Source organism: Solanum lycopersicum, chromosome 12 (genome assembly GCF_036512215.1).
Source record: "Solanum lycopersicum chromosome 12, SLM_r2.1".
Lineage (NCBI taxonomy): Eukaryota > Viridiplantae > Streptophyta > Magnoliopsida > Solanales > Solanaceae > Solanum > Solanum lycopersicum.
The window spans coordinates 2,910,536-3,036,552 of NC_090811.1; the positions used below are offsets into that span (position 1 = coordinate 2,910,536).

General features: G+C 29.9%; 10 protein-coding genes, 1 long non-coding RNA gene, 3 other non-coding genes and 1 pseudogene across 20 annotated transcripts; 6 read left to right on the top strand and 9 right to left on the bottom strand.

The window, feature by feature from the left end:
* Positions 1 to 961: 961 nt before the first annotated feature.
* Positions 962 to 7,733, top strand: LOC101252957 (probable polygalacturonase). The gene is made up of 5 exons (XM_004251653.5): positions 962 to 1,855; positions 4,083 to 4,203; positions 5,558 to 5,806; positions 6,251 to 6,404; positions 7,000 to 7,733. The coding sequence occupies exons 1-5, from the start codon at positions 1,418 to 1,420 to the stop codon at positions 7,523 to 7,525; spliced, it is 1,488 nt and encodes a 495-aa protein (XP_004251701.1). The 5' UTR covers positions 962 to 1,417; the 3' UTR covers positions 7,526 to 7,733.
* A 5,505-nt stretch (positions 7,734 to 13,238) lies between these two features.
* Positions 13,239 to 15,301, top strand: JAZ2 (jasmonate ZIM-domain protein 2). The gene is made up of 2 exons (NM_001247954.1): positions 13,239 to 13,395; positions 14,700 to 15,301. The coding sequence occupies exons 1-2, from the start codon at positions 13,239 to 13,241 to the stop codon at positions 15,299 to 15,301; spliced, it is 759 nt and encodes a 252-aa protein (NP_001234883.1).
* A 5,539-nt stretch (positions 15,302 to 20,840) lies between these two features.
* On the bottom strand, positions 20,841 to 27,148 carry LOC101252661 (oligouridylate-binding protein 1). Its single transcript, XM_004251652.5, has 12 exons — positions 26,839 to 27,148; positions 25,226 to 25,287; positions 24,359 to 24,461; positions 23,602 to 23,678; positions 23,466 to 23,527; positions 23,291 to 23,378; positions 23,111 to 23,186; positions 22,972 to 23,002; positions 22,128 to 22,247; positions 21,676 to 21,761; positions 21,394 to 21,567; positions 20,841 to 21,304 (listed from the first exon to the last, which is right to left on the bottom strand). Exons 1-12 carry the CDS (start codon positions 26,920 to 26,922, stop codon positions 21,062 to 21,064), a joined length of 1,206 nt encoding a protein of 401 aa, XP_004251700.1. The 5' UTR covers positions 26,923 to 27,148; the 3' UTR covers positions 20,841 to 21,061.
* On the bottom strand, positions 24,938 to 25,155 carry LOC112940564 (U2 spliceosomal RNA; annotated as a pseudogene).
* Positions 27,149 to 30,296: 3,148 nt separating the features above from the next.
* On the bottom strand, positions 30,297 to 31,487 carry LOC101253257 (ethylene-responsive transcription factor ERF017). Its single transcript, XM_004251654.5, has one exon. The coding sequence runs from the start codon at positions 31,302 to 31,304 to the stop codon at positions 30,558 to 30,560; it is 747 nt and encodes a 248-aa protein (XP_004251702.1). The 5' UTR covers positions 31,305 to 31,487; the 3' UTR covers positions 30,297 to 30,557.
* Positions 31,488 to 39,551: 8,064 nt separating this feature from the next.
* Positions 39,552 to 42,998, top strand: LOC101253560 (20 kDa chaperonin, chloroplastic). The gene is made up of 6 exons (XM_004251655.5): positions 39,552 to 39,776; positions 40,406 to 40,578; positions 41,205 to 41,384; positions 41,467 to 41,622; positions 42,021 to 42,098; positions 42,686 to 42,998. Exons 2-6 carry the CDS (start codon positions 40,408 to 40,410, stop codon positions 42,857 to 42,859), a joined length of 759 nt encoding a protein of 252 aa, XP_004251703.1. The 5' UTR covers positions 39,552 to 39,776; positions 40,406 to 40,407; the 3' UTR covers positions 42,860 to 42,998.
* A 967-nt stretch (positions 42,999 to 43,965) lies between these two features.
* On the bottom strand, positions 43,966 to 44,635 carry LOC104644832 (uncharacterized). Its single transcript, XR_738690.4, has 2 exons — positions 44,412 to 44,635; positions 43,966 to 44,277 (listed from the first exon to the last, which is right to left on the bottom strand). It is a non-coding gene; the product is annotated as an uncharacterized lncRNA (long non-coding RNA).
* Positions 44,636 to 48,439: 3,804 nt separating this feature from the next.
* LOC101253863 (3-oxoacyl-[acyl-carrier-protein] synthase II, chloroplastic-like) lies at positions 48,440 to 55,916 on the top strand. Of its 3 annotated transcripts, XM_010315470.4 has the most exons (15): positions 48,440 to 48,640; positions 49,081 to 49,146; positions 50,903 to 51,117; positions 51,191 to 51,394; positions 51,631 to 51,741; positions 52,147 to 52,242; positions 52,366 to 52,411; positions 52,491 to 52,570; positions 52,869 to 52,937; positions 53,083 to 53,167; positions 53,820 to 53,974; positions 54,067 to 54,147; positions 54,472 to 54,531; positions 55,007 to 55,151; positions 55,610 to 55,916. In XM_010315470.4, exons 1-14 carry the CDS (start codon positions 48,592 to 48,594, stop codon positions 55,121 to 55,123), a joined length of 1,434 nt encoding a protein of 477 aa, XP_010313772.1. In that variant the 5' UTR covers positions 48,440 to 48,591; the 3' UTR covers positions 55,124 to 55,151; positions 55,610 to 55,916. The 3 variants fall into 3 exon arrangements, with proteins under 3 accessions (XP_010313772.1, XP_069148635.1, XP_004251704.1); XM_004251656.5 differs by lacking the exon at positions 48,440 to 48,640 and having other exon boundaries at positions 48,719 to 49,146; XM_069292534.1 differs by lacking the exons at positions 48,440 to 48,640; positions 55,007 to 55,151 and having other exon boundaries at positions 48,667 to 49,146.
* Positions 55,917 to 57,010: 1,094 nt separating this feature from the next.
* On the bottom strand, positions 57,011 to 57,757 carry LOC101254166 (pectinesterase inhibitor 3). The gene has a single exon (XM_004251657.5). It carries the CDS (start codon positions 57,682 to 57,684, stop codon positions 57,121 to 57,123), a length of 564 nt encoding a protein of 187 aa, XP_004251705.1. The 5' UTR covers positions 57,685 to 57,757; the 3' UTR covers positions 57,011 to 57,120.
* Positions 57,758 to 59,413: 1,656 nt separating this feature from the next.
* Positions 59,414 to 59,486, bottom strand: TRNAA-UGC (transfer RNA alanine (anticodon UGC)). Its single transcript has one exon. It is a non-coding gene; the product is annotated as a tRNA-Ala (tRNA).
* Positions 59,487 to 61,023: 1,537 nt separating this feature from the next.
* On the bottom strand, positions 61,024 to 61,096 carry TRNAA-UGC (transfer RNA alanine (anticodon UGC)). Its single transcript has one exon. It is a non-coding gene; the product is annotated as a tRNA-Ala (tRNA).
* A 586-nt stretch (positions 61,097 to 61,682) lies between these two features.
* On the top strand, positions 61,683 to 64,456 carry LOC101254455 (protein SMALL AUXIN UP-REGULATED RNA 16-like). Of its 3 annotated transcripts, none has more exons than XM_019211442.3 (4): positions 61,683 to 61,934; positions 62,490 to 63,083; positions 63,623 to 63,674; positions 64,246 to 64,456. In XM_019211442.3, the coding sequence occupies exons 2-3, from the start codon at positions 62,498 to 62,500 to the stop codon at positions 63,640 to 63,642; spliced, it is 606 nt and encodes a 201-aa protein (XP_019066987.1). In that variant the 5' UTR covers positions 61,683 to 61,934; positions 62,490 to 62,497; the 3' UTR covers positions 63,643 to 63,674; positions 64,246 to 64,456. The 3 variants fall into 3 exon arrangements, with proteins under 3 accessions (XP_019066987.1, XP_019066988.1, XP_010314062.2); XM_019211443.3 differs by having other exon boundaries at positions 62,493 to 63,083; XM_010315760.4 differs by having other exon boundaries at positions 62,510 to 63,083.
* A 19,301-nt stretch (positions 64,457 to 83,757) lies between these two features.
* On the bottom strand, positions 83,758 to 89,676 carry LOC543961 (sucrose synthase). 2 transcript variants are annotated; one of them, NM_001247726.2, is made up of 14 exons: positions 89,578 to 89,596; positions 87,850 to 87,990; positions 87,491 to 87,617; positions 87,244 to 87,395; positions 86,968 to 87,160; positions 86,360 to 86,695; positions 86,185 to 86,280; positions 85,920 to 86,093; positions 85,723 to 85,839; positions 85,461 to 85,627; positions 85,159 to 85,383; positions 84,348 to 84,911; positions 84,125 to 84,263; positions 83,758 to 84,032 (listed from the first exon to the last, which is right to left on the bottom strand). In NM_001247726.2, exons 2-14 carry the CDS (start codon positions 87,945 to 87,947, stop codon positions 84,003 to 84,005), a joined length of 2,418 nt encoding a protein of 805 aa, NP_001234655.2. In that variant the 5' UTR covers positions 87,948 to 87,990; positions 89,578 to 89,596; the 3' UTR covers positions 83,758 to 84,002. The 2 variants fall into 2 exon arrangements, with proteins under 2 accessions (NP_001234655.2, XP_019066819.1); XM_019211274.3 differs by having other exon boundaries at positions 83,760 to 84,032; positions 89,079 to 89,676.
* A 7,798-nt stretch (positions 89,677 to 97,474) lies between these two features.
* Positions 97,475 to 101,893, bottom strand: LOC101267686 (probable serine/threonine-protein kinase PBL17). Of its 2 annotated transcripts, none has more exons than XM_004252022.5 (6): positions 101,185 to 101,893; positions 100,090 to 100,439; positions 99,256 to 99,391; positions 98,749 to 98,885; positions 98,496 to 98,619; positions 97,475 to 97,948 (listed from the first exon to the last, which is right to left on the bottom strand). In XM_004252022.5, exons 1-6 carry the CDS (start codon positions 101,243 to 101,245, stop codon positions 97,629 to 97,631), a joined length of 1,128 nt encoding a protein of 375 aa, XP_004252070.1. In that variant the 5' UTR covers positions 101,246 to 101,893; the 3' UTR covers positions 97,475 to 97,628. The 2 variants fall into 2 exon arrangements, with proteins under 2 accessions (XP_004252070.1, XP_069148868.1); XM_069292767.1 differs by having other exon boundaries at positions 98,457 to 98,619.
* A 20,202-nt stretch (positions 101,894 to 122,095) lies between these two features.
* TRNAI-UAU (transfer RNA isoleucine (anticodon UAU)) lies at positions 122,096 to 122,169 on the top strand. Its single transcript has one exon. It is a non-coding gene; the product is annotated as a tRNA-Ile (tRNA).
* The last annotated feature ends 3,848 nt before the right edge of the window (positions 122,170 to 126,017 follow it).

Below are 126,017 nucleotides of genomic sequence, written 5' to 3' on the forward strand. Positions count from 1 at the left end.
ATGGGGTTTTTTTTTATAACATAAAATCATGTGACTTTGGTTTAAAATAAATAATATAGTTTAATGATGGTATTTAAAAATTACAATAATTTTCATATTTTTTCGAATTATCTCAATTTGGGTTAATTTAAATGTACATTTTTTATGATTTTAAGTAAACTGAATAATAATAATATTAAGAAATTTGTAAAATATTAATAAATATTTTACCTATTAATTTAAGATTGGTATAAAAACTTTTTTTTTTTTGTGGATTATGATGAGCAAAAGGTAGTCTATTACTCCTCTAGTTTATTGTTCTTTGATTTCTATTATTATTCGTTGTATTGTATAGTTTGATTATAAACTATAGTATTATTTCGTAGTATTGTTCAATTATTATTTTTTGTGTTTTTGAAATTACATTTTTTCTTTTATGATTTATTTTCATAGTTTAAATATGAAAAATTGTGAAAACGTAATAGTTTAGGCATGTTTTTCTCAAGGCATATAAACATTGTCTTCAAACTTCAAACTTTGAATGTACATAAGTAAAAACTTAAACTTGTATGGAGTTGAACAAATCGACACACACATTCTATACACGACATAAGATGTGAGGCTCATATGTATTATGATACGTAGTACGTGTATAACTACTTGTTCAATTTAAAGACGCAAATGTGAAATGGGGTCCAAATAAATGTCATATTTATGTAGGGGGAAGACAAAAATACCCCCAACTAATAACTATCGTAAATGGTATATAGATACCCTCCGTCATACTATTGGGACATTGGTACCCTTACCGTTCAAAGGCTAAAACATATACGCCCTTCACTCCAGCGAAAGACGGAATCGAAACAAGTAACACAATCTTATCCATTGATCGAATATTTAGTAAATGTCGGGTCGGTGAATAAGATCATGAAACATGTATATCCGTTAATATAAAGAGTGTGTATGTCTAATTTTTTAACGACTGGGGCGCTAATGTCCTAAAAATATCACGAAAGATATTTACGTATCATTTACGACAGGTCGAATATATTTTTCTTTTTTCCCCTATTTATGTATTATGTTTCATTGTTTAACATGAACTCTATGTAAAATCCTTAATAGATTAGGCGCCTTGATTAACACTAAACCTTTTTGTGTTAATCAAAAATCAATTAACCATCAAAACTATATTGTTCTAGTCTTCTTCTTCTTCCTTTGAATGTACTCAACCATTCCACTAATCCTGACCACTACACTTCACCTTCCAATTCTTGAAACTCCATTAATGAATCTTTAAACCCCATTTGATTTCTTGATGTTTCCCACTTAGCAATTTATAGAAAGTTTAAAAATTGAATCTTTGATTGGTTCTAGGAATTGGGTTGTTCATAATTTTCTGTATTAAGATCCCAAGATTAATTCTTTTTTGGTATATTATATGGTGGAAACAGTGACATCGTCGTTTTGGTGGCGGTGGACGCAACCCCATCACCACCCACGTCGATGGGTGCCGTCAGTTTTCACCACCCACAAAGCCATTATCACTGCTGTGTGGATCGCTTTCTTGGTAACCGTTTTCTGGTGGCAGGTTGATGCTACCGCCGGAATCTTGATTTTCCGGCGGGTTTTCCCGGCGAGGGAGGTGCCGAAGTTCCGGCCGGTGGCGTTTAACTTGACGGACTTTGGTGGGGTTGGGGATGGTGTAACTGTTAATACGGAGGCGTTTGAGAAGGCAATATTAGCTATTGCTAAACTTGGGAAGAAAGGTGGAGGGCAGCTCAATGTGCCACCGGGATATTGGCTGACGGCTCCGTTTAATCTTACTAGCCATATGACTCTGTTCCTTGCTGAGGGAGCTGTTATATTGGGTATTGATGTAAGTTTTTAGCAAGTTTATTAATATGTTAATAGCATTACAAGTTTTAATCTTTGCTCAATGAACTTAGCAGGTTTCATGTTGTTGTTCTCATTTATGCTAATTGTATGTTGTTTCTTATTTGATTGTTTGGTTAGCTTTGCTTAGAACTTTGAGTTTTACATAGTGCTAATTGCTTAGTGTCTATGTTGCTTGGACTCTTCAAAAAGTTGATAGGTGTGTGTCGGATCCTTCAAAAGTAGTGCCTTTTTGAAGTATTCGACATGGATGCAGAATCATTTTTGGAGAATCCGAGCAACATAGCTCTTAGTGTTACTTTTATAACCGTGTGATTGGTGGTGTTAGGGCCAGCTTGTGCGTACTTGGACTGATTTCATGGGTATTGCTACCTCCCACCAGCACAGTTCTGTCCGTTGAGGCTAGGATAGATGGGAGGGGAATCACCAAACTAACTGTTTACTGTTACTTATGGAAGCTTTTTATGATTATTGGTGGATTGGTCAGGTAGCTTGGATTTGTATGATACTGATAGTCCAGCTAGCTTTGGATTAATTGAGTTTATTTTGGATTGATAAGAAGTGAGAGATGCTGTTGATTTCGTTAAAATCAGTAATCACTCATAATTCTCTCAAAAAAAAAACAGTATCAATCATCTGTTTTTAAGAAGACGACAAAATAGAGAGAAAGAGAACAGGAGAGCTATTTAAGTGTATTTGTGATAAAGGAGCTGAAAGCTTAAAAGCTTACAACTACTTCACTCCAACCATACCTAATCAAAAAGAAAGAAAAACTAGTTGAGTCCCAACCATGGTTTGCTAACACCTCAACTGTGCTATCCGTTTTACAGTTTCTATTATCTTGTGTGGTTGTATTTCCTAATTTATGTTTACTGTTCAGAGCTGAGGATCAGCGCAGTTTCTTGTGATTATGGTGGCTGAGAATTCCATTTGTAGTATTCTTTGTGGATAAAACTCTGGCCTTTTATATTATGATCCACCTAGCGACACCATCTCAAACGAATCCATCTTAACGTCCACATTTTTGCGACACTCGTCTTGTGGATATTTTTTCACCTCAGAACCGTTTTGTGGAACATGCTTTTCACTTTTGTCCAATGGTGAATGTAGCTAGCAAACTATGGGTTCAATTGAACCCAAAAATTTTTCTATGGAGCTTAGTAGTTTTTCAGTAAATATTATATTTGAACGTATAAGTCTAAAAGTGTAATAAGTATAGTAGTAAAATTATAAAGATTGAACCCATCAAATTAAAATTCCGAATCTTCCTCTGCTTTTGTCGGCATCCTCCTATCGCATTACACTCTCATTGCACTCATCCATTTCATCCGTCCTATTTTAATTCTGTGTTCCATCTTCATATATCTTACGGTTCTCCTAGAAGGTTCTAATATAGAGCTTAGCTATCTTCATTTTCCAACTTTTGTCAGCAAAGAGACTTTACGATCTAAAATTTTGTAGCGTTCTAGAGTCATAGCCTAGTTATCTGTACCTTTTAATTAGGTTAACAATATAAGTGATTCAAGTGCAAATCGTTCCAGTGGACTAGCCAAATGGAAAGCTGGTTCTGCTTTCTGGAAACGAGAGTAAAAAAGAAGAAGCCAATAGACTGTTCTTCATAAACAATTTTTCTAGCACACACTAATCTGATTCATCCAAAACCAAATCCAAATATGCACTGTTGAAAAGCAAAACAAGACAATCATTACTCAACAGTTTTCAGATCGAATTGCCGAGTGTGTGTATCTCTGTGTGTGTGCTTGTCATTGTAGGGGAATTTTCCTGGAAATAACAGATAGGAGGAAGTGCTTTAGAATAGCCCTGTTGCATACAAAATATGAATTCCTTACAAACGAATTGGTTGGTCCGACTAGTTTAACTTAAGAAATTATCCATTTACTTGTCAGTTCCGAGCAATGTTGTGTAGGGAACATTTTATGTGGAGACAGTTTTGCCTGCAAACTTCACTTTTGTTTGCTAGTTATAATTGGCAAAAGGAAAGTGTCACTACGTTGACATTTTTCTGCCAACTTATGGAAATATTGTTCTCTCGCAATTATTTTCTCTACTATCAAAATAACTTGATAATGTCTCATCTGGAACATGAGTAACCTTCCTTAGTTTGAAGCCTGCTTTTTCATCTTTTAGTAGAGAACTAACGGCAGCTATTTTACTTCTGTATTTCTATTTGTATTTATGGCATTCAACAGGATGAGAAGTACTGGCCTCTCATGCCTCCCTTACCTTCATATGGGTATGGAAGAGAGCATCGTGGACCACGCTATGGAAGTTTAATCCATGGACAAAAACTGAAAGACGTGATAATCACAGGTGCTTTTGACTCTGACTCAGTTTGAAATTATAGCTTCTCAAAAACAGCTCAATGTTTTAAAATTTTGAAGTCCTTGATTTATGTCTTTTATTTTTTATTAGAAACAGCCTCTCTACCCCCACCAAGGTAGGGTTAGGTCTGTGTACATCCTACTCTCCCCAGACCCCACTTGAGGGATTGTACTAGCTATGTAGTTAGTTGTATTGTTATCCTTTTGATGATTTCTTGCTATAAGTGTTGTTTTTGCTGGAAATTTGAATCTGTTTTTGGATCTTATTTTCTGTAAGTTAAGTGATCCAAATCATTGAGATTGCTCAGGTTGCAAGTCCATGTATGATTCTATTGTCATAGTTTTCCTCCAGTTGCTGGTGCTTAGTCAATAATTGCTCCATAAGCACTACTAAAGAGTTTCTTTTATAGTATTATTGTAATCGAAATTATTGTCTCTTAAATGAAGGGAACTTTGGGGAGAAAGCAGGGGTGGGCATAAAAACCAGACCAAACTAATTCGGTTGGGTTCTCGGTTTTAGTGTCCTGTTATTTTGGTTAGCCGAAGAACCGAGCTTTCAGACACCAGAACTCTGTTTTCCTTGCTTTGTCTTTCATCTTATTGCCATTGATTCGATTTAACTGTTAACTTTACAACAACATACACTTGTGATTGTGCTTCTTGTTGATTGTCCTATGTTCTAATTATTGGCATTGCGAAGATCTTGGTGTGTTATCAAACATATACAGTGAACTGTGTAGGCAAAGTTGATATTCAAATCATTTCATATCCAAAATATGAAGTAATGCTTCATGTAACTTGCTATATGAAGTTAAAAAGGCTATATGAGCAGAATTCACATCATCTCGCATATTCAAAAGCAAATTACCCTTTTTTTCTAGGCATTAAGGGAGTACTAATCATACTGAACCAAATTTGAAAAAATCAAACCGAACTAATTTTGGTTCAGTGTTTGATATGTACCAATGAAGAACCAAAAACCGAAGAAACGCCCACCCCTAGGAGAAAGAGATGATCCAAAGTTCTCTTGGTGCCAAAATTGGAAGTGTTGTTTTCTTAATGATTCCATCTTCGTAAAAACTTCAGAGATATTTGGCAAAACGAAACTTAACGTCTTCATTTATGGTTGCTTAATTGATTCTGCCTTCATACATTCAGTGATATTCTTTAGAAGATGTTCTGCATGTTTCTTAAGAGGTTTAGTAATGATGAAGGCATCTTTTACCTACTACATGCTCAAAATAACTTGGCAGATTTTCTAGATTGAAGTATTCTGAATGCTTGTGAAAGTATGCGGGAACAACCGCTGGATCTAATATTGCATATGTTGTTTCCATTAACAGGGCATAATGGTACAATTAATGGGCAGGGTCAAGCATGGTGGAAGAAATTCCGGCAGAAGCTTCTTAACCATTCCCGAGGACCGCTCGTGCAGATCATGTGGTCTACTGACATCCTAATATCAAATATAACTTTACAAGATTCTCCCTTTTGGACACTCCATCCATATGACTGCAAGAATGTAACAATCAGGAATGTTACAATCCTGGCACCCATTGCTGGGGCTCCGAATACTGATGGCATAGATCCAGGTGAGTCTTTGATAGGTTTAAATATATCTTAGGGTTAGTTAAGACATAGCCAACATAGATATATCTATTTTGCTATCATATTTTCCCTGCTTCAAAAACTTCTCTTCTGAATCGAGGGTCTATTGGAAACAGCCACCCTACCCCACAAAGGTAGGGGTAAGGTCTGCGTACATTCTACCCTTCCCAGACCCCACTTGTGGGACTTCATTGGGTATGTTGTTGTTAGTTAAGCAGCTCAAGTTTTGACATATTAATTTGCTATATCTTTCAGTTCAATGCGATCCTTTTTTGCAAAAAAATTAAGTTCTGAACAGGGTTTTGCTGAAATGTGAATCTGATGTTGACATTACTCTAATATCCACTCTTGATACTTTCTTATACTTCTTATTTTCTGTTACCAGCCCCTCAGTATAAGCTTCTAATGTATTTTAATGGAGTGATCAGATTCTTGTGAAGATGTGTTGATAGAGAACTGTTACATCAGCGTTGGTGATGATGGCATCGCAATAAAGAGTGGATGGGATCAGTATGGAATTGCTTATGGACGACCTTCAAAGAATATACTCATTCGAAACCTTGTCATTCGTTCCAATGTCAGGTGAGGTTTCCATATAGGCATGATCATTTACATTGCTTTCATGATTGGATGTGTCTGAGAACAATTGCATCCGGGGGTGTTATAGATGTTCAAAAAATCAAATCCCTTTTTTCCTTTCGTACATTTGAGCAAATGTTCTTTGAACATTGACAGTTGGCCTGCTGGTCAGCCACTTGTTGGTTTGATGAGGCATAACCTTTTTTTGGTCAACGATCATTTTAGTAACGTCTTGCAACTATTACCGGACTGAAGTTGAGTTGATTGATGATTGAAGGCGTAACACATAAAGAGACACTCAGACTTCAAACTTTGAGAGTACACATATAGACACCTCAACATGTATTCCATTGTGTCAGTTAAACACTCCAACTTACAAAGTGATCATCTAGACACCTCCAAAAATTGTGTCACGTCAGCTTAGGGTGTCCGCGAGACATAATGGGGGACGAGTTGGAGTATTTAGTTGTCAGTTGAGGTGTCTAGATGTGCCCTCTCAAAGTTGGATGGCTTGCCAGTGGAGGCCATGTTTGAGTACATATTTATGATTTATGCCAATATATTACTAGGATCTAACTCTGGGTGAGCTACATTGCAGTGCTGGTGTATCAATAGGAAGTGAGATGTCTGGTGGAGTGTCAAATGTCACTGTGGAAAACCTCTTTATCTGGAACTCAAGACGTGCTGTACGCATCAAAACAGCACCTGGAAGAGGAGGATACGTTCGAGATATAACATACAAGAACTTGACATTTGAAAACGTTAGGGTGGGAATCGTCATCAAAACAGATTACAATGAACATGCTGACGAGAGTTTTGACCCCAAAGCTGTCCCATTACTGGAAAACATAAGCTACACAACAATCCACGGTGAGGGAGTTCGCGTGCCTGTTCAAATCCACGGTAGCAAAGAAATCTGGGTGAGAAACGTCACTTTTAGAGATATGTCGATTGGGTTAACATACAAGAAGAAGCATATATTCCAGTGTGCTTACGTTCAAGGTCGTGTTATAGGGACTATCTTCCCTGCTCCTTGCAAGAACCTCGATCTATATGACGAACAAGGACATCTGATCAGACGTTCTGATGCTCAAAACGCAACAGACATAGATTATGACATTTGAACTGATTCCACGGAATGCCTTCATAGCGGGAGCTTAGTGCACCGGGCAGTGTTTTATTTTATTTTCTCATTACATTTTGTTCTCTGCATTATACATACAGAACCAAGTCCCTTTTGATGTATTCAAAAAACCCACAGATCCAATGTAAAGAACACTTCCTTTGTTCCTGTACAGAATCTTAGTTCCATCAAAGTAATGTTTTTAACTAGTCCTTTTTGGTTACATTGTTTTGGCAATCGTCATGCGTTCAAGCTATGAAAATATCCTCTAGCAGAAATGTTCTGTAAGGTTGCAAATATAATAGATTCTTGTGATTCGGCTCTTCATCGAGTCCTGTATCTAGTGCACCAGACTCATTTTTTTCTTTTTTACATTAGTTTGGCTATTGTCAGGGGCACAAGCTATGGAAACACCCTCTCGCAGAATTGATCATTGTAGTCCGTTCCTTTCTCCGACTTTGCATGTATCGGAGTTCAGTGCACAGGGCTACCTTTTTTATACTAGTTTTGGTTATTGTCACCGATTCGAGCAGTGGAAACACTCTTGTAGAAATACAAGATAAGGCTGCATATGATAAAATTTTTGTGGTTCAACTTTTCTTTGAATTTCACGCATAGTGAAAACTTAGTGTATCAATTTTAATTTTTTAAACATTAACTTGGCTATTATTGGATTAAAATCAAAGTGACATATTTCTTTTATTACTATTATTTTCGTTAAATTATTTTTTATCAAATATTTGACGAAAATAAAAAAAAATATTCACAAAGAAAGAAGAATACTCAAGAATATATAAATCGAATCCTTATCGATAAACATGACTTTTAAATTTTTATAAAATCAATTAATTTAAATTTTAATAAAATAATATTATTAGTAGGAAAGAAGATTTTACATATAATTGTTTTTTTTTTTAATCTTCTCTTTTTCCAGGAAGTTACACTTTTGCACAATTTTCAAATATAGGAAAGTGCTTGGAAATTGTTTAACTCCATTAAGATAAATGTGGTGGTTAAAAAATTTGTCTTCTTCCCTATAAAAAAGAATATATTAAAGATATTATAATAATCATAATTTTAAAAAAAATAGATTAAAAATTTTACTCAACAATCTAGATTCTTTAAGCATTACTTTTGCAACAATAAATTAAAACATTGGAGTATTTTTTAACATAATTTAACTACTTTCAATTAGATATTAGTAGTAGAATTTGTTTTCGTATCAATTTTAGATTCGTGTTGAATAAAAGAATCTATAACTAAAGAGCTTATTCATTTCCAAAATTTATATTTAAAATTTATGTCTAAAGATGGAATATGAATTTCATCGAGTTCACTTATAAATATCGTAAACAAGATTTTCCATCTTAATATAACGATAACTAGGATTTACACTGAGAATATATTTTACATTATCTACTTTATAAGATTTTTTTTAATTATAGATCAATAACTCAAAGTAAGTTTTTTAATTAATATTTATAGTTAAATATCACAAAATCAAAAAATATATATTAAAAATTATACTTTTGTTATATTTTTGAAAAAAAAGTAGAAAGGAATAAGTTGAAAGGTCATTGTTTGAAGATGTTTCCTCGAAACATCACCAAGTGTACAACTCTATCTAGATTCCATTTTCTTTTCGTGTTCGATATTTATATTGTTTTATATAATATTTAATATTTGATATTTTTAAAAATATTTTTTTATTTCTTCAGACTTCAGTTATAAAATCTTGTGAGATATGTTATTATCGTTATATTTACAATATAAACTTAATATATTTAAGTAAAAATAACATAATCTTATTCCGTTCACCGCGATCCTCGGCGACTCATATGTACTGAATGCCTCGTGCAACATGTGTTAGCACTATATTTATTATTATATAATTCTCTTTTTCTTTTTTTTTTAGATATTTATAATTCATTGTCCTATTTTGTGTCCACTTTTTTTTTTCTCTTGAATTATTTCAAACATGTACAAACTCATTTATTCTTGTTTGAAAATAATAAATATTACGTGGACATGTATTATGATAGAATAGTCGAAGTTTTTTCATATTTAATTAGAAGTTTAGTTTTGAGTTTAAATTTTTAAAAGTAAAAATAGTCAATTAAAAGAGCATTCTCTAGAAATGTGTGTATAATTAATACACGAATTTATGAAAATTAAATAACATTTATATATACATTAAGATATTTACTAAATATGTATATTGACTTGAGATCATAATAAGAATTCATAAACGTAATTGCCTTAATACGTAGGCTTTGTTGTGTTTCATTTGCTTATTACTGATTGCGATTGTTCATATTTGACTCCTAAAAAAAATAATTATTTTAATGATAATATAAATTAACAATATAAAACTATTATCATGATTATTCGACCTAATGATTAAAAACACGTTTAAAGTATTATTTTTTTGTGAGTTTCTCGTATTTATTATAAAAATTGTTTCTTTTCTCGCATGAACTATTATAATATTTCATTTTCTTACCTAAACTATCATCTATGTATTAAAACACATATCGAAGTTTAACTAAATATATTAATATCTATCTATTATTTCCTCTTCATATCTTAACTATTATCATTTATTTAAAGTAGATGTGTTTTTAATATGAAAAAACACTTGTTCAAATTAAAAAATATATAATTGAAAATTATGATATAAAACTCGTAAGAACATGACAATTTAATATTATTGATATTATTAGTGGTGTGCTAGAGTGAAGTAAAGATTATATGCTAAGCTTAATTAAAAAACATTATTTAATAAATCACAATTAATATATAGGCTATAGACTATAGCTTTTAGGTGAAGGACTTATATATTATTTAAATCATAAGTGGAAAAAAATAAGAAAAATTCGAGAATATATTAGACCAAATCAACAACACGTTATTACTAATTATTTCTTATAATAAAATAATTCAAGCACTCAAAAAAAGAATTTGGAGTCAATAATTATTATTTATAAAAATATTTTAGAGTCAACTAAGTTGGGACCATGAACTCAAATAAGTCATATTCTGCGGAATTTCCATTTAATTAAAATATTTTTTGTACTATTTTTGTTTCTCAAAAAAAATTTTATATAGTTCCAATTTTATGTCAAACACGTTATTGGATAAAATGAAATTCTAGGAAAAAAAAACTTGACTTTTCTAGTGTTAATTTTGTTTATTTTTTATGTTGAATAAGTAAACGATCCAAATTAATCATTTTTACGTACTTTGATAATATCATAGAGATAGGTTATTACATATTAATCCATTTATAATTTTTTTTTCTTCGTTTATTTTTATTTATCTGGTATTACAAATAAAAAGATCATGATAAAAAAGATATTTGAACTATTACTTATTAATGAATTTCACATTTCAGCTATCGACTAATAAATTTCGAGGCTTGTTTTAATTCATATATGATAATAGTTTCGATAAGAAAAAAAAGAATAACAGATAGTTAATATGTGAAACTCGAAAAAAAATTGATCCGATGTAATTTTTCATTGTTTTAACTCACAAGTAAATTTTTGTTTTATTTGTTCACTTTAGCATATCGAAGACAAAACACTATTCCTTTCCCTTTGGTATAGTATCACCTTACCGATATAATATTTATTTCAAATCAATAAATGTATAATCATTAATATGAATATACAATAACATCATTTAAACATGATAAATTAATGTATATATTCACTCTATTAAATTATTTAAATACAAGAAATTACATTAAATTAATATAAATAACTAATGATGATAATAATAAATGTATAATCGTTAATATGAATATACAATAACATCATTTAAACATGATAAGTTAATGTATATATTCACTCTATCAAATTATTTAAATACAAGAAATTACATTAAATTAATATAAATAACTAATGATGATAAATACTTTTTCGATCTCAAAATATATCACGAGTAAAATGGTGTTAAATTTTAAATAAATGGTACTACAACTTTAATGGCCCTTTATGTACTAGCCACTATTTAATATGTCACGAGTAAAATGGTACAACATTAATGGTGTTAGATTTTAAATACATTGATGGAGGCCACATGAATTTACCTTTTTTTAACTTTACTATATGTGGATATAAATCTATCTATCTCTTAATTCTTCTCTTGTAATATTTTTACGTAATTCGAGGATAACGTATTTTTCAAACGAGAATAATGGGAATATTATTGAGATTATTTATTCTTCGTAAAAGGATTTCTTCAGATTTTATCAAGAAAAGTTTGATTACATTTTACTTACACAAAATAATTTTTAGCAACAATAAATATATATTAACAAAGCGTGCTAGCGTCGCACGCGTCTTTATTAATATTAATTACTTATCTTTGAATTTTAATATCGTTATAGACATTAGCGACATTTATGAAGAATGTTAATTATCTCCTAAAAAATACATTTAGTAGCAATTTATCTATTATCACTTAAATACCATTTTTTATACGATTTTTGTGATCAATATTTTATGAATTTATAGACTTTTTTATGCATATTCAAGAGAGGTAGGGTTTAGGTAAATTAAAATAGTCCTGAGAATTCTTATTGAATTAGAATTTTCTGATGGAATCTCACAAAATTCACCATCTGATTAATATAAATAATATTTTTATATTTAAGTTTAAACATACTTAAATAAAAGAAAGTTATCGAAGAGTTAAATATTCAATCAATAATCATTCAATTTATAGTAATTAGTCATTAACCAATTTTGATTCTTCTTGATTAACTTTAGTGATCCAACTATAAATGTGTTGCGTCCTAAATATTGTTTTAATTTTTAGAGTATTTCTTTCCTAGAAGTTACCACTATCACACTTTTAAATAAGTGTTAACCACAAAATATCAATCAAAATTAAGTATAAGTGTAGTGATAATTTTTTTTATTTAATTCGATATTAAATGAAAGAAAGAGGTATGAAAGAAAAAAGAAACTAGGGGAAAGTTGAAAAAAAAAAAGAGTGGAATCTTATTAGCTCAATCATTGATTATTTAAATTTTATATAATATTAAAACGCTTGACTATTTTATCTACAAAAAAAATTTGAACAAAATTTATTCTTCTTTATAATCAAACATGTAAAAATATTTTTTTTATATGAGCGACGATATGATTCAATCTCAACATCTATATCTGCTAAAATATATAATCATTTCGTTAAAAGATTTAAAATATTAATCGTATTATCAACGTCTTGTTGATAAATATTCGATATCCCAACTTCAAATCTCCTCTCTCGTTTTCCCTTCTCGGACCCGCGAAAGGGCAAATATAGTAAATATAAAGAAGAATAAGGGCAATTTAGTAAAATACAAGGTAACCAAGGAACACGCAATATACAGTGTTTTCTTTTGTTTTTCCCAAGAAAATAATACAAAACGTGTTTGAAATATGTCTTTTTACTTTTTTTGTTCTTTTTCTTTTGTCATTTAATTATTTCATTTCCTTTTCAAAATCAAACACAAAACTAATTCAAACAAACATGTGTTTCTCATTAATAATTATATAAAAAAAATTATTAAAAAAAAAAAAGCCATACCCCACCACCCCAACCCCTTATATATACACATTATACTCAAAACAAAAAATTATTCATCCAAACAGTTCACAAAAAAGCATTTCTTGATATTTCAACTTTCTCAAATATTTCATTTTTTTGGCCGGAAAAACAAGATGGGGTCATCGGAAAATATGGATTCCGGCAAGGTGACCGGACAGAAATCTCAGTTTTCTCAGACTTGTAACCTTTTGAGTCAATTCTTGAAGAAAAAAGGTTCTGTTGGAGATCTTAATAATCTTGGTATCTACAAAACTACTTTTGAATCAACTGGTATGTTCTTTTTTAAATTTTTTTTTGAACTTTATTTATGTTTTTATGAATCATTATTTGCTATTATAATGTTTTTGGTTGTAAAGATTGAAGCTTTATTGGTTTTGGGAGTATGTATTCATGTTTCTTGTTGCAAAGATAGTACTCTGGTTGGTTTTGTGAAACTTTTCGAGTTTCGAGATTTGAATAAGCGTATGTTTGACCGTAAAGTTTTCATATATCTTTTAATTATTTTGAGTTATAGTAAACTTTATAAATTTCATTTTAAAAACTCTATAGATTCCGGGCATAAGTTCTCGGTCAAACTTAAACTATTTGGCTTTTAGAAAACGAACGGTGTCACGTAAATTGAGACGAGAAAAACTGTTTTTGGTTGTTGAAAGGATTTGTTCATGTTTCTGGTTGCAAGATTGTAGCTTTTTTGGTTTTGGGGAGTATATGTTCATGTTTGTTGTTGCAAAGATTGTAGCTTTTGGGATTTTTGAAAGGATTTTTTCATGTTTATGGTTGCAAAGATTGTAGCTTTTGGGTTTTCTTTGAAGTATTTATTGTTCGAAAACAACCTCTCTGTCTGTTAAGATCTGTGTATAATCTATTCTTCCTATAGCACCTAGCGAGATTTCACTGGGTATATTGTTGTTGTATTTTTGGTTGCAATGACTTAGAGTAGGTTTGGTCGTAGATTTTGAAGTTGAAACTTTTGAGTTTTTGAAGTTTTGTTTGGATGCGTGTTTTACTTGAAACTAATTGAAGTGTTGTGAGAGAAAGAAGAAAGTCCGGGATTAGTTTTTGGAAACTTGAAAATATTCGAAGATCTGATAATATTTCATAATCAAGTAGATATTTGACGATTAAATTTCAAAATCTATGTTTTTGTTGCAAAGATGTGTCACAAGTCTATTAACAAGTTCGACATAACTCAATAATTTTGGTTAAAACTTTTTATTTGTGTTTAATTTTTTTACTTAATATGTAAATAGTACTAATTAATAGAACATTAAACTATCTTTTCTGAACTTCATAACTCATAAAATCGAAATCCTAACTCCGCCTCTCCCTTTTTGGTTTTTAGAAGTAGTTTTTCATGTTTCTAAATCCAAAGAGCTACTAGTTTGTCTACAAGTTCGACACAGCTCAATAGCTTTGATCTAAACTTAAAAACTTTAAAACACAAATCTCGAAAATCCTCATAAACTCGAAATTCTAATTCTGCTATGTTCTTTATGTTTCTGGTTACAAAGATTGTAATTTTTTGTGTTTTGGTTTATGAAACTGATTGAACTTTCCATGTTTCTTGAAAACAGGATCTCAACAAACAGCTACTACCACCACAACTACTATGAATTTGTTACCAATGATTGAGAAATCAAGTGATTCATCGTCGTCATCGTCGTCCGTTGAAACAAATCCTCAAAAACCCATGAATCTTTTCCCTCAAGAATTTGATTTCTCCAAAGAACAATCCACAAAAAAGACAGAATCTTGGAAACCTGATCAACCAGAGAAGGCACAAATGACCATTTTTTATGGTGGACAAGTCATTGTTTTTGATGATTTTCCAGCTGATAAAGCAAATGAAATCATGAAGTTAGCCAACAAACAGAACCCCACAAACAATTTCACTTATCCTATGATCAAGAATCAAAAAACAGCTGATCAATCTGGTGTGAGTTTTGGTAACAAATTGATTCAAGAACTTCCTAAACTGTCAATGCCACAGCCTTCTGTTGCTGATTTACCAATCGCGAGACGGAATTCACTTACAAGATTCTTGGAGAAAAGGAAAGATAGAGTAACATCAATTGCACCATACCAAATCTCCAACAACAAGAAATCCAAGAATGAGGATAACAAAGCATGGTTGGGATTAGGTGCTCAATTTGTTAAAACTGAGCAATATTTCTAGTTACTATTCTTGTTTTTTTTTTGTTTTGTTTTCATTTTTGATTATTGAAGAAGGGAAGTCTTGGTGTGACGTAACTGGTAAAAGTTAGTGTTATGTGGACCAGGAGGTAACAGGTTCGAGCTGTGGAAAGCAAAAGGACTGTCACAGAGAGCTTAGTACACCAGACTGCCCTGATGATTATAGGCCTATTGCTTTGATATACTACTATTAGATAACCAAGTTTTTGGTTTTTTTTAGTTGGTTTCGAGATTGATTGAAGCCACTTTGATCTAACTATGAAATACTATTTTTAACATTTTTTTTTTTGTAATCAAGACTATGTTTGTTATTAAGTACTTTATTATATTTATATATATATATGTAATATTATTTAAATTCATTAAGGTTCATTGATTTTGTTTATAGTGTCTTAAGGCAAGTTACTTTTGTCTTTCTATTTTTTTTGTGTTGAGATTTTCTTGTATGGCTCTAGGGCTTTTTTCTTGAAATAAAACAATAAATTGATATCATTTCCAAGATTTGAATTTATGAGATGAGTTTGAATTCTTCAAAAATGTAAATTGGCTCATGTGAATCCTCTAGTAGTAATATACTTTGGAGGATCTGAAACGAATATAAATTTCGAGCAATATAGACTCAAAATCGTAGGTTCAAAAATCATACGAGATTAGAGTTCGATGAAAAGAATACAAGTTGTTAGGTGATTTGTCTAATCTTAATGTGCAAAGTTATTTGGTATACGGTAAAATAGTCAGTTATGCGATTGACTGATCTAGACATCACAGTTATTAAAAACGAAATGCATATACAAAAAAAGTATATAAACTAAAAAATGTGAATGAAATTATAATCAACAAGGTACACCTATAAGTAGGGTAAGGTCAAAGATGCCTGCTAGAAATTTTATATTATGATTTATAATTTTGATATGTGTTTCACATGATATGTTAATAATGTATAATTGATTTGGTATATGACCATATTGTTGGCCATCCAATAATTTGACCAAATACAGAATTTTCAGAAAATTTTGCACATGTTGCTTTGCTCTTCTTGGCCAAACTCTAATAATGTTTACAATACCTAATTAAAGTTATAAATTGGTGGCTTTTCTTCGTTCAATTAAATCCACACGTTATAATTAGGAAAATGAAATGACGTCCTGACTTGATACGAAATCAAGATTCCTTATGATTTACATCAACGATAGTATTGAGTGGCAAGAGATAGATTGAAATTTTAGATTCAAACTCTATAATAACGTATATTTTACTTAGCAATTTCTTATTTTAATTTTTTTTTTAATTCAATTGAAAAGGCCATTTAACTAAAGAACATTTGTAATGTGACCATAAAACATATTTATCTCCCCTCAACTTTGACCAAATCTTTCCTTTCACATTCTTACATTCACCCCCCCCCCCCCCTCACGATTTTAAAAGTCGAGCGAAATTTCAATACAACCTTTTTTAGTCCCGCTGGAGAGGGAGACCTCATATTATATCAACATCTCTTTTGGTTATTCAGTCATCTAGAAGTGTATGTATATTTCTATTCTATTTGGATTCAGTATCATAAGTCATATCGTTTTTATTTTAAGGCCTAAGATTTTCTCTCCGGACATCTTTCTTTTATTTAAATTATTGATCTCATATCTATAAGGAGGGAGTTCTGCGTTCACTATTAAGCCTACCCCGTCCATTCCTTTCAAGCTTGATGAATTTTCTCTTATTATAAATTTCATTGTTGTCGACCCCTTACCACCATAACCCCTAACAACAACAACAATGTCATCGAAATCTCATAAAGTGAAGTCTAGAAAGGGTAGAATGTATGCATACCTTTGAAAGATTGTTTTCCAAAGACTCTCTACTTAAGCAAAACAAAACAGTAATTAAAAGAAAGAACGTGACAACTTATAATAAAGTAATCATAATATCAACAATAAGGACCTTAATACATTAAACTATGTTAGTCAGAAACAACATCAATGACTACAAGAAAATGCTAATACAACGACCGATAAGAAGCTACGTCCATCCTAAAACTGGAACATTCTAGAAATAAAAACACGTAATAACTATCTACTAACTTTTTACCCTTATCCGCAATCTCCAAACCTTCTGCCCTACCACCACCACCCAAAACCACTAAAAAAAAAGAAGAAAAAATCCACAAACATGATTTTTGCCTCATTTTTTTAATTTAATAATTAAAAGGTCCACTATTAACCCCCACTCTAAAGAAAAGAATAAATAGAAAAGAAGATTAAAATCCACCGTCTTAGCCACCACACGGTTTTGAATAATAAAACACAGACAAAAACTATTTTTTAAAAAGAAAAATAATAAATAAACACAATTCTTTTATCTTTAACTAAAATTTCGAATTTAATCAATAATAATAACAACAATATTCAATATATATCTATAAATAAGGCTTAAAAAAGGTATAATACCTCTAACATTTTCGATAAACACTAAACTTTGAGAAAAAAGAGGGACAAAAAATAATAATTAGCACATTATATATTAAAGGAAAGATTTTTAAATATATATTATTCATATCTGAATTAATCGAGTCAATACAGACCGAATAATGAAGAATTATAAGTATGCCTATATTTAAAAACGTGGTGATAAAAGAAAGACATAGCCAAGTGGGCAGACAAATATTAGGTAAGGGGTGGACTTACTTGTTTCCAAGAAAGTAGTAATATTTATTATTATTATTATTAATAATAATAATATTATTTATTTATTTATTTATTTAGAAATAACTTTGAAATAAAATATATCTTTTGCAAAGAAGACACTATAATAGTCACGTTTTGTTCCCACCTTACTCCCAAGTCTTCTATTAATTAATATAATATAATATAATACATGTTTAAATAATGTGATATTTTTCGTTTTTTAAAAGTTAAACAATTTAAGTTTAATAAATGATTTGCGTATAAATCTTTAAATTTTTTAAAAATGAAATTTATATATTTGTAAACTAGTAAAAAGTACTACAAATGACAATAATTAACGATTTAAAATATTTAAAAGATAAATGAAAACTTTACGACTAAAAATAAACTTGCTTGAATTTAGAAATGTATCACATAAATTAAAATAAAAAAATATAACATAACATAACATAACATAATATAACATAACATAATATTATATAATATAATATAAGGATTGAACGAACGTAGAGAGTTGAAACATTTGATACCCTTCTAAAGTAATAGAACAATTGTGCTAATTTTTAGTTTTTGGTATTTAAAGTGGTTTAATTAATGTAAAGTCGTGTTGGATAGGCTTAATAGGATAGTAAAGTTTATACTCACGCAAAAATGAAAAAATAAATAAAACAGAGACGATCTTGAACATTATATTAGGTTTTTTATGTCATCTTTATTGTGAAATTTTTGGGAATATTTTAAAGATTTATTACTTGTCATTAAATTGAAATTGAGCATACAATGAACAAATGAAAACACTCAAATAAAACTCATTTTCTAGTTGTGTAACGACAATGAGATAGAACTTAGAACCAGGCAAAGTAACGACAATGAGATAGAACTTAGAACCAGGCAACATGTGAAGGAAGGTAATAGATTAGACAAATTCTATAAAACCGAGCAAAGTTGGGACAAAAGGATAGCGCGTATATGAATAATTTGATCAGATTATGGGGAATTGTATTGAACAATTTTTGGTTTTTTTCTAATTTCGAAGTTTTAAATGGCTCACGAAAAAAATAAAAAATAAACATATTATATTTTATCATTAACTCTGTACATAGCAATTATGGGTGGACGAGGGAGCAATCCCATTTTTCAACTTGAATTAGTTAATATGCGGACTTTCTTACTTTTCATGGACGATTAGGTGTATGCTTACTATTTTTTCAGTTTGAAAATTCTACGAGAAAAGGCAATAGCAATAAATTAGAAAACTCAATATGTTAACCGGCTAAGCAGGCTAACCCTAAGCTAGTCAACACCTCTATTATTTTATATTTTATTATAGAGCAATAAAAGTAAAATTGAATATGAAAAAATATTGAATTATCTCAATTTTTTATTTTGTTAATTCTTAGTTATTAACTTTTTTTTTTGGAATATGAGTGAGTGATTCTATTTGAGCTCAAGTTTTGTAGATTTATTGGTGATAAGAAATTAAATTATACACATTATTTTCAAATTGAAAGAGGGATGTCATTACATTTTTTTTTGGAGTTTATGCATCATTAAACAGAAAATCAACTTAGTCTCACTTTTTCTTATGTATTAATTTATGAATTTTCTGAAATATGTATCATTAACTTTTTTCTTCAGCTTAAATTTTATGGATCCGTTGGAGACGATCTACTAAATGATACTCGTTCTTTTCGAAAGACAAACATTACTTTTTTGGAGTTGATAAATTACGAATTAGGAAATCGATATTATCTCGATTTTCTGTGTGTATTAGTCTATATTAATTATGTTTGAAATATGTAGATCACTAATTTTGAAGTTTGTGTTACAAAACGTGAATTCATAATTATCTTAAATTTTTGTGTATGTTATATTATTCATGAATTTTTTGAATGTATGTGACCAACTTTGAGCTCAAATTGTGTGGTTCATTAGTGACGAGCTATGGAATGATGTTCATTATTTTCAAAAGGTATACATCTTTTTTTGGAGTTTATAGGTTGCAAAACATAATATCAGGATTATCTTTATTTTTCATGTGTCATAATTTATAAATTTTTTTTAAGTATGTGTGATCGACTCTATTTGAGATCAAATTACGTGGGTCCATTGGTGGACAACCTATTATATGATACTCATTATTCTCAAAAGGTGGTGTCACTTTTTTTTATGGTTTATGCTTCATGAAACAGGACATCAGGATAATTTTAATTTTTTGTGTATATTAATTTATGAATTTTTTAGAATTTGTCTGGCCGACTCTATTTGAACACAAATTTTATGGATACATTGGTGACTATTCTATTAAATGATACTCATTATTTCCAAAAGACAAATATTGATTTTTGTAGAGTTAATGTATCACAAAACAGTAATTTGAAATTATCTCAATTTTTCTAGTATATTAACCCATGAAATTTCTGAAACATATGCGACCCTCTATATTTGAGCTCAAATTCTAAGGGCACATAAGTAACAACTTGTTAAATGATACTCATTATTTCTGAAGATGGACATCATTGTTTTGGAATTTATGTTTCACGAAACAATAAATCATCCCAATGTTATGTGTATTTTTTTTTTTTTTTTGAAATATGTGTATAATTGACTCCAATAATGAATGTTGGTGAAAACCAATTAAATGACTACATGAAAATCAAACTGATTTCAAGTGAAAAATATATCAAAAAAATCTAAAATGATACAATGTATAAATATTGCATAACAATGTATATACATCTTCAATGAAATAATTATATATCTTATATACATGAATACATACTACTTATGTAATATCGAATACCGAGCGAGTAAAAAAGAATAATTTTTTTGAAAAAAAGAAACTGATAATCCAATGAAGTGATTGTATTTCCAAAGAGATATTATAACTTTCATTCTCAAACAGAATACAGACTACATATCCAATACATTCTGTCTGATGGTATTAAAGGAAGCTAAAGAAAACTAACAATAGATAAAAAAAAAAGAGAGGAGGATTCTATCACTTAAAATAGCACAGAGAACTAACAACAACAGGTGTTTACAAGTTTTTATTGAATCAACAACTAGTAGTATACCGGTGGCTGCGGGGAAGCAATGCCACCATCATACAGAACCTGACTAGCAACGCCAATTCGCTGTCCCTGGTGTTGCATGAGAGTCTGCATACCAGTCATCCTAGCCAAAGCAACCTGCCTCTCGTACATCGCAAGACCCATGGCTGAAATACCAGGGAGTTGTCTGATAACAGGAGGTGGTAGAGGGTTCGTGCTGCTTCCTGGTGGAGTTGGCTTGCTTCCCCATGAGCACTGCAGATGGACACAGTACCTCAATAGGTAGCTAGACGTATTATATTGATGAACGTCCGAAAAATTCATGTCATGGTATAACATAGTACCTTAATAGGTTTACCAAAGAGGATTCGAGCATTTCCTAATTGAATTGCTCGAGCTGCTTCAGCATGATTGCTGTATCGTACAAAGCCAAATCCTCTGTCTCGCTGAATACGGACATCAGCAATAACACCAGCCCCAAGAGCATGAAAATAACGATGGAGGTCAATGGTAGTGACCTGGAACATAACTGGATGTCAGAACAAGAAGATATTCTAAATAATCGCAAATAAATTCCTCCCGACTAAAGCTGAAGTGATACTCCCCCTGTCCCAACCGGTACTTACATCAGGAGCAAGGTTGCCAACATATACAGTTGTGTACTGCGGATTATTTTCTGGAGCGTCTTCGTTGGCCTTCAGTTGACCATCATCTACATATATGAAAAAATAGATGATATGAAGATATTCGTAATACAAGTTCTCATAATAAACAAGGATAGGCCGACTATCAAGCATATCTAAACACTTCATTTCATATTTATAGTTCATAACCTCACATTAGCTTGATAGAAGATTTTTATGTATATTAGCATGGAATTCATATCATATGGCACGTGCTCTGGTCTACACTCAAAGATCCTACATGAAATCTGAAGCTAATTGAAACGGAAAACACTGGAAACACACAGATGTTTTAAAATATAAATGAGTAGAGACTCTCAACCATCAGAAGTTGAAATAGTATGCGGAGAAGACAAAAGCAGTAGTAGCCAAAATAAGCATGTAACATAACCCACCTGATGTTCCAGTTGTCAACTCAACAGCACTTTTAGCATCTGAACTCCGGTTGTCATTACTGGCTCCAGCACCTTTTGCTGCCCAGTTGCAGCGGATTTGTCGGCTTCCAAGCCACTTTCCTTTTGTTTTAATAAACAAAAAAATTCAATTAGGTAACAATAAAAGAAAGAAAACCATAGGAGTCCTCGATAGAATACACTATTAGGGGTCATTTGGTTCATGGGATAAGGTGGGATATCCCAAGACTAAGTTTGTAATAAAATTTATACTTTGGTTGAAGGTGTAACTAATCCGGGGACAAAATTAATACCTCAAACTTGGTGTTATTTTATTATCCCAATTGGGAGGTGAACCCAGAACTATAATACCGGGATAACTTTGTCCGCACCGTAAGTTTCAATATGTAATAAATAAAACCAGGGGCGTCTTCAATAAAATTCACTGTATCTCTCGCTAAGTCTACATGGATCCCTGAAAAACTTTCGTCCCTTCTTGACTTCAGTCATTAAGACTGCCTCGTCCCTTATAACACCTTCACTCACCGTGGTTTCACATATATATCTACCATCAAACCAACATATGAAATATAAATAGGCACCACCGCATTTTTTTGGGGAACTGGCACAACTACATTTTTCCCAATTCACATATATGTCAACCATCTAACCGACGTATCACGTAAGTAATATAAATAAACCCAACTGCATTTTTCCAATAGAATATGGATGGTTAAAAGAAATGACTACTGACATCGTGGTCTTAATCTGATGAAATTGTAGAGATCGGCATACAAATATAATGGCGAAGCAAGATATAGAGTATAGACCAAACATTTGATCTTACCATTCAAGTCATCTATTGCACTTTGGGCTTCCTGCACAAAACAAACATAACGAGTACTTTCATTTTTTTTGTTTAGGGGGGTTGTAAAGAGGAGCAATAATAGCAAAGATCGTAAGATAGTATTTAGCTAGCTTAATACCTGCTGATCACGAAAGGAAACAAACCCAAACCCTCTAGACCGGCCTATTTTCTGATCCCACATCACTCTTGCATCTCTACAAGAAAAACATTAATGTAGCATTGTGTATTATCATCCATTTTCAGAATATGAATGCCAGCAGACCGTGTATAGTACAAAATAAACAGAGAGTGGACGTACGAGCAGCTAGGGTATACTGAAAAGCACGCAAACAGTGTGGAATCTGTAACCTCCGGACTAAGATCACCAACAAATATGCTAAAATGATCTGCAAGTGAGAAGTAACAGTTTTAGTATTTGACAAAATAATAAAAAAATTAAGAGGGTCGAAAATGGAGGTGTGTAAGACACGTACTTGATGTGTCCTCTCTTTTAGCACTGGCATAAGCCCAGTTAACTTTTATACACTGTCCAAACCTGCAGTTTACAAGTTAGCCAAACCATGCAGCAAATATTGAACTATGAAGTAAATATTTTGTTTAAGCTCTTACAATTGCCTTCCATTGAGGCTCACAATAGCAAGCGCAGCTGATTGGCGATCAAAATAATCCACAAACCCATAGGACGACTGCATTTTAAGAGAATCATCATCGATCTATCACTCTAGTAATTACTAATCACACAACAACCAAAGGGATAATCTAAAACCATTTTCAGACATGAGATGAACTACTGGTTTATACATTTATGAATCAGTATTCTACGGGCAACCTGAATTGCAAAAAAATGCATGTAATTAATAATATATTACAATTAACGATTGAATTTTTTAAAAATAATTGCGAGACATCCAAGTCCAACAATGATGTTTTCCGCTTTAAAAATATCTTCTGAACTAGATTCAACAGTCAATACTAAGAAATACAGGACTGCTACAAGGCCAAGTTAGGTCAGTTTTGGTTTGTTTATTGCCCATCCTTCCCAATCTACCTTGTTCTGGCTAGACAAGTTAACTCAGAAACAGAAAATCAAGGAAAAGACCAATAATATTGCGATGAATAACTTGTTAAAAGAAAAACAACAATGGATTCAGACTGTCATACTTTCATCTACAAGAGCTCAAAAGTGATGTGTAAATTTTGAACTCCCATCACAATTTAGACTTTCTCCAATGCACAAGTACCATAAAATAACACATACCAAATAACAAAAACATAACATGTTTGATGAGGTAAAGAACTATCACATTGATCAAATGTACTATTGTAGTTGAGTGAGATTTTTATAGCAAGTAAAACAAGATCATACCTTGTCCTTCCTTATAAGCTTACAACCCTCAAGGGGACCGGTACTTGAGAAAACCTCTTGAAGAAGTTGTTCCGTGACTTGAGAACTGATGTTTCCAACATACCTGTATTTGATAATGTCAAAAGCAAACAGGTTATCATATATCAACAATAACCATTCCTCATGCAAGTATAAGAACAGCTTGCTTTAGAAATAAAATTCATAGAAGGAATAGATAAAAGAACAATTATCAACTTGTATGTGGGTGCTTGCATCAATATTGAGATACAAATGAGTATATTGTCACACATAAGGGTAGATTGCCAGAATGGCATTTTCTATTTCCAAGCAGCAGCAATTTGGAACGATGATTAAATGATCAGGCTGTAATTTCATCTTCAGGCTTCGCCAATAGTTGATAGGTTAATTGGGAAAAGGCTAGTGTTCGGCTTCTTTTTGGGGAATGTCAAGTGGCAAGTCATGGTCACTGTCTTCCCTTCGGTGGCATGTTCACATCTACGACAGATTTTGTGCCTCAAATCATTTAAGACTTCTGAAACGAAGCGGGCCTTCTTTATTTTATTCCGAGCTATTCACTACATGGATAAAACTGAACCCCTCAAACTCCGTAGGTAATTCGAGACAATTAAGAAGAATAAAATAAGCTAGCATAGGGGTAATTAGCGAGTTAATCATTTCCCAATGCAAGTAAGTCATGACGCGTGATTGTTCAAAGTTCAAACTATCACTCTTATAACCTCAAGACTGATAAGAACATATACTACACTTTATCTTGGCCATGAGGCCGAGAAAGGTATCTTATAAGTTATAACTGCAAAAAAGTTGGACAAGAAATAATTATTAATACAAAATGTGTAAGGCACTCACACACTCCTGCAAGTAGTTGAATCAAATCCAGGAGGCAGATTTCCACTCAAGATGGGCTCTATCTATGAAAAAATAGTAGTAGAATGTCAGTGACAGTGAAAAAGGAAGTAAATGCTAATATTCAGTCGAGTAAAAATTTATGACCAGTGATTTAGGGTACGATAAAAGAATGACAGTGTGCATTGTGAACATACAAAATACTCTTCACATATACGAGTTACATAAAGATTTGGAGGGGGAGAAAGGAAGAAGGAAAGGACATAAGAATGACCGTTAATTGCTATACCCCATCCCAAGGATTTCACAAAATTTGTTTTTTAATAAATAATTTTAGGAAATCATGAAATTACATCTACAAAGAAGAAAAGGAAAATCTAAACATGTATGGATCCTACACTTCAAAAACTAAAAGATAATCTTTTCAAATGACAACAGTATCCCATCCCCCAACCCGAGGAGTCTAACAGTGGCCTTCCAACTTTACTCCTTTAATGACTAGAAGCCAGACCAGATTATCCCCACTTGTATCAACGAGAATAGAAACTCCAGATGTCAAACAGAGATATAACCACCTAAATTTTTCGAAAGCCAAACATCAACAATGGATAAAATGTTAATAGAAACTAAAGGCATACGACACAGTAATGTCCCCGCATGCTATTAAAATCCTTTAACACAAAATGAATTTGTATGAAATGCTACAAAGTACTACTCTTTCACATATGGCCATAACAGATTTTAGAACAAGTGAAAGCAGCTGGCCATGTATGAAAAACTAGTGCTTAGTAGTACTTCATACAAATTCATTTCGAAAAGAGGACATATAAAATCCGATACATATATAGAGGTCAATACCTACAGATGACAAATACCTCCTTGAATAATAGATAAAAATGAATCTTTGAAAGAATAAACAAAGAGAAACTGCCAAACAAACTAAGAAACAATGAAAAATGACCCAGAATCACAAACTCCTACGTAAACAAACAAACAACAGTAACAACCAACTGGATGTAATCCCACAAAAGATAGTGAGTATGCAGATTTTGGTTGACTTTTAGCCACACGCAGCGGCTATGCACATGTGTCCCAAAGTGACGTATATTTTTTGATAATGGGTATACTCGAGAGAACCAGTTTGACATTCAACCTCCCATTATACACTCTAAAAGAGGGCCATGGACTACTTTTCTTCAGTGTACAATCCCCTTTCTACATTCAATTATTTATTAAGCATGGTGTGAAAACACTATCATTACACATTCATTCTTTGGTCCGGTTACTGGCCTAGCAAGCCTTCCTAACCGCCTAGACCGATACTCAAAACACATAGAGAAGTTGCTTCAATAAATGCTCAGCTTATAATAAGCAAATTTGAGAAAAGGGAATACAGAAATGAAAGCATAACAACACCAAAACAATGCAAAATGAAAAACAAAACACATACATAACCAAAAACAGTAACAACAACAACAACAAAAATAATGGGATAACCATAGCACAAACAAAAACAACAATGCTAAGTAGCTAATAGCAACTAAAACCAAAACATGAAATTGCAAAAAAGGAAAAAAAAAATGAAAACTTTGAAAAGGCAAAAATGGAAAATTTACCTGAGGGGATGCTATGAGACCAGGATGATAAAGGGATTGTTGCATCAATCCTTGCTGTTGTTTCAGCCTTTGCTGTTGCATCATCTTCAACCAAAAAAAAAAATAAATGCAAACTTTAAATTGAAAAAAAATAAAAAAAGATAACAAAATTGAAAGGGTAATTAGGGTTTTGATTGAAATCAAGAAAAATCAAAGAAAAAAAATTGGAAAAAAAAAAAAAAGAAGAAAAGAAAACCCCTCAAAGAAGAGGGAAGAGTACAGCAAAATAGAAGATTGAAATGAAAGAGAGAGATGGTGTTTATGTGCCCCACTTGGTATGATGTTAGATCATTTTATTGGAGTTTAAAAAAAATAAAATAAAAATATTAAAAATAATATTACTTTTTTCTGTAAAAATAATTATACGGTATTTGATTTTCACGGATTCAATTAATTTAAATTTACGTCTTGTATAGAAAGAAAATACAACTTACTCTGAAGGAGTGATAAACCTGAGCGAGTTGATTGAGCATGATGATAGTTCAGTGGAGATGGAGATAGATACGGTATTCGACTTTCACGAATTCAATTAATTTAAATTTACGTCTAGTATAGAAAGAAATACAACTTACTCTGAAGGAGTGATAAACCTGAGAGAGTTGATTGAGCATGGTGATAGTTCAGTGGGGATGGAGATAGTAATGGTTTCTCGATTGAGCTTGTTGTATGAGATTTGTTTAGTGCGATTTACTCTGCGTGCAATGGCAGATTTATATAGTGGAGATATACCTTATAGGAAGAATAGTGCCGGCGAATTTATAAAATTAAAATAAAAAAAAAGTCTCCTCTTTTTAAATGAACTGAAACTGAAAAACATTAGGTCAAAGGTGAAAAAACTTAATTTATTTTGTCACATTGTTATGGTGGTTATAATATGACTACTCATGGATTCTCTGTCTTTTAAAATTATATGATATTCAACTTTGACGGATTCAATTATTTCAAAATTAAGTCTTGTAAAATCTACTGTTGTAGCAAGAAATGCAACTTACTCTAAAGGACTGGTGAGCCTGGACGAGTTGATTGAGCATGGTGATAGACTGAAGCGTTTTCGTGATTGAGATTGTTGTACGAGATTTACTTAGTGCGATTTAACTTGCGTGCAACGTGCGTGTTTATATAGTGCAGTGAAATTTACCTTGTGTGCTTAGGAACAGTGATGACGGTTATATAAAATAAAAATTGAAAAGATCTATCAATTTAAATGAATTGAAACTGAAAAATTTAGTCAAAATGAAATTAATTTCATTCTTTGTCGCGTTGTTGTGGTGGTATTAATATGATTACTTTTGATCAATTATTATTTGTCTTTTAAAATTATATGTTTAAATGAGTCAAAACTGAATATTTAGTCAAAAGTGAATTAATTTCATTTATTTTATTGCGTTGCTATGGTGATATTAAAATGATTACTTTTTAGTCAATTATTTTGTCTTTTAAAATTATATGAATTAAAAAATTATATGATATTTGACTTTGATGAATTGATTGAGGATGGTGATAGTTTATTGGGGACGGAGATAACAGTGTTTTCTTGATTGTGCTTATTGTATAAAATTTGCTTAGTGTGGTTTACCTTGAGTGCAATGTGCAAATTTATAAGTGGAGTGAGATTTACCTTGCATGCTAAGGAAGATAGCGTTGACGAATTCATAAAATAAAAATTAAATGTTTAAAGGAGTCTGAAATATTTAGTCAAAAGTGAATTAATTCATTCTTTTTGTCGCGTTGTTATGGTGGTATTAATATGATTAATTTTTGTCAATTATTCTTTGTCTTGTAAAATTATATGAATTAAAAAATAATATGATATTCAATTTTGATGGATTCAATTAATTCAAATTTACGTCTTGTAAAATTTACTGTTTTAAAATAAATGCAACTTACTCTGAAAGACTGACGAGCATGGGTGTGTTGATTGAGTATGATGATATTTCAGTAGGGATAGAGGATTTCGGTGTTTTCTTGATTGAGCTTGATGTATGAAATTTGCCTAGTATAATTTATCTTGCGTGCAATGTGCGGGTTTATCTAGTGGCTAGAGATTTAGCTTGTGTTCTTAGAAAGAATAGTGGCAACGGATTTATAAAATAAAATAAAAAAGGTTTCGCTATGTGAATGAGTCGAAACTGAAATATTCAGTTAAAAGTGAATTAATTTCATTCATTTTGTCGCGTTATTATGATAGTATTAATATGATTACTTTTGATGAATTATTATTTGTCTTTTAAAATTTGATTCATGATAATAATCATAATATAAGTGAGGCAACAAAATACATAACCACATAAAAATAGAAGTTGTAATTAACTAAACATTATTTCATTTCTCAATTAATAAAAAAAAGATCTCTATATTAAATGAGGTGAAAATTATTATATTTTCTATCCAAAAATCTTTTAAAATTTGTGGATATGTGCGCACACATGCGTGCGTGTGCATATAACCAAGAAATTGAAGAAAAAAACTCTAACCTTTTCAAGATTCATATATTTGCTCAAAAATTTTTATCAAAAAAAAAATGGAGAATATTGTAACTTCACTTTAATACAAAAATATTTCGTTTTACCTTTTACCTACTCATCCATCAAGAACCAAGAGCACTCTAAAAACTAAAAAAAGCTTTAATTTTTGCTCAAGTATTTTGCAAAAAATAAACATATAATTTTATTACTTGTCGGGAGAAAGCTTTCAAATTCTGCAATTTTATTACTTGTCGGAATAAGCTTTCAAAAATTAAAATTTTTTTGACACGCTTGTTTGCTGTTAAAAATAAATAAATGTTAGGAGAGTGTGAGTCTACGAGGAGACATGATTTACTTTTCTTCTTTACTAGTTGGATGAAGTTGAAGCTTAATTTTACACCGTTTTCACCTTACAAAATCACTTGTTGTTAGATTAATAATTTTTTGGGGCAAACTGATAGTTAAGGTAATCAAGATTCAACTAATTTTGATCTCTAGTACTCCAATTTTATTTTTCATTATTAGAAGTAAAAGTTTCTGATCGACACCATTTTCTGCAGATTCAATAAGAAGAAAATATATCAATTGATAATTTTTTTTTATGTAAAATCAAATGAAAAGTAAATAAAATATAATTGTTAATTAAAAGAAAGACGATGCAAAATATTGTTGCTAAAAATTCACAATATTTTATATTATATGTATGTAAAATAGACAAAATTGATTTATTGAGGGATTTAAAGAGCTTTATTGAGAGTAGCGTAAACCGTGTGTATTTTTGTGAAAATTTTTGTTAATCTTTAATAAAATGTTGAAAATAGTCAGATTTTAAATAATAGAGAAATTTTCTGCTAAAAACATAATTTGAGGATATAGTTTAAAAATATTTTTAATTAATTTTTTTTTATCCTAGTCAATCAATAAATTTCACTTTAATAATAAAGTAAATTTCTCTTTCGGACTAAAATAAAGTGATTTTCATATCGATTAGTCAAAAAATACATTCTCTTTATTATGTGTACAAATCACATATGTTGTAACAATTCTAGCAACCAAAAAAAATGTCTAGAATTGTCTACAAAATCATCAAATGAAGTTTTAAAATTCAAATAAGTTCTCTTAATCCTACTTAATACTAATTTTTAGTACTATTTCTAATTTTATAAACTTATATTATTAACCATTAATGAATATAATGTAACATTTTTATATCCTTCAAAAATTCCAAAGAAATGAAGTCCCCTGTGATTGAAATCCATCATAGTTCAAATAATTCTCTTCTTCTAATGATTCCAAATTAGGCATTTGCAGTGGTGATGGTTGTGGTGACGATGGTGGTGGTATAAAAAATTCACCCGATAAGTCATCGAACCCCGGAAAAATTCCAAAATCAGACATATCATTAACCGTTCCTAACGACGAAAACATGTCAACAAATCCGTTATCCAAGGACATTTCCGTCTTTTCACTTTCCACTCTAGACTCCACCCGATACACATCGATAAAATCGTTACCCAAGGTTATTTCCGTCTTTTCACTTTCTACTCTATCGGAAACTGACACCGACGGTGATTCCGCTCGAAATATTTCCGATGAGGAAGAAGAAAGATCCGAATTCTCCCTTGGCCCGACCCGGATAAGTTCGGGTTCTGTATTATTCGCAAACTGCGCCGCCGCCGATTGAATCTCCGACGGAGTCATCGTCCTTCCGTTCCTAATCTCCGGCGGATTTTCCGGGAAATTGAAATTAGCCCCTTTACCCCGCAAACAAAAAAGTGCGGCGTCAAATGCTTTAGCAGCTTTTTCCGGCGTATCATAAGAACCCAACCAAATCCTTTCTCTACTATTAGGTAATCTAATTTCCGATACCCATTTCCCCCATTTCCTCTTCCGTACTCCCCGATACAACGACGACGATGACGACTGTGAAAATTCAGTATCTTTCGAATTGGGTTTCACCATTTTTAATCAAATTTTAAATTTTCTTTTGTGAAATTGAAGTTAAATTGATGAATCTTGATGTGGGTTGTTGTTAATTTTTGGAATTGGCGGCTCTATATATATGTTGTGTGAGAGTGAAGTGAAGAGTGTAGGTCAACAGGCCGTGTTGTGGACTACGCGGTAGGGGTGAGATGAAGGAGGAGGACCACGTTTGATTTAACTTCCTCGTGGGGATGATTGAAATTATATTTTTCTTTTGGATGTATCCTGGAAGTTGTGGGTGCAACTCAATTTTTCTCCGTCTCAAATTATCTGTTGTGATATCAAAAATGATGTTAAACGGAATTTTGATATAGTTAAGATATACGTAACGGTAAAAATAAAGTTTGTGTAGGCTATACTGGAGAATCGTTAAAAAATGGGATTTGAACGAAAATAACAAATGAATGATGAGTATTTATATTAGGGATAGTATGTAACTATATACTATTCTTCTGTCGTGATCTTTTATATTTGTATTTTGTTTTAATTTAGTTAAAAATATGTTGTGTTACTGGAAATGCGTCATTTTATGTCTGATCAACTATTGTAAAAAGGATTTGATCTACTTCTACGTCTCTTATACTTTGTATGGTTAACATTTCATGCTTTCTTACGTGAATCTCGTTCTTTGTATGATCATATCATTTCAGTTTCGATTTCTTTATTTTATTTAGTACGGAAATCACTTCAACTTTTTACCACGAATATATAATTTCATTACCCATCTATCTTCTCTTAATACGCTTACATATTCATATTTTCATCGTTTATTTAGATTAAATTATTTGTTATTTTTAAATATTAAGACAATTTTTTATTTTTTTAAATTTTATCTTTAATAATTGTTTTAAAAATTTGCAAGTACTTTAATAGAGTAAATATTTAATGAATAAGAATATATATTTTACGATATTAATGTAAATAAGTAAGTTAAAATCCATTTTAATAAGAAATGTTTAAAATAATATCATAAATAATTTGAGACGGAGAAAATATATGTCCGCTTTTGATGCTATTTGCTTGGACGTAATATAATATGTCATCATTTTTATTTTTTTATTTTTGTGTGACCCACTTTGACATTTGTCTTTGTTTTATTTATTTATTCACACACTTGTTGTCCTTTATGATAAGTACTATTAATTGATCCCAAATTATCCAATCGTTTCTTTCATTTTTATCGAGGGCATAGAATCAGGTTCGAGTCTTTTTAAATATAAATCATTTTTATAAAGAAATATTTTTTAATATAATTTTAAAATGCAAAATTTAAAATTAATAAAGCTATAATGTGAATAGCGGACAACTCTATTGAATATTTATAAATTCAAGATTTTTTTAAAAAAAATTAAAATGAATTGAATTTATAATTTAAATTTAACAAATTTACTTTTTAATTCTTATCATTTAACACAACATGTTTTCCAAATTATAAGTTTAATAAATTTATTTTTTTGGAATTTAATTTATTTTAATACGAAAGAGTTAATTTTATACGATTTATTTTTAATGACAAATATGATGATTAGTTATGAGAGATCTTCATTTTACACATTAACGATATGGATCAAATGGTCTTCTTTATTTTAATTTGTAAGTAGCTTAAAAATATATTTTCTCAATATATATTTGTAGAAAACATGTTGGGATTAGTTGATCTCATTAAATGATACATTACATCTTCTACGATTAGAGAGAATTATTTTTAGTGAAAATTTTGATTTCACTATTACTTGACAGATGGAGGGATCACATTATTATTGTACTAATTATTAATATAAAAAAATTGTTACATTAATACGAAAAATGGGAGTCCAAAAATTAATAATAATCTATATTTCGACGTACGTTTTTAGAAAAAATATATTGTTATAATAAAATGTTGTACGGATGAATTCTTAGTTTAGTAAAATAAAAAATAAAAAATACAGGGAATTAAAGTCAATATAATTATTATTATTATTTTTGTACTTTGGTCATTGCAAAAGTCAATAAATAATCCTAGTATTCGTATAAAAAAAATAATTAAAGGAGCTAAGCATGCTTAGTGAGACTCTGTTTACTTAACGCGTGTTACTTTACTTAATTTGATTTTCTTGTTATGACTAAAAATTAAATAAGCTTACTAATAAAAAGTAAATGACTTTTTTAAATAAAATAAAGAAGTTATTTTTGAAAATTTAAGGTTTTGTTTGAAAAAATCGAAGTAAAGGGACCAGTGAGGAAAAAGATGTTGTGGGCGGGATTTAAGGAACATATAACACAATTTTATCATGCGCTATAGATTACTGTATAGAATTATAGCTCATGAAAAAACTGTTGTATGTAGTTTGAGTATCGTCCCTATTTTTATTTTCTTTTAAAGCATCATTTCTCAATTTGTGTGGCCATTCTTGCGCAGGGACCAAGGGCGGATCGATCGAAGCTATCCTTACTTTAAGGAGTGTGAAAATTATATTATGTGTAGGACCAGGGGCGGATCGATCGAAGCTATCCTTACTTTAAGGAGTGTGAAAATTATATTATGTGTAGGACCAGGGGCGGATCGATCGAAGCTATCCTTACTTTAAGGAGTGTGAAAATTATATTATACGTATATAAATCAAATTTAGTTTTATAAGAATTTTTATCAATATGAATAATTCTCAACGCAGGCTGAAGATTCACACAACAGATAAATATTACAAAATTCTCTTAAAAAATTGTATATTCGATTTTAATTAGCAATATTTTCTTTATACGTCTCTTAATAAAAAAAATCTGACTCCATCACTAGTAAAAACTATTATAATCTTCTTTAGATCGTTACAAATTTATCAGATGTCCCCAAAGCGACGTCATTGTCTTGATCCATTGACTTTTTTCCCCGATATTTAAGTTTCACAACATCAAATTTTAACGCCTCCTTTATAGCGACTGTCGAAACTAATTAACGTTACGTAAAAGCAATAAATATAATCCATGTTATTGAAGTAGCTCAGGTGACTACATGCACTGACCTGAACTGTTACTATCAACTTAAATATTTTTTAAAAATATTAAATTTTTAAATTCATAAACTTTAAATTTTAGTGCGACGCAAGAGCTAACGCTTTTTTAACTAACATGTGAAAGCAATAAATAGTGTCTTCTAAGGAGCTCATGTGGCTAAATGCACCTGACTAGAACTGTTACTATCAAAAAAATATAAAATAAATAAATAAATTGATACTATATAATATAAGAAAAAAGGTACCACGTTTAAACCATTGTTTCATTTGTTATATGTTATAGTCTTTACTATATATAATTTACGGATAATAAATAAAAAATATTTTAATTTTAATCGAAATTATTGTTATAATATTAAATTCTATAAAAGATTTTTTTATTTTCTGTGCTGTTTAATAGTGTTTTTTAAAGGTATATAAATAATCGCATGAACGTAAAAAATATTATATAATTATAAATAATAATATGTTCACGCGAAATTTTAAAGAAGAAAAATATTCATTCAGCGTGTGGACTCGAAAGAAGAGAAATATTACAAGAATTCTCCTACTCTATTCAACTAATTATTTATAACAAAGTTTGAACAAATTAGAGTAAAATGTTTACCTTTTTTTTTTTTATGAATAAATATTACTAGACATTAAAGTATTTCTTTTCATCCCACAAAGTACAAAATCATAATTTATATAGTCATTTCGGTAATTGTTCGATTAGTTGGTTGAGTAAATAAATTTTTAAATGGTGAACTGTGAATTCGATATCATCTGCAGAGGGTTAAGTTTACTATACTTTCACTTAAGTTTATATATAATTAAACAAGTAAAAATATATATTCTACGTAACATATGTATATGTATATATAATCTTATATAAATTTAAGTGTCTACTTATACAGACCGTAAATACTCTGTATCGATCTTTCATTTTAGCAGGACAATGAGGTAAAGAACCACGTGTGATATAAATTTCTCATGGATAATAGTAATAATATTTTTTTGGCTGCGTCTAGGAAGCTGAGTATTATAATAAATTAATTAATTAAAATAAATGCCACGTAGTTTGAACATAATTTGACATGTCAGCATTTACTGTGGGACCCACTTTGACAACATGTCACTTTCTGGTCCCTTTTGTTGGTCTATTTATGGAGTGTTTTAGGTCTATTTTAATTGTTCAAATATAGTACTATTAAATAGTTTATTAAAATAGAGCATCTTTGATATAAGGAAAAAAAATTAAATTTAAAAATTAACATTTGGTTGGGTGCATATCGAGAATCGAATATCGGGTATCGATCTTGTTGAGTTTTATAGAAATAGAAATAGGTAAGTTAGTATTAATTCGGTGATGAACAGAGGATAAAGTTGATAAAAATGACATATTTGAAAAAGTATCAAATCAAAAATCTTAAAATCTTCACGAAAAATAAAAAATTTAAAGATACACAAAAAAAAATTGTTGAATAAAGTAATAGCTAATTCAGTAAAAAAAAAAAAGAGAACATAGTTGATTAAAATTGTTAAATATGGAGAAAACATCTAATCACATATTCTAAATAGAATCGAAATCAATCGCGGTAAATTCTAAATACAAAGAAAATATTCAAAAGCTACATATAAAACACACCAAAAATCATTTAGAGAAAATGGTCTATATATTTTAGTTGGATCGAAAAAAATTAATTGAGCTGCGTAAATTTTTCTTAATCAATTTAAATTTTTAGTAGAAAGTGCTTTTTCTAAAAATTGAATTTTGAAACTAATTCAAATATTTTATGGGTGAGAAACCAAACAAAAAAATTAGTCATAAAGGGGACACTAAATTATATTATGGGACTGATAAGCGCGTTAATTAATTATTTCTCTAAAGTACTCATTACTTATCATATATATATATATATATGTTCACACCTACGTATATAATCCAAGTTATAATAGAATTTTACTTTATAATTTATTTATATTTGTCATTATCACATTAGAGAAAGGTAAATTGAACTATTATTAATATGATGAAATTATATTTTAAAATATTGATAAAAAATTCAGGAAGTTTGATTAAATGGACTATAACAATTAAAAGTAAATTAAAAAAAATAACTATTTCTTTTCCTTATAAAGAATGTTCCATTATAATGACAATTATTGATATTATATAAAGACATAATTAATATAACGCAAGATCGATGGTAAATAATAAATGTTTGTTGTAATAGAATGTTATTACATAGATAATTTGTAATATAAAGATTTCATCATATTATATAAAAAAAAATTCCATCATGAGTATATATGTATATTATATATATTTTACTTCGTTCCATTTTATTTATTAATCTTTCCTTTCAGTTAAGTCCATTTCACTTAGTGAATTTCAAGGGCGTGACATAGAGTTAGAAAAATGAATTCAAAATTCGAAAATTATAGTTTGAATCTCAGCAATAAATATACTAGATGATATTTTAAAAAAATATTTGTTCAAGTCATGATTTGTGTAGAGTTTAACAATTAAACACGTGGCCAGCGGGTGTTTCATTCGATCTGCCTTTGACAAGATAATTATATTTTTTTTATTTATAATTTAAATTATTTTCTTGATATATACGTTATTTTTTTTCTTTTTCATTTTTTATAAATTTGTTTTTGTGATATTTTATTTTATTTTAAAAAAAATTATGACTTCGTCACTGATTACAAGGTGCACCTGGCTAGAAGTGTTACTATCAAATAATTAAGCCATCAGGTTAGCCAAATTAGACTTGTTGTGATTCCTAACTCTCAGCGTGTGGACTGTGGACTCCAAAAAAGATCTAGAAGTTGGAATATTAATTACAACAATTCTCCAAATAATGATAATGAAATATGTAACTAATGTAGTAAAATTTAAAAAAAAATTAAAAATTCTCAAAGCTTAAAATAAATTTGTGCTTTAATTAGAAAATTGGTGATAGGAAACAATGTCATCGTTTGAATTTATATGTTACCATATGTATGTGTGAAATAATTGAATTTACTGGTCACACTTTGTGATTCCACGTGTGTATAGATTACATTAAAAGTAAATTGGTGATAACATAATTTTAATTTAGTTAAGGTACTTTGGTGTCTTTTTGGATTTCGTTCATAGTCTAAAGATAGTTATGTCTTATACCTACTATTAATTAAGAGTTTTTATGAATTTTAGACTTAGATACACGTATTTTTGCTATTAAGTGTACAAAAATGGAGAGAGAACTGAGCGAGATTGTGAGAGAGGCAAGTCAGATTCGTATGTATCTTAGATACATGCGAATCACATTCGAGACACACTAAATGCATGTATCTATATGTATTTAGAGTAATTTTCTCTAGATATATGGGAGAGCAACAAGCGAGATGGGAGAGTGGCGAGGAAGACGAGTGATTCGCTATGTATCCCAGATGTAAGCGAATTCACTTGAATATAAACTACACCTAAATTTGATCCAATGTATCGTAAACATATATGGAGATATCAAAATCTTGTAAGATACGTATATTACAAACTCGAGTGTGTCTAAGCAATTAACTTCTAAACTGTTTTGATTAAAGAGTAATTTTTTTAAAAATGTATCATATATTGAAAATAATTTTATACTTAAAAACCAAAAAGAAAAAAGAAATTCCCCCTTTTTGGGACCTATTTTGTTATCCCTTTGTATACACACATCTCATTTACTCAATTTTCCCAAATAAAGGTACTTCCTTTTTTGATGATTGATTGAAATTCTTGAGTTTTATCTTTAAATTTACAATTTTTTGGCTTTTGGGGTTTATCTATGTTCATGTATTCTTGACTTAAATTAACAAATCTTGAACTTTTATGCTATACTTGTACTCTTAATGAGGAAATTGACCCTTTTTTGTTTGTGGGGGTTTCTTGATTTTTAGCTCAGAAAGAAATGGTAACAACTCAAATGGCAGTATCATCCCCATATAGCTGATGATGAACCAAATGATCCCTAAACGTAAAGAATTTCCGCTATGTTAACATGTTACAGTAGGTTATTAATGTTTGCCTTTTAGTTTAACCTCATTGTGGAAAACGTCAGTGTATAAAAGTTAAACTTTTGCTGAAAATCGGTTAATTGTATCAGGTATTAGCCGTTGGTCCCGGTCCTCTTGATGAGGAAGGAAACAGGACATTACTTTCAGTATCACCTGGAAATACAGTTCTGTATTCCAAATATGCTGGAAATGACTTCAAAGGAGTTGATGGCTCTGATTATATTATCACATTAAGGGCATCTGATGTAATGGCTGTGCTTTCATAGATGATTATATTCGATCGAAGAAGAATGATTAGAGAGAACATGACAAATCTTCTGCTCATGACCCTAAATAGGAGATCATGAAGGTCGATGATCAGAAATGAATGGATAGAATGTTAGTAATAGAATGTTAGTAGATAGTTGAGTGATTTTTTTTCCCCCTATTATTGTTATTATCTTATTCTTCATTTTTATTAATCAATCTTTGTTTCTTTTTTCTTTGGTTACCTTATTATTTGTATTGTCAACATTTTTTTTCTTTCTTAGTATTTTGTTTGAGCTTCTTTAAAGTCGTGATTTATCAAAAATAACTTTTCTACTTCGTTCAAGGTAAAAGTAAGGTCTGTGTAGCGTTAAACTTTTACTATGGAATTACACTGAATACATTGGTTGATATGTTCATTCAAAAGTAAATAATGAATAAAATTGTGTATTTACGTAAAGATCTTTTTGTTTGATGATGTTGATGCAGCGGAATAAATATTTAGTAGTAAGGTTGTTTCCGATATTGCCAATAACGAAGGAGATATAATCAAATACAAAATACATAAAACATTTTAACTTTGAAAAATCTATTCAAATGTTAAACATATTTAATATGATGATTTTTTTAAAAAAAAAGAAATTAGGTTTCAAGTGAGTCTTAGAATAGTAGTTCTTTGTTAGATTAATAAATGTATCTCTAAATTCAAAGTAAATTTTTACCACGTTATTTTTTTTTAATAAGATATTTCTACAATAGTTGTTAAAGCTCCGCTTCTACGATTAGGTCATTAGAAAAAGAACAATAGTGTGAACTATCAAGTATGTATCACCGAATTCAAAACAAGTTATTTTTTCAACAAGATTTTTCAACAATAGTTGGTAAAGCTCGCGTTTACTATTAGGTCAGTAGAAAACGAACAATAGTGTCAACTATCAAGTATAATTCAAGAAGTGGAATACGAGGTAGAGATATTATTTTCGATATATGGACTTCTTTTTTCTTTGAAATTTGAAAAAACAAATAAAAAAGAAAAGGAAGTCCCTCTTAGAAACTTCTAGGGTTTTGTTATCCTTAACAGCTCTACACATTTTATCTACAATAGTCTAAAGTCTAAACACACACCTTCAGTCCATAGTAGAGAAAACCTCTCCATTGCTATTAAGGCTCATCAATTTTGCCAATAAAGGTGCTTCCTTTTTTATCATTTGATTCAAATTCTTGAACTTTTGTCTTTAAATTTACTATTTTTTGCTTCTGGTTTGCTGTTCTTGTGACCACTTTTGTTGTGGGGTTCAGAGTTTTATGGTTCTTATCTAGAGAAAACTTCTCCTTTGTTATTAGTGAAACTAATCTCCCAATAATAAAGGTGCAATCTTTATTATCATTGTTGAAATTCTTGAATTTTTGTCTTCCAATTTAGGATATTTTTTGCTTCTGCTGTGGTATTTTTGTTGTGGGGTTCTTGATTTAGTTGAGAATTTTATGGTTCTTATCTGTAACTGTTCCTCTTTTTGCTTCTGCTGGTGCTACTCTTTATCTTTAATTCTATAGCTTGTCACATTTTTTTTACTATTTTTGCTTGTGGGGAGCTGCTGTTTACCCTTTTTGTAGTGGGGATTATGGTTTAGTTCACAATTATATGGTTCTTACCTTGAGTTTTACTCTTTTTTGCTTGTGGGGTTCCATTTCTGTTGTAGGGTTCTGGATTACATTCAGAATTCTTGAGTTTTTATCTATGGTTGTACTCTTTTTGCTTCTGGGATTTGAGGATATTGACTATTTCTGTTGTGGGGTTTCTTGATTGAGCTCGGAAAGGAATGGCGACAACTCAGCTGACCGCGTCATCCATCTCTGCCAAGGGTTTTGCATCCTTTGAGGGGCTTAGATCCATAAGTAATTTAAAGGTTGCGTCTTTCGCTCCTTTAAAGCAGAATAGAAGGTCGTTCCATGGACTCGTCGTTAAGGCTTCAACAGTTGTATCCCCCAAGGTATATAGTTTGGTTTTTTTTCCTGTATAGCTCTTGTTTTATGTTTTGCTCGAAATGTAATAGCTGAGAAGGTAGGTAGAATCACCTTGATGGGTTCTTTTCACTGTTCCCAAATTTGTTGTTATACGACCATGTCAACTTTTCGTTTGTCAAAGTTGCATTTTGTAAATTAGAGTTTAAGAGCATCGGTAAATGTAATCTGCTGGGAATAGTTTTCCGAACCACTTACTTCCAACACAAAATTGGACTGCTTAAAGTAAGTTGCTAATTGAGTTAAGCTGACTGTTCTGATACTTTTGCTGTTTATGTAGCTTTGTCTGTCGTTGGTTAAAGCTACGTGATGAGGTTGTTATTGGGTGATTGCCTATTGTGTTCCTTTTTTCCAAGTTAGTGAGCTGAGTTCTGGCATTCATAGCCTGGATAAAATAGATATCTTCTGTCAAATATGTATTTGAAAATCAAAGCTGAATTCGTTGAATATTGTTATATCTGTTATTTTCTGCATTTGGTTTAGTTGATTGTATTAATCAATTTTAGTATCTAGTGGTTTTCAGAGTCTAGTTTTGTCTGTTGGGGAAGTTTTTATATTTATATGCTTCCTTGTTTTGTTGTTGTTGTTCGCACAGTACACTTCACTCAAACCATTGGGTGATAGAGTTCTGGTGAAGATTAAGACTGCAGAGGAGAAGAGTGTAGGCGGCATCCTGCTTCCAGTATCAGCACAGTCGAAGCCGCAAGGAGGCGAGGTTGTTGCTGTCGGGGAAGGTCATTCAATTGGCAAGACTACGGTGGAGATTAGTATAAAGGTAGTTCCGTAATCAATGTCATACTCAGCATGTCTTCTAAGCATGGTTGATCATTTTTTTAAACGGAACGTTTTACGTGTAGAATGGTACCCACGTGGTGTACTCGAAATATGCGGGAACTGAACTGGAGTTTGATGGATCAAAGCACCTGATTTTGAAAGAGGATGACATTGTTGGCATACTTGAGACAGATGATATCAAGGATCTGCAGCCCTTGAATGACAGAGTTCTAATCAAGGTTTGTTACTATTGCTCTTTATTTGTTTCTTTTTGTGGCATCTATATTTTGATTAAATGGTCCATACTCTGATAAATATTTCTACATTATTCGCTATTCTCGAATATCATTTTCTTCGGATAATGGTAAAAACAAACCCGAGTAATCATTTTTTCTGCGAGTTTCATATCCCAATTATCAATTTGTTTCCTTTATCCCAATATATGACTTGTCACGAATTTCATATCCCAATATAATCAATTGTTCCTTTTATATACCTGAACTATTACCATCTACGCCTTGTCACCGGTAGTTGGAGTGTGAAAAGTGATAGTTCTGGTGTGTCTTCGATCATTAATTCTCTTTTTTTTTTTAAGTATTAAGTTCTGGTTTGTGAGAGTTTTTGACTTTTTTATCAGGTGGCTGAAGTTGAGGAAAAAACTTCTGGGGGATTGTTTTTGAGCCAGGCTGCAAAGGAGAAACCTTCATTTGGCGCGGTAATAATATGCTCCCTGCAGTTCAGCTAGTATTATTACTCTCATTATACTTGTTGATAGAATATACTTGTTATCTATGTTGCTCAGAATCTTTGAAAATGTCAATGAGTGCCTGTTGAATCCTCTAAGAATAGTATACTTTTAGAGGAATGTCAACGGATGCTTGTCGAACCCTCTAAGAATAGTATATTATTCGAGGACCCCCGACACATGTGCAGCAACATTTTCAAAAAGTACTAGCAAGGTATATATTTATACAGTTTGAAATAACCAATTCCAACATAAAATTGGCATGTGTTGGCTTTATGTAATAATAGCTACATTACATAAAATGTGAAATAAGACTACACGTATTTACAATGCGCTGGGAAGTCTCGTTGCTCTAACTAAAACAAGAACGAAACATATTCTTGCATTATAGTTTCTCATACAACTATCATGTGAGCCAAATGACTTGTGACAGTGAAAGAATTTACACCCTAATCAACATGTAGTTCTCTTTTAGGTGACGTGTTAGTCGAAAACGTTAGTGTATAGAAGTCTTAATTCTTGTTGATATCGTTCACCTTTTCCGTGGTTGCAATCAGGTGATAGCTGTTGGACCCGGTCCTCTCGACGAGGAAGGGAAAAGGAAAGCACTTTCAGTATCTCCTGGAAATACAGTTTTGTATTCCAAATATGCTGGCAATGACTTCAAAGGAGCTGATGGTTCTGAATACATCACATTGAGGGCATCTGATGTAATTGCTGTGCTTCAGTAAATGTTTTGTTATTTATTTAACAAGTCAGTTCATTCTCATACCAGTATTTTGCAGTGTAGTATAGAAAAGAGGAGATTGTTGTAACCATTTTGGAATAAAACTTTTGCAAATTAATGGTCAATTTCTAGTGCAGAATCCAGTCTGGAAGTGCCTTTTCTTGTTTAGTTTACATATCCTGCGTGAATGTAAGATGCTTAATATACCAGACTGTTCTAACTGAAGATAAAACTCGTAATACACCGAACTTAAAATCTGTATACTACATGAATATGAAATGCTTATAGTGTAAGATGCTTAATGTACCAGGCTGTCTTATCAAAGTTAAGACTCGTATGCTGCATTATTTAGTGCGTTAAACTATCTGGCATAATACATAAATATGACCTTTAATTTGACTTCAATGGACAATAAAGCCCTTCAATTTTGAGTGTGCAAAAATAGATATTTAAATTCGTATAAAATTTAACAAGTAAACAGACATGTTTTACATGACATTATACATGCAGGACGTCACGTAGAACACAAAATTGTCATATAGAGTAATTTGTAGAACAAATAGGTTCATTTAATCAATTTTATACAAGTTTAAGTATTTACTTGTACACATCCAAAGTTAAAAGGTCATAATTGTCAATTGACGCCAAGTTAATAATCATGCTATGTATTATACTAGACTATCCTGACAGAAACTAAGACTCATATGTTGCATGAACGTGAAATGCTTAGTGCACCAAACTGTCTGATAGGAGTTAAGATCCATATATGAATGTGAGATATTTAGTGCATAATACTAGCTCGGCAAAAGTTATAAACCTATATATATATATATATGTAAAACGTTTAGTACATCAAACTGTCTTAATAGAAATTAAAATATGTACATTACATGAATATGAATTTGTAAAATGCTTAATACATCGAACTATCTTCATACCTCCCCGCAATTAAAATGTGAAGGTGCAAGTTAAGAGCAACATCACACCTCCCCCACAATGAGAATGACAATAGATAATGAAAAAGAATAGAACGTACGCAGATCTCATTTGTAAAAAAAATTAGAAAAAAATATAGAATATACGTAAATTTTATTACGAGAAAAAAGGGTATTTGTTTAAAGGAAATTATTTCATTATCAAACTCACATTACATTTTTATTTTTTGATAACAAGATCAAGTTAAAATACACAAATTATAACAATTATTGACAGAGGACTTTCAACAAACACTTGATCTGCAACTTTTTTTTTTTTTTCAATCGACCAGAAATATCAATGGCTTTCACTTAAAATACATGAGCTTCTGGTGTTTCTTTCCAATCGATTTTTGCATTTGCGAAAACAGAGGATGAACGGTTTGCAATTGAAAACCCTTCTAGTGGATCCCATATATATAGTGAAAATGGATCGAACACGTTACTCCTGCGACCAACAAACAAGGATGGAATCAGAGACATTTTAGCTCAAAATTGGGTTGTGGAAAACAGAGTATAAAGTAAATAAAGCTTGAATTTTTGGTTTCGTTTGATGATGAAGGAGATAGAAATTGCAGTGACATTTATAGGCGATGAAACGAGAAACTTTAGCAATTCAAGTGTAATGTAGCCTCATCTTTGAGAGGAATCTACAGTCTTCCATAGAAACTTTATTATAGTTCCAGCCAAATCTAAGATCTTCTTTCACATATTATTTTATATACGAAATTGGTCAAAATTGCTCTGAAATTATGTAGTTTTTAGTAGCGACAATAGTCGCCATAAAATCCTTAAAAAATCGTCTCAAAATTTTTTAACATTAACTTCTAATTTTGTGTTTTTTTCTTCATTGTTTTTCAGAAAAACAAAAATGATATCGATTAAGTAGGAGTTTGAAGATACTGTATGTTTTATTTTTATGTTATATGTAAATGTATAAAATGTGCAACGATACATTATATAATAGGAGATGTGAATCTAAAAGTATTTTTCATGATTTTTCGTAAATAATATTGGGTGTTTTTTTATATTGATATTGCAAGTTATTTACTTTAGAAAATTAGGTTACAATTGAAAACTAAATATATATTTTTTTTTAAAAAAAATAGGTTTTACTATTAGTCGTCACTAAAAATCACTCATAACCTCACAAGTTTGTCGCCATTAAAGATCTAGTTCTTTTGTAGTGAATCTTAGTTGCAAGCTTAGGTGGAAGAATTAGACCTATGTGGCATGCCACGTCACCAAAAAATTGGGGTGTTAACTTGAGGGTATTTGTAGTCTTGTAGGATAATAGCAGATTTGATCCCAAAATGTAATGGAGGGTATAAGTGGTCTATTTCGCATAGTTCAGGGGCAATTTTAACCCTTTTTCTATTTTATATATGTATCATATTACCCCTGAACTATTGTAAATGGTATGTAGATACCCTCTGTCATACTTTTGGAACATTGATAGGTGCGGAGCTAGCATAGAGTTAGAGGATTCATTTGAACCCCTTCAACGGAAAATATTACTATTTATATATGGTTGGTTAACATTATATTTTTTAATCGTGATTTGCTTTTGAACCTCCTTATAAAAAATTTTAACCCCGCCACTTGACATTGGTGTCCCTGCTGTCCAAAAACTAGAGCATATATACCCTTCACTCTAACGGAAGATTAAACGGGGACACACGTCGTAATCTTATCTGTCAATAAATGTCGGATCGATGGATAAGATTATGACACGTGTATGTCCGTTAATATAAAGGGTATATATGCTCTAGTTTTTGAACGACAGGGACACCAATGTCCCAAAAATACGACGGAGGGTAGCAACCATTTACGATAGTTTGGGGTATATTTATCTTTTTTTCACTAATAAATAAATTAATATTATTTTTAAAAAATTAAAATATTCGTGTCTTTATATTAAATATTTTATTATTACTTAAAAAGTTATTTTATTTTGTCAACACTTAAAATCTTTTGGGGGTTATTAAGTAGAAAAAAAAACTCAAGAATTAGTAGTGTAGAAATTTGTAATCCAGAGAATATTTTTGAGATTAAAAAAAGAGAATTTAAACTCTGCTTTTCATCGAAGATTCACCTTAGCTCTCACCTCCAAATTTTTATAAAGACTAATAATACATGCATATAATAAAACTGAAATTAATCGAGATGCACTATAAACTAACATGACAACACAATTATTATATAAGAATATTGTAGAGACCTCCTCTTCTGTTCCTAAAACTCCAAGAAGATCCTACATTTACACTTGAATTGCTAAAATTTGTGGGTTCATCACCTATAAATATTGAGTTCTTGGTTCGAGTTAGTCTTAGATATGAGTTTTTTGGTTTGAATATGAGTCTCTTGGTTTGAATCTTTTAAGTATGAGATTCGCCTTTATTAAGGACTTGCCTTTGTTTCAACTCGGGCATTAATGCTATCATTTTCGTCCATTTTTAATTGTGATAAAAAAATTTTAAGAGTTAAATAATAATAATTCTGATTAATATTTTATGATGTATTTTTTCTATCATATTACTTAGCAAAATATTGGTTTTATAGTACCTTTTCGTATAGGTATTGAATATCTAAATTTTTTGTTTGAATATCGAATTAATGTGATCTAATATAATTTTAAAAATGAGTCAAGTTAACTTTCAAAAAGCGCAATATGACAATTTAGAATGGACATAATGAATTTTTCTAGGGAAACTTTTACAAGTAGCCATTAAACTAATTTTAATCTCCTTAGTCATAATTTGCTAATTGCGATTCGTAGCTATATGTTAGAGGGAAGAGAGAAGCGAGCAAGATTGGGAGCGGGAGGAGAGAAGCGAGAGAGAAAGGGGTAGAAAGTGAAGAGAAGTGAATTATATATTTAAATCTGTCTAATATATATATACACACACACACACACATACAATTGTACGTCTGGTGAGAGAGATTGAGAGAGACGAGCGAGAAAGCGCAGAGATTGGAGAAAGGCGATTGCATTTGTATATATGTCATATAATTATATATGTATATGTATAAGCAAGGAGAGAGGCGAGAGAGAGGGGAAAGAGACACAAAATTACAGTTAAGCTTTGGAGCCGTGATTAATTCAAATTATAGTTATGTTAGCTAATTAACTAATATATATTTACCTATTCCTACAAAGTTTTCATTTTTATCAGTATATAACACATAATTGTGCACGATAAAATATAAATAAACAATCAAAACAAACATTAAATTTAAAATATCAACACAATAAAATAAATAACAATCATCTAAAAACAAATTGTTAATAACTTTCTATTTTTTTCAAAAGCTAATTAATACATTTAATTTGTCACATAGAATTGGACAGTTGTGAAATTTAAACAATTAGAGCAGTATTGGGGCTATTTTTTGGGCTGGAATTAATAATGTGATTAATTAAGTTGGACGATAGATTTGGTCTAACCAAAATTTAAATAATTTAACAACAATTCTTTAGGTAATTTTAATTAATTAATTAATTGTTTGTATACTAATATTACCTCACAATGAAATAATATACAGAAGGCCTCATCAGAATTTTAAACACTTGAGTTTTAGATACTACTAAAATCTAAATAAACTATCTCTATATATTTAATAAATTTTAATAAAAATAAGTATTTTTTACTAATTATTTACTATTTAGATTTTAATATTTTAATTTGAAATTTTAATGTCTAAGTGAATATTCAAAAGTGTTAATTAATGTTGCATTTACTTTGGCCAGCAAAATATACTCTACCAATTACTAGCATCCACCTAAACTACGAAGGTTGTTTAATAAGCTATTATTATTATTATTAATTATTCGTATAATTTTTTTCTAATGTAAAATCTAATATATTTTAAAAAAATTATACGTTTTTAAATTAAAAATATGTAGAATATATCAAAATACTTAAACAGAGCTAAAATCAAATATAAATTCAATCAAACTCAATTATTTTATTCGGAAAAATGCATAAGTACCTCTTAGACTATTGACTGAAATTTCAGAGACACACTTTAACTAAACTAAGATCCTATTTATAATTTTATACACCTTTTATCTTATGTGGCTCTCTCCGTGACTTTGCGCAATTAATGTGCGTGTGAGATATTTGGATTTCACGTAAGCTAAAAATGTGCACAAAATAACAAAACAAAATGGATTCTGCAGGTAATAAGATCTTAGTTTAGTTAAAGCGTGCCTCTGAAATTTCGATCATAGTATAGAAAAATATTTGTATAATTTCCCATTTTATTCAGACATTAATTTATATTAAAGACTTATTAAATAAAAGCATAAATATAACCGACATGAGTTGTGAGATTAGTCCACCTTTGACTAGAGGTTTCAGGTTTTGAAACTCTACATGTGGAGACAATGTTGTTAGTGGTATCATATCCAGGATCGTCACTAAGGGGTATCAAATCTTGTCGTAAAAAACATAATTATAAGGTATCGATGGTTAAAATATATAGCTACATGACTAGAACACACTACTCAACGACTCTTCACAACACCTTAACCACGAAAATAAACTCTTTAAATTGTGTCAAAAGATGTCAATACTTATATATATATTTATTAAACTAAAACACTTAACTTTATAATTTTTCGACGAAGAATGGACGGATCCGCCCCCACTTATTGATAGAACATGTCCAATCCAAATTTGATCAGAGCTACAATGCGGGATTTGGAGGATGGAAACCAAAAAAAAATAAATGTAAATATAGATAGTTTGTTAGATGGATGGAAAAAAGTAAATATACAGTTAAGGAGTGTACATTTGCTTTAAATGGTAAAGTTCGAAACTTTTAGCATTTTGAGGCTCTAATGTTGTAATTTTTATAGGTTATGGACAAAGAGATCCAGATATAGGAAACCCCACCTATATAATTCTTGAAAAACTCTGTTTCTGTAGGCATTTTTTGCTTCATTTAAAGAAACCCCATTTGTTTGTCTTTTTTAATGTTTCTTGATGTTAATCAGTTAAAGGGAAAAAAGATTTGATTTTTGATTGAAAATTAGACAAAGAATCAAGAATGTCTTCATCAATGGTGTCTGTTGTTGCATGCATGTCAGCTGTTTGTGAAAATGGGGCAAAGAAGGATTTTTTTGGGTTTTTTAAGTATAATTGTAAAGTTGGTGTGGGAAATAAGAAGAAAATGAGTTGTGTTTTGGCTAAGTTTCAGTATTCCAAGACTTGTAATGGAATTTCATTTTCTAATTCTTGTGTAGTGAGTAATGGTTTTTGTTCAGTTGATGGATGGAGAAGTGGTACATATAGTGGCAGTGCAAGACAAGGTAAAAATTTCATTTTTAATCTTATTATTTTTTTATTTTTTTGGTGTTTGCTTGTACCGATCGATTATCGCATTATTTTGTTGTCATAACTGTTCTTTTAATTTGTATGTTGTGTATTGCTTTTCATTTCATATTATTTCATTGTAGTTACCTTTTCATAACTGTTTGGATAGAATTTTTGACCAAAATAGGTTATTATTAAAATCAATTTATCAAAGATAATATGTTTATTTGAAATTTTACAAAGTTAGTATAAACGTAGTTCTAAGTAAACAGACATAAAACGTTATTGTTAGTAACGTTTTATAATTCCTTACTCCGAAGCACGTTTATAGCTAAAACGTGACTCGCAGTAACGTTTCTCTGTAATTGTCTCATTCATTATTCAAATTTCCACTACTAAATTGTGTGTGTGTATATATCTATTGAAAAGTTTAATAAAGTTGTATGGAGCATTTACAAGATTGAATTTTAATTTTTAGTCATTCTAGAGAAAAGTTATTGTGAGTCACGTTTTATGTATGTTTATTTTGTCAGATTTTTGTCTTTTAGTTATTGAATTTTTTTGAATAAAATATTACCTAAAACGTTACTGAGAACTACGTTTATACTAGTTTTGTAAAATTTCAAAAAAATGTATTATCTTGGTAAATTGATTTTCATAATGACTTACTTTGGTCAAAACTTCGTTTGGATATGCTTAATTTTAAGCTGAGGGTCTATCGGAAACAACCTCTCGAGCAACGAGGCTGCGTACACACCACTCTACTCACTGGTTATGTTGTTGGGAGCTCATAGGTCATACTCCCTCAGTTTCAATTTGATTGTTTGGTTTTGACATGACACACAGTTAAAGAAAGTGAAGAAAACTTTTGAATCTTTTGTTTTTTAAATCAAAAATACCTAAAACGTACCATAATACTCTTTAATCTTGCGTTTTTAAACAGATCTTGTGTAAAGTTAGTCATAGAGTTGCCAAAATTGTAAAGATTTTTGTAAAAAAAATGGATTAAAAAGAAAAGTAAGGCAAATAAATCGACACGGACGGAGTAGTGCTTCATTATTTGTGTGTCCCATTTAATCTATGCATGGCATATTCTCAGAGTGGGATATTCTGTCATAGTCCATAAATTCAAAAATAATACAGGTGCTGCTACTGTTCTGTTTTTTTTTCTTATCATTTCCCACCTTTTTACAACTTCAAAAAGCAAATCTTGAAGTTGTTTACGGCTTTTAGCCTCTGGCAATGGTAGATTTTAGCCTTACCTACGAAAGTTGTCATGTCTTGCGATGGTATATGACTGAATGCGAAGTTTAGAAGAAAATTTAATTTGGTTGAGAGAACATCACGTCTAAGTCTGAGTTGTTTAATGAGTTTGAGTTCTTGATGTTTGCAAACTTTATAGAAATGAGATGGTGTCTAATCTTTTGGAGTGACCCGTTATGGGAAGATTGTTATATAAATTTGGAACTGATGTAGTACCTTGTTCTTTTGTTGACACCATTGCAAGTTATCATGTAGTTTGTTTGTAGTTTCGTTTCTGTGTTTAATTGGCTTTTTCTTCACCCTATCTCTAATGTGTATTCTCATACATAAGAAGGAATTGATTTTCAAATATTTTTTTCTTTTTGCGAAATAACTGTTTATAATCAAGTTTCAGTATGTGATTTCAATGTCATTGTTCTAATAGAAATTCCCTTAAATATATCTACTACTCTACATATATTTTGACGTTCTGCGCCCATCTTGTATTAGGTGGCGTAAGGGCCACTGCGGTACCACCAGTGATTGAAGGTACATCTAAGAAGAAACCACCAACTAAGGAAAGGACTCAAAGGCGAGTGGTTGTTACAGGAATGGATGTGATCACACCAAATGGTCAGGATCCCGATGTGTTCTATGAAAACTTGCTTCAAGGTGTCAGTGGCATAAGTGAGATAGAATCTTTTGATTGTTCACAATTTCCAACAGTACGTCTTCTTCTTTGGTTAGTTTTTCTCTAAATGTAATATTTTAGATGTTAAAAAAGGGGTACAATTGCAGAGAATTGCTGGAGAGATCAAGTCTTTCTCAAGTGATGGCTGGATTTCACCTAAACTTTCTAAACGAATGGACAAGTTCATGCTTTACGCTCTAACAGCTGGTAAGAAGGCATTGATAAATGGCGGAATTACTGAAGACGTAATGAAAGAATTGAATAAAGCAAGATGTGGAGTTTTGATTGGATCTGGTATGGGTGGAATGAAGGTAATCCTCTTTACTTTCTTAAATGTTGTTCTGATTGGTTGACTAAGTTCAATTTTTGTGGAGTTGCATTTTTGTGCTTTTGTATGCTTGGATTCAGCTCAATTTGCTTTCCGACATCTAATTTTTCAAACAAAAGCAACAACTTATACTTGATAAGCAGAATAGTATACGAGTCGTAAAATTTTTGCTAGTCCCAAAATAAATGAGTAACCTCAAAGGTTTTGCTTGAATTATAGGTCTTCAATGACGCCGTAGAATCTTTAATGACTTCTTACAAGAAGATGAATCCCTTCTGCATACCATTTACCTCTACAAACATGGGCTCTGCGATGCTTGCCATGGACCTGGTTAGGCAGTCTTATAATTTTGGCATAATACATAAAAAGACACTCAAACTTGGCTTCAGTTGGCGAGTAAGCTCTCCAACTATGAGAGTGCACAGCCACCTGAACTTGTCTCAACTAACAACTAAACACTCAAACTCGTCCGCACTGTGTCTCGTAGACACCCGACGCTGACATGACACGTAAATTTTGGAGGTGTCTAAATGATCATTTTGTAAGTTGGAGTGTTCAAATGACACAGTGGAGACGAGTGGAGGTGTGCATACTCAAAGTTGGAGCGCTTAATTGCCAACTTAGACCAAGTTTGAGTGTCTTGTTTATGTATTATGCCAATAATCTGTATTTTATCTGGGCTTTAACGTCAAGAGGATCTCCATATTATGTTTCTATTTTAAAATTAAACTGCAGGGATGGATGGGTCCAACTTATTCAATTTCAACAGCATGTGCGACAAGTAACTTCTGTATTTTAAGTGCTGCTAACCATATCATTAAAGGTGAAGCTGTAAGTTTCTTACCTTGAATTAGTGAAGAGTTCCGGAAAGTGTACCTTTCGTTTTTATCCTATGTTATTCAGAAAGTTCCATTTTGTCTAATGGAGAACTTCAAAGCAATAATATGATTGCAGGATATGATGCTCTCTGGTGGATCAGAGGCAGTTATTATACCAATTGGTATATATCGCCCGTCTTTTTCTTTATAAGTTTAGCAAGCTGAGTTATCTTTTTCCAAGTGATTTTAATTTTTTTGCAGGACTGGGAGGATTTGTTGCATGCAGAGCACTTTCCCAGAGAAACAATGAACCTACTAAAGCTTCTCGGCCTTGGGATAGTGTAATGTCCTGTAATTCTTTTCCTCTTGTTCTCACACCGTGGTCTAGTTGGAGTTCGGAAATGCACCAATTTATCTGGAATAGAAATGCTAATTCTAGAATACTTCTTATAGTCCAACTGGCTCTTAGTCGTTGTGATCAAATGAGCTTTGTCTTGAGATCAGACTTGCGCATGTCAGCATGTTTTGATGTATTTACATGATTTTCAATGACTTAAGATGAAAAATAGCATTATCGGAGCCCAACTCATTATATAAAGGATGCAAATGATTGCGTATTTTTCGTTTTTTCTTTTACAGAATCGTGATGGATTTGTAATGGGTGAAGGAGCTGGAGTCCTGCTTTTGGAAGAACTTGAGCATGCTAAGGTGATTTATTAAAGTATATTAGATTGCTTTTCTTCGTCACACTCCTCATGATTAGATTTTAACCAAAAGAGAACGATAATAATGAAAATCCCTAGCCAGATAGTCCGGTGATGTGAGCCTTTAATTTCATTGTCTGAATGAGCAGAGAAGAGGTGCAACTATCTACGCTGAATTTCTGGGTGGAAGCTTTACATGTGATGCTTATCATATGACTGAGCCTCATCCTGAAGGTACTTTCTTCTCTCAATTTTTCAATTCCCCTATCCAGAAGATGGGGAAACTAGGCAGCTCCGGATACGGACTATAATATGGAGGATCCTAAGTGCAAAAATGTCTTATATAGAGTCGGACGTATTTCAACTTGTTAACCAGTCTTATTAGATTGGTATAGCAGTTTTGTTGCTTAATCTATTATCTTTTTGGGTGGCAATCAATTGTTGAGCATGCAAACATCTTTATGGATCCATCTGGCCACCCTTTTCAGTATTAACTTTTAGGTAAGGCGCAATACATAAACAAACTCTCAAACTTGGCCTCAACTAGAAAGTAAGCACTCCAATTTTGAAAATGCACATCTAGACACCTCAACTTGGTCTCAAATGGGAACTAAACATTCCAACTTGTCCCGAATGTGTCTCGTGGACACCCGATGTCAGTGTTTTACTGACACAACGGGGACGAGTTAAGGTGTCTAGATGTGAGTGCTTACATGCCAGCGGAGGCCAAGTTTTAGTGTTTGTTTATGTATTATGCCTTTAGGTAATATTGCTTTGTGTTTATTATTATTTACGAGAAAAATGCGTGATATCTTGTTTTTGTGTAATGTAGATTGAATTATAATACGGACATAACTTTATCTCTGCATTTTCCACAAATAAACAGGAGCTGGTGTTATCTTATGCATAGAGAAGGCATTAGCTCAGTCTGGTGTATCCAAGGAAGATGTGAACTACATTAATGCGCATGGCACTTCCACACCGGCAGGGGATCTCAAAGAGTACCAAGCGATTGTACATTGTTTTGGCCAGAACCCAGAGGTTAGAGGTTCTCCGAACGACTGTTGTTTATGCCTGTTCCTTCAGTTTCCTTTTTCCAGGTACTTAATCAATTGCTACTCCACGTTTTACAGTTACGAGTGAACTCCACGAAGTCTATGATTGGTCACCTACTAGGAGCTGCTGGTGCTGTTGAAGCTGTAGCAATTATTCAGGTAACGTTGTATTTCGTATGCCTTGAAGTAGTGTTGCAACTTGACTTCTGTTGCTTTTAGTTTCTCGTTTAACAAATCGTCTACATAATTTACACGTTTACACAAACATAGAGTTACAGGGCGTGGATTCTCCTATTGCGACATGTATAGGTTATCATGCCATTTAGGTTCAATTTATCATAGATCACTCATTCTGGCTTATTTACATTAAAAAGAAAGCATGTATAGGCTATCATGCCAATTTCGAAAGATTTTCCTTTGTGCTGATCATCCTAAAGATTCTGTTGCTCGAGTCTTGACAGAGGGTTCATACGGATTTTGCAGGCAATACGAACTGGATGGGTTCATCCGAATATAAATCTTGATACCCCAGATGAGGGTGTGGTATGGCTCCCTTTTCGTTGCATTTTCAATTGTGTATTGTTCTTTTGAGCATGATCTAGTATCCTAGACTTTTATTAAACTACCAAGTCGATTGACATCACTTGCATTGGTCTTTTATCTCAAATTTTCTATTCCCTTCGTTTCAATTCGTTCGTCATACTTTCCTCTTTCAAAAAGAATGGCTCTTTCCATTTTTGGCAACTCTTGGATTTCAACTTTCCGTCTGACATGTAGGATTAAAGTACAGTCTACGTGCCTTTAGTCTAAGACCCCAAGAATCAAAATGTCTTTTTTTTTAAAACTCCGTGCCAAATCAAAATCAGGTAAACAAATTGAAACGGAGGGAGAATCATATTACAAATAAGTCTCTTATATGATATGAGGTTGAATCATCTCTTTCTTGGTTCACTGTTGCGACAATTTAGTGTTGAAAATCAACGATTTGATGATATATATATATCCATATGCATAACAGGATACAAATGTACTTGTGGGTTCGAAAAAAGAAAGATTGGATATTAAGGTGGCGATATCGAATTCTTTTGGATTTGGTGGCCATAATTCATCGATATTATTTGCTCCCTACAAGTAAATATATTGTCCATCCCAACAAACCTAAGGTATGTATGGTTGTTGATTTTGAATGTAAAGTTCAGTTATGAGTGTTATGACTTCGTAGATTGAAACAACCTGTCCTTTGCGTGTCAAGGAAGACGAAAATAATAAGCACGAAAAGAGGGCGTTTAGAGTAATTGAAGAGATTAAGACATCTCTTCTAGTCGGAGTCTGTCACTATCTGTTGTTTCTTGTACTTCGATTATCGTATTATGTTTGCTTTGTTATGCTTTCACTTTCGTTACTCTTGAACCAAAGGTCTATTAGAGACAACCTCTCTACCTCTTGAGGTAGAGTTAAGGTTTCTGTATACTCTACCTTCCTTAAACCCCGCGTTGTGAGACTACACTGGGTATGTTGTTGTTGTCGCTGCTCTCTCTCCTTCATTTTTTATCGTTTCTACGTGAAAGCACTTGTTTTGATTCTTATCTTCGTTGTAAGGATACGCTTCATTTTTTGTCAGGTAAATTGAAATAGGGTCCTTGATTTCGAGTTACATGGAGTCAAAATTGACGATGACTTCTCTAGTGGAAGAAGGTATTTGTAGTAACCGGTAGATAATTGTTGGAGCAAGCACGTGAAAGGGAAAATCGCGTAGGATTTTCCTTTTCGATCATGGCTACTATAGCATTCTTGGTTTCGATCATAATATATATAGATTGATCCGATATCTGATTCAAATCCAATATAGTTTTCAAAAATTATTGTATCAAAATTGTTGTTACTATAGAACATTTCTAATAATAGCATACTATTATTCTCTTCAAAAACTCTTTTAAGTTTTGGTTTATTTGGTCTTTTTCTGCACTTTTTAATTTAGTCAGTTCGCTTCGTTTCAATTCACATCACATAGTCTGAATTGACACGGAGTTCCACAAAGAAATAGAATTATGAAAATTGTGTATTAAAAACATTGCTTATAATATTGTGCGACTATTTTATCAAGAATAAAATATATTTAAACTTTCGAATTATTTTTAAATATAAAAATATGTTATTTTTTAATGAATAAATTAGTAAGGAGATAAAATCATATAAGCTAAGTCGAAGAAAAATAAATGTTCTTTTAGTCGGTTAAAAAATTAAAACTATTAAATTTGACTAAATGGCAAGTAACCTTTATAACTTTGCTTCTATGACTTAGACCTTTCATACTCAAACTAGTAATGGATCAATGAATCGGACCGAATAAGAGATAAAAAGTCGTATTATATTTATATAACAATTCAAAATAAATATTTTCTCTCTAGTCAAATCAAAGCATCTATATATACTATTAAGAAGGATACGTAAATCGTCGATTGAATAGCCAAATCAATCAACTTCTATATTATAAATATATGGACCTTGTATGTTACTAGCACATGACCTAACTCAAATGTTATAAATTTATTTATTTTTTTAAAAAAAGACATCCAAGTGAACCAACATTATTGATGCCTTGATTTTTTAAATAAAAGGAAAAAAAAGGTAATAAATTTGGACTGCTTTATAAGATTTAAAAAGAAAAAAAAAAGCCAACATATAAACAAAAAAATATTTGCACCGACAAAATAGTTCCCTTTATTGCAATTTAATTTTTAGTAGTATATTAATTTATGATGCATTTCTTTTTTGGAAAAATAGTAAATTTCTCTACTTGAAATAATTTAAAATTTAAGCTTTTTATTTTATATAAAATTATAATTACACAAATATTTATGACTTATTTAGATAATAAATTTAAAAATCATCTGTTCTTTCTCAATATTTTAAGCTAATAATTTAATTGCTATCACATTAAATGAAACAGAAAGGAATATGTCATAATTATCTACAAAAATGAAATAACATAAGCAAAATCGAATCGACAGATCAAGTAGAATTTATGAACTGAATTCAATATTTTCAACACGAAAAACAAAGATATACATAAAATTTATTATTAAAAATACTCGAATATGATAAAAATATGCTTTAAGACTAGCGTGAGTTTCAGATTCTGAATCCGCCCAGTAGATTGATGAGGTAAAGAGCATTACTTGTAACCTTTGCAACATTAGAAATCCTTCTCTTCACATCATACCTAACTTTTCCATCAATTTCTTTGAAACCATCAAGACAAGTATCATCATTTGTCAAAGAAGCACTAATCCAAGTCTCCAAATTACTCATTTGGAACCTAAAGCCAATCCCTTTATGCAAGTGTTTTAGCTCAAAAAGTGACTTTCTAAGCTCATGTATAGAGTCACCTATTTGCTCTATACAATCAACAAGTGCCCCTTTTTCTCTTTTGCTATTCACTTTGAGATTTTTGAGGAATTTTGATGCTTTGTTGGATCTTGAAATACTCACATTTAGTGATGCTTTTGCTAAGTCTTTTGGTGTTTTTATGGTTGAGTATGATGAGAGGGTTCTAATGCAAATTTTAGGGTAACTTGCTTTGGTGCAAGATGTGTAAACAAGATGATTTGTGGAATATGAAGTTATTGTGTTTTTTCCACTTGTGAAGTGAGAGAAATGGAGAATGAGGAGGAGAAGGGGAAGAAAACGAAACATCTTTATTTGTCGATTCTAATCAAAGACGAATTTAGAATTTATATTAGTAATAAGTTCAGAATGAATCTAATGTATATAACGTACATATAAAAATAAAATCAAGTGAAAGGTAGAGGTGGATCTACCTTTAGTGAAGACCAGAGACAAAGTTCAGATTTTGAGTTTATTAATTCTGAATTTTTGAAAAAAGTAAATTTACTATCAATTTTTTTCTAAATAAATTATTTGTACTTTTTAAATAAAATTTTAACACAAATATACAATTTGAGTCAATGTTACAACATAAGTAGAATCGTAGTTCCACCTGTGGTAGAAAAAGTTCAACTTTATCGAAAAATATATTGCGCAAGAAATTAAGATAAATAATAATACTTTATCTATACAAATTTTAGAAGTCATATAACCGTAAAAAAGTATTATAATATATTTAAGATTATATATATATATATATATATATATATATATATATATATATAGCAAAAGTCATGGTTTGTAGTAGTTGAAGTGCAACAAGGTCCTTCATTCAATAAATATTTTTTGTTTGTATATAACCTGCCACAATGTTCATTTTTATTAAATATTATACATTGTTATAAAAATCCAAAAATGATGAATAAGGAATTCGGAGATAATTCATAAATCGAAGAGTTAGCTTATGAAGAGGGGTTTGTCCATGTTTATAAATGGAAATCAAATTTTCATTCCTCTATTAATATAGGGACATCTTAACACTCTCGCGCACACCAGACCTCAATTAGAGCGTGAACAATTCTAAATGGGGTCCATCATCGATGAACAACAAAAATTGGAATGGACTTGTGATATTATGTAAAAATATGACACCTATCGAAAGCTAGCTCATGAGGAGAGATTTGTCGGAGTGTATATAATAAAATAAAATTTCCATCTCTCTACTGACATGGGACATCTCAATATCTAGGTGTTATTCGCCTACGATCTTTGAGACTCATAATTTTTGTAAAAAATATAAATATATATTAATCTACGAAAATTTCAATAACTATTAAACTTCTATTTTTAACATTATAACATATTTAATATTGAATTTTTTATAAATTTAAATTTTAAACTCGCCTTCGTATAAGTGACATCCTAGCACAAATTGAAAATGACAAAAATTAATAAATGAGAATGACCTACTACTATAAATAATATTTTTATATTTGTTCAAGCAACCAATAGATTTTAAATAATTAATAAGTGAACAACTTTACTATGTAAGTTGCTGTTTGCTTGTTAGAGATCTGTGGACATACAAAGTGCACACAAATATTTATAATAATGTGAATTGAAAATTTGATTTGATATATTGAAAGTTAGTGAAAAGATTTATTTCCTATGTCACAAGAGATATTTAATATTTTCCCCAATTCAACAATATATATATATATATATATTACAATTCTTCTATAAAAAATAATCTTATTATTTAGACTTTATAAATATATTATAAAAAATATACATTGTTATAAAAATACAAATAGTATTATAGAATTAGAGACTAAACGATCATTATAGTATTTATGAGTGAAACATTAGTATTCGAGTGATTTCAGGTTATGCTCACATCATTAATATGACGACGAGATAAATCTCTAACAAATCTTACATGATAAATCACGATCAAAATATTGAATATATAAAAAATGTAAGTCTTAGAGACCTTCGCGATACATTCTACGAAATAATGAATGAAAAAAAAAAAAAGTGGAGATGCGGGGGATCGAACCCCGTGCCTCTCGCATGCAAAGCGAGCGCTCTACCATTTGAGCTACATCCCCAGATGTGTATTAATTTTCCAGTTGTATTACTAATTTTAGATTCATATATATCGGATTTAGGGAAAAAGGTCTGATATACCCTTCAACTTTATCATTTAGAGCTGATATACCCCTTGTTATAAAAGTGACTCATATATACCCCTACTTATAAGCAAATGACTCACATATACCCTTTTCCTCTAACGGAAATTTAAAAAAAGAAAAATTTAATTTTCTAATTTTTTTTTCTAAAAAATATAATCCCGTATGAGTAAATTTAATCCTCGTCAAACATATTTTTTTGACATTTTTTTGTTTCGTTGACTAATTTAGAATTATTATTTTGATAATCAAATTTATTTATGTTTCACTAATATTCTTGTAAAACTTATTGTAGATGACAAAACTTTTTTCTTCGAATACAAAAATCAAACTACAATACAGACAAAAAAAATAGTTTAAATTTTTTTCTCTTTAAACTAAGGAATAAAAGAAAAATAAATAAAATAAGAATAAGAAACTAAAATAATTATAATAAAAAAAAGTCAAATTATGTATGAAAAAATTAAAATATACCTTGAAATTTGATAGAAGAATCATATATACTCTTAAATAAATTTTTTTTAAAAATAAAAGTAAAAAATATAAATTTAAAACTAATGTTTTTAACTTCCGTTAAATTAAGAGTATATGTGAGCTCATTTTGTAACGACGGGGGTATACGTGAGCCGTTTGTATAACAGTATGTGCATATATGAGGTACTTTCATAGCGAGAGGCATATAGCTCCAAATGACAAGGTTGAGGGGTATATCAGACCCTTTTCCCTCGAATTTATTTTATACCGCGTAATTTAATTCGATGAGAAGTTTAATTTTATAAATAAGTATTGTTTCTTAAAATACTTTATTATTACTTTAAAGCTGAATGCAATTCAAAAAATTGATAACCATGGGATTATAAAATAACACAGATTTTTTATTATAATTTCATAGTAACAAACACTAAAATAGTTTTTAGTGATTTTCTCAACTCAACATCAAACCAACATAGAGCTACAATAAACTAATAAGCTTTGATTCATAAAAAAATGAGTAATTATAATTATATAATTACTCATTTAGCGTTAAGCTACTTTACTAATACTAATCTTAGCCCATTCATAATACTCGTTTAGTCAAATAAAGGATCCTAATTAAGTTATATATCAAATGCTATTGTTTAAACAAAAATAATCAGATATCATATCGAGTTAATAAAGAAAACCGTACCCAATATAATGATATACAAATAGTTTGATCATTTATTCATAGAAAATATAATTATATTTCGAGATATATAATTACCTCAAAAAAGGTAATTAAAGAGTTAACTCTCCCTCTTTTAATTTTCTAGACTTGTCTAAAAATAATACTAGTAAGTAATATTTAAATAGTTACGAAATAATTTTATGTTTCATATTGATAGTTATATAAATGTATTTCTTTTAATAAAAAAAAAATTTATCATACGTCGTTAATCATGTTCCGATTAAAAATAGGAAAATTATGAAAAAAATATGGAGATGCGGGGGATCGAACCCCGTGCCTCTCGCATGCAAAGCGAGCGCTCTACCATTTGAGCTACATCCCCAAGTCTTCATTGGCATCTCTAAGTTTCTATCTAACTTTATAGACTTTTTTCTATTTCAATTTATGTGACGTTCATAAGCTAGTTGAATACGAAAAATAGAAAAAGGAAATAAATACTTTTAAGACTCGCAATATTAAAGTATTCTTACCTATGGTATATTATTTGGGTGTTTAAGACTCTTAAAACTTATATAAATGAAATTAAAATATTGGATATGATAAATATAAAATATTTGAGATTACTTAATTATTATTATATTGATTTATTTATTTTTGTTGATCCCTTATTGATATTAGTTGTGATACATTATGCATATATCACTCCTTTTTAACTTTCAAATATACGTTTGATTGACAGGATATAACATATATAAAATTTTAAATTCGAGATTTTATGAAATTTTATTTCGCCATACGATATTAGTGTTTTCAAGAAAAAATATTGTATGAACAAGATTAAAAATGGTTTATATGAATGGATAAAATGAAAATTAGTAGCGAAAAAATAGTAAAGCCATAAATTTTAGAGAAATTTATTGCGACAAAGAATGAATATATATAAATACAAAAATAATAAATCTATTTTGATGCATGGAAGTATTATATAGTTTGTATATATTTTTTTTTAAATTCAGAATCATTATATCATATTTAGTGAATTCTGAAGAGAGAAAAAATCTATACATATTCCATCTTCGAAGGCCAAAGAATTCTTAAACAAAGAGCCTTTTTCATGATCTTATATATATAAACCCTAAAAAAAATTCATATATTTTATGTCTATGTATATTATGGAGATTAATTATTCTTGCTACCTCTAACATATATACAATATTCTGGTAATTTTCTACCTCTACCATATATGTAAATTGTGAATGTTTTTATTATTTTTTAAAAAACAGACTTGGAAAGAAGATATTAATCGTAAAGAAAACGAAATTTCCATGATAAATGCAAATTCCTCAAGATATTAGTTGAGAAAACAAAATTCTTGTTATATTTCATAAATAGATTTTTGTTAAAATCATTAGTAGAAATAAGAAAATGATTTTGTTTATACATTCAAGTAATTAAATATTTCTCAATTAGAAAACTAAATTTATTGTTATAATCTATTATTATCAACTAATGTCATGATTTTGAACATCGAGGACGAATGATGAAATTTACAGTATCAAGATAAGTGTTTGATACGATGAAAAATCTTTCTTAATAAATATTTTATCTGAACAAGGGGCTAGAAAAATGATTTCTCTCACGTACGAATGAAAATCATTTTCTTTATAACTATCTTAATTTTTAAACTTCATATTACCACTCCATATAATAATTTAATATTCAACATTTTGTTTTCAAATTATGCTCTAATTTTTTTTTACTACTATAATATATAGTAGTGTATATGTTTTTTCAGGATCTCATAATCAATCTTGTGATTATTTTGGCCATTTTTGCAAAGAGGGTAAAAATGGAAGATCATGGAGAAACAAAATTGACAGGAATTAGACAAATTGTGAGACTCAAACAATTGTTACACAAATGGCAAAATGTCACATTTACCCCTAATACTACTAAGGGAAAAAATCACAATCCGAAAGTTGAATGTACAAAATCGTCCTTTAATAATCGAAAAAATGAGACATGCAGAGGAGGGATATCCCCATCTATAAGCAAGAGGCTACGGAGCTCCAATGTTTATTGGGATTCAGACGAGGAGAATTGTCAAAGCCCCGAATCGCCACGTGGCGTCCCGAAAGGATATTTGGCTGTCTATGTGGGCCCAGAACTTAGAAGATTTATAATTCCAACAACTTATTTAAGTGACTCTTTGTTTAAAAAGTTACTTGAAAAAGTTGAAGAAGAATTTGGATTTGATCATAGTGGTGGACTTACAATTCCTTGTGAAATTGAAACTTTTAAGTATTTGTTGCAATGTATGGAGAATCATCAAAGATGTCTCCCTGTTGATAGTCATCACAATGGTTCTGGTAATTTTCTCCCATTTTCGTCTTTTAGATTAATTTTATGATTTACGTTACGCGATACGTTGCTTAAATTCATCAAAATCCTATCGAGTATGTATGTCGAATATTTTAAAAGGTATATATATTGAAACTATTTGATATGAATGCGTAAGGAGACAATTTAAATGATTAAAAACAACATATATATATATTTTTTAATTTTATGAATAACTTTACGTAATACATTACTTAAATTCATCAAAATCCTATAGAGTATCTGTGTGAAAAGGTATATATATTGACACTATCTAATATGGATGCGCAAGGTGACAATTTAAATGATTAGAATATATATATATATATATATATTTTATTTTTTTTTAATTTTATGAATAATTTTATGTGATACATTGCTTAACTTCATCAAAATCCTATCGAGTATATATATAAATTTATTGCAAACATCGGATCTCTTCTTAATTTATGCTGTTGAGATTCTTCAAAAATTACAGTCAAAGCTTTTTAAAATAACATTTGCTAATCGTTTAATTTGGTTTCATCAGATGCAGGGATTATGGCTTGATTATATATGATTTCAATATATACTAAGCTAAGGTATTATGCTCTAACTTTAATTGGATTTTATGATATTTTTAGTACCAAAAAAAAAATATTTTTTGATTTCTTTTCCATTTTACTGTTCCACGCATTTTAAAATTTTAAAATTATTTCAATAGACTTTCGGAGAAAAGATAAACATAAAGTCATATTTTTTCCTTTCAATAAAAAATATTTTCAAATTTTTAGTATTTGTGGACATGATTATTTTCCTTGTCCTCGAAAACAATTTTCGAAATACCATGTGATTATATATTTAATTTATTTTTGAAAGAAAATAAGAGATTTTAAGATAAAATTTTAAGTTTGAAAAAGTGATTTTGAATTTTCAAGTAAAATATTTTTTTCATTCAGAAATTTTTTACGTTTTTCAAATTTAATGTATATCCAAGCAATATCTATTTTAAAACTTTTTATTAAAAAAAATCACATTCTTTTTTGTCAAAATGATTAAATGACTATTATTTTCTAAAAAAATTATTTTTTTCATACCAAACACGCCCTATTGTAATTTAATTCTTTTGTACCAGTTTAAAATATAATTTTTTTTATTTTTTTTTTAATGCAGCAAAGATCTTTGTGACAAATTGATCAGGATTGAACTCTCTGTTATGGTATGATAATTAGTAATGGTTGGTATTAATTAGGTTTAATAATTTTATTTTATTTTAATTTCTCTTCACCTGGTGTAAAATATACAAAGATCTTTGCTTGTACTTATATTTAACTATCCATTTATCAATACTTATCCCTTTAATAATATTTTTATCTTTCTTTCATATCTGATGAAAAATAAAAATAAATTATATATTAGAGCCTTCAATATGGGCTAGATCCATTTGGCCGGCCTGACCTAACTCGGGATTCATAAGGCTGGATTAAGATTTCTGCAGCCCATATAAAAGATAGCTTTTTAGCCCGATTTGAACAAGTCTGCTTATTTATGGAGTTTGAAAAATATCGATAGACCCAATTCGTGGGCTAGTAAAAATTAATTAAAAAAATATAATATAATATTAAATTTTAAAATTAAAGAGAGTCCAAATTCAAAACAATTAGGTTAATATTTCTATTAAGATATTTATATGTTGATTTGATTTATAATTAGTAATATTAACATTATGTAATATTATTTCGTCGATATTTATGATAATATTTTTAAATTATAATTTATAACTAATTTTAATGATTATAAAAAAATATATAATTTTTAAAAAAGTGATCGGACTAGCCCGACAAGCGTATATCCCACGTACTTGTGGGTTGGGCCGAGTTATCAAACTATACTACAGTTTATCTTATTACCTCGAAGTATATGAATTTATCTGATTAAAAACACATTTAAATCGAACTCACACATGATTTAGGGCACAAAATGCAATAACTAATCGAATAATTAATTACTTTTTTAAAAAAATTAACAAATCTAAGTGAGTTTGCTCAACTTGTTGATTTCAAATATCAAATATTCAGTATATTTATTTTGTGTAGTTCAATAAAATATACTTCCATTTCATTCTAAAATAATTTTCTCGACATTTATTTTAATATATAGCATCTCACTCGTGCTATCATGAGTCATACCTCAAAATATATTTCTTAAAATAAATTTATTTCGTGATGTTAATTCGAATATAATTTATTAATATGAATTGAAATTGTCATTCTTAGCGCAGCCCAAACCCCTTTCACTTTTCTAACTCAGCCAACTATACATAAATAACCTAATTTCTCACTGTTCACTATGAAATTTGAGTCAATAAATTTGTATAAATGAAAAAGTTTATACAAATTTGTTTGTACAAATGATCACATTTATAACTTAAATAAATTTGTATATTTAAGAAATTCTTTATAACTTATATAAATTTAATACAATTCATTATCTATTTTAAGTGAATAAATTTGTATAATTGAGAAATTTACGATTAGTTATAATAATGTATAAATGTTAATACGTGAATCATATATTATTCAAATTTTATACAAGTCGTTATGTATTTTAAGTCAACAAATGTGTATATTGAGTAATTTGTGATATATCAGTTTTTATATGTTAAGGTGTGTATTATACATTGTACAAATTCTGTACAATTCATTTTATAGTTTAAGTCGACAAATATATATAACTTGAGTAATTTTTTATTAGTTATAACAATTTATTTAAGTTATGGTGTGAACTATATATGATATAAATTTAATACAATTCTTATGTATATATACGAATTATTGAACAAACAATTCATCTATTGCTCATATACAAATCGAAGAAAAATCGAAAATAGGATAATACCTCAAAATCTTCTACTTCCTCCTTGTCCATTGCAACATAATCATCTTCTCGACTCGTTTTTTAGCCTATTTTTCTAGAAGATCTTTTTTGTAATTTTCTTTTTTTTTTTTAGATTTGGCAATGGAATATGCAATTGCTTCAAAATCTTGAGTAAAACCTAACGAAAAAGATGGATTCTGTATAGATTCAATTGCATGCAAATGTATACCTCTAGTGATTACTATTCCAATCGATTACCATTTTTGATTGAAGAACTGTGAAGAAGTTGAGTAGAACAAAAAATTATACAAATAGAAATAATAAAAACGATGAATGTATAAAATAATTTTTTTTTTACCTAGAATTAAATTGAACGAGAAAATTAGTATAAGATTTCTAAAATTTAAATTTAATTTGGTTGAGTGATTTGTGAGGATTGAGGGGTTTATGGCGTCCAATAAAAATAAAAAAGTGAAACCATTATAATCATTTTCTAAACAATAACCCTTTTATATAATTAATTTGAACTATGATTATATAGCATAATTAAATAGTAAAAGTTAGCTTAGTTATATAATTATCCCTTTAATCTTTTGTGACATAAATGTCAAAAGAAGGGACAAAAAAAATCTAAAGAGTTTTTCATTTGATTAAAAATGGAACCAAATTCAACATATCTCATTTGTAGATATATTAAAAACTCAATTCAATACCTTTATTTCTTTATTTTTTTTCCCTTCTAAGTAGGGTAAAGGGGAGTATTAAATTCCCAACAATTAATAATTAAGGTGTTATCATAATAATGTTGATTGATTCATTAATTATGGAAGTTATTAGAGAGCAAGTTGCACTATAATGTAGTTAGTTTTGTTTTTAGCAAAATTTGGATTATTTATTAATATGATTAAGTGACTTTAAAGCTTTAATTTACTATATTTTTTAAATAAAAAAAAGATCTCCTTCACATTAGAATATTAGTCCTACTTAAACAATAATTAATTTAAATAATAATTGATTTAATGTAGGTTTAGTGGGAAATTAAAACAATGAATTGAGCTTTGAAGAGGGAAACTATGTCTTTTTTAACTTCTTAACTAAAATTGTATTTATTTTATGATTAAGAAATTTGTTTGGAGTTAATTTTTTAGGTTATTAAAGTCTGCGAAAATTTACGTTGATCCCTTTATTCTTTTCCTCTTAAATAATAGACTTAATTCATTTAATACAGAATTCAAACTTTTGATTATTTTTTCGTAGTTTATCTTTATCATCTTTTTATTCAACTTATGAAAATGAAAAATATTTGATCGAATAATTAAATGTGTTTTAAAATTCTAACTCATGACATATCTATTATGTGTGATTTCTTGATTATTGAATTATTTTTACAAGGATTATTATATCAGATATTATGTCAGATACATGTATTCGAGGGAACCTTATGATATATCATAATCTCAAGAAAAATGAAATAACGAACTCCTAAACTAATGAAATTTGTATTGTTTACGAGACTTAATTTGAAAAAAAAAAAAAGAAAAGAAAAAGGGAAGTGCCATAGGGCTGGTAACAGCTCAATAGGCCCACAGAGTTTGAGGATCAGTGGATTGGGCCTCCTTTGTTCGAATAACAATTTGGGCCCACTTATGACTATAAATCCAAACTTTGGATTATTTTATTTTTTAATACTAATAAATATATTTTTAGGGTCGTTAATTCAAATATAATTGATGTTTGGAATTTCACTTGTAAAAGTTTCAAATTCGAAGCTTTTTCAATTTTATTTTTTTATGTAAGGTTATTATAAACAACACATGTGAACAATCGAATAATACAGATAAGATAGGTGGAATGAAGATAGTATCAAGATTTGTCAATCTTACAAAGCATGTGAAAAATCAAACAACATAAATAATTCTTTCCACTCGACAAATTTTGTGAATATTCAACAAGATATGTATAATAAAGATAGTATCAAGTTTTGACGATTCGTCAATTCAACAAGATATGTATAATGAAGATAGTATCAAGTTTTGACGATTCGTCGATTCAACAAGATAAGTGGAAAATCTCTCGCAAATGTAGTAGGATAAAATGGTTGATTTAGGTAAATTTAAATATCCCTTTTTTAGTCATCATTTACATTTTATTTCTATTTTTTGAAAATCGTACAAAATATATCCTTTTGAGAATACTTTCTAAATGACGTTTGACTCAGAAGCCAGATCTAACATTTACTCGTATCTTTATCGATAAAAATTGAATTGTCTTGTAACATTTATAACAACTCATAAATTTTAGATCGTCGTCTAGCGTTTTCGTAAAAAGTATACAAGATGTCAATAAACTTGAAAGACAAACCACACGAGCTACAAGATTGCCTTTAGTTAGTCAAGGATTTGTGGGCTTAAGAGAAGGGGCCCATTAGAAAAAGCTTAAATTAGATTCCTTGGCCCACTTACTCGTGGGCTGTCCTAATAATATTCTTTACTAAAATTAAAGTTCATTTAACAAAAAGAAATAGATAATTTCAATTTTGTTATATTCAATAAAAACTATGATTAATATTATATATCTCATAATCATTATTTTTAATTATGTTACTATACTTCTTCTTCTTGATTATGAATACAAAATACCCAAAAAAAAAAAAAAAGAGTCTAATATTCCTTTTCTTGTATACAAATAATTTAACTTTTTTTTTTTTTATATTCGAATATGATTTAAATTATTAGAATGTGAATGATCGTGTTATTTTCTTTTAATCTTTTTCTAATTTTACTAAAATAAGACTTTATGAGATAAGTTCGTTGTATTTTTTACTCTAAGGTTCCTTATGGTTTGTTTGGAGGCTGGTTTACTTTAAATTCGAGTTCACACCTATAAAAACGAGTCATGATATATTCTTTTGAATAGACATGTCGAATATCTCATAAACTCTTGCATATTCATAAAGAGAACAAGACGTAGGACCTCAAATATCCCATAGAATCTTGGGTATTCACAAAGAGATCAAGATAAAGTGTTGCTCGATACGTTTAAGAAATATGCTATTAACGACTCTCAGATCAAAGGAGAATAATTAAGAGAATAACCAAGAGATCGACAGAGTTATACTCTATTAATAAAATTATATTTGATCATATATATTTTCTTTGTGATTGCAGTTAATATTACCGTCACTTTATAATCTATAGGAAACATCTTCGTGATATCTTACTTACATTGTGCCCTAATTACATATTGTTAAATGCTTATTTAAAGAAAAAGTGTGCTTTATTTATATACTTTATATGTTCAGAATTCGAAAATCAAACATCTAATGTTTAAATTAAGAGTAGAAAAACTTTAATTATTTGTAAAACTTTTGTGAAACTTAAGGAAGTCAAACGTGCATGAACACTTATAGCTAGAGCATCATTAATTCTATGAAGTCAAATAATATTTATAGCAAAAAAAATTGTGTTGCTTGACTTTCTTCTTAAGTTTTCTTCAATATGTTTGCTAAATAAATGATTAAATTGATTTTTAAAATATAAAAAAAAATGTTTATACATTAGTAGTCTTCTAAATCATTATTTATATTTAATTAACGAAAATTTGAATCGGAATCATTTATAGATTAGACAAATCACTTCGTTCATTGTCGTTAATCACACTCTTGTTGTTTATCTATTAATATCAACACAATCATCATTTTTAATCATTACAACGTATTATAATTACCATCATTAATCATCTTTATCAACCGCAACAACAATCACAATCACGACCATCACTTCATAATCATATTCTTTAATTTTTTATAGTGTGCTTCATCAAACAAACAATTTTTTTAATTAAAACACCAAATAAACTTTTTAAAAAATTCTCTAACATTTTTTCTTTGTATAATTATTCAATTATTATTTTTAACTCATAGAAATGTTAGATGCACCTACACTACTATATCTTTTAAACAAGTTGCTTTTTAATTAAATAAAGATAATAGAAGTGCCTTTCTTATGTTCAATACATGTAATGAATAATATTCTTTGTCTTCCACTTTTCAAAAAAAAAAGTAAAATAAATTAATTAACAAATATATATCCCTAACTATATAATAAAAACATTTTTTCAAACGTGTAATGAGAGTTTGTTTCTAACAACAAACAAAGGTACAAAACCAAAAATATATGTTTGACAAAAGAAATAATCAAAAAAGCATCTCTAACTACTCCAATCATTAGTATCATAAATTATTTAATTGTTTTTTTAGGGATTATAACTTTTTCAGCTATCAACTATTGATAAATGTTAAATATTTATAATATTTGGAAAAACATATTAAATCTTTTGGTTAATTAAAATATGTAGTTGTGATTTTCTTCATGTGGAAATATGTTATATTTGAAATAATTTTTATAATTATATTATTGTCAAATATAGAGTGATACTCACAAGTAAAGGGATTAAAAGTGTAGGTTTCAATAATTAATTAAAGATTAAATGTACTTTGATAGATATCACAACAAGTTAATGATTATAACGAAAAAAAATATATTTGATCATAGATTAGTCCAAAGAATGAGATAAAAAAGTATCCGTTATTTACGATCAAGACTAGAGATTTCTCATCCATTCACTACCAGATCAAGCTTCCATCTCTCAGTATCCGTTACATTGTAACATATAGTACTTTCATTATATCGTTGAATTGTTCATAACAAACATAATTTTTTAAGAATTTTTCCTAAATATAACTAACAAGATATAAATGTGCATTGCTAATTCATGTTTTTTTAATAATAATAAAAAAGAAAACAATTGAAAAACCAAATATGGTACAAAAAAACATATGTATACACAACTATACATATGTGGGGGTTGCAAATAAAGTAGGTTAATCCATTAAAGATTTATTTTACTTTACATTGACTAACTTATTATATAGACAACAAATATATAGCTAGCCCACCAAATACTGACAAAAGTATAAAAGTATATAAATTGAGACAAACATGTAATATAATCAAGATACCTCAAACCTAATTTATAAAGAAATAAAAAAGTGCATATTTTATTTGGGAATATTTATCATCGAGATATCAACTACAAAAAATATTGTCATATACGATAAGATCTGAAAAAAACAAAATATATTTATATTTATCTTACTTTAGAAGTGAGTTAACTGCATATATTATTTCTGATAAAATTTCGACTTAAAACACAAATCGTCTGGAAAAAAACTTACACTTCCTCAAATAATTATTTTAAAAAATTGTTTTAAAAAGTTTATATTTTCAATTAATACTCATTGAACATTTCTACTTTTATATTATACTTACTTTGCTTGGAATTTACATTTAGAATATAATTAATAAGAGAATTCTTGAGTGTGTATATATATATATAAAAGATTCTAATTCTAATGTAGCAAGTATAGATAAATGATGAATCTAGACCATTATGAATTTTGAGTCGAAATAAATTCTGAAATGTATATTTTAATTAAAGACATGTTTCGATAGTTATTACCATCTCTTAATTTCCTAGGTTTGGTGACTCTCCAAATTAATTTTTCGATCAGATCACCCCAAGCATAGTATGTGGGGCTTAAAGGACTACATATATTAGATAATTTTGTTTATCAAAATTTAAAAAAAAACCATCTATATATAGTATTTTATTTAATAATGAAATTTAATTTTAAGATGATCATGACGTTGTTATATAAAGATTCGATGATATTAACCGTTTTTATCGGAGAATATCATAGCTAAGTTACATGCTAAGCTAGCTAATTAAATGTCAATTATTCACCATCATTATATTTCTCCACAACTTGCAATTTCTTTAAATTTTATTTTTTTTCCTTTTCAATATTGTCAGTAAAAAAACACTCTTGTTCTTCAAGTTTAAATTAAAGTATATACATATATAGCTTCTGTGAAACTCAAACTTACAAAGTGAAATAATAGTAATCTCAGGCTATCATAATTTGTATGACATAATTTAAATTTTAACTATTAAACTTTTTATTTTGTATTTGGGTATACTGTTATGACTAGAGACGAATTTATGATTTGAAGATTTTAGGTGCATCAATTTAAACTTAAAATAAAAATAACAAAATATGACTTTAGTTGGATTTCGAACCTTAGTCTCACGGATGGTATCTTTAGTTTGTATTAGTGGCACGAGACATTCCTTAATTTGTTATGCTCCTCATGAGTGCATAGTTAATTATATCGTAGTTTCTGTCAGTTTTCCAAGATAGATATACATATATACACATGATTTTTTCTGAAGTTAATGAATGTACGTACGCCCTTAACTATTATCAATTACACAATTACATATAGAATACGATAAATCACAAAAATTATCAATTTAAATATTTAAATTCATTCTGAACTATGAAATATGTGGTTGAATTTTTTTAAATATTATTTTGACAGATCATCATCCATTTACGTATCACAAAAAAAAAGTAGGAGCCCAATATATATATATATATATATATATATATATATATATATATTTTTGTATATAAAAAACAAGGAACGTGGAAGACAAAACATTAAGATTGTGACCCCAAAAACAGCTGTAGTACGTTTAATTTAAGGAATCAAACGACTCATGATATGTCAAATAGTGATATACGGAAATAGATTCGGAATTTAAAGTTTATAAATTTCGAATTGAATTTTAATAGTTAATATGTATCGAAATAATAATTCGATAAAATTATTTCCTAGCTTCGACACCGATGAGGTAAAGTTAAATTTTGCACAAGTAGTGTTGGTGTAAATATGTAATATAACATCCCGCTTACGATACTTTCGAAAAAATTTATTAGTTTTGGTTTAAATTTTGTATTTATTTTTGTAAAATAATTGAATTAATATGTATGAATTTGAAATTAGAAACTATTCCGTCCACCCGATATTATTTGTCATGTTGCGCTTTTCGAAAATCAATTTGACTAATTTTCAAAGTTAAATTAGATTATATTAATTCGATATTTTAAACAAAAAAATTAGTTATTTTAAAACTATACGAAAAGTACTATAAAATTACAATTTCTTGCATATTAGTATGATAAAAAAAAATACATTTTAAAATATTAGTCAAACTTTTTATAATCTAACTCTAAAAATAAAAATCATGACAAACAATACCGAACGAAAAGAATAATAACTACAAAAGATCTGAACATGAAATTCAAAAATTTCAAATTTTGAATCCATCACCGAGAAGAAAAAGTTTCTAAGTTTTACTTCTTATTTGAAATTAATTTCTTATTATGTATTTGTCAATATATTCTTGAGAAAATAATTTATAATACACAAATATTTATAGTTTGTTAACCTAAGTTCTAAAAGTTTTTCTTTCATATTATGATGTCTGATCAAAATAGCATCACATAAATTGAGAGACTGAAATATCTTTTTATATTTTGAGGCGATTTATAACTATACAAATATTTATAATTTACTTATATCGTTTATTTGTCTTAAATTTTGTGCCCAATAAACTATCGTCTCCACAACAAATAGAAGTAATATTTAGTATAAATTTTGTGGGTTGGTGCCATAAATATTTTTTCATCTTTAACAAGAAATCTAAAATTCAAATCATACTAAGTACAAATTAAAAAATAATTTACTCTTAATATAAAACTGTTCAATATAAATTTAACTAAACCTCAATATAGATATCGATTATCAATGTGAAAAAAAACATATGTATAGTGAAAATTTTGGGAGATGAGACCCCTACACCTTGTAGAATATTAATGTCTCTACCACCCCTAATATGTATATCTAGATCCTAAAATTTAGCATAATGTTTTATCTTGTTTTATTTTTTTCAACAATAGGATGAAGTGATCTACTCCACTTAATTAGTTTTTTTTTTTTTGCTATTTATGACTTATGATGTTGGTAGATGAGTAGTTTTTTTGGACCCCTCCATTCAATTTAAACAATTTATTTAAATAGTCTAATACACAAAAGTATTTTATTTTTATACAAAATTTGGAAAAGGGTCATAATTATTTTTTAAATGATTAAGTAGAATACATATTTCTTTCTCGTGATAATTAAAATGGATAACACTTATTTTAAAGTAAAAAAAAAATAAAACTATTTCTGTATGATCTATAGATTATAAATTTGAGCTGGCGAGTGACGTTTGTGTTAGAATAATCTGTTTATATCACATTTTATAAATATAAAATATTTTGTGTATCAGACTGTATCTTTTTTTTTTCTTTTCTTTTTGAAAAATTGCCAACATGCAACATTTATCCATGTTACTAGCTAGGGCCCCAAAGAGCAAAAAACAAGTTTTTATATTTTTATTTTTTTTATATATATTTTTAAAAAAGGAAAAAGTTCAAGATGAATATTAATATACCAGATAGAAAAAGATGAAGGCTGGAAATTTTTCCATAAAAGTTGTATAAAAAATAAATGCACATATTAAAGAATGCAACAACAACGTATTCAAATTGAAGAAACAATAAGTAATTATTAACCATAATTAGTCTTAATTAATTTTCCCTCTATTGTGAGAACATCCATTTGAACATTCATATTAATTAATCAAAATCAAATCAACAAATCTAATAACAACAAAACAAACAAAATTCACTAACTACGTGGTGAATTCAGCAGATTCAACTGAACATATTACTTTTGATAACTCAGAACTATTTGTACATACGTAAGAAGAAAAAAAAATAAAAAAAAATTCAAAATGTATGCATATATATATTATTAATAAGATCACGTTCATTCTGAATTCTGAATCAATCAACATGAATAAAACTCGACAAGTTCGTCCATCGACTCGGGTTGTGGATCAGCATTTTGAAGCATCCATAGCAAATGTTCAAATAAAACAACTTCACATCCAACACTAACATATTCTTCCGAATCACCTCTCCTCCTTTCGATAAGTTCTCGAAAAAGAGGGTGATCGATAACATCGGACGTTACTAGATACCTACGTCTCGATTTTCCAACGTAGACTGGGTGTAAATTATCATCGTTGTTGTTGTTGTTGTTATCGTCTTCGTATGAATTATATGCATTGTTTTCCAACATGATTGTGTTGTTAATGCTATTAACACGACCAAGTTTGAAAGATTGCATTTTTTTCAAGACTGATTTGATTTTTGTGAGTTTACCTCCTTTAGTCATGACTATGATAAAATAGAAAGGGGTTTTGTATTTTTTGAAAAAAAAAATGAATATGAAAGAGAGTTGGTGTTTGGGAGAAAAGAGGAGGAAGGTTCATATATAAAGGGAGTTTAAAGACTTTGGGACTTATTGCTTATGTGGGGTTTTTAACTTTTGAGTGGACCGCGAGTCTAAATTAGTCGGATCAGTCTGTTTAAAATATTATGTGAGTTTAAATTTAGTTGGATGAGTGAGTTTTTAATATTATCTGATTATAGTTAAAAATATTCACTTTTTCTATTATGTTTATACCAAACTAAGAGACTTGTGAAAGTCAAAGACAGATATCGCTTTTTGGCTATATATGGGCGTTGAATTTAAGGGTAGATCTAATATATGCGCAACATAAACTTACGTTGGAAGATAGATTTGCTAAAATTCAACAAAAACTATATATGAATTCATCATTTTAAAAAATATAACAGGTTCAACAATAAGAGCGTTAAATATTGAATCTGTAAAGTTTGAAAATTCGAAACAAACTGAATCTATTATATTTCTCTTACGGAGTGTGTAGATATATATGTACAAACCTATAAAAGAATCCCGATAAATATTAGACATGAACCATAATTTTAATAATACTATGTGTTCATTGCTGAGAATAATCGTAAAAACTGAATCGTTAAAGCTTAAATAATGGTTTTTCGCTCTAAATTATTTGAGTAAAGATAAAATAAAATAATTGAAGTTAAATTATTTTTGAAATATAAAAAGGCAGAATATTGTTCTTTTCTAGATTATATCAAACAAGATGATGTGTCATACAAAATATGATTGATTATAAAAAGGGGAAAAAAGATAAATATATCATGAACTATCGTAAATAGTATGCGAATACCTTTTGTCATATTTTTGGAATATTATGTATTTCTGTCGTCCAAAAAACTAGAACATATATGCCCTTCACTCTAACGGAAGACTAAATAGGGACACATGGAACAATCTTATCAGTCGATTCAATATTTAATAAATGTCGAGTCTGTGGATAACATTATGACACATATATGTCCGTTAGTATAAAGGTATATATATTCTAATTTTTATACGGCTAAAACATCAATATTTTAAAAATATGACGAAAAATATGGACGTGCTATTTATAATAATTCAAGAATATATTTATCCTTTTTTCTTTTAAATAAAAATATAAAATAGATTGAATTGCTTTTAAAACTTTGGAGGGGGGCCTTGCTAGTGTACAATTGGTGCCAAATTTTGTGGCAGGAAAAATTAAAAACCAGCTGCGCCTTTGGACCCTTTTAAGGGGACCCAATGAATAATAGACGGAGTCGTTTGACACCTTGACGTAGACTCGTTATACTTTAAACTTGAATAAAGTTCTGAAAGGTTTGATTATTTCACAATTCAAGTGATACGTGAGTAATTTTTCATTATTTAACTGAATATGAAATTTAAAAAGAAAAAAGAATTAAAATTTCAAAATAAGTTAAGAAATTTTAATAATAATAGTAATAATATATTTAGTTAAGTGTACTAGTTCATTATGAATAAGGTAATATATACATACACCTTTTCCCCTAATTTGAGAAATTTTTCGATAGACTCTCGACCAGTATTAAAGAATTTTTAGACTTTAATAAAGAAATAAGAAATGTAACTTTTTTCATGTAAAAAATATGAATTCTTTAATTTGAAATGTGAAAGATGAACAACATAAATTGAGTAATTTTGTACATGGTTTTTTGAAACCAAAATTATTATAGTACTTATTTTTATTTTTGTTACGCATAGACAAGAAAAAAAGAAATTACTTTTTAATCACAAAATAATAATTATACATTTTTTATTCTCGCCTTATAATTCCATCTCTAGTTTTTCTCTCTTCTTAAACCCAATAAAAAATAAAACAAAATATTAATTTATTAATAAAATTATCAAAAAGAAAAAAAAAACTTTATTAATTGATATCCCTGGACTAGGGCATATCAACTAAAATGTCTTCAATTTTTTTTTAAAAAAAAATCAATATAATTTTCCAAAAAGGGGTAAAAAATTTAAAAGCGTCGTGTAATTACATTTGATAACTAATATTAGGAATTTCATAATTAAGTAGTATACTAATTGCTAGTACGAATTAATTTATGAAAAAATTGTATATAATGGCAAACTTATAAATCAAATTAATTGTTATAATCACCTTTTGATTTAATTGTATCCCGTAGCAAATTTTTTGTCAGTCACCGCTCTCCCTCAAACTCTCGCTCGTCATCCTCCTCTCTCGCTCGCTTTCTCTCCCTTTTATACAAACACAAGTGTATAAAATTTGTTTCTATTTGTATAAAGTAGAGGAAATTGAATCAATACATATATTTTTGTTCCCCTCTCTCTCCTCTTCCATATCTCGCTCGCCACTCTCCCTAATCTCGCTCGTCACCCTCGCCTCTCTCGCTTATACAAACAGAAGCAAAATGTATAAATTGGGTTTCTGTTTGTTTAAAGCGAAAGAAAATTGTATATACACATGCAAATACATATATCTTCCTCCTATACACTTATGATTATACATTAAAAATACTCTCCTGCCCAATTTCTTTTGTCTTTCTCTCTTTCTCGTTTTATACAAATTCAAATTGTATATAATTTCTCTCTTTCTCATTTTATACAATTCGATTCAATTGTATATTCCCTGCCCAAGTCTCTTTTGCCTTTCTCTCTTTCTCATTTTATATAAATTCAAATTGTATATAATCGTTCTATACACTTATAATCATACATTTCGTTTTTATACAATTTCTACCCAAGTCTCTTTCTCTTTCTCGTTTTATACACTTCGTTTTATACAATTCACTTAAATTGTATATGTATAGCGAATTATACATTTATATGTTTGCTATGTAGTGCAATTATACAAACTTTGTTACAACATACAAATATAAATTTTATATTTGATATATATATATGAAAATTGTTCTTTATTTATTCAAACTAGAAGTTCAAGTCTTTTAAATATTTATTTTTGAAATTCAATTTTTTTTTAACTCAATTTAAAAAAATAATTACTTTTTATTAAAAAACGATTTTATAATCAAAGCTAGAAATTCAAATTTAGATTTCTGGTTCAAATATCCCATTGCAAATCTTTCCTCGAATTTTGGTGGTTTTGGACACTTGTCCACAATAATATTTTCTTGTTTTTAATGACTATATGCAATGTTTAAGAATTTCAATGCCAACAACCTATTTTTTTATTTACAAATTTTTCTTGTTTGTTTCAATTTAGCTTACCTACCAAAGTAAAAATTAATAGTTGTATTTGTCTCAAGAAGAAGCTATAAAAAACCACAGAAATATGTGCCTCAAATATTTATTTTTATATTAATACAAGATGGTGTTTGCATAAATTTGTGTGCACTTTTCGACTAATTTATCAATTATTAGGTGGTATGTTAATTATTTTATCAGATATGTATTATTTGTCATCAATAAATATATTAAATAACTTTTTCTATCAAAATATAAGAAAAAATGAAAAGTAAATATTTAGAATTAACGTATGAGGGAGTTCAACTGAATCTCTTTTTAAAATTATATTATATTTCAATGGATAAAAAAGAATTCTCATTTAATTGACTCTTATGTAATATATATATATAGTTTAATATTCCGAATTTGATATTTATATTGAAACATGATAAAATTTAGATTTATGCATTGCTATATTACACAATTAGGTGCATGCATGTTGCATCCGACTTCCAATTGATTTTTTTTTTTAGCTTTTGTTTATTTTTATATTTTTATAATCTTAATTAAAAGATTGATTAGCTATGGATTTTTTTTTAAAGATATATAAAAAGAATTATTTGGAAGGAATTTCCTTTTTAAGTAGCTTTGTTTGCATGAAGACAATTTAGTAGAGGTGATAAGGACCTAGATTCTTTTATTTGTTTTTTTGTTGAGAGAATAATCAACTCTTCATTAATTAATTAAAATAATCACAGGAATAATTAGATCCTCATCTTACTAATTAATCAATCAATCAAAGAAATTATATTAAACTTGTAAACAAATACTAACTCTTTTTAATTTATTTTTTTAGGGATAACGCATAACTACCCCTCAATCTATGTCCAAAATCTCAGAGACACACTTATACTATACGAAGGTCCTATTACCCCCTAAGCTTATTTTATTAATAATTTTTTACCCCTTTTCGACTTATGTGGCACTATCTTGTGGGTCCGCTGGTTGACTTTTTTTTCAAGCTATTGCCACGTAGGCCGAAAAGGGGTAAAAAATTACTTATAGAATAACTTCAGGAGGGTAATATGATCTTAGTATAGTATAAGTGTGTCTCTGAGATTTCGGGCATAGGTTGAGGGGTTACTTGTGCATTTTCCTAATTTTTATATATAAAAAAGTCGTCTATTAGTTCTTCTAATATTCATTCGTTATAACAATATTTTCTAAGCTAAATTCTATATTTAACACTCCTATGATTTTGACTAAACATATTAAAAATTTCAATTAGTCGACTTGTTTGGTTTTAAATTAATTTCTTTACTCGTAAATATTTATGTGATAATATCTAATTTTATTGTGATAATTAAAAAAGAAAGATTGATATTTAAAATTTATAGTTTAAAATCATATACTATAAATTATCTTATTAAGAATAAAATTGTCATTTTTAAAAGTTGAATTATGAATAATTATAGAAATATATTTTATTTTTAAAATTATTAATAGATATAAAGTCTGTCACGTAAACTGAGACGAAAAAGCAAGGTTTATTTATTTTCTATCTTTGTGCAATGTATGCATGACTTTTTGTAGGAATAAGGAAAGTAACATATGAAATACACCCAATAGTTCATATTATATTATATTTCCATTTTCAGAAAATGTAATTCATTGAATTAGTTCAATGTAAAGAGATCGATAGTGTGAGGTGAAGCGTATATAACGGTACGGAGCGAGGCGTAAGCATCGAAATACGGTGTGTAAGTCCAATGGATCTATGGAACGTAGTCTCATGTATATTCAATTTTATAGTTTTACTATTAATTAATTCCTTTTAATAATTTTACAAATAATTTTTTATTAAAAACATATAATATATAGAAATTATATTATGATTTTTATTTGGGATAAGTATTGATAATCTATAAAAAAAAGAAAAGAAGTATTATAATTACTATTTGAGAAATATAAACATTACTCTATAATGAACAAAAATAAAATTACTTTCAAATAGTTAAATAAAATATGATAATCTTGAGACATATGACAAAACTATGACGACCAAGATAAGTGAAAAATTAAATTTCGCTACATATTTTTAAAAGAAATGTTACGTAATATATACTAGAAGTAATATATCATCAATTGCATATTGTAAATTTTAATTTTATTCATTGTGATTTTTTTAATATGCATATTTGATCGTCAATTACTAGAAGTATTTGAAATGTGAATTATTTGTTGTGAATATTTCTTAAATTTTCAGAATTATTAATCGCTCCACAATGTGATTAATTATCCTTGTGTTATGTTAATTAAGTTATTTCATTGCTTCATGCGTGAGATTAATATACATTTAAGGCTAAATATAACATATTTCCTATCTAAAGGAATCAAAATCACGTATTTCAATGAATTAAAAATTAAATATGTTAGAATCATAATGTCATACATCAAAAAGATTAAAATTAAATTTTATTAATAACAAAGAAATTAAAATTACTATCCTCGATAATAAAAAGTCAACCTGATATGCTAAGTTCGCTATATACGTTACTCGCTAGACCACATTAAATTTTTATGTATTCAAAATATTATTTTTATCGCTTGAATTTGTGACCTTCTTTTAATCACGCGTATCAATAATTGAAAAGTATTTCATCCATGACCTAAATATAAAAATATTGAAGGGTTCTCTTTTTCCCTCCAAATAACTTTTGTTGGATTATATTATATTGTTGATATTTTATGTGCTTTTTTTTAAATTTTTATTTTAACTCTTAGAAGGGTCCTCAAGAGCATATGCATTATATTATTGGATGAAATGTATTAATTCCTTGAAGAATCTGTCCTATCTAAGGCTCTGCCATTGATAGTTTTTAATAATATTGAATTAATAAATAAAATACCAAAAAGGAAGAAAAAGAAGAAGAAAAAAAAAGCTTATCATAATTGGCTAATTATTTGGATTTAAAAAAAAAAAGAAGAAATAGGAGTAAAAGATGTCTTTTTTAATTTGGAACTTTTGATTTGATTTTTTATCTTATTTTATTAGAAGGGGAAACCTCTCTATGCTAAAATATTACTCAGTAATTAAAAAAATATACTTCAAAAAATTATCATTAAATAAAATTAGCGATATTTTTTTTAATTCAGAAACAACTATATTGGTCATACAAATTCAAGTTCCTATGTTTCTAACACATGCATTATGTCAACCAGTTACGTCCTAAACTCTAGTTGAGAGGTTGAGTCATATTTTTTTTCCTAATATAGAACGAAGTCATTTATGTCTAGTATCGATCATCATGATATCATTATATGTCCAAATATTTTTTTATAATCTTTCATCGTTCATGACATTTCTTGCTTTAACAAAACATCTTCTCAACGAAAAATATATAGAAACGCTGATTCCAATCGAACATTAATTTACATATTTATTTTCTTGGTCAAGATTCTCAAACCTTGAAGATGACACACACATGGTAGTACTCAAGAATAGCCATGTGAGCAAACACATGGATTCACAATCTTAGAAACATTCTTTGTAAGTCAAATCAAACCCACACTCTATACATAGCAAAAAAATGTACTCAATTCAATGTCCTTGTAGCCCACCAAATCTTATGTACATGGACCTATCCAATGAATAAGTTACGAGTTCATCTGAATTCATAAATTGAACAAAAATAAATATATTTATCCTATTTGATAATTTTGTATCTTATATAACGTCTTATTACATGTTTGAATATTTTTTGGGATTGTTCTTGTCCATCGCTATAACTCGGGTTGGCGAAAATTGAGTGTCCTTGACTCCGAAAGGACAAGGAAAATGACTACTAAAATAGACATTCAAAACAATTAGTATATTAGATTTATATAATTTGACGTAAATATTGAGTGCGAGTAAGTATTCATTTGAGATTGGTTGATTTAATTTGGTTTCAAGGACAATAATGGACTAATGATCCAAATCCAATTCAATTGTCTATATATAAGCCCAATTGTTTGGGCTAGGCCCAATGGATGGACCTATGACCCATATTTGATTCATCTTTTCTATTCGACTGTTCTATTTTGTATCAATGTGTTTGACTTGACACGTAATTTAAGATTAAAGCACTTTTGAATTTGTGTTTTTGGAAACGTGCAATAACATTTTTCGTAATTGTAAAATTATATAATTAAGAATAAAAATGAAGATTTCAAGATGAAATTATGTAAGTTTGGTTCATATGTTAGATTTCACTCGCTTGGGATTGAGAACGTTCACTCTATCGATTTCGAATTTCAAATAAAGGATGAAAGTGGCGATAGGATTGTCAACAAGTGGAAAGCTAGTCAATTCACGATGAATTTAAGGATATTGAAATAAAGTGACTTTATCCGCTAGGGATTGAGTAAGGATATTGAAATAAAGTGACTTTATCCGCTAGGGGATTGAGAGTGTTCAATTGTGGATTTCAAATCCGAATAAATGACGATGGTTACAATAAATTAGGAATAAGCGTAAAGCTAATCAATTCATGATGAATATTTATTTAAACATAATGAAATATGACGAGTTTAGATAAAACAAAGAATTCATATAGCAGAGTCCAACTTACTTTGGGACTTGGGAAATATTTGTCTTTATTTCTGTTTCTTTTGACCAAAAACTTACAGCTAACTTATTACAAGTCTTTATATTATGTTCTACATTAAGATAAAATTCACATGTTCCATAATTTTGTCAAGCCATTTATTTGTATCTTATTTTAATTATGTCAAATGTTTACATTATTTTTCTCTGAAAAAGTTGTTAAACATCTGATGTTTTGTTACATTTGTGTTACATGCATGTATCTTTTCTGCAATCTCTGTTCTCTACTTTGAAAATACAAACTCTGTTCCAACTTTTTTTCCCCCCTTTTTTCCATAACGACATCGTTTGTCTGGATATCTTCTAACTCCTCAACGTATAGTGTAACATAACTTGAAAAATTGATACCAAATCTTTTTTATCGTTATAGTGAAATATTATTGTAGAGAGTGATTAGTCTACATATGTATTATTGCATTCTCTTTTTAGAAAATATATGCAAACTAATAATGTCAATTGCTTTTCTTGAGTTAAGCGTCTAACGAAAATAACGTCTGTACTCTTTCGAAATCACTAGTAAGATCACACATGTATGTATGTTTTGTGGTATATTGTTCATGACTCTTCAAAATTGTTGTCGCACCCGTGTCGCACCCGTGTCATATTCTCCAAAATACACTATTTGGAGTATTCATCACGTAATAATCGACATTTTTCAAGAGTCTGAGCAAAACATAGATCGTGACTATAATGAAACGACTCATAGAAAGTGACAACAGGCAAACCAAAACAATGTTTCTTGATAACTTATAGATTGAAATTTTGATCTCTTATTCATACTACTAACAGCTCAAATTCTCCAACCTACATTGACATGACCAAATGAAAAATACAACATAAAGCAAAGGGGGTGGGGTGGGGTGGGGTGGGGGGGGGGATACTAAATGGAAATGAAACACTAAACAGAAGCCTCTACTTGTCAAAGACTTCATTTTTATTCAAAGAAAAAACAGGAAGACCTTCATTCACTCAGCAGCCAATGGAACAGCTTCAGCCTAAAAGGAAAAACCAAAGCTTCATTAGGAATTTCCAACACTAAATGACTCTCTCTAAGAGAATGTAACTGTATCGTAAACACGAAACTCACCATCTTACGGTACTTGAGAGCGTAAAACATTTCAAGGTAGCGACGGATTTCTAGACGATCAAGCTTAGAAACATGTTTCCAGAACCCATAAACAGCAGCCAGCGTCAGTAGTCTTTCGGAGTAGATTTGCCAAGTGTACCTTTATAGTAGTTAAAAAAACGCGATAAGATATCAATCAACTACGCCTGAGATTCCGATTTAGTGTTGAGAAAAAGTTGCTTACTTCTCTTGGATGCGCTTCAGACCACCCGTCGAAATGGTTTCCCAATGTGAAGGCTCTTTCTTGCATTTCTCAAAGAAATCAGCTAGCAGATCAGCAGCTTGCTCACCGTGATATGGATCAATATGGAAACCGGATTTTCCATGAACGATGATTTCAGCTGGACCACCGTGATTAGTTGCAAATGTAGGCAGACCACAAGTCATTGCTTCGACAACAGTCAGACCAAAAGCCTCGTAGAATGCAGGCTGCACAAAAGCTCCCTTAGTGTCAGCAATGTATCGGTAGAGCTCACCATTCCTCACTCGGTTCATCTGGGAAGAAATCCATCTGAATTGGCCATTCAAGTTATGAGTCTCTATTAGCTCATACATCTTCTTCATCTCTGCCTGCTCTTCCAAATCTTTGGATTCCTTCCTTCGATCTCCGCCAACTACGACCAGGTTAACCAATCCCCTTAGTCGTGGATTCTTGGCGTACCACTCAACAAGTCCGGTTAAATTCTTCACACGATCCAACCTTGCCATTGTGAATAAAATTGGCTTAGTCCTGTCCTTGAGCACACACCTGCAAGAAAGCACAACCTGTTTAGCACAAGCTCGTTTACAAGGACCTGATCCAACGTTACGACACCCGTGGAGCATAAATATATGTATACAAATTCACTAATATGCAAAAAGTAGTCTATATGAACTCATAATTTTAAAAATGTAATAGGTTCAATGCTAAAAACCATACATGATGGAACCCGTAGAATTTAAATCTTGAATACGCCTCTAGTAACATAGAATGTACCACTAATGTAGAAACTTACAGATGTTCGTCATTCTCAACGTCACTGTACAGCAGCTCATCAATTTCAGGGTGAAATGCTGTAAGTCTCTTTTCCGATTCGGAGTACGGGAAGTAGAGGTTAATATCAGCTCCAGGTGAGACGATGTTGAACTTGGGGTCGAACACATTAATGCCATGAACAACTCTGTACAATCCAGGCATTGTAAATGCCATATGGCTCTCATATTGTCCTACAGTGTCCTTGCTGGAAAAACAACAAGGATTAAGAGCGGGAAGGAAGAATATAAAGTTACTTCAAAGAAAGCAAATTGATGCTAATACCTTCCTGCTATCTCCTGGAATGTGCTGGTGATGATGAAATCAGTGTGATTCATTGCAATGAGATCAGCTGTAAACTGGGACGAGAAATGGTATTTTTCATCAAACTTTTTCCAGTAAATGTCGGAATCAGGATATTTCGTTTTCTCCAAGGCATGGGCGATGGTGCACTGCAAAAGACAAATAACACAATGAAAAAGGAAAGAGATTAGTATTCTTAGCTCCAAGCTTATGAAAATGCGATAAGAGGAAAAACACCACAGACCTGCGTTACGCCTAACTTGTGAGCTAACAAAGAAGCAGCAAGATTGCCCTCACTGTAGTTTCCGATTATCAAATCTGGCTTGGCCTGCAATTCTGCAGATATTTCTTTTGCAACATCCTGAAATATGAAAAACCAAAGTGCTAATACTTAGCAAAATGTTATCGGAAGCTAGACAAATACAATGAAGCTTTTGTCACCTCAATGAAAGTCTCCATATATGGCCACACTTCAAAGCGAGAGATCCATTTGCGAACGATACCCTTCTCAGTCCTAAAGGGGACTCTAAGAATATGTGAGTGTTCTGTTCCATACACCTTCTCAAGCCTCTGACCGCAAGTGGTTCCAACTGCATCGGGCAGCAGCCGAGTAACCTGAGAATAACAGCAGGACCGATAATTAAAATGAAGAGAAATTAGCTACAATCCTCACTCCACAGAAAATACAAGTACAGGAAACACTAACAATAAGAATACGGGGGATGATATCAAGTCCTTGCTCCTTTATGCGCTTAAGCATTTCACGCTCCAAGGCGGGAACTTGATCTAATATGTAGACAACCTACACAACAAGGGGTGAATGACATTAGCATTTACTGAAACAAACATTACATTAGCAATGATGATTTTAGGTAATGCACCTGGCCACCGGTGTCGGGATAACCCAAGACATTTTCTTGGGCAAAATATCCATGAGGGGAAAGGATAACCACATTGAAGACCATCGGAATTCTCCCCAAGAACTTCTCAAGAGTACATGAGTCAGGTGCCTCAAGGAGATCAAGAAGCATGCACACCATCTCTAGCACACGCTCCGCCGTGTCCCCCCATCCCTTCTCCAATCCGATTTCTTGGAACTTGTGTTCGAATTCAAAAAATGGAGTTTCCGGGGGAAGCATAATGAGGTATTCCTCTGCCTTCCTTAGGACATTTTGAAGAGTATTCGAATTATGTATCCTATCATTCAGCATCATTGTCTGTGAACAAGAAATCATAAAAGCAATCATTTAGAAAATATTCATCAGTCATACAGTCCACAATTTAGATGCTGTATTTGTACTTAGAGCTCACAAAGTATCTAAATATTTAGCGTCGAAGCCAATTGTTAGTTTATGTTAACTTGGAATCGTTATAGGAACCCATAAACTTCAAATTTTGGATCCACCTCTGACTGACTATTCTAATAATTCTAATACGTAAAGTAACATGCACAAATTAAACCTATCAATGAATGGGACTAACAAATTACCTTGCCCTTATAATGGTGAGCGCGGAGAAATTCGAGAAGCGGGGCCATGCTTTCCTTGTCATGGAACATTTTGGCAGAGAGGTGCCTATTGAGGAATTCAACTCCATTTCCAATAGATTTGGTGAGGGTTGGTTTAGGAAAGGATGCAGTGAAAGGCTCGAAATCCAACTCGAGAACGAAATTTCCATTTGAGCTGCATCAGGGAAAAGCACACACTTAACATTGAACAATGAATTCGTAGCCTATTCTTGTAGCACATAAAAGTCTAAAACGTACGCTCCGTCGACAAGTTCTTCCTTGAATTGCAAATACTCAGGGACGGACAGCTCCTCAACAACTAGTGCATTGACGTTCACACGGACGTATTCCCAGACACCAGGCCTCAAACGAATAGCAAGTGCAACCCAAGGGGGCAGAACAATCGCTTCCTAGTATATAACATATCATAGCAGCATTCATATATTAACTCAAAAATGATACATATATGATCTTTTGGTGACACATATAGACAAACCCGAATTACCTGAGTGGATTTCAGGAGTTCTTCGAACGCATGTTCATTCAGTTTGTCTTTGTCATCTTGGCGAATTGCATCGAACTCAGCCAAAAGCTCGTGAGGTTTCAAGATCCCTTTTCCGTGGCTTTCAATCCTGTAATAACCAAAACCAGTATAAATACATCACATACATATCCAAACCAACTTAATCTTTTCTCCTAGTAACTATCATGTCCAGGTCAGCTTGCATGCGCCTAGACTATTTTACCGTAGCTACTATCTCCAACTAGCACAAATATCGAAAAACTCTACACATCAACACTTAAGACATATAGAAAGAATCACCTAGCGTTTTTACACATTCCATACATTTTTTAGGCTAATACCTTGAAAGAAACAGCAGTATCTCATTGCGGTGAGCAGCTAAAGTTGCATCAACACGTTCACGAAGTCTATGAACACGAGTCAGAACACGTTCAGCCATTATAGTTGATTCAGCAGATGGGAAATCCTCAGACAAAGTTCAACTGTAAACAACCAAAACATACACTGGTGCAGTTAGTAGAAGAGCCCACCTCAGCTTATCCGAATACCAAACAAAATTTTATATAGCATTACATTAGTACAACCACTGAAAAATTGAAAATGACAAACTAAAAAACTCACTGAATCACTTAAATTTTCAACATCCACAATGTTACCACTTCAAATTTTCATACCTTTCACCTAATATAGTCAAGGGCGGAGCCAACAACATACCCCGTGTAGTCTCACCAAAGTGAAGTCGGGGAGGGTAGAATGTCCACAAACCTTACCTCTACCTTGAAGGTAGAGAAGTTGCGTCCAATAGACCCTCGGCTCAAGGAAAACAGTTCAAAAAAGAAATAAAGACAGTGAAAGGAGCCATGAAAAAATACATAACAAAGCATTCTGAACACTCTACTACCTACAAAGCTTCTACTGTAATACGTCTAAAGGGTGTTTTCTTTTTTTAATGTATCCGGAATCTAGACCCAAAATTCATTAACTAAAAATTCTGGCTCCGCTACTGAGTATAATACTATAGTACTAATAAAACCAAAACCAACCAAAGAGGATGACATTAGTTACATTTCTTACTCAAATACGTTTGTGGCAAAAGCACAACGCCTATGCGTTACAACCAAGACTACAACAAAGACTAAACTACAAAATATATATATAAAAAAATAACTCAATGAAGACCCCACAACAAGAATCTACAGTAAACTTTCTGTTACAAAATGGACTACATTTCTCAATCTTGATTTAATCAAAACATCAAATCTTAGTTAAAAACTTAACAAAACAAGATCTTTAAGAAAACCCCAAGTAAGTTTTTCATTAGAAAAATAGCAAATGTACTATGAAAAAACAAAACAAGAATTGATGACTAAAGCAAACATGAACTACTTCAGCTATGTCATGAAGATAGATTTGTCTTAAAATGAAGGTATACTTAAAAACTAAGAATTTTGACACCAACAAACAAGACCACCCCACCCCCACCCCCACAAACAAATGAGAACAGAACAGAACAGAACAAAAACAGTTTTGAGACAAAGGTGACAAAAACTATGTGAACACAAAAACAAACCTCAAAATGTAATCTTTACACCTCTTGGGGTGATTATGATCATGATCAAGATTCAAGAACAAAACTTTTTCAAGAAAGATTACTTCTACTTTGTTCTTGATCACTTTCTACAAATTCAAAAAAAAAAAAACCACAAAAATGTCATCTTTAACACTTCACACCTCTTGGGGGTGATCAAGAACAAAACTTTTTCCAGAAAGATTACTTCTTGTTTGTTCTTAAATCACTTTCTACTACTAAAAAAGTTGGAATCTTTAGCTAAAATATCAAAAAATAACTTCTTTTTTCTGGGTTTTAGAGTAAATGAGCTCAACTTAAAATGGAAATTTCTGTAAGAAAAATTCAAGATCTTTAACACCCTTTAAAGATAAGATCAACATTTTCCCCCAAGATCAAAACTTTGAACTAAATTTGAACCAAACACCAAAAAAAAAGACTATTTTTGCATGTGGAAATTAACTAGCATATAAAAAAAATTAAAAAAAAATTGTAGCTTTACCTTTGAGAGGAAAGAAATGAAAAAAGAAAAAATGGAGAAAATGTTGAAATGAGTGTATGAATGAAAGAAGCAAATGAAAGAGTTTTGCTTGTGAATGGTGAAGAAAGCAAAGCTAGAGGACACCTTTTTATAGCCAAAAAAAAAGTGGAAATTGTGGCAAGTGTTAATTAATTAGGTGAAGGATCTTAATTAATCATAAACTATATGCTAATGATGGCTTTTGGTTTAGTGAGTAAGAAAAAAAAAATCAATATCTAGTTGAACCTATTAACTTGATCTCAGTTGACAATTTGAACGAAGTTAATTTTTAAAATACATATGTAAACATATTAAATCATTTTTATTGTTACACGTAAATTTTTGAAAATGTCTAAATAATTATTATTTTAAGAAAAAAAGGATAATATATCTTTGAATATCATAAATGATATGTAGATACCCCTATCATTCTTGGACATTGGTGTCTCTACCGTTCAAAAACTACCTATATACTAACAGATAAACACATGATATAGTCTTATTCGCCTAGGCGACATTTATTAAATATCGGATCAACGAATAAGATTTTTCTACTTATCCTTCAGTAAGAGTGAACGATATATATACTCTAATTTTTGGACAACGTGATCCATTGTCAAAAGTATATATCTACAAATCATTTACGATAATTCGAAATATATTTATTATTTTTTTCTTTTATAAATCAAATTATTTAAAGATAGTAAAAACAAATTGAAATATTTATATTTGTATTTTACAAAATTGAAATATCTAACTATTAATTTGGATAAGTTAAAGTGTGTAACAGTCAATGACTGGTCAATTTTTTTTTCAATTATACAAACATTATTTGATACAATGGTAAGAATTTTGATTATATAATTAGGTGGTTAAATCAAGCTTTTTTAAAGTCATAAGTATATATTTTTAAAAAATAATTTAAAGATTAAGTTGTTGTGTCAGTGATAAATTAATCAAACATCAAATCGCTAATTTTTAGAAACTTCTAAAAAGCATTTTTAAAATAAGTGAATTTTAAAATTTTGATCAATAAATTATAAATACTCCATTGTATAGGTTTATTCATTATTATTTATTTTAATTGAAATATGTAAATTAATCCGAACATTATGATCATAATAAAAAAAAAGGGATAAAAATAAAGAAATTTAGTATTTCTTGCTCAAAATTGAGACTTTTATTTTTGGAAAATTTACATAAATATACTATAATAAAGAAATATTTATCATTTATAGCAATAACATTTTTTTTCACTTGACCATTTTTAATTCATTTATAATACAAATTTAATATATATTACAAAGATAAATTTATTATTCAAATATAATACAAGTTTTAATGATTGATAATACATTTATCACACATTTTAATACACTTATAATACAAGACAATTTTTTACCAAACAAACATTATATATTTCAAAAACAATTATAATTCAAATATATTGCATACATAATTCACTTTTAATATATATTACAGATTTATCATAATATTACTATAAGTGGTAATAAACAAAAAATATCGCTAAAATCAGTAATTATTTTTAAATGTATTTGTTTATATAATTTTTCCATAAACCTCCCTCACATAAATTAGTATAAAAAAATAACTAATATAAATATTTTCTATTTTTATCAAAAAAAATTTAGTTAAACTTTTTCTATAAATTCATATTTAATCGGATTTTTCATATGAATATTCAAAGTTAAAAAAAAAAAAAAAGCTTCACTCTGATCCCTATTACAATTGGCAGCTGCTGGTTTATAATAATCTCAATTATATTAGTTTTCAGTCAAAACCACTTTATAAAATAATAATAATAATCAAAACCACTTTTTAAAAATATAATAATAATCAAAACCACTTTTATTCCATCAGTATTTGACACTAATCTTGTGGACCCAATTTTTATTAAATAAAACTAGACACTTTATCCAGTTTTTTCTGCTTCTTTATTCATTTTTTTACTATTAAAAAATAAAAAAATTATATATTTTGTGCTCATCTTTTGACCCTTAATTCCCAAATAATTTTATTTTAATTTTATGTACATATAATAATGACAATTAGTTGAACTAAGGATGTACTGCTGTGACACGTAATGCTATTTTAGGATAATGTTATGTATATTGTAAGTTATTTAATCTCTCATCAATATTTTATTTGAGATTCAATTAATTTAAATTCACGAAATACTTTTGTTATGATTTTTTCATTCGTAAGACTCAAGACCAACTTCTATTCCATATGTATGGAACAACGAGATTCGAAGGGGGTCGTGAAGGTTATTAATCAGGCGTTGATTAATTAGCAATGTAGTTTATTTATGGGAAAATATACAAGTACATTTTTAGATTATGATCGAAATTTCAGAGACCCATTTTAATTAAATTAAGGTTCTATTACCCCTTCCTCCCCTCCCCGAACCAATTTTTTTGGTAATTTTGTATACCTTTTTAGCTTAAGTGACATTTAAATATCCACCACGCGTCTCGATTGTGTAGAATTACGGAGCGTGTCACGTAAATAGTTTAGGGTACTTATGCCTTATCTCTTTATTTATCACATATGATAACTTTTTCTTTAGTCGAAAGGTAAAACTTGTATGCATATATATATATAAAATTCTTCTCAAACTTTACTTGTGAAGTCACAGAAATATAATTGATTGTTTTTGTCGACTTTACGCTACGATTCTTTTTTTCATTTATAAAGTCGAATTATTCTTTTATCTACTCTCTATCAAAACTTAATGGGTAGTAGCCATCGAGGGAGCAATAAATTCAACTTTTTTACACTTGTTGGAGTCAAATTAGGTTTGATAATTGACTTAAAGAAGAATCTAAAAAAAATATAGACTAAATACATTGATAGTTTTTTAAATTATCTCTAATAAATTTTGTTAGATACTTAAAATATGAATATTTTCGAATGATTATCTAGATATACGAAAAAAAAGTTATTCTGACTCAATACTACATATTTTAAAACGCCTATCACATAAATATTTAAATAAAATATGCAATATTTTTAAGTAGTTAACTTATATTTTCTTTCCATCGGTATTATTTTTGTCATGATTTCTATTTTTAAAGTTAAACTATAAAAACTTTGACTAACATTTTAAGATATATTTTTTTCATCATATTAATATGCAAAAAATCGCAATTTTCATATTGTTTTAGAATATCTAATTTTTTTGTTTAAAATATCGAATTAATGTAATCTAATTTAACTTTAAAAATTATTCAACTTGACTTTTGAAAACGCAACATGACAAACAATTTCAGACGGAGGAAGTATGTAACTGACGTTTTAGTTAATTTTGATTCCAAATTTGAGTCAAAAGTTTGTTTTACGTGAACAATTGATATAAATCGCTATGTCTAAATAAAAATTTAAAAAACTATTGATATATTTCGCCAAATAAGTGGAATATTCTTTTAAAATGTGTGGCCCTAATTTTCCAATTTGTGTTCATTCATATTGTCCTAATGTTACTATATTTTTGGCTAAATTATCAGCATACGTTGTCTGGACTTTATAATATTTTGATAAAGAATAATGTAAAAAAATACTTATATTATTAGATCACATAAATCATATTACAAGCTCTATATTAAATAAATATGAGTTAATGAATTTCATGAATTAGTTACTCTAAGTTTCATTTATGTATAAAAATAAAAATATATTAGGTGAATTATGTGAACCAATTGTACTATCAAAGGTGGTGCAACATATTAAATTATTTCGATTTTTATATTTTGAGTATAAAAGAAAATCTTGATGAGAAACGTTTCTATCGACTAGACTCAATGCGATAAAAATTTAAACTAATTAAATTTTAATACAAATATTGAGCTGATTCTTCCTTAATTAAGAGTCTCGATATTAAATTTTGAGTATACAAGAAAATCTTAATTTCTCTCAAATAGACTTAATATAACAAAAGTATAAATTAATTAAATTTTAATATGAATGTCAAATACGAGATCGAAACGAATTTTTTTATATTTTGAATATAAATGAAAATCTTGATGAGAAACGTTTCTATCGAATAGGCTCAACGCGATAAAAATTTAAACTAATTAAATTTTAAATTTTAATATAAATATTGAGCTGATTCTTTCTTAATTAAGAGTCTCGATATTAAATTTTGAGTATACAAGAAAATCTTAATTTCTCTCAAATAGACTTAATATAACAAAAGTATAAATTAATTAAATTTTAATATGAATGTCAAATACGAGATCGAAACGAATTTTTTTATATTTTGAATATAAAAGAAAATCTTGATGAGAAACGTTTCTATCGACTAGACTCAATGCGATAAAAATTTAAACTAATTAAATTTTAATACAAATATTGAGCTGATTCTTCCTTAATTAAGAGTCTCGATATTAAATTTTGAGTATACAAGAAAATCTTAATTTCTCTCAAATAGACTTAATATAACAAAAGTATAAATTAATTAAATTTTAATATGAATGTCAAATACGAGATCGAAACGAATTTTTTTATATTTTGAATATAAAAGAAAATCTTGATGAGAAACGTTTCTATCGAATAGGCTCAACGCGATAAAAATTTAAACTAATTAAATTTTAAATTTTAATACAAATATTGAGCTGATTCTTTCTTAATTAAGAGTCTCGATATTAAATCTTGAGTATACAAGAAAATCTTAATTTCTCTCAAATAGACTTAATATAACAAAAGTATAAATTAATTAAATTTTAATATGAATGTCGAATACGAGGTCGAAACGAATTTTTTTATATTTTGAGTATAAAAGAAAATCTTGATGAGAAACGTTTCTATCGAATAGGCTCAACGCGATAAAAATTTAAACTAATTAAATTTTAAATTTTAATACAAATATTGAGCTGATTCTTTCTTAATTAAGAGTCTCGATATTAAATCTTGAGTATACAAGAAAATCTTAATTTCTCTCAAATAGACTTAATATAACAAAAGTATAAATTAATTAAATTTTAATATGAATGTCGAATACGAGATCGAAACGAAATTTTTTATATTTTGAGTGTAAAAGAAAATCTTGATGAGAAACGTTTCTATCGACTAGACTCAATGCGATAAAAATTTAAATTAATTAAATTTTAATACAAATATTGAGTTGATTCTTCCTTAATTAAGAGTCTCGATATTAAATTTTGAGTATACAATGAAATTTTAATTTCTCTCAAATAGACTTAATATAGCAAAAGTATAAATCAATTAAATTTCAATATAAATATCGAATACGAGATCGAAACTTTAAAAGAAAAAAGTGAACCAATTTGTAAGTTGAAGTATAGGTGTGGTCATTTTCAACAAACCAAAATAAGAAAATCTATGGGCTACAGGGAGACAAAACTACCTTATTTTCATTGCATGCCACATGCTATGGAATTTAGCAAATTATTCCTAATTTTAAGTCTTACGTTTTGTACGATATTGTAGACAACCATTTTAATTGGCGGAATTTATTAACGGACATCTAAAATTGACATCATTTTTTAAATAAGATCTAAATTATTTTAATATTTGTATGTTGATGTTTATTGTGTCATTTTGAAATTTTCTTTTTTTACAATCAACCAAAATATGTGTATGTTACACTCATAAATAATATGTAAAGTGATAAATTAAATGACAGTATAAATTTTGAATATATAATGAATTTTGAATAAAAATAAAAAATAGTCAATGAATTAATGACATGTGACATTTTTCAAATAATTAAAAAAAAAAGAGAAAAAATAAATCTTGAAATGGATCTATTTTTAAAATTTTAAAGAGTTTTTTTCATTTGATTGTAATTATTTATCTATTAAGTTGAGCTCGAAAAGGGTTAAGAAAAAGAAGAATATTTTTTTATTAAATAGGTCTTTTGCACGTTGTCAATAAATGTATCATACTCATTATGTCATATAAATAAAAAAAAGTATAAAAATAACACAATGAATTCTTACATGAGCTATTTAAAATGATGAACAAATCATAATTAAAGCGTTTAACCGAAAATCGATACCAATTTAGTTAGCCATCAATTAATTTTGACTTTTTTTTTATTGATTAAATATTATAATATCATGTTTCATGATGCTTTCTCAGTGAGAGCATCAACTACTCGATTCGCTCCGGAGATGCAAATTTTATCTAAATAAGCTTGTTAAACAAGCGTTATGTTCAATTATAATTTCGACTCATCATTTAAATTCAAATGTAAAATTAGCTAGATTTTCATTTATGTGTTCAGTCTAATTAATATATAACATCCGTTCAAATATTATATTTGTCTCAGCTTAAATATCTTAAATTTTTATTTAACCTAAGTGTCACACATATTATAAGATTTTTTTTTTTTAAATCAAACTTTGACATACAATAATCATGGCAAACATCATAGTCAAGGTTTTAAGGGGCCATCAATGATTTAGCACCAAAAAAATATATAATATAGTACTATATTTATCATCAGCTAAAATATCTTGTTTCATTAAAGAAAAATAAATTGTAAAAAGTTAGTTGGACACAGAAAGAGATGTTTTAATTTTCCTATATTATTAATATGATCGAATGGTAATTTCTATAGTCGGTTAGAATTATACAGATATTAATTATGCGGATATTGATTATATACATATTGACTATTTCGTTGTTACTCCTCATTGCATGTATTTGTAATATAATGTATATTTCTAAGTGACAAATTAAACATCATAATAATTTTATACATGAATAACTTACTCTAGCAATCACGTGTGGTATAATTTGTTAATTATACATAAATTTGATACATGGTTTGTGACCACTTCTTAATTACGTAATTAATATATGATAAAAATTAGTGAACTGCTTTGATGGTTTGTGACCACTTCTTAATTGCACTATCCCTTTCTTTAACATTTTCTTTTTAATAATTGTTTTAAATTTTAAATTCTTTAAATTTTTTTGATATTCAATATTTATTAGGAAAAATGAAGACAGGTGAATCTACTTATGTCGTTCGAGAATAAAAGCTAGAAAATTTTAAATCTAAAGATAAGTCTTGAGTCAGAATATGAAGAGACGGTGACGCATAGTCAGAAATTATAATATTAAAAAATATGTTTCAATTCATGTTGATAATTGTCTTAGCTATGATAATGTTTATTAAGGTTCAATTATAATCTTTGATGTTATTATAGTGTGCCAAGATATTAAATTGGGTATTATTTGATACTTCCAAATACAATCATTTGATTTTTCAAAGATAATAAAATTCAATCAAACTTTTTTTAAATGGATAAGCTCTTCATCAATCCATTAGAATTATTTCTTTAATTTTTTGCCCTTCTACACAAAAATGAGAGAGAATTATAGATATGTCGGTCATTAGAAGGAAGAACTGCAATAATAAGATTTTTCACGTATCATTTGTGGCAAAACTGAACAATAGCTAGACAAGAAATTAAAGTAGATACACCGATCATTAGAAAGAAAAACTGTCATAACAAGATTCCTCGCGTATCATCTGTGACAAAACTATGTATAGTAGCCAGACAAGAAACTAAAATAGGTAGCCCGGTCATTAGAAGGAAGAACTGTCATGACAAGATTACTCACATATCATCTGTAGCAAAATAATGAATGCTAGCTAGACAAGAAATTGCAATAGATACGCCAATCATTAGAAGGAAGAACTGTCATAACAAGATTCTTCACGTATTATTTCTAGCAAAACAATGAATGCTAGCTGGACAAGAAACTAAAATAGATAGGCCGGTCATTAGAAGGAAGGACTGCCATAACAAGATTCCTTATGTATCATCTGTAGCAAAACTATGAACGGTAGCTAGAAAAGAAACCGAAATAGATACGCCGCTCATTAGAAGGAAGAACTGTCATAATAAGATTCCTCACGTATCATCTGTAGCAAAACAATGAACGCTAGCTGGACAAGAAACTAACATAGATACAGGACATAATGTCTTCCAAGATTCTGTAATACAAATAAGTAGATAGATTTTATACAAACTATTTCAATCTTTGCCTTGTGGTACTTGAAGGGCTTCAAGAATTTCAACTACTTGACTCATAACAGGCCTTCCTTTCGGGTTTTGGCTGAGGCACTGATAGGCAAGACTAGCAACCTTTGCGACAGTTTTAGATGAGTATTGTCCTTTGAGTCTAGGATCGAGTATCTTAAAGAGCTTCTTGTTATGATTCAGGAGCGGACGTGCCCACTCTACAAGGTTGTATTCCTGGCTAGGCCTAGTCTTGTCGATTGCTCTTCTTCCAATGAGCATCTCAAGCAAAACAACCCCATAAGCATAAACATCACTTCTGGCTGTTAAATGTCCTGAATGTTCCAATTATACGTCTTAGTATCGGTGATTACTTGACAAAATTAACAGAAGAATCACAAGCCATAAACAAAAATGAGGGTTGAGTTTTTGATGATCACTCAACTAACGGTTATTATTTCATCATAAAGTCACTTCTTCTTGATTTCAGGTGACTTTACGAGATAATAACTAGTATTAGTTGAGCGACCATATGAGAAATCAACTTGCAGAAATGAAGAGGATTATACGAAGGGCGTTAGGCATTTGGCTGCAGAAAGAAGATAGAGAAAATGTATTCAGTTTATAATGGAAAACATCCCCCTTTTTTTTGGTACTTCATTTGTATGCAGTTCTTGTTATTAGACAGATAGCGAATACATAGGTAAAGGACAACTAAATGTGGATTTTCAAAAGACAGGCATATGCTCGACAAGGTTGAAGATGATTGTGGTATAAAACGCGTTTGACTATCCTTCTTAGTGAGTCTAATTAAGATAGCACTGTACTAGACGTAAAAACTACCTAGTGTAATATTTGGCAACAAGGTGATGCTGGACTCACCAGTCATGACATACTCTGGAGCGGCATAACCATAAGTACCCATAACACGAGTCGATACGTGAGTCTGATCTCCCATTGGCCCATCTTTTGCAAGTCCAAAGTCAGAAAGCTTTGCATTAAAATCCTGCAGATCCAAATCCAAACAAAGACGGATATTGAAACTAGCAAAGAACTCTAACATAATAATGATAATTATATAAAGTATTGAGCACCTTCAAGGGAAATAATATACATAAGCAAAACAACATCTCACCGCATCTAACAAAATGTTTGAGGTCTTGAAGTCCCTATATATTACCGGCATTTCAGCTCCATGAAGAAAAGCAAGCCCTTTGGCGGCATCCAGAGCAACTTTCATTCTCCTCGACCATGTTAGAGTGGCACACATTCCTAAAGTACAGACGTCAATGAGATAGAAAAATGCTAATTCCCATAGAAAGAGAACTAGCTATTATGATCTCTTTTAAGAAGGCTCGGACAAAAGAAACAACTTGCTGAACTTCTTATGTTCTAATTATCGTTTGTGACATAACTTGGATATGTGCAATTGCTCTTCACATGACAGTGTGAAATAATGCAAAAAGCAAAAAAATCAATGATAATATGAACTAATGCAAACAGCAGAAAATGATTAGAATTATAAGTCCATATTGGACGTGTAGGAAGTGAATCCGCGAGTATTTGTTTCGTTCACTTTTACGCTAATCGAGATTAGTTTCACCTTTACCAACATGGACTCCCATTGATATTGAGTACTCACTTGGAAAGAGGTGTTTCTCCAGGCTTCCAGATTCCATATACTCATAAACTAGTAGTCTATGGTGGTCCTCACAGCAATATCCGATCAGCTTCACCAGATTTGGATGTCGAAGCTGCCCCAAATAGTTCATCTCTGCCTGCAAAGAAAGAAGTAAAAATAAGAAACAGATATCCATTAAGAGCAACAAAGTTTTGCAACTTCCCTAACATATTCAAGGCAAACTTTTGCAGCGACTTATCGTTTGAATAAAATTTATTCTGGCAAATCAGGTCAAAATCTGATCCAGAAAATATACTGGCAGTTTAGTAACCTTTAAGCACAAGTCTTGGATATTAATTCATATTGAGATTATTGTGAAATTACTTTCCATTTGACAACATAATTTTAAGATTGAAACCTTTAAATTATTTGAAAATGTGGCCCTATATGTTATATCACATAAAAATGGAAGACGAGATCACAATCAAGGAAATCTTGTGTTCCAGCTATGAAATGAAGTGTGCATGAGGAATCTTGGTTGTATATCAGGTGTTGTGTGTTCTTAACAAGCGTACACTTTCTTCTCTCTCTGGCCATCTTTCCTTTCTGACTTGCTTCTGGGGCATGGTTGGCTGGATGCAGAAGATGGTAGAGAAGGAGAGAGAGAGAAGCCAGTGACTCTTTCAAGTACACTACACACCAAACGGTATGTAACAGAATTTCAAATAATCAAAGATTATAGTGACATTGTTCAAAGATAAAATGCCATGTTTGAACTCCACAACGATGAAAACCTGAGTCTAACCGGAGGTAAACGATAAGGTTGTTAACCAGACAAGAAGCAGTAGCACCTACCAGCCATTCTCTATCACCCTGAAGACCTTCTGGATCGAGCTCCTTAATGGCAACATAAGTAGTCTTGTATCCCGGCCTGACATGTTCATCAATAACTCCTTTGTAGACGATACCAAATCCACCCTCTCCGAGAACCTGTTTCGGTCGAAAGTGTTTTGTAGCCATTTTCATTTCTTCATACTTGAAGATATCAAGATCACTAATCCCTGGATTCTGCTGCAGGTCTTCAACAGTTTCAGGTATTACCACAATGCTGCTTCTACGTCTAGAGTCATGTCCCTCAGGTGTTTTTAACTTCGGTTGACTTACAGGATTTCTCTTGGTGGGATACGAACCAACTCCATGGACAACTGCGAGTAAAAGAATCATGATATAAAACAAAATAACTTTTGATTCTCCCACAGCAAAGCAAAGTAATGTTTTTATCACAAGAGTGAAGGATGACGAGATTAGATCAGTAGTCATTCAATAAAATGCAAAAAATGGAGTCCAAGCAACTCAATCAACTATCTATCAACCATGATAGCAGATTTTGCCGATGTTATCCATTCAGTGAGCCAAACTCTTACCTTTTTTCGCAATTAAAAGACTTCATCATAGTGCCATTGCTAGCACTACTAACACCAGTAACACTAATTTACTTTAAAAATTCACCCAACAACATCACAGGCAACACACATCAGATTGACATTAAGATATTAACTGTACCATATGTCATTGACCCCAAAAAATAGTTTCCTATTATCAAATCACAAAATTTATATGAAAAGATGACAACAACATATTGAGTGTAGTTCCACAAAGTTGCATCTAGAGAGGCTAGAGTGTACGCAAGATAGGGAGGTTGTTTCCAATAGACTCTCGGCTCCAAATAAACAACTAACCAAAATGAAAGCATAATGAAGCATTCTGAACAATAACTACAGCAAAATAACCAAACTACAATAACCAACATATAGTAACACTAACACAAATGGAACTACAAGGAAACTACAGGAGCAATACTACACCTACTAATATGGACAGATAACGAGACAACACACTACTATCTACTAATCTTTAATCCTAACAGTGTAGCAAAAAGAAAACCAATACCTGTCTTACTCTCTGGTCTTTGTCCTGTTTTGCCTACTTCAACACTCTGGCAAGAACCCATGGAATCTATCTTCACAATACATTCACCATCATTTGCCCAAAATCACGTAAATTTAACAAAAAGATTAGATTTTTAAACAACCACAACCTTCTTTGACCCCCCACGCCCCACACCACTCCACCCACAAACACTCTACTTAAAGTTGCCAATAAAACTCCCAGAATCTAAAATGGTGTCCGGATATCACAAAATCTTGCCGGATTCTGATCTGGGTCGCCGGAATATTTCAAGAACTCTCAACAGAATATGCTACTTTTGTTCATCCAACACTCTACTGAGACCCCATTTTCAGTTTCTAATAAAACTCTTTAGAATCTGAAATGGTGGCCGCCTGGCCGGATATCACAAAGTTACACCGGAATCTTATCTGGGTCGCCGGAATATTCCAAAAATTCTCAACAGAATATGCTACTTCTGTAACTTCCAGTAGCAAGAAAAACTGAGAAAAATGCACAGAACAGAAATAGCAAAAAAAGAATGTGATAAAAAAAAGTAAAACTTTTTGGTTTTTTGTGTACTAATTTGGCTTTTGCTATTTTTTGGGGGGCTTTAAAAAATATTATCGCGGTGAAAATAAATATGTCAATCTTTAATTAAAAGTTACGAGTTCAAGTTTTGATAATGAAGTTGTTTCAAACGAAAGAGAAATAGTCCAACCTCAATCATTTAATGCAATTATCATATATTAATTATATACTACTCTAAAGTTCTATTCAGTTCAGATATATAGTCTAGTTTAATCGAGAGCAAAATCCATGTTGCTAGGGAAGCTCGACAACTAAGAGCATATGCCTTTTTCCATTTCTACGGATTGTCCTTTCTCGATTTTATCTTGGTCTAACTTATTATGACGATTCTCCTACGGATAATATACTTAAATTAACTCTAGTATCATCAAAAACATTCTTGAGTTGTTATATTTAAAGGTTTCTTTCAAAAAAATTTAACTCAAATTCATTTGATTGGAGCCTAAAATAAATTACTAAATCGATAATATAGAAAAAATAACATAATTGTTTCCTTTGACCTTTATGTTCGATGTAAATTTGACTTTGATTGTACCTAATCTTCCCCCCACCCACCCAACATGCACCCCACTCAATTTTCTTACATTGAAAATGTCCTTTTGATTTATTTAATTTTTGTACTATCATTTTTCATTTTAATGTCTATTGTACCTCAGAAAAATTACATAATTTGTCCTTTATATTTGGTGTAATTGATATTATAAAATATTTGGTGTGCCAATCCTGGAATTGGCCAAGAGTGGGAGTAGATGGGGTGCAGTGCCATTGAAGCACCTCCTGGGGCTGACTTAACAGAGCGGCGCTCTCCCCATCTGGATAGCCCAGAAGAGCTGTCAAAAACCAGAAACCAGTACTAGATTTGTCAGGCTTTCGTTCGTTGATTGTGGACCATCATCTTTTTTATAGTTCCGTTACTTATATATAGTTATTAGTACTTAGTTTGAACGTTGATAGAATGAGTACTCGTGTTGAGTTTTTATAGTTTCGTTAGTTATATATAGTTATTAGTACTAGGTTTGTTTCGCTTTCGTTGGGGTACCATCATACTTATGTAGTTACTAGTACTAGTTTGAACGTGATAGAATGAGTAGTACTCGAGTTGAGGTTTTTCGTTAGTTATATGAGTTGTTGGTACTAGATTTGTTAGGCTTTTGTTGGTTGGACCATCATCTTTTTACAGTTTTGTGTTATATAGTTACTAATGCTAGATTTGTTAGGCTTTCTTTGGTTGAATCATCATCTATTTATAGTTCTGTGTAGTTATATAGTTACTAGTGCTAGTTTGAACGTGACAAAATGAGTACTCATGTTGAGGTTTTATAGTTCCATTAGTTATATAGTTTCTAGTACTAGATTTGTTAGGCTTTGATACTTCCAAATACAATAATTTGATTTTTCAAAGATAATAAAATTTAATCAAACTTTTTTTTTATGGATAATCTCTACATCAATCCATTAGAATTATTTCTTAATTTTATGCCCATTAAAATTTGACTTCGGTTTTACCTAATCTTCCCCCCACCCACCCAGCATGCACCCCCTCTATTTTCTTACATTGAAAATGTCCTTTTGATTTATTTAATTTTTGTACTATTATTTTTCTTTTTAATGTCTATTGTACCTCAAAAAAATTACATAATTTGTCCTTTATGTTTGGTGTAATTGGTATTATAAAATATTCCACGTCTATATACTAAAACATATATAATGACATAATTGATCTTTTTTTATGTTTGAAAAATAAGTCTAAAATATCCTATAAATATGAATCAGATCTTCTTACTTGATATTAAACTATAAATAATATATTATCTATTAGACTATTACCGTCATAACAAGACCTCGTTAAATTATGTAAATAAGAAATCAACTATTTTACTTTATTTAAAACTTTTCGAACTAGAAAGAGAAGCCCTTTTCAATATGCTTTCAGGTTCACAACTATACGCGTCTCTTACTTCTCATAGCGTAAAAGATATTAGCCAAGACGAGTTGCAAAAGAGTCCGATAGAGATTCTCATCGGTCATTACTCAGCAACAATAATGAGCAATCACTAGATTTTATTGCGAATTTTATAATTCCTTGAGATATTAGCTATAATTCTTGTCATAAAAAACCTCTGTTTTTCACTCATTCTCGAATCTCAAATATTACAATACGAAAAAAAATATTTTGAATCCTCTTTTGCAAACTAAATTCCTATTATTGTTGATCCAAATGACCAAACCTTTGTTTTTATTCCTGTAGAGTATTATACTGTCTTTTGTCCCACATCGATAGCAAAAGGCCAATTCATTCATTTTATAGTAACTTAACTAAAAATCACATATTGCTGAGCTTAGTAACTTAAGCTTGTAACCCAAGTGGGAGCAATAAGGTGATTGGGACGATCAATTTGACAAATTCAGTGTGTGTTGGTTTAGTTGGTTTCTTGGTATTGAGTCAGTAATTAATTATACTGACTGTGTGTCAATCCTTAAATGGAGTTGGCGTAGAGTGGGAGTAGATGGGGTGCCATTGAAGGTGCACCTCCTGGGCTTTGATAGCCCAGAAGTGCTGTCAAAGACCAGTATTGAGTCAGTAATTATACTGATTGTGTGTCAATCCTTAATGGAGTTGGCGTAGAGTGGGAGTAGATGGGGTGCCATTGAAGGTGCACCTCCTGGGCTGACTTACCAGAGCACAGCGCTCCCCGTTTGATAGCCCAGAAGTGCTGTCAAAGACCAGAAACCAGTGCCTGGCTAGGTCCGCGTGCTACTAGATTTGTCAGGCTTTCCGTTGGTTGGACCATCATCTTTTTATAGTTCCGTTACATATATATAAACGTGTAGAATGAGTACTCATGTTGAGGTTTTATAGTTTCGTTAGTTACATATAGTTACTAGTACTAGATTTGTTACGCTTTCGTTGGTTAACCATCATATGCTTTTATAGTTCCGTTACATATATATAAACGTGTAGAATGACTACTCGTGTTGAGGTTTTATAATTTCGTTAGTTACATATAGTTACTAGTACTAGATTTGTTACGCTTTCGTTGGTTAACCATCATATACTTATGTAGTTACTAGTACTAGTTTGAACGTGATAGAACAAGTAGTACTCGAGTTGAGGTTTTTCCGTTAGTTATATGGTTACTGGTACAAGATTTGTAAGGCTTTCGTTGGTTGGAATATCGTCTTTTTATAGTTCCGTTTAGTTATATGGTTACTAGTACTAGGTTTTTTAGGCTTTCGTTGGTTGGACCATCATCTTTTTATAGTTCTGTGTAGTTATATAGTTACTAGTGCTAGTTTGAACGTGATAGAATGAGTACTCCTGTTGAGGTTTTATAGTTCCGTTAGTTATATAGTTACTAGTACTAGATTTGTTAGGCTTTCGTTGGTTGGACTATCATCTTTATAGTTCCGTTAGTTATATAGTTACTAGTACTAGTTTGAACGTGATAGAATGAGTACTAGTGTTGAGGTTTTCCGTTAGTTATATAGTTACTTGTACTAGTTTGAGCGTGATAGAATGAGTACTCGTGTTGAAGTTTTGGCGGGAGTCTAAGGTGCACCTCCTGGGCTGACTTAACAGACCAGTGTTACCTGGTTGATGGCGCAGAAGTGTTGTCAAGAGCAGAAACCAGATTTGTCAGGTTTTCGTTGGTTGGACCATATCTTTTTATAGTTATTTTATAGATTCGTATCAATAACATTCATATAGATTTTTCTTCAATATCGATACACTATGAATACTCGTCTTGAATTTTAGCTAGACTCTCCAAATATTAGTGAAATTACATTTTCCCAAATCAGTTCAATCTACACTTCTTAAAAAAGTGATAACGTGAGTACTACTGTAATAGTATTAGACTCTCTAAAATCATTCAAATCATATCATGATATTGTTCGGTTAATTTTTTGTATATTATTTAAAACGTTATGTAAGAATCGTCAATAGCAAAAAATTTTAGAACGTAATAAGATGAATACTCGTATTGAGCTTCTGGCCAGAGTCTCTAAACATTGGGGTGGTAAGGATAGGGATACAAGGTGTTTTGGCGAGAGTTTTTCAACAATTATAACAAATCGAACATAAAAAAGATTGAAAAGCAATTTCGAGAAAAATAGTTTCCTCCATACTGGACGACGAATTATCAATCTCCTGTCCCACATTGGTGTTATAAGACTAATACGCCCATTTTATAAGACCTCAGCTAGACAACACATATTGCTGAGCTTAGTAACTTGAGCTTGTAACCTAAGTAGGAGCAATAAGATGATTCGGACAACCAGTTCTTCGGAATTGGACGTTGTGTTCTCCCCCGGGGAGTTGGGGGCTAGGTTGATCTGCCTAGCCACTGACTTAACAGAGCAGCCCTCCCCGGGAGCTGACATAACAGTGAGAGTTGAGTTCCCGAGACTGAATCGGGTACTCGCCCCTCCTTGTTGTAGGGGGGCTAAGCGCTTCCGCCCGATGGCTGAAGTTTGAGGCTTGTTCGACGAGCTTTACCAAAGTCAAACCACTCTACATAGAGTTGTCTGTCAATTGGTTTGAACCATTATCTTTTTTAGTAGGATTGTAATGGTTTGGTTTGATTCGTATCAATAACATTCATATAGGTTTTTTCAATATCGATACACTATCGAGACTCTCTGAATATTAACGAAATTACACTTTTCCAAATTCGTTCAATATATCGATAGCTAGTTTTCGACACTTCTTAGAAAGTATTATGTAAAAACCATCACCAGGAGAAGTTAGAAAGTGATAACATGAGTACTACTCATGTTTTAGACTTTGGCAAAGACTTTCGAGACATTAATAGTAAAACTGTTCAATTAATTTTCTATATTTTGTTTAAAACGTTATGTAAGAATCGTCCATAGTAAAAGTTAGAACGTGATAAGATGAATAGTTGTATTGGATTTTTGGCCAGTCTCTAAACATTGGGGTGGTCAGGATAGTGATACGGGTTGTTGTTTTTCAATAGTATAATCAATCGATCATGAAAAAATTTAAAAGCAATTTCGAGAAAAATAGTTTCTTTCGTACTGGAAAAAAAAAGGTGTTATGAGAAACTCATAACTCAACCATTAGTCCAATTAATTGTTTCACTAATTATCAATCTCCTGTCCCACATCGTTGTTATAAGACTAATAGACATTATAACTCAAAGAGAAAATAGTCAAAAGACCCCCTAATCTATTACCTAATTCTCAACTACACATTTATACTTTACAGGAGTCCTACTACCTCCTTAAACTATTTGAAAATGAAATTATTTGCTCCCTCAATGCTGAGATGACAAAGAAAGTGCAGTTCACTCTCTCAAAGTGAGAAGTAAAAATAATAATTAAAACTTTAATTTTTAGATTGTTTTTTTTTTAATTTATAAAAAAGATAGTTTCCTTTCATTTTAAATTTTTTTTACCTTCTTTTTTTTCTCTCTTCGTTATTATAGCAGCAACATTCACGGAAACTCAGTTCCACCACCAAGTCCTTCGTCAGACTCCCATGATTTAGTGGATTTTTATCCTCGAATCACAATTTTTTCATGGTAGATTCAATTGAAAAATTGACAATAGCTTAAAATTAAAATTAAGTTGAAAAGTCAAGAGGATCAAATTTTAGTGTCATGGAGAAATTTAGGAACCCTTGAGTAAAATTTATATATTCCCTTAGTTATATTATCATGACCCAACCACTTCATCTTTAAAGTGTCTAAACTCTCAATAATTTCAACCAAAATTCAAAACTCACTTTGAAAAATCAAATCTGAAGTCTCCAAATTATGAAAACTATCACTTTTTTGTGTTCATCACTAAGTTTCAATACAGTCAAATCATTGCATATCCTACCAAACAACATCAAATAGTGAATCTTTTTACCATCAATCGACCTTTTATTTTTTATTTTTTTTGTTTTATTGAACAAAAATCATGAAGAATTTCATAAGGTTTATAAAAAAAAAAGTTCACTCAAGGGGTTCTTAATTTGAGTTTGCTTTGGTAGTTTGAAAAATCATCTCATCAAAGTAACGAAAAAAAATGAGCAGAAAAGGAAAGAGAAGAAGGGTAACATAAAAGGAAGTAAAATAAAGGGGAAAATAATATTTTTAAAATTTTTTAAAAGGTAAATTACGTGACAAGTGCGTGCCACTTAATTTTTAATACAAATCGCACGTGAGTTTTTAAGAAGGTATATATCATATTTTTAAAATGTTCAGGGGGGTATAAGACTCCCGTGTAGTATAAGTGTGTAGTTGAGAATAGGGTGATAGATTAGGGGGGCTTTTGGCTATTTTCTCTAACTAAAATTATATTTTCAAAATCATTCCAATCATATCGGTACATTTTGATTATTTTTCAACTCTTTTATTAAATTTTTTTTATTGTAACAGTTGTCACTAGTAAACGCTATAACACGACAAGATGAGTACTCACATTGAACTTGGCAAGACTCTCTAGAGTCTAGACATTAATGCTTTCCAAAATCATTCAAATCATATATGTATATATTGTTCAGTTAACTTTCTATATTTTGCTTAACACGTTTTGTAAAAGTCGTCAATAGTAAAAATTAGAACGTGATTAGATAAAAACTCCTATTGGACTTTTGTCCAGAGTCTCTAAACATTGGGGAGGTCGCGAATCATAATAGGGCTACGGGGGTGTTTTGGCGAGAGTTGCTAAAATAACTTTCTAACAATTATAACCAATCGAATATGAAAATATTGAAAAAAAATCCAAATTTTTTTTTCATATCGGATGATGAACATACCCTTAACTACTATACTACAAATTTTTTACATGCAAAAAAAAGCTCAACTCAAACAATATAGTCTAACTAATTCCTTAGTAATCATCAATCTCCCGTCCCACATCGGTAGTAGAAGGCCATTACATCCATTTTATAAGACATGAACTAGAAAATACATATTGTTGAGCTTAGTAACGTAAGCTTATGGCCTAAGTGGGAGCAATAAAATGATCGGAACAACCAATTCTTTAGCCCTTTGGTTCATAAAAAGCGGATTGTGGTGTAGTGTGAGTAATGCGATTAATAGTATATTCTGTATAATGAAAAATTAGACTTTCGAAACCACCTATCATATAGGTTTTCCTTCGATATCTATATAGTTCGGGTAATTTAGGATTATTTTTTTAAAAAAATGTTTTGATAAGTATCACAAGTTAGGACAATTTGTATCACATCAACATTTTGATTATACCATTTTGTATAATTAAAATTAAAATTTTCAAAATCATTATTGTAATATCGATGCAGATTATTTACTTTTTGAGAATCTTTGAAAAATGTTATGTAAGAATTGTTATTAGTAGAAGTTAGAATGTTATTAGATGAGTACTTGTACTGGATTTAGGTGAGACTTTTAAGACATTATAACTAAGATTAGATTTTTCAAAATTATTCCAATCATATCAGTACTGTTCGGTTAATCTTTTATATTCTTTTAAAACGTTATGCAAGAGTCGTCGACAACAAAAGTTAGGACATGATAAGGTTAGAAATTGCATTGGACTTTGGTGAAACTTTCTCACATTATAACTGAAATTAGATTTTTCAAAATCATTCCAATCATATCGGTACATTTTGATTATTTGTTAACTTTTTTATTAAAGGAAACGTTATTATAAGATTCGTCACTAGTAAACGCTATAACACGACAAGATGAGTACTCACATTGAGCACGGGAAGACTCTAGAATCTAGGGATTAATACTTTCCAAAATCATTTGAATTATATATGTATATATTGTTCAGTTAATTTTCTATATTTTGCTTAATATGTTTTGTAAGAGCCGTTAATAGCAAAAATTAGAACATGATAAGATGAATACTTGTACTAGACTTTTGTTTAGAGTCTCTATACTTTGGGAGGTCACGAATCACGATAGGGCTAAATGGGTGTTTTGCTTAAAATTGTTTTCCAACCATTATAACCAATCGAACATAAAAAAAATTGAAAAAAATAATTTCCAGAAAAACATTTCCTTTTGTACCAAATGACGAACACACCCTTAATTACTACAATACAAATTTTTCACATGCAATAAAAGCTCAACTCACACACTAGTCCAATTAATTCATCGGTAATCATCAATCTCCTGTCCCACATCGGTAGTAGAAGACCATTACATCCATTTTATAAGACCTCAACTAGAAAATACATATTGCTGAGCTTAGTTACTTGAGCTTGTAACCCGAGTGGGAGCAATAAGATGATTGGGACAACCAATTTCTTTAGCCCTTTGACACAAATGGTGTGTTTGGTTTGGTTCATAAAAAGCGGGTTGTGGTGTATTATGCGTACTACGGATAATAGTAGTACTCATGGTCTAAGGATTTAGACTTGTCGGCTCCCAAAAGAGGAGTTCGATGGTGGGAGGAGGAAGCAAACCCTTCGCCCCTCATTATGGCTGGCTTAACAGAGCAGCGCTCCCAACTGATGGCCGGAGCGGCCCTCCAGCCATCGAAGACCAGTTCCCGTCCCAAGTCACGCCGCTATAAGATGTCAAGGTATTCGTTGGTTGGACCATTGTTTTTTTATTGCTTCGTAAGTTGAAAATAAGCATAGATTCATTATATTTTGTATAACGAAAAACTAGACTTTCAAAACCACATATCATATAGTTATTTCTTCGATATCGATATAGTTCAATTAATTTATGATTTTTTAATATGTTTTGATAAGAATTAGTAGTAGAAGTTAGGACATTATGTAAGTAGATTAGGGTTATAAAAAACTACAGAATGTAGCAAACATCAATATACATTTAAATAAAATAGCTATAGATTAATTTTTTTTATGTTATATGGTTACAACTATACAATGAATAACAAAGTTAATGATATATCAATACCTTCTCTTTCATCAGTATCTCTATATTACAGAGTTTTTGTATTTTCAAGATCTTTTTATATGATTCTAGGAGCGATTTTTGTGGTTTCAATTCATTATAAGGTATTTTAACTGATTTTCTCTGCGCTTTTTATGAAAACTTTATTTATATATATCTTTTTTCATCTATTTTTATAGGTTTTTGATTAAAATTGCTTTTTCACGAAAATTATATTGTTTTTTATACTTTTCTTTCCATGGCGAAAGTGCTTATCTCCTTGTGAAGAGTGTCACCTTTACTGCTAGAGCCATTTTCTTGTCCTGGCGCATCGATGAAAGATCCCCGACAGTCTATGAGATGGAGCGTGGGGAATACTCGCATTTCAGTAGAGCCGTTAGGTTATCGTTGTTGTTTTATCGAAAAAATTGATTTTTGAAAAGAGTTTGTTTTATTAAAGGGTATTTTCGACTTTTAGGAGTCGCCACTTAATTTTTTAAGAAAAATCAAGAAAACTTATTTTTCAAAACAACTAAACAGAAAATAATCATTTTGAAAACTATTCTAAGGGTTCGGGATTCCTATTAGTATCTTAGGAAGGTGTTTAAGGCACCTAAGATATTCCGCTAAATACGATTTTCCGACGATTAACTTATTTGACTATTTTGTTTTAAAGACTTGCGAATTTTGAATTATTAAACTTTTAGAAATCTACTTAGGCGATTTTACAAGTTTGAAATACTTATCGTTTTAACCTTTCAAATTTAATTTTAAGTTTTGATAAAATGAAGGGCGTTCGATGGGGTTGGAGTTATTCTAACCCTAAGTTAACAACATTCAAGTAAAAAAAAAAACGTAAGCAAATAATAAAGAGAGAGAGAGATTCAGGTCCAAGTCTCGGGTTCTGTTCGACTTGACCGAAACTTGACCCACCTGCTTTTGGGTGTTTGATCCATTTTTCTTTCGTACCTGTCCTAATCTAAACATACAAAAATACGAGAAAATAAAGCGACAAGGGCTTATGCCCATTACAAACAGAATACAAAAGAAAGTAAATAAAAATCCAATTTCGCTTTCTTTGATTTCTTCAATCTCCGCTACGCTTGATTGTATATGACTCGAATGAAGGGAATTTTAGCCTTTATGGCCCTTCCGAGATGCACGGAGAAGGACGGATAAAGGGGAGTCCCAAAATGGACTCGAGAAGAAGTTTCCCATGCAACAAAGTAGAAACAAATTAGTATGCGAAAGATGGACTAATAACACGCATCTTGAATAAACGGAGATAAAAAAAACAGACTATTACGAAGTCAAAATTAAGAGAAACAGAAAACTTAAAACATAATTTCCAAAGAACCGAGACATGAAACAAAATGGTGACATGTCGTGCACACACACATACTGATGCACTTGTCATATACAGAGATTATACCACCACTATTTAACAAAAATGAGCAACAGTTTTATTGAACAAACGGACCCCAACAAAGCTATCACACTTAATCAAATCTCACGAAAGAAAAAAAACTGATGCAATTCTAAGATACAATTTCACCTCGAAAGCAACACACTTAACAGCTTGGAAGGAACAAAATACTTGGAGTAAAGAAACTATAACATAACTCAACAATACCATCAATAACTGAATCTCTTAAAGAAACCAAATCTAGAGAGAGCTACAGAATAACCAACGGGCATGGATAACGTGAGGATACAGCGAACATTTAATTTAAAAGAACGAAACAACACCTATGATGACCCTAAATAACAAGCAATACTCGTCAACGGAATCGAATTTATAAACAAACAAAAAAAAGCATGGCCAACAGATTAAGCAAACAACAATTAAACAAGCTTGACATGAGGAGAAATAGAGATGAAAGCACAGTTGACGAACAGCAAAACCACACGAGAAATCACCCTATGCATCGGATTCGGGAGAGGCCAAATGGCTAAATACATTCGCAACAAAACATATCCAAAACGGAAGAGATATTACCTGTTGAGGAGCAGCGACTGGGACGGTGCGAGCAAGACGACAGCAACTTCCACCACGACGCGAGTTTAAGAGCTCCAACGAGCAGCACAGAGGCGACGGAAAGCAGGGAGACTGTGTAGATCCAAATATCTCGAGATTCGAAGCCTCGATAGCGAAATTCGAAAAAAAAAAAGAGAGACGGGACCCTTGTTTTGTTATAATGTGAACTTAGAAACAACCAAAATTTACAAAGAAGGGAAAGGACCTGCGCTATGATGTCTGTATGAAACAAGGAAGAATTCAACCAAAATTTCTAACCAAAGAATCGCTAACCCCTTAAAAATTTCTCAAACCGAAAAATGTCCAACCCCCTTTGCTGTAGAATCTGAGGGGTTTAAATAGAGAGGGGAAAATCAGGGTTTCCCCTTTGGAGGGCGGGAAATTTCAGGCCCATTTACGTATTCAAAAGTTCAAACCCTACCCGAAAGAGAAGAATATTCCACGATTCCAAATCGTTTGAACCGTTCCGAGTCGACGTGGAGGGTCGAGATGGGTTTGATGTCCTTGCGAACTTCGTGGCGGAAATCCGCGCCACAAGGACGGATTCCAGGCTGGTGAGACGAGTCTGGCTACTGCTTCACTGATAGGTTGTACGATTTGCAGAGAGAGGAACGGCTCCAAAGAGCCGTTGCAACTCGCGTGGGGGATACGAGGGAAGAGGGGTGAGAGAGGGATAGAGACGCGAGGGGAAAAGAGCGTGGGGTCGACTTCATGTTGGGTTTTGGGTGAAGCCTACGAATTGGACTTAAGAAATTGGGTTGGTAAGGGAATTAATTGGGTTGAGGACAAAAATGAGAAAGGCCCAAGATTGGTTTCTTAAAAGAGAAGAATTAAAAGGAATAGAGGTCCATCGATTTAAAGTAAAATGAATTTGGTATAAATTTATTAACGAGCTTATTTAAAGTAAACTAGTTTGATAGAATACTTTCTAAACTTAAGAGATACATATATACATATACATATACATATACATATATATAATATACAAACTATATACACAATATATATATACTATCTAACGTTATGATAAGTAGCATAAGATCCATATTATATATATATATATATATATATATATATTTTATTTATTTTTTTTAAATTTAGCAAGATTTATAAAACTAATCAACTTAAATAATTTGAAAAACTCACGAAGCTCGATAATTAAGTTATATCAACGTGGGTCAAAAATTGGGTGTCAACAGTTGCTCAAATGCTTATATTTAATAATACTTATATGCATAGATAATTGTATTGTAATATTAATGCAATGATGATTTGTGAATACAAGTATATCTGGTTACATAAGTAACTTATCCAATTTGATTAGGCAATACAAGTATAGTTGGATACATCAATATTATATTTTTATAAATAAATACCTAAGTTAACATCAAGCCTCAAGTCTTATAGGAAAAAGTTGAAAAAAAATCGACGTTTTGTTGGCTTTTTCAATTTTTTATACAATTAAATATACTTACACACTTTGATTCATACACATTCTATTGTTTTTTCATTTTCTTATTTATAAACAGTGTATTCATATGTTTAGTATATTGGTGTTTCATTTTTTTGGTTTGAAAATAGTGTATCCATTTTTCAAATTGTTGTATTCATATGTGTCATGACCCAAATCGGGCCGCGACTGGCACCCACACTTACCCTCCTATGTGAGCGAACCAACCAATCTAACCTTAACATTTCAATATAATATCAACAGAAAGTAATGCGGAAGACTTAAACTCATTAAATAAAGACCAATTCATTAACTTCTAAATTTCAACATCTATTATTCCCCAAAATCTGGAAGTCATCATCACAAGAACATCTACGATCAAACGACTAGACTAAGAGTATTCTAAAAGCTAAAAATACATAAGAAGCTAGTCCATGCCGGAAGTTCAAGGCATCAAAACTTGAAGAAGAAGATCCAGTCCAAGCTAGAAGCATTAGCTCACCCTGAATTTCCGATGTAGTAAGACTGGCTTGAATTACTGTTGAGTTGAAGACGATGGCACGTTTGCTGCACTCCACAAATAAACAAGAAGAGAACATAAAAGTAGGGGTCAGTACAAAACACGGGTACTGAGTAGATATCATCGGCCAACTCAAAATAGAAATCAATATATACCAAGTAATATCATAAAGTCAACTATGATACTCAACATGTAGCAACAACAAATACTATATTATTAACAGTTACCGTCAAGTTCACACATGAGGACTCAAGCCTCGATACCATACTCATTTGGGAATCATGTTCATTAGATTGAGTATATTAACATCTTTCAAGATTCATTATCTTTATTTCTCTTGTGTCGATACGTGACACTCCGCTCCCTCATATTCATTAATCCTCTTGTGTTGGTACGTGACACTCCGATCCCTCATATTCATTAATCCTCTTGTGTCGGTACGTGACACTCCGATTCCCTAAATCTACGTGTCGGTTCGTGACACCCGATCCCTTAATTCTACGTGTCGGTTCGTGACACTCGATCCCCTAATTCTACGTGTCGGTTCGTGACACCCGATCCCCTAAATCTTCGTCTCTCCTCTTTCTCGTTCAACTTTCTCTCTCTTTCTCTTGTTCTTTCTATTTTCTTTATTCAAACCCTCTTTCTTTTACCCTAATTAGTATATAATTAAGGATAAAAGATGGCAATAATGCCCCACTAATTAACTTAAGGTTACCTCTTTTAACCCCCAAGTAATTAGACTTATTAACATTCACCCACTAACTTTATAATTAAGGCAAGAATAGTCAAAAACGTCCCTTAAAACGTATCAAGAATTCCGACCCAGACTGGGATTGCTCAGTCTGTGACGGCCCGTCGCGCCTGCGACGGTCCGTCCTGCTGCCCGTCGCGCCTGCGACGGTCCGTCCTGCTGCCCGTCACAGAGTTCAGAGACTCAATTTCTCTGAAGGGTCTGTGACGGTCCGTCACACCTGTGACGGTCCGTCCTGGCATTTCGTTACAAAGTTCAGAGAGTCGATTTCAGCACCCAAATTTCAGAATTTCTAAGTGTTTTGGGACGAGACACCATCGACGGTCCGTCGTGCCCATGACGTTCCGTCGTGGGTTCCGTCGTCTCAGCCTGTTTTTCCAGAAATAAAATCTGCTGCTCAAAACGACTAAACAGGTCGTTACAATATGCTAAAATTGTACTACTTTAACTTGTTTGATGTATTAATGCATTAAGTTTTTATAAATAATTTGTATCCTTGATATGTTAATACTTTAAGTTTTATAAATAGAAACATCAATTTGAATTCAGAGTATATATATGTTAATCGTACAAGTAATACATTTTCCTTATTTAATTATTGTAATTACAACTGTATTAGTGTATAAATAAAAATAAATAAAAAACATATGAAATAATACAACAAGAAAAAGACATAAATACTATTCAAAATTTTATAAATACTTTAATAATTAGTATTTAGTGAATATATTGTATTTAGGAATATAAATACAACTTATTGTATTATATGTGAATGAATCAGATACGCATACAATATGTAATTATTAGTTGGTAATTTAATAATTGAAATTTGAGTGATTTAGGAACATAATAAAAGGTTGGCACTAGACAGGAAACATATCATACCGTATTTAATGCAATGTAAGATCACTCTACAAATAATAATTATAAAAAATTAATATAAACATGTAGCTAGAAATCGACATAAAGTATAGTCATTTTTAGTAAATATTATATTTATAACTATTGAACTTTAATAATATTATAAATATAGTCATTTTTTAAGTTGCTCGGGTTTTAGATTTTCCTCCTTGTTTTAAAAAAATATTAGGAAGAGAAACTCTTCAAAAATTATCTAATTCTTTCATTTTTCTTTAAAATATCAAATGGCTATTAAATTTATCTCAAATAGCAATATTTTTTTATATAGGATTTGATTGAATTTTTGGACAAAATAGTTCAAGTAACTATTTGAAAAGTCAAATTGTTCTTAATTTGAGTTTGCTTTGGTAGTTTGAAAAATCATTTCATCAAAGTAAAGAAAAAAATGAGCAGAAAAGGAAATAGAAGAAGGGTAATACAAAAGGAAGTAAAATAAAGGGAAAAATAATATTTTTTAAATTTTTTAAAAGGTAAATTACGTGACAAGTGCGTGCCACTTAATTTTTAATACAAATATGCACGTGAGTTTTTAAGCGGGTATATATCATACTTTTATAAGTGTGTAGTTGAGAAATCAGTGATAAATTAGGGAGGCTTTTGACCATTTTCTCTAACTAAAATTATATTTTCAAAATCATTCCAATCATATCGGTACATTTTGATTATTTCTAGTAAACGCTATAACACTACAAGATAAGTACTCACATTGAACTTGGCAAGACTCTCTAGAGTCTAGACATTAATACTTTCTATGATCATTCAAATCATATATGTATATATTGTTTAGTTAACTTTCTATATTTTGCTTAACACGTTTTGTAAAAGTTGTCAATAGTAAAAATTAGAACGTGATTAGATAAAAACTCCTATTGGACTTTTGTCCAGAGTCTCTAAACATTGGGGAGGTCGCAAATCATAATAGGGCTACGGGGGTGTTTTGGCGAGAGTTGCTAAAATAACTTTCCAACAATTATAACCAATCGAATATGAAAATATTGAAAAAAAATCCAGAAAAATATTTTTCTTCGTACCGGATGATGAACATACCCTTAATTACTATACTACAAATTTTTTACATGCAAAAATAAGCTCAACTCAAACAATATAATCTAATTAATTCCTCAGTAATCGTCAATCTCCTGTCCCACATCGGTAGTAGAAGACCATTACATCCATTTTATAAGACATCAACCAGAAAATACATGTTGTAGAGCTTAGTAGCTTAAGCTTGTGGCCTAAGTGGGAGCAATAAAATGATCAGGACAACCATTCTTTAGCCCTTTGGTTCATAAAAGGCGGATTGTGGTGTAGTGTGAGTAATGCGATTAATAGTAGTGTACTCAAAGTCATTGCCTTTAAGAATTTAGACTGGATTCAGTATATTCTGTATAATGAAAGATTAGACTTTCGAAACCACCTATCATATAGGTTTTCCTTTGATATCTATATAGTTCAGGTAATTTAGGATTATTTTTTTAAAGAATGTTTTTATAAGTATCAGAAGTTAGGACAATTTTTATCACATCAATATTTTGATTACTCTATTTTGTGTAGTTAAAATTGAAATTTTCAAAATCATTATTGTAATATCGATGCAGGTTATTTACTTTTTGAGAATCTTTGAAAAATGTTATGTAAGAATTGTTATTAGTAGAAGTTAGAACGTTATTAGATGAGTAATTGTACTGGATTTAGGTGAGACTTTTAAGACATTATAACTAAGATTAGATTTTTCAAAATTATTCCAATCATATCAGTACTGTTCGGTTAATCTTTTATATTTGTTTATAACGTTATGCAAGAGTCATCGACAACAGAAGTTAGGACATGATAAGGTTAGAAATTGCATTGGACTTTGGTGAAACTTTCTCACATTATAACTGAAATTAGATTTTTCAAAATCATTCCAATCATATCGGTACATTTTGATTATTTGTTAACTTTTTTATTAAAAAAAAGGTTATTGTAAGATTCGTCACTAGTAAAGGCTATAACACGACAAGATGAGTACTCACATTGAGTATGGCAAGACTCCAGAATCTAGACATTAATACTTTCCAAAATCATTTGAATTATATATGTATATATTGTTTAGTTAATTTTCTATATTTTGCTTAATATGTTTTGTAAGAGCCGTCAATAGTAAAAATTAGAACATGATAAGATGAATACTTGTACTAGACTTTTGTCCAGAGTCTCTAAACTTTGGGAGGTCATGAATCACGATAGGGCTAAATGGGTGTTTTGCTTAAAATTGTTTTCCAACCATTATAACCAATGGAACATGAAAAAATTGAAAAAAGCAATTTCCAAAAAAATATTTCCTTTTGTACCAAATGACGAACGCACCCTTAATTACTACACTACAAATTTTTCACATGCAATAAAAGCTCAACTCACACACTAGTCCAATTAATTTATCGGTAATCATCAATCTCCTGTCCCACATCGGTAGTAGAAGACCATTACATCCATTTTATAAGACCTCAACTAGAAAATACATATTGCTGAGCTTAGTTACTTGAGCTTGTAACCCGAGTGGGAGCAATAAGATGATTGGGACAACCAATTCTTTAGCCCTTTGACACAAATAGTGTGTTTGGTTTGGTTCATAAAAAGCGGGTTGTGGTGTATTATGCGTACTACGGATAATAGTAGTACTCATGGTCTAAGGATTTAGACTTGTCGGCTCCCAAAGAGGAGTTCGATGGTGGGAGGAGGGGGAAAACCCGCGCGGGCGCGGGTTCGACCCTCATTATGGCTGGCTTAACAGAGCAGCGCTCCCAACTGATGGCCGGAGCGGCCCTCCGGCCATCGAAGACCAGTTCCCGTCCCAAGTCACGCCGCTATAAGATGTCAAGGTATTCGTTGGTTGGACCATTGTTTTTTATTGCTTCGCGGAGTTGAAAATAAGCATAGATTCATTATATTTTGTATAACGAAAAACTAGACTTTCAAAACCACATATCATATAGTTATTTCTTCGATATCGATATCGATATAGTTCAATTAATTTATGATTTTTTAATATGTTTTGATAAGAATTAGTAGTAGAAGTTAGGACATTATGTAAGTAGATTAGGGTTAGAAAAAACTACAAAATTTAGCAAACATCAATATACATTTAAATAAAATAGCTATAGTTTAATTTTTTTTTATGTTATATGGTTATAACTATACAATGAATAACAAAGTTAATGATATATCAATACCTTCTCTTTCATCAGTATCTCTATGTTACAGACTTTTTGTATTTTTTTCCAATTCCTTCTAATTCAAGATCTTTTTATATGATTCTAGGAGCGATTTTTGTGGTTTCAATTCATTATAAGGTATTTTAAACTGATTTTCTCTGCGTTTTTTATGAAAACTTTATTTATATACATCTATTTTTATAGGTTTTTGATTGTAATTGCTTTTTCATGAAAATTATATTGTTTTTTTATACTTTTCTTTCCATGGCGAAATTGCTTATCTCTTGTGAAGAGTGTCACCTTTACTGCTGGAGCCATTTTCTTATCCCGACGCATCGATGAAAGATCCCCGACGGTCTATGAGATGGAGCGTGGGGAATATCCGCATTTCAGTAGAGCCGTTAGGTTATCGTTGTTCAAATTTTTATATTTAATAATACTTATATGCATAGATAATTGTATTGTAATATTAATGCAATGATGATTTGTGAATACAAATATATCTGGTTACATAAGTAACTTATCCAATTTCATTAGACAATACAAGTATAGTTGGATACATCAATATTATATTGTTATAAATAAATACCTAAATTAACATCAAGCCTCAAGTCTTATAGGAAAAACTTGAAAAAAAATCGACGTTTTGTTGGCTTTTTTAAATTTATATACAGTTAAATATACTTACACACTTTGATTCATACACATTCTATTGTTTTTTCATTTTCTTATTTAAAAACAGTGTATTCATATGTATAGTATATTGGTGTTTCATTTTTTTGGTTTAAAAATAGTGTATCTATTTTTCAAATTGTTGTATTCATATGCTAAAATTGTACTACTTTAACTTGTTTGATGTATTAATGCATTAAGTTTTCATAAATAATTTGCATCCTTGACATATCAATACTTTAAGTTTTAAAAATAGAAACATCAATTTGAATTCAGAGTATATATATGTTAATTGTACAAGTAATACATTTTTCTTATTTAGTTATTGTAATTACAACTGTATTAGTGTTTAAATAAAAATAAATAAAAAAATATATGCAAAAATACGACGAGAAAAAGAAATAAACACTCTTTTATATTCAAATTTTTTTAAAATATTTTATAATTAGTATTTAGTGAATATATTGTACTTAGGAATATAAATACAACTTATTGTATTATGTGAATGAATCAGATACACATACAATATGTAATTATTAATTGGTAATTTAATAATTGAAATTTGAGTGATTTAGGAACATAATAAAAGGTTGACACTGACAGAAAACATATCATACCTTATTTAGTGCATTGTAAGATCACTGTATAAATATAATAATAATAATAAAAAATTAATACAAACATGTAGCTAGAAATTGATATAAAGTGTAGTCATTTTTAGTAAATATTATATTTATAGCTATTGAACTTTAATAATTCTATAAATATAATTATTTTTGTAAGTTGCTCGGGTTTTAGATTTTCCTCCTTATTTTTAAAAAAATATTGGGAAGAGAAACTCTTCAAAAATTATCTAATTCTTTCATTTTTCTTTAAAATATCAAATGGCTATTAAATTTATCTCAAATAGCAATATTCTTTTTATAGGATTTGATTGAATTTTTAGACAAAATAGTTCAAGTAACTATTTGAAGTCAATTTTTTTTAATTAAAATATTCGAATTTAAGTTTTTTAATTGTAGAACCTAGGGGCATGCATGGTTCACTTCACCTGATTTTTTTTAATGAAATTTGATCATACTAATATTTTGATTATTCTATTTTGTATAACTAAACTTAAATGCAGATTGATTACTTTTCTATAATCTTTAGAAAATGTTATGTAAGAGTTGTTATTAGCGGAAGTTAGAATATTATAAGATGAGTATTCGTATTGGATTTAAGCGAGACTCTTAAGACACTATAACTAAAATTACATTTTTCAAAATCATTTCAATCAGTATTGTTCGGTTAATCTTTTATATTTTTTTAAAACGTTATGTAAGAGTCGTCAACAACAAAAATTTAACATGATTGTAAGGTGTGAAGTCGCATTTGACTTCGGTGAGACTTTCTAAACATTATAACTGAAATTAGATTTTTCAAAATCATTCAAATAAAGATATTTTATTGCTTAAAAGTTTATGAATCAAAGAGAACCTTCACGTTTGATTCATAAAATCTTTGATATTATATTTCAAAAATTATTATTACTTCGAGATAGTCACTTGATGTACAAAGTTTATTAATCTAATTGATTTGAATATGTATTATAGAGATAAATCATAAGCTTTGATTATGAATTTGATAAAAATCAATAGTTTTAATTCAAACCTTATATATATGTTAAAAATTTATTAGATATACATAAATATTTAATTTAAAACTCCAAAGCCTAGTCAAACACCTTCGATCTCTAAAATAAGTGTACGCTTTAGATTTTCAAAAAGTTGAAACATGTTATAAGTGAATTTTTTCTACCCAATTAGATAACTAATTATATTCCTTTCACCTAATTCTTGGATTTAAATTAAAGTTAAAAGCATTATTAATAATTATTATAATTAAGTTAATGTATAGGAAGTGTAATCAATATTAATGTCGTTGGTCCTGTAGCTCAGTTGGTTAGAGCGTTGGTCTTATGAGCCGAAGGTCGCGGGTTCGAGCCCCGCCAGGACCACCTTTATTTTGTTTTCCGAGACAAATGAATACTAACATTATGTTACGTGGAATCTATGTATAATTTATGCGAGCTAAAATCGTTATGTAAATATCAATTTATGCAAAGTAGCCAGGACCACCTTTTTTTTTGTTTTCCGAGACAAATAAATACTAATATTATATTACGTGCAATCTATGTTTTAATTTATGCGAGCTAAAATCGTTACATAACTGATATTAATTTATGCAAAGTAGCCAGGACCACCTTTTTTTTTTGTTTTCCGAGATAAATAAATACTAACATCATGTTACGTGGAATCTATGTACTAATTTATGCGAGCTAAAATCGTTACATAACTGATATTAATTTATGCAATTTTTTACTAAGATGTTTTGCATGTTCGTGCCAAAGGATAACCTATTACATTAAGTGTTCACATAGTAAATGATTATTGTGAATGTTTAACGTCTACATGTCTGTTATGAATTCATTGATTAAATGTAAAATATTTAATGGAAGACAAATATTTTAAGCATTTATTTTTCATTAGTCCATATTTAAACGATATGTATTTTCACGAGATATTATTTTCGATTATCTCACAAAAAATATTTCCGAAGCAAAGTTGCAAGAATATAATTTTCAAAAAGGATTTTCCGTTGTCGGGTACGAACCTGAATTAAAATAATAAAGATGAAAATTGCGTGCTACAACGAAATTTATTATTAATAAATTCTGTTAAAATATTTAATAATATTCTTTAATTTAAGAGATCTTTGCCTCATACATATATAACGTGATTTTTCAATGAAAATTCAAATGAATTCTTTGTATTTGAATTTACTGCTACATCAATCTACTTCTTTAGGTGAAAATTTCGTTTTTGACTCTTTCTAATCTAACCAATCTCTGAATATTTCGAAAGAATTGTAGATGATTAAATTAATATTTAATACTTCAATCGTGAATATATATATATATATATATATTCCCATATTTATCTTTTAAGTGAAATTTATAATATGTTTGGGTATATTCGAATATTGTAAATAGATGCTAAGTTTGAAAAATATTGCTTTCGACTTATATTCCATAAAAAGTAGGTATCGTCATGTTGTTCCATATCAAATTAATTGAACAATTATAAATTAAATTGACACAACTATGTTACATGGATGGATCATATATATAAACTTTCAAATTATTGCTTTCGAGTCAAGTTTAATATAATATTTTATTACAATTCGATTAAATTATTTGAATTCATATCGAAAAGTTTTATAATAATTAAATAAACACTTATTAATAAAAAATGTTACATTATTACGTTTTCATGTCGTCAAAGAATATCACAACACTATAAAGCTATAAGTAGCTATAAACTTTGTCGTTTATTATTCATAGTTCACAATTCTTTTTAACTTCAGAATTATAGTATTCTAAATTATTAAAAAGATATCACTTATATAGTTGTCCTCGAAAATACTTTTTAAAATGTCCTTGTTGCTCGTAAATCACTTCATTATTAGACATGAAATTTTGACTTATTAATTAATGAACATAAAAATATATATAAGTACATAGGTAACATTAGTCAAAGATCAAATATTTATAATTTAGATAGAGCCTATATAGAAACTAATGCTCACATGACATTTAACATGTGAATACTACTTTTTATGTTTCCTTGATAAGAAAATTAATAATAATTCTATATTTTTATTAATAACTTTTTTTTTTGTGTGTGTGATTTGATATTACGAAATAAAAATATAATATTTTAAGTCGATATTTCAATGTTACGAAATAGGAATTTAGGATTTTAAGTATTCATCAGGTTTTTTTTGAAAATTATATGAACAAATCAATTGGCCCCAAAATTGGCTAGGTTGGGCCCCCATAATCTAGGACTTTACGCTATTTCTTTTTTTGATATTACGGTGTCATAAAATAAAAATTTAAAGTTTTAAATATTTTTTATCATGCTAATTCACTATTTTATTTTATTTTTCAAAAATTCATTAACGATTCTATTAGATCCTAAACTTAGCCACAACAAAATTCATAGCTTCGATGACTAGTATTCGTTTCATTTTCATTAATATCGTATTTTTTATTCCACTAATTTAATGATGCCATCCTTGTAATATTTTTTAAAATTATGATATGTTATAAAATCAAGGAATAAGTAAATTATGTGTATTGGTGAATATATAAATTGGTCCAATCATCATTTTATATGGTTCTTTCTTCTATTTATTATTTTTATTAGTATTTCCTTATTTAAATCATGATAGGGAAGAAATATTGAAAAAACCTATTTGATTACAAATAACAAAATTAAAAAAACAAGTAAAATGTGTTTACTCATGAATTAAACATGTTTAATTTGTCTTATCACCAACATTGTCTTGACCCTTTTTCTAGGTTTAGAAATACTTTTTAAAAATTCAAAGTGGAAAAAATTATATTCAATTCAGCTTAACTACAAATAAACATTCACATTTTAAATGTCACATTTTTAGTGTCATTTTTCTTACAATAAATTATCTCTCTTTATAAGGAAAAGGGTCTGATATACCCCTCAACTTTGTCATTTGGAGCTGATATACCCCTCGTTATAAAAGTGACTCATATATGCCCTTACCGTTATACAAACGGCTCACATATACCCCTGACGTTACAAAATGGCTCACATATACCCTTCATTTAAGGGAAGTTAAAAAATTAATTTTAAATTTATATTTATTAGTTCTATTTTTTTAAAAAAAAATATTTAGGAGTATATATGATTCTTCTATCAAAGTTCAAGGTATATTTTAATTTTTTTCATACATAAATTATTTTTTTACTTCTTTTATTATAATTATTTGAGTTTCTTATTCTTATTTTGTTTTTTTCTTACATTCCTTAGTTTAAAGAGAGAAAAAATTAAACTATTTTTTTTGTGTGTATTGTAATTTAATTTTGTATTCGAAGAAAAAATTTGATCATCTACAATGAGTTTTACAAGAATATTAGTGAAACATAAGTAAATTTGATTCAAAATAATAATTATAAATTACTCATTGAAACAAAAAATATTCAAAAAAAATATGTTTGACGAGGATTAAATTTACTCATATAGGATTATATTTTTTAGAAAAAAATAATTAAAATTTAGATTATTTTTTTTTCATTTCCGTTAGAGAAAAAGGGTATATGTGAGCCATTTGTTTACAAGTAGGGATATATCTGTGCCACTTTCATAACAAGGAGTATATCAGCTCTAAATGACAAAGTTGAGGGGTATATCAGACCTTTTTCCCCTCTTTATATATATATATATATATATATAACAAAACTTAAAAGGAAAGTAACATGTGTTTATTATCATTATTAGTAATAAACGAGATTTGATTCATCTAACCACTAATTTTGTCTCATTTTTTCCCCTATTTATTGATATTTTTTTCAAAATTCAAAATGGAAAAACTTATTAAATTAAGCTTATGATATTTAATTATCCAATCACCACATTTGCCTTGTTTTCCTTCTTATTTACTAGTATTTTCCTTAATTTCAAATGAAAAAGTTCATTATATCTAGCTAGTAATATTTGATTTGTCCAATCACCAAATTTGTCTATTCTAATTTATTACTAATTTCTTAAATTCAAAGTGGAAAAATTTATTAATTCTATTTTTATCATGATAATTATGAGTATATTCTTTAGGGAAAATTATATGGAACGGCAAACATTCCTAAATAATTATATAATAGGGGTATAGTTTAATTTATTTACTTTCTATAATTATAGTTTATTTTTTTTGCTATAATTAATGGGGTCCACCACCTATTATATAACCAATAGTATAAAAATCTTT

Coding starts and splice junctions, on each gene's coding strand:
- LOC101253257 (XM_004251654.5), bottom strand. CDS start 31,304: ATGGTGAAACCCAATTCGAAAGATACTGAATTTTCACAGTCGTCATCG.
- LOC101267686 (XM_069292767.1), bottom strand. CDS start 101,245: ATGGGTTCTTGCCAGAGTGTTGAAGTAGGCAAAACAGGACAAAGACCA. Junction 100,440..101,184: donor AAGACCAGAGAGTAAGACAG/GTATTGGTTTTC, acceptor TTTTACTCGCAG/TTGTCCATGGAGTTGGTTCG. Junction 98,620..98,748: donor CAAACATTTTGTTAGATGCG/GTGAGATGTTGT, acceptor TTGGATCTGCAG/GATTTTAATGCAAAGCTTTC.
- LOC101254166 (XM_004251657.5), bottom strand. CDS start 57,684: ATGTTTCGTTTTCTTCCCCTTCTCCTCCTCATTCTCCATTTCTCTCAC.
- LOC101252661 (XM_004251652.5), bottom strand. CDS start 26,922: ATGATGCAACAGCAAAGGCTGAAACAACAGCAAGGATTGATGCAACAA. Junction 23,379..23,465: donor TAAAAGAGAGGACACATCAA/GTACGTGTCTTA, acceptor TCTCACTTGCAG/ATCATTTTAGCATATTTGTT. Junction 21,305..21,393: donor TCTTTGGTAAACCTATTAAG/GTACTATGTTAT, acceptor GTCCATCTGCAG/TGCTCATGGGGAAGCAAGCC.
- LOC543961 (NM_001247726.2), bottom strand. CDS start 87,947: ATGGCTGAACGTGTTCTGACTCGTGTTCATAGACTTCGTGAACGTGTT. Junction 85,840..85,919: donor ATATGGAGACTTTCATTGAG/GTGACAAAAGCT, acceptor TTCATATTTCAG/GATGTTGCAAAAGAAATATC. Junction 84,033..84,124: donor CTCTCAAGTACCGTAAGATG/GTGAGTTTCGTG, acceptor TTTTCCTTTTAG/GCTGAAGCTGTTCCATTGGC.
- JAZ2 (NM_001247954.1), top strand. CDS start 13,239: ATGGGGTCATCGGAAAATATGGATTCCGGCAAGGTGACCGGACAGAAA. Junction 13,396..14,699: donor AACTACTTTTGAATCAACTG/GTATGTTCTTTT, acceptor TCTTGAAAACAG/GATCTCAACAAACAGCTACT.
- LOC101254455 (XM_019211442.3), top strand. CDS start 62,498: ATGTTTTTTCAGGATCTCATAATCAATCTTGTGATTATTTTGGCCATT. Junction 63,084..63,622: donor TAGTCATCACAATGGTTCTG/GTAATTTTCTCC, acceptor TGGTTTCATCAG/ATGCAGGGATTATGGCTTGA.
- LOC101253560 (XM_004251655.5), top strand. CDS start 40,408: ATGGCGACAACTCAGCTGACCGCGTCATCCATCTCTGCCAAGGGTTTT. Junction 40,579..41,204: donor CAACAGTTGTATCCCCCAAG/GTATATAGTTTG, acceptor TTGTTCGCACAG/TACACTTCACTCAAACCATT. Junction 41,385..41,466: donor CGGTGGAGATTAGTATAAAG/GTAGTTCCGTAA, acceptor TTTTACGTGTAG/AATGGTACCCACGTGGTGTA.
- LOC101252957 (XM_004251653.5), top strand. CDS start 1,418: ATGGTGGAAACAGTGACATCGTCGTTTTGGTGGCGGTGGACGCAACCC. Junction 1,856..4,082: donor CTGTTATATTGGGTATTGAT/GTAAGTTTTTAG, acceptor GGCATTCAACAG/GATGAGAAGTACTGGCCTCT. Junction 6,405..6,999: donor GTCATTCGTTCCAATGTCAG/GTGAGGTTTCCA, acceptor GCTACATTGCAG/TGCTGGTGTATCAATAGGAA.
- LOC101253863 (XM_004251656.5), top strand. CDS start 48,885: ATGTCTTCATCAATGGTGTCTGTTGTTGCATGCATGTCAGCTGTTTGT. Junction 52,412..52,490: donor GGCAGTTATTATACCAATTG/GTATATATCGCC, acceptor ATTTTTTTGCAG/GACTGGGAGGATTTGTTGCA. Junction 52,938..53,082: donor AAGAACTTGAGCATGCTAAG/GTGATTTATTAA, acceptor CTGAATGAGCAG/AGAAGAGGTGCAACTATCTA.